Source organism: Acipenser ruthenus, chromosome 28, assembly GCF_902713425.1.
Source record: "Acipenser ruthenus chromosome 28, fAciRut3.2 maternal haplotype, whole genome shotgun sequence".
Lineage (NCBI taxonomy): Eukaryota > Metazoa > Chordata > Actinopteri > Acipenseriformes > Acipenseridae > Acipenser > Acipenser ruthenus.
The window spans coordinates 14,374,852-14,487,883 of NC_081216.1; the positions used below are offsets into that span (position 1 = coordinate 14,374,852).

Here is a 113,032-nt window from a genome sequence, read left to right on the forward strand (position 1 = left end):
AGGGAAAGGCTTAAATGTCTAATTTATTTGGGTATCTGAGAAAAAAAAGAAATAGAAAGTAAACAGAACACATTTGAAGGTATTTTTCTATAAAGCAATGGTGTATAATAGCGAGGATTTGTTTATTTTTTGTAATCACATTTTTATTATACCAATGCAAGAAACACATAACACTAAGGAACAAAGAAGTTGTTTAATCCCCCCACCCCCCAGAAACCCTGAATACACAAGAAAATATAAATGAGAGAAAGAGAAGAAAAAAAGAAGGCTGTCCAATCGCCCCTCCCCCCACCTCCCCTCCATGTGGGCAGCATGAAAGGGAGCTCAAGATAATAGTAAGTCTTTAATTTTACTGGCTGCGTCCCTCCACATCAGTAAGGTGCCACTCTGAAGACCTAGCGATGATTTGTTTTTACACATTCCAAATTGACACTACACAAATATGGCTTAAACAACAACATGGCACCCACAGCCATGCATATATAAAGGTGTTGGTCTGGCTCTCGGGTTACAGCGTTTCTGACAGCATTGATCAAGCAGAAATATTGCAAATATTTAGGATTATACTTACTCTTGAATCCATTTGAACCTCTTCAGCAGCTTGTCTCTAGTGACCAGTAATATCAATGTCACCTGAGAGAAGAGAGGCTCATCACTGTTATTTATAGTACTGGCTCACAAAATGCATTACCCTGGAAGGATAGTTATTAACAAATAGTTCAAATCATATTTAACCACGCAGATTAAATATAATAGAACTGAACTGGAAAATGGAAATTCAGGTTTTGTTTTGCATTCAATAGTACATGATGCCTTTTCTAAAGACATTCTTCTGGATAATAGCCCATCTCAGTTTCTAATTCACCCAGTGATTAGCTGGGCTGTACTGCTTCACACATGTACTAATTATTTCCCTGATAAGACTAACTGAGACACCCCACCTGTTTTATAATTGTGGGAATCACATTTAATAAACAGTTTGGGAGCTAGAGAACCATACATAGAACTAGACAAAGCGAGTATGCCTGCAGTATAGAGTCATACATAGCACTGGACAAACAGAGTATGCCTGCAGTATAGAGTCATACATAGCACTGGACAAAGTGAGTATGCCTGCAGCAGAGAGTCATACATAGCACTGGACAAAGAGAGTATGCCTGCAGCAGAGAGTCATACATAGAACTAGACAAAGCGAGTATGCCTGCAGTATAGAGTCATACATAGCACTGGACAAACAGAGTATGCCTGCAGTATAGAGTCATACATAGCACTGGACAAAGAGAGTATGCCTGCAGCAGAGAGTCATACATAGAACTAGACAAAGCGAGTATGCCTGCAGTATAGAGTCATACATAGCACTGGACAAACAGAGTATGCCTGCAGTATAGAGTCATACATAGAACTGGACAAAGCGAGTATGCCTGTAGCAGAGAGTCATACATAGAATTGGACAAAGCAAGTATGCCTGCAGTATAGAGTCATACATAGAACTGGACAAAGCGAGTATGCCTGTAGCAGAGAGTCATACATAGAACTGGACAAAGCAAGTATGCCTGCAGCAGAGAGTCATACATAGAACTGGACAAAGCGAGTATGCCTGCAGCAGAGAGATGGTTTCTTCCTGCCTTCCAATCCCTCAGCTCTAACAGCTGTCCCCTGTGGGCTCCAAACTCAATCCCAAGCCTACAGAAAACCTTTTTACACTAAGCCACACTACCTCCCAGTTCCTCAGCTCTAACAACTAAGCAACACTGCATCCCAGTCCCTCAGTTATAACCAGTGCATGGAGACAGCTGTCCCGTGAGATCCAAACTCAATCCCAAGCATACAGAATGTTTTTTACACTAAACCACACTACCTCCCAGTTCCTCAGCTCTAACCACTAAGCCACACTGCCTCATCCAAACTCAATCTCAAGCCTGCAAAAGGCTTTTTTTACATTGTGTTGGATTTTGTAACCTGTGTATAAAGAGGATTATATGTGTGAGAGTTGCGGACATGACTGATTCCTAACAGTGTCTTGTAACAGTGTTTAATGATTTTATGCTGTAGGACTGCTTCTTGATCCTTGTTAAATAAAGGTTAATTAAGAAATGCTGGTGCATTAAACTTGCCTTTTACAAATAGAACACATTTTGGCTAATGCCTTCATAACACATGAACTCATTAGCCAAAAATAAAATGAATATACTAAGGCTAGTATACTGAATTTAGCAGAGTGTCTCCATAGTTCCAAAAACTGACACCATTGTTGGTAGCCTGGGACAATGGTTGTCTATCATTTGGTGAATTCATCATCAAGTAGCAAAGCAGAAATTGCCTCACAACAACAAAAAAAACAGTCCCCACAAAAATGTAATATATTTCAAAATTATTTTATATAAAAAAAAGTTGTGTTCCTTAGAATATTACAATTGCCAAAATAACAAAGACGGGAGGTGCCCATCTGACGATCTCTGTGAAGTGCCCCACCCAGCCCATTCCAGACGGTTGCCATGCTGAGGCGCTAAGGAGGCCACTCTTTGGTCGATCTCTGGAACCAGCATCGCTGGCGTTATGTGTGCTGATGCACCAGGGAGGCTGCAAATAGCCTGATCCCTGGAGCCAGCATTACACTTCAGCCATCAACACCAGACCAATAGGAAATCCACATTACCTGGAGGAAAAGAGCTGGAGGCTCATATCTTACTTCAATGTGTGCAGATGTTGCAGCGAAGCTACATCTTGGTTGGTGCTTGGGAATGTTGGGAATGAAATTCAGTGTGATATGTAGTACTGTATATAATGAGCATGTATTCTCAAGATCCACACCTTTGAAGATAAGGACTTCAGTCTGAAAGTAGTAGTGTCTGTCTATACATGCAGAACACCAGACAGGACTTGTCATGGTACGTGAGATTTATCCTAGGATTACTTTTGAATTATGGGGCAGCTATCCTTGTAGCAGCTTTTAAAAAGTAACTAATAAAACTATGATAGCAGTGTGGAATTGTGTCATGCTAACACTCCACTATCAGTTATCTTCATATCAGTGGCTTGCTATAGCCAAAGTAGTACTTGTGAAAAGTCACTGTGAGGCTGGGGGGGGGGGGACCAGATAAAATGTAATCCTAGAATCAGTTGCGCTTACAATGTAAAAACAATTAAATAAATAAACTGAATAGAAATATAAAGGATAAATTGAATACAATGTATTTCAATGGCTAGTAATGTAAAAACAGTAATACTAGTGCATATGAAAAATACTAGGGGTGTGCAAAACTTGTTACTCGAGTTGTCTTTAAGAAGTATTTATCGGCAGGTATTCAATAAATCTATTGATTAACGTGTTGATTTCAAAAGAAGAAAAGCTATCCTCCCTCACGTTTACAATGCACCAATCAATGGCAGTTAACTTCCGCAATGATTATTTTAAAAGCCGATTGGAAGAATATTTCTCTCTCATTCGGGGCGTTGACATTTTTACTGCTGTATTGGCATACTAAGGTTATAAACTGACATTTCTTTCTGAAAGACAATTCAGAGTATGAGTTTTTACTGCATCCTTCAAAAAAAAACATTAACATGAGGATGCCCTTCCTCCCAATCCTCAGCACTAACCACTTCTAACACGCTCTAACATATTCCCCTCCCCCGTCACTTCTAACCACTGGTACACTTCCCCCAACGTTAAACTCCAACACTAGGTCACTTCCTCTATGCCTCCAGCTTTAGCCCACACTGCCGCAATACATACAAATAATTACACTGGGGGAGGGGTTATTTACTTGATAGGAAACCGCCAAAGAATTCTTAAGGTCAGGATTATGCATAGGGTAGGGGTTGGTTTTTTTTATGCAGCACAGGGACAGAAACCACTTAGTACCCAGAACGGTTTGCAGTTCTGCAGCTCTAACCACTAAGCCACACTGCTTTCCTGTTCCTGAGCTGTAACCACTAGGCCACACTGCTTTCCAGTTCCTGAGCTCTAACCACAAAGTCACACTGCCTCATCAATGCTGAAGTTAATGCCACTGATTGGTGCTCATTGCTATTCTTAATTTATATAAATGACTTGGACCAAGGCGTAATCAGTAAGTTATGCAAATTTGCAGATGACACAAATCTGGGAGGGGTAGCCAACTTCCAATCAGCAACTTTAATAATACAGAGATTTAGACAAGAGTAAAGCTTGGGCTGACACATTGCAGAGGAAATTTAATGTGAATACATGCAAGTCTTGCACATCGGGTACTAAAACATTAGAGGCTATGTATGAAAAGGACTTGGGGGTAGTACTGGATGAATCTCTTAAGCCAACTAGACAGTGCAGAGAAGCTATAAAAAAGGCAAATCGAATGTTAGATTATATAGCCAAGGCAGTTGAATTCCAATCTAGAGAACATATATTAAAATGATACAATGCACTGGTACGATCACACCTAGAATACTGTGAATAGTTCTGGTCCCCATATTATAGGAAAGACACTGAGGCATTGGAGAGAGTACAGAGGAGAGCAACACAATTAATTCCAGGATTGAAGGGCATGTCATTGAAGACAGACTGAAAGAGCTGAATCTATAAAGAAGGAGAGTCAGAGGTGACCTAATAGAGGTATTTAAAATTGTCAAGGGGTTTAACAAAGTAACTGCTGAGAATTATTTCACAGGTCAAAGAGAACAGAACCAGGGGTCACGGGTTGAAGCTGAAGAAGGGCATATTCAGAACTGAGGGGAGAAGGAGCTTTTTCACAGAAAGGGTGGTGAACCATTGGAACAGGCTGCCGGACAGAGTGGTTGAAGCAGAGACTATCGGATCCTTCAAGAACAGACTGGATGCTGTCATGAACAATATTGTATAACCTTCTCCATGACCATAAAAAGACCGTTAGCTAGCCGTCTGTTGGAAGGGTGGGCCATTTAGCCACAGATTTCCAGAGGTTTCATTTCCTCTACCAACCAGGTTATAAGTTTTTTTTTGTTTTTCCTCTCCTGAGTGCTAACGGACCACACTGGCATCATAGAGAGTGAGCATAGGTGGGTCGAATGACCTTTTCTTATTCTAGAATGTCTTATATTCTTATGTTCTTATCTGAATTCAAATGGGACTCATGACAGAAGTGCATCTTAATCTAGAGATTGCACCAATTAAATTAGTACATGTATTAGATTAAAAAAAAATAAAAAGAACTGTGGAATCAGAAAGCCAGCGAATTCAATACAATGTATTGAAGATCCAAGTCAGCACATTTAGTAGGGTCAAGTGGGGTAATTAAGGACAGATCTGAATTTCTGATTTTAGACAGCTGTGGTTGAATGTGTTAGCTTTGCAACCTGTGATCCACAGGGACCACATATGGCATTTGAGTAAATCCCTAGTGATTCCTGAAAAATTCCACAAATAAGCTCTGTGTCTAATAACATCCACGCTTTCCAAAGATTCTGAAATATTCCTTGCGCTAGGGTTAATCAATCACTGACCAAATATACCCCATACTGCAATTTGCAATCCCAATATATATTTTGCCCACAAGAACATTTAGTTATAGTTTAAAGATTTTTTTTTTTTAGCATAAGTCTAGACAAATCTATTTAAAGTACAAGTGCAGGTACTTGTATTGTAAATATGTATATTTATGTCCCATGCTGGTAGTCTTCCACTTCAGAAAATGAATTATTAACTACATTTGATTGTTTATTGTTTAAAACGATTCACAAATCCAACAAGCACGTCAGCGACATACATCCCCACCACAGTGTCAATTCAAAACTGCAGCAAGCATTACAATGAAAAACTGGATGCTCATGACATAGATCAACAGAACAGAATTGTATGCAATACAAATGACCATTGTTTCATGACAATTTGATAAGTGATTATCCAGATATATGCAAAAATGGAAGTGTGACTTACAGATAGACAGACTTACAGCAGGGACAGACAGACACCCTCCTATATCCCCAGAATCTGATATTCTTAAGAACTTATGCAAAATAGTTTCAGGGTTACACTCCTACAGAAAATAATGAGTGGACTCTATAGGGTTATGCAATGTGGAGCAACAGTTACGTGCTTTGCAAAGCCCCTGGGGAATTCTTCACATTCACAGTGCCAATGCAGTCAATTTTACACCTAAAAAGATGAAGAAATTGATCAATAGATATTATTTGTGGAGCCTGGGTCCATGAAAAATGTGAAGATTGGAATGAAGTTTTAGGTTACCAATAATCAGTATAATAATTAGAATTAATAGTAGAAGATGCTGAACTGGAAAATGCTGCAATCTCACTGTTGGGTAGATTTTCTATTTAAGTTTCCCAGCCGAGAATAAAGAAAAGGAGACTCTCACTCTCTAAACTAGGAGAGCTATCCTTGCCTATTCTTGAGAAATATTATTTGGCTGCAAGGCTATATTCTGTGCAATACTGGATTTTCAAAAATGTTAATGCCAGACTCCATTCACTCCTAACTGGTCCCCCAAAAAATGTTTAAGCATTTCAAATAAAAAACAGCTATTTTACATACACTAAATTTAGTATATTTTAGAAATGTTTTAACCGAATCAACAAATGTTATGTGATAACATTCTTTTTAAAAAACTAAAATGCAGGGTCCCTGAGTGGCTCACCAGCCACGCGGTGCGCAGGGTGAGTACAGCGCAGGTTCGGTCTTCACTGGAGACTCTGAAGGAAGCGACGCATTGGCTTTGGTGCTCCCAGGGAGGTAAAACTGGCAGGGACTGTTTCTGCTCATCGCTCTACAGTGAACCATGCTGGCCAGACGCCCAGTGAGCTCAGAGCGGACACCTGCAGGGCTGGCCTTTGTTGTGAGCCATGTGGGGAACTGCTGCGGTGAGGAGAAAAACAATTGGGCGGGAGGGGAGAAGGGATTATAATTGGACACTAATAAATAAAAAAAAACTAAAATGCAATCACCCTCTAAAAACCAGTTGTACTCTTTGTATTCTCCATCCTACCCACTTGTTCATTGTACAACAGACATTTTCTTAAACTCAGACTCTTTACTTGTAGGCTGTATTCCCAGACAACTAATGTAGTTACCCTAAAATACAAGCCTGCAAAGTTTAGTCCAATATCTAATCTCATCTTTGTTGTAAAAAATCCAGCTCTACAACCACTTAACAAATTGTGACATTTGAACCTGGATTTAAGATACAGGACTGTAGCAGCTCTTCTAAGGGTTCCCTTGTTGTGTTCTCATTTGATTCACCTCCCAGTCTTTGACATGACCTGTGTGCAGGACTGAATTCTGTTAACCACCAAACACTGTTCCAAATACTCTTCCAAGGACTTGAAGCTTTCACTGGCATTAATGGGTTTGCAGTGACCCTAAGCCACCCAACACTTAACATATTATAAGTCATTAAGTCTAAATAAAATTAAAAAACAGAAAAAAAACTGACATGAACATATTTAATGTGTTTATATAGAGCCTGCTGTGGTTTAAACATTTTGAATATCATTGACAATCTGAGTGCAAGCTCTATATTCTCAGGCAAAGTGTAATTGCCGCTAGACTTCCTATTGACTTCTAATAATATTAATGGTGTGTGATATATTTTCCAAGCACATAGTTTCAAAACTTTAGAGACCCAAATTAATCACATTGTAAAACCAGTTTCTTGCCATACGTATCATATTTTCTCTATATGCGTTCTTCAGACTAGATTACTGTATTCTCTCTTTGCATGTCTTCCACAAGCATCTAGTTACACAAAAATGCAATTTGTTCAAATAAAATGTAACAAACAATGTGTAAGGTTACTATATAACTATAGCAGTTTTTTTCTTTCACAAAAAAATGGTGCATTATGCTTTACATACACTGATGTGTTCAAAATACAGCTGCTATATTACATACTTGCTCTAAATGTCATGATCAAAGAACTCCCATTTGTATTCTTTGCTCTAATTTGTACATTTTTGTTTGGAAGTCTGCATGCTCTCTCTCCCCCCAGTTGGATCTTTTGGAACCAGTTAATCTGAAATGCAATACAGGGTGGAACTTCAATATTGGGCATCCTATAATTAAATCAAAATGATAAAGCAGGGGGAAAAAACAAAACATACAAATCAATATTACACTTCCATTTATTTTGATAGTCCAATACGTACAACCTCGTAATCACATAAAAGTATCAAATTCAACATAAAGTGCTTGATGGAAATACATCTGTTAACAAACAGAGCATACAGTACATTAATAACAGTGACATGGAATGCAGTATTTTCATTATTAGTAACAAAAGACGAAAGAAGCTTCCTGTCCTGCAATCGCTCTTTACAGACACTATAGCACTCATTCAGCTAACACAGCATTTAACATTGTGTTTCCAAATCACTGGGCAGTGCATAGGAATCAGTGTCTAACACACAGGACTGCGACTAGGGCCTTGCCAGTGAGTGCCTGTCTGAACTTGTGCAACATTAAAACCAAGCCATCCGACCAAAATCTATACACCAGTAGAAATTGAAGATGCCTCAACACCAGATAAAGTTTGCAATGTAATCTTTAATCCCAGCATCTGTGTTTTATATACGTACAACTGATCAAACAAGTGTTTAAAAGCAATTATAAACTAGTGCTAACTGCTTGCAAACGCTTCTGAAACATTCATCCCAGTGTAGCGATGGGTAAAACAACACACTGCTTTTATTTAGCTCACACTAAATACAAATTGACTTACAGAAGGGCCCTTGGGCTTACATGGTTTTCAAATGTGTACAAATCTTGCAAGACTGCTTCTGGTAAAGGCTCAGCCGTGTGACGCTAAGCAGCTCTTCTGAACAATAGGACTATTCAGGCATAAGGGCTCTTTATTAAGTAACTAATGCAAAAATTGGACTAATTGCCTGTCCTATTTAACTTTCAAACAGTTGCAAAATAAAACAAAAAAAACTATTTTTGATGGGAGTTCTGTCGGGGTTCACATCACTGGGTTTACTATGTTGAAGGAAAGGGGAAATGTGTGTCGCGCTTTGAATTTCTAACAGAAATTAAATTATTATTCAATCATTTTCTATTATTATTATTATTATTATTTTCTTAACTGAAATGCTTTTGATGCCCTGATGCATACTGTTACCTGCATTTGGGTCGGATTCTCTGATTGTCCTTGTGGAATGTCCTTGTCCAGATCCTTTGTTAGAACACTTCAAAGAGAGATCCAATTGTATTGATTATTTTTTTTTACCAACAAAAATCCTTTAGGGGTCCCAGAATAAGCTACAGCACGGCCACATTAGACTGACTGTTAATCCCTGACTACAAGATTTTAAAACCGGATCTCTAGCAAGTCGTGGCTACAGTATAGCAGTGTTAATACCTTTATACATGGACAATTCTACAGCAGTAAACCATGGAAATAGTAAAGTACTGATAGGCGGTTTCATTGCAAAGCACAATAAATGCAACATATTAAAAAAAAAACAAGGCTCAATATTTCAGTGTATTGTGGTCCAGTGCCTGTATAAATATATTGCAATACAGAGTAGATTACCAAATGAATTATTCATATGTGGCACAATTAAGAGCCCTGGATAGTGGAGTGCTGCACTGAAGTGTGGTTTGAGTAAGGAGCTCAGTGCTACAATGGGAAAGCTAGTGGCATGACCGGTATGTTGAGATACAGGAGATGTGCATCCAGCAATGCTAGGGCAGTGATCCTCAAAATAATTTGGGCAAGGGCATAAATTGATCTTAATTGGCTGTTTGCGGGCACGCTGACTATTGCATAGGTTCTTATCTTAAACATGCCTTTCCGCGACATGGATTCGTAACTAAATCTACTACGGTGTTTCCCTTGTCTGGTGAAATGTGTGTGTGTGTGTGTGTGTGTGTGTGTGTGTGTGTTATATATATGTAAGATTTTTCACTTTCCTATTTCCCACTCGCCTTCATGCAAAATACCGTGAACGGCCTCTTGTTGCTTATGATTGGACAGCTGCGTAAAACGCTTGGCAGATATTTGACTCTCCTATTGGTTAAACTTACTGTCAGTACCTGCACCTGAAACAACCCAGTTTATGTCCCACCCAGCTAAATTATGATTGGGCTACCGCAGAGAAAATGCAGATATTCAATTGGTTGATCGTTTCATAGAGACCCTTCAAGAAAAAAAAAATATGTCGAGTACGTACAAGCACAGCATAAGCGGGCAGCACTGTCAACAGACTGCTGTGACGCTTTTGTTGGAAAACGTGTTTAAAGGTTTATTTATTTTCCCACGCTACGACCCGCCAGAAATGTGTTCACGACCCACAATTTAAGAACAGCTGCCGCTGAGGACCACTGCGCTAGGGCTTTATTCTACTGATGTTGAAGATGTGAAAAAACTAGATTCAGTATTATCAACCAATACAAATACAACTGACAATAGAAATAGCAATGGAATGTTAGCTGATAAGATGATAGATATGTATTGTGTTAATATGTTTAATAAAACTCAAGTTTTCTCTTATTCAACTAGTGTTGTTTTCTTTAAAAAAAAAAATCTCTTTTACATTAAAACTGTACATTAAGCTTCTGACGCTTGAATCATGTCTAATTTAAGGCGTTGGTGGGCTACAAATTAATCCTTTCTAATTGGAAGGACTGTGAAAGCTACATATACCTCCTTTAGACAACTTTTCATCATTCTAAATCTCTCCTCAAAAAAACGAGGTTTTGATATTAAGGCTGCGTTGTTAGAGCTATTGCTTTGTACTATTCTAACATAAAGCTATTTCACAGAAGACGTTCTCAATCTAAGAAACCGTTTTGAGGTGCTTTGTTCTAACACCATTGTAACAATACGCGTCACTCCTAAGGAGGGCTGTGGATATAAATAAGCCGTTATTAGCATTTCTGGTCAAATAAATTTCTATCGGAGCAGCGTTTTCAATTTTTTTTTTTGTTTTGTTTTGTTTTCTTTCTAGTCGGTATATAAATTAAATTAAAGTGAATGCTATTAACACGGCTCCGTTTGACCCCAATTTCAAACTAAATAAACCAGAGATAAACGGAGCTATCCCGCGGTTACAGAGGTAGGTAATTGTTAAAAGGGGAGCTTTAGTATAAAGCCACACACATACTAAATATTTGTCTGTTAACGCTGTACATACATCAAAATGTTTTGTTTTTTTTTCATTTGCAGATTCCCCGTCTTTAAAAGACATTCATAACTGCTTAGTTCCTTATCGTGAAAACAACGTTAGACCCTGAATATATTAAAACTGGCTATACTTTTCCTTGCAGTTCAATATATGTTTGTACAATTGATTTACACGGTTCTGTAAAATACCAGCCTGGTCCTCAGACAAGAACCCTAGTTCTGGTGCTAGCGGTTCGCTGTCCCGGTATAGAATCAGTAGTCTGGCTGCTGCATCTTGGAGCCGGTGCATATCAAAGATCCGGCTGGCAGTTATTTTCCTAAAGAGACACACCGAGCTCAGTAGCGTTTCGTGGTACTTCTGCCACATTTCGAGCACCCGGTAGCCGTGGACCAGCCCGGCCTCGTTGTCTATAAACACCAGCCGGCCGCTGGGAACCTTGTGGAGGTTGCTGGTGTCTCTCTCCATCACTCTGGAGTCCCACTGCAGACTAAACACATTGCTGACCAGCCTGTCAAAGTTGGCCGTCAGGTAGTCAAACAAGATAAGGTCGGTCCATTGAACCAGCTCCAATACTTCCCCTGTCGTCCTGTTATCCAAGTCCTCCTGAAGCGGGTGCAGCCTCCTGCCATCATGCCTAAGGGGCGCTGGGGTGACTACGCCGGTCAAGTTTGACACCCATTCTGTAAGCGACACAACAGCGTTCTCAGACCACTGCGAGTCCATTACCTCCCCCCTCACTCTTGACCATTGTTCGCTGTTGGGGTTTACTTGGGAGAGGACAAGCGGCGGCAGGTTTGGGATGCCCAAGAGGCTGGCTAGGTAGTAGGAAAGGGTCTCCCCCTGCACCTGGTCTGGGTTGATTCCGTATCTGACACAAGCTTTGGTGCCGTTTGAGAAACGAGCCAGTCGGTTCGAAGTCCGACCGCAGCCCTTCTCCAGGGATACAATCTGGGATGCCCGGGTTTCGCTCTTCCAGCTCTGAGCGTGGGCATTACTAAACCCTCTCGGCAACAGCGACTCCAGTCGATCGCTCCAGAACACCCCGTCTTCTACCAGCCCATGTAGTCCCGTGTGTACCTGTTGGTGGTTGCTGTTGTGGGTGTTTAAATTCGTCTGCTCGACTTTAAGATTACCGGTAGCGGACCCATAGCCTGTGTGATTATTGATATTCTTATGCGCACTGAAGCGTGCTTTGTGCACCACATGCCCCTCCAGGAGAGCTCGGAAAGTTTTTGGAGATTGTTTATCTGGCTGGCGAGTTAGAACTGCCGCCCCCGGCGTGCCCAAAGCCCGCTTGGACCTGCCGTGCCCGATTTCAACCAGTCCGGTCCAAACATACAGAAGAGACGCACAGGCGCACAGGCAAAACACGGCAAGTGATCTGGCCAAGGCAATCCTCATGCTTGCTGAAGATAATCGCTTCTCCGCTTTTTTAAGCGCACTGTCGGCAAGACAGTGTCAGCAACCCAACGTGTGTCAATTAATTCAAGTTCCCGGCAACACAAATTGGATTTACACACAGAATCAGCAGTAGTAATATTATTATCCTGCCTAACGTTATTGTCACAGTTCATTCAAATGAGTTTCTGTTGGAATATAATAGGGTCCAAAACCGCTTCAGCTTGGCCTTTGCTTTTCCTTTTGAAATTTTGCTTCATTCTTTGTTTTGCACGCGTATACTTGCTTTTTCTCCGCACAGACAACTATACCCGTTTGCTCTCTCTGTCTCTCTCTCTCTCTCTGGTTACTTTGGGATTAGATTAGACTCAGAGAAGCACCAGTCTCTGCAACACGTGACTGGAGCGGCATGCTGGTGGGCGGAACAGAAGGAGTGGGGCCCACAGACAAATTCTTAAAACAGCAACAGCAAGGGCTTCGTAAATGTGACAAGCAGTGGCACAGTTAAAACATGACACAGACAAACACTTCTTAGTCTGGTGTAACAGGATCTAAAAATACACTTAATACAGGTATCACTGAACGAACTGGCCTATATATATTTCTATGTGAGAAACAACTGTCTTGATCTAGGGGTGTGAAATGTATACAGTAGTCTTTGTCTGGGGGTGCAGTGTATATCATAAATTATAATGGGTGTCTAAAGCAGTAATTCAATCTCGGGGTTGACAATTCCTGTCTTTTGATACTGAAGCTGTTGATTGTAGTTGTCAATACAGTATACAACTTTAACAAGCAGACGGCGTTTTAGCTTTACAAGGGACAATACTGCACTACTTAAATCACAAAGTGTGATTGATTAAACAACATCACTTTGCCGTGCTGGAAAAAAAGTGTTTCCACAGCTTGCATATGAACATGCTGCTTCACTCTGTGTGAATCACTGTGCTACACAACTCTAAATGCCACCACTGGTCAGCGCACAAACGATTCTGAGCCAAGGGCGTGTTTTACAAAGAATCTTTATCACTACACAGGCTCCAAAAAAGATCTGCCTTCTTCGTACCTGTTTTACAAAACAATATTTAAAGTCAGAATGGTATATTTTTCTAGAAATCCACAGCCTACTGTAGAGTAAGCAGACCACAGAATATCCAAGATTGCCATTTAGAGGTTTGTAAGCGAATAACAGAATTTAAAAATAAAATATCTCCTTTATTAGAAGCTTAAATAAGCCAAAACGTTCAACACCTAGCTGTCTTCAGAGAGATGTGAAGTCAATGTGAGCATGATGCAGTTGTGTTGGACTTTTCATAATGGTTCTTTAAAACTCCTGAACCTATCCAAATGTTTTTTGACAATTCACACAATCTTTTGATATTACTTTACTTCATCTTACTTCATGCTGGCATATATGGACAACAGCTGTTCTGTGTGATAGAAAAAAGTCCATAAACATGAAAAGGGCACCCTCTAGTGTGCTTGTATAGGAATTATACAGGAAGTCGTTTTCAATCCACTTTTATCAGTTATTTTATTTCAGGCGCCAGTGGTTTTTATGAACCTTTATTTCACAAATACGTTTGCTGTTATCAAGCCTATAACAGCTAATATCCCACCTCTAGAGCCAAACCGCCACCCCTATAATACACTACAGGAGACAGACACATATATTTATTCGATATCTGAATCTGTGAAGTGACAGGTGTGTGATATTGTAGGTATATGGAAGATTTATAACCGAAACAGTAATGGGAGTCTGAACAAAATAGAAAACAGTAATTCCATCTTGGGGTTTACAGTTTATTATGTTATGTGATTTAATTACCACCATCCTTTGTAGTCGCAGATACAAAAGAGATTTCTTTTTATAAGCAGGCCAGTCAGATTTACATGGGAGCAATAGTTTACAGACAGAGTAAGTGCGTAGACACACCTCTGAAGATGAAGACTATTTTAAATTAGCAATAAAAAACTTGAATGAAGGAACAGTTTATTTATACAGAGATGTAATATCTAGGGAAGTCCATGCAAACATTTTTTTTATATTCCATTTTAACGACACACTACTAGTGTAAAGTTTAATGACTTGTTATAATTTTGCCCTAGTTTAACAGCACAGGTTCTTTTACTGGGAAAGTGCAATGCAAGAACCACAAGCAAAGCAGAGAGCAAGCAAAGATGGAGTTCAGTGTTTTTATTTATATGATAAAACATGCTTTTCGCGTTTACAAAAATAGAATATATCAAATGGATCCTTTTTTTCCCAGGACCTCATGAAAACAGAGGCCCATTACAATGCAGCTCACAAGAAAAGAAGATGTGTCATCGAAAGATCCTTTGACATCTTAAAGATGAGATTTCGATGCCTTCACAAATCGGGACGGTGTCTACTTTATCAGCCTGAAAGAGCTGTGAGAATAATAGGCGCTGATCTAATTCTGCACAACATCTGTCAGTCACAGGACATCCCCTTAGCTGAGGCAATAGAGATGCTAGACAGCGATGATGATGAAGACACTGAAAGTTCCAGCGAAAACAACACTTTGCCAGGAATAAACATTATATCCACACTCATTGGACAGAGATTTGTGACTGGAGTAAATAATAATAATAAAAAAACACATTCCACTAGATTTATATTGTTTTATTATTATTATTATTATTATTATTATTATTATTATTATTATTATTATTATTATTAATAATAATAATAATAATAATAATAATAATAGTTGTAGCCGTAGTTGTGTTGTTGCTGTTATTCTGCCTCTTATTATTATTTAATGTGTTTTAGAGTAAAATTGTGATGCAGATGTTAGTTTATTTCTAATCATTAGGCTTATGTTAATTGTTATTTATATTGTATACCCAGTAATACAAATAAAAACATTTTTTACAGTTATTTAAAGTCTTTTATTTAAAAAAAAGATAACATTTACTGAAACAAAAAAAATGTTCATAGGGACTATTCTAGCACGTCAATGTTATATGTGTGTATCTGGCTGTATGTAAAGATAGTCAGTGCGCTGTAGTAAGAGACGAGAGACAGTGAAGACATTATTATTATTATTAGTTTATTTAGCAGACGCCTTTATCCAAGGCGACTTACAGAGACTAGGGTGTGTGAACTATGCATCAGCTCCAGAGTCACTTACAATTACGTCTCACCCAAAAAACAGAGCACAAGGAGGTTAAGTGACTTGCTCAGGGTCACACAATAAATCAGTGGTTGAGGTGGGATTTGAACCGGGGACCTGCTGGTTACAAGGTCTTTTCTTTAACCACTGGACCACACAGCCTACTAGTAAATATAGTCGCAAAATATAAAAATATCCACAATTAAAAATTAAAAACGACGGCTGATACCAACTGAAATGAGGGAAAGAAAACTGAATATCTGACGACTGGATCCGACCGAAGTTACAGAAAACGACTGGTATGTACTACAAATACCAAAGCAGTATCTTGTTTAAAATAGCAAACTGATTTGTAGTGTAAATTTATATAACCTGGAAGATCTGAAAAGACACCTTCATGTCTTGAGTATCTTCCATGACTGGTGTTTTCTTTGACAGGTGTTTTCTTTGATTTTGGTGGCGCAGTGATACGTGGTTAGCACAGGTGAAGTGGTCTGCCTTTGTTCAAAGTAGTTCCTAATCGTGACATTGTGCTGGATATTGTAACGGCTTGGAACACTGATGGACCAATCAGCATGCAGCATTGTAACAATCCGTTTTATAACTATTATAATTATTATCTTATTGAATTCAAAACCCTTCAATTACTGTTTTATTTATTTATTGATTCATATTGTGTATATATATATATATATATATATATTTTCAATCTATTACTACGCTGCAAAACATAGTCCCAATTTAGCTATTACTAACATGGGAAAAAATAGTCTCAATAAATTAAATAAATAAACAAGACATTATTTTGAGTAATTAATCAACTGAACTGTGTCACGGAATGTGCAGTTCACTACATTGAACGGCTGGTTGGACAATTTTACAGATTGTCCAGTAGACGGCATGGTTTGCTGAGTAGTGCATCTTGTTTGAGGCTCTTTCTTTTTTTGAGTCGAGGCACCTTCCTGTTTTCATTCGATGCAATTCAATAGCTTCTTAAATAACGGACATTATTTCCCTAGCGTCCCTCCAGACCAGCGCTGGATAGCATTTGAACTGCAGTGAACAGAATGATTTGTCTACCTGTGGGTTAGATTGGCCTCTTTACTAAGGCGGGACATCAATTTAGAAAGGTCATTGATTCAGTTTCAAGCAATCAATACCTGACAGCCTGAACAAAGGGAATGACTTGGAAAATATGAGTGTGCACAGCCCTAAAATATACAGTTGTAGTCAATAGTTTACATACACCAACGGAAATTTATAATTTCTAAAAATTTCTCGAAAACAAAGAATTTTAGGAAAAATCTTTTGTAGCAAAAATTTTGCTTTTGTGGATGAGGAAAACAAGTTACAAGAAATAGATGTCTACAATTATTTATTTCAGCAAACTGAAATTCATAGTTAGTTGAGGCACCTTTAGCAATAATAGCCTCTTTTAAACGATTAGGTTAAATTGTGTCCTTTTTTAGTTGTTCAATGATCAAAGTCATCAGATCGATGAAGCATGTATTTAAAATCGCACACCATTGACCACAAAAATCCTCCAGAGTTGGTTCTTTTTGCCAGTGTAGCCCACGAGGAATGACTCTGCGTCTAACTTAATCACTCAAGGTGAAAATATGGAGCTGAGTTTTTGTTTCTAGGTTTCTGGAGTTCCAAAGCGAGTGGATCATCATTTCTGAAAGTGAAATGGGGGAAATGTGGGTTGGGGGGGGGGGGGGGGGTTAGTTGAAACAGGGCCCCTCCACCCCACATACACCCCCTACCTCCCCCACCTCCCCCTTAACCAAAATTATTTTTTTATCAAAAAGGTTTTCATAATCAGTAGTCCCTCGCTAAACCAGACATGTCTGGAGACATGAGACGTCTGATTTAAAAAATAAAAAAATAAAAAAATAAATAAATTGTAATAAATCTGGATGTAGGTCTATACAGTAGTAATATCAAATGAATACCTGTAGCACACCTTCTTTTTACTTTAGCCTACTGGTAACACAAAATAAATCATGCTGCTGCACATTACTGTAGTGTGAAAATAGTACAATATTATTTTAAATTAAAAGTAAATGATTTTTAGCGCATTTTCTTTTTTTTCTTTTTTTATTGTAGCCTACTTAGTACACAATTAACAGAAAACAGATCACACACTTTACAGAAATAATCATTTTTAAATTTACATAGAATATTTGACAGTGTATTGCAGTTTTTCTTTTGTTTCTTTGTAGTCTTTTACTTATATTTTTGACATCAAGATTTGAGTTTCTTTTTATTTGGCAGTTTCAGAGGTTCAGCCGGTTTCAGTTTTGATGGTTTAAAATGGTATAATTATAATAGGCGTTCAGGCGTTATGATAGTAATAGACGTTATGATAATGAGGCTCGACAAAACGCTTATCAAATGAAAGTCTTCATTGCTGGAAATGTGACGTGAATGTGCCAAATTATAGAATGTCTTTATTGGCACATTTGTATAATTGTATGTTGAGATCAGCCAATATCTTTTGGCTTTACGAGGAACTGGGGATGACAGAAGCCACTGGGGAGTGAGAAGAGGCGGGAATAAGGGAACAGGACACAAGCAAGAAAAGAAAAAAGGGAAAGTATTGCTGTTTCACAATGTGGACGATAATACTAACACTATCAGTGCACTAGAGCGGACATTTTGAAAAGAGCTTTGAAACAGACTTCAAAGTTATAAGTGTAAAAAGTTGTCAGGATGTAAACAATGAAAAGAAAAATGACAGGTACGTTATTAAAACAGTTGTAGCAACACGTGTATATATAAAATACCAAACAAGCAGGAAAATAAAGCAACAATATTAAATTAAACATAATATTAAGTAAAAATGTAAAAGTAAATCTCTATACAGTGAAAACATTCTATAAAAAGTGAAAACAGAAAAGTGAAAACATAAGTCAATCTATAGTGAAAACAGCGACTGGTGCTCGCTCGGGCATACAAAACAGATACGTTGACAGCACGTCACACAGCCTTGCCCAACTTCAGCAGACGGAAAGTTGATTTCTTTTATTTATGGAACAACCCACAACAGCGTCTTGTTTTCATGTAGTGTTTAATGCAGTTTGATAGAAACGGCTTGTTTATATAGTATACAGCAGTGTGAAGTAGGGGGCAGCAGTGTAGTGGCAGAGTAGTGGTTAGGGCTCTGGACTCTTGACCGGAGGGTTGTGGGTTCAATCCCTAGTGGGGGACACTGCTGCTGTACCCTTGAGCAAGGTACTTTACCTAGATTGCTCCAGTTAAAAAAAAAAAAAAAAAAAAACAACTGTATAAATGGGTAATTGTATGTAAAAAAAACAATGTGATATATTGTAACAATTGTAAGTTGCCCTGGATAAGGGCATCTGCTAATAAATAATAATAATACTGAATTGTTAACAATTAAATAATTAGTTAATTTGAATATAAGAAAGGAATAAAAAGGGTTGATAGAATTAAAAGAATTCCCCTGGGTCCTGCTATCCGGCTTGTTGCAGTCCACCTGCTACACAAACATGTTCCTGGAACCACGTTCCAAAAAAAGTGTTTTGGTTTTCCCAGGCCTTTCCTAGTAAACACATTGAAAACTCATTCAACAGTAGATCATCAAAACCATCATTGGCCACTAGATGTCACTGTACTTACTAAACGGTAGCTAAGTATTAATTTTTTCTTGTTTTGCATTTTTTTGTGTTGCAATCCCCTATTTGATTACAAGGGGCTATCCTCCTTTGTTTCAAAGTCATGTTTTAAATGTTTTTGTGTCTATTTATAAACACTGCTGGTTGGTTAGGAGTTTGGGTTCCAGGGTCATTAGTCCTGGCAGCAACCCACACGGGTCCAAGTGCGAATTCCCAGTTCTGCCTTTGTACACAATGTAATGTCTGGAAAATACATGTAACACAGAAACATGGTAGCCTTGACAACAGATTGCATAACAAAACAACTCTTAAAGAGACAAGAAGCTGTTCACCACACTGAGATATCAAATGATTCTTACATACATTCCAATGTTGTTTTAGTTATTTTATGCCGTTAAAGTCATATGGTAATTAAATTAAACTTCATAAAATAGACAAAAATGTGCAACACAAATTGTTGACAAAAAAAGAACAATCCTCATGTCACAGTAAACAATAATATTTTTGTGTTAAATGATATTTGAATTGTGATTTTGACATTTTAAAATGAACTCTACTGGAATACATTCCTTGATCAAAACTTGTAATCTGGATAAAAATGATCAGATTTTGTAATCCTATATGTTGTGATTGAGATTACTTTTATCTGGATCGTTTTGATCTGTTTTTTTCAGAAATGCCCTTGCTGGATTACATTTATCCAGATTACAAATAATCACAGTTACGAAATCTGGTTTTTGAAGTAGTTTGTCATCTATCTCATGGAAGTAGTCCAGACTTACATTGTACATTGCCAAATCTTACTAAAACCTTTTTTTAACCTTGAAATGTATGTCACAAAAGTCACAAATGCAGTTGTTTTAATTCAATATTCAATAATTTTGCATTATGAAGAGAAAATCATATTTATGTACAAAAGTTATAGCCTTCCAGGGGTAAAGTTCTGCTGGTACTCACCAGTACTCTGTACTGGTGTCACGGGAAATAAGTTAGCAGGAAAATAAGTTAGCATTTGCCTTTTTGAGCCTTTCTACACTTGCACAAATCTTAGAACTTAAAGGCAAGGTTAAACTGTCGCTATTTTCTGTCTGTGAACTTTAATTCAGAACAGACTGTTATTGCGATCTTTCCAATGTGTCTAATACATTGTTTTAATCTTTAAAATGTTGTCAGGGAAGCCAGTCGTTTTGAGCATTTCTCAAATTATATATGCACCTTAAAACACCATCTTCCACTGAAAATGTGTATGTTTTCTATATTAAAACAGGTTTAGATAGCCCACGTGGACTTGATTAAAACATCAAACAGTATTCTCTACATGAAGAAAAGTGTTTGTACCCACTTTCCCACTAAATTTATTGAAAAGGTTCTAAGTCACCGAGCAACTTACCGTGAAAATAATATAACTTTGTTAAAGTGAGCCTACATAACACTTATTTGCTTATGCCACAGTATATGACATGTCCACGAACAACGTTATTTAAAGGAAATACACATTTGGCAAGTAGTGATTTTAACTATGCATATACATAAATTATACGACAAAATAATGGTTTTAAAATATGTATTTATGTTAAAAAAAAAAAATACAGCGAAATTTCCTGAAGATAAAATGTATTTATAATAAAAATTAAACGTAAATATACATTACGATAAATGTCACCTTTTTAAACTTCGATAAATAAGATGGCAACATTTTTAAACAAAAATTACTGTCTGCAATGCAATAGGCTACCTATTTTTATTTCTCAAAAAAATGCAAATGACGTCCTGTAGTTTTGGATGAATCTCCAGAGAACCTTGCTTTTAAGTTCTAAGATTCGCGCATGCGTAGAAAGGCTGAAAAAGGCAAACGCTAATTTATTTCCTGTGACACCGGGACTTACTTTAACGCCGGTGTAGGGCCAGAATGTGGTATGTGTACCAAAACGTGACCTGTGTGAGTTATGTACATGTTTATAATGCATGTACCAGTTCTTTATATATATATATATATATATATATATATATATATATATATATATATATATATATATATATATATATAATACAAAAAAATCCTTACAATAACAATAGGCTTTGGAAGCCTAATAATAATAATTCCTTTGCAAAACAATTTTACAAAGGTTCCCTTATAGTGTCAAGAAAAAGCTACGTTTCAATGTAAAAAATTTGCAGTCAGCGTACAGTTGTCTTTTTATGGCTTATTATTGTCGTGAGAAGTCCCGGAAGAGAGATTGCATCATTGGTGCCTAGGTGCGCCGGGGTTAAGCATCGAAATCACTCTCCTACAGGTAACACTGAATTTAGACATGTCAGTGTAGGTGTGATTTTCAAAACATGTTGTCAACATGCTGATTGACTAGGCAGAATATCAATTAGGATGGTAATGAGCAGTTCTTTAGGCGTTTGTAATTGTCATTTGCGTTTCTCAAAAAGTCTTGCTTTACAATAAATAGCTGCAAACCCCAATACAACTGCAGAGTCTGCCTCTCCGGTTTTGGAGAAAATAAAAAACATGTCACAAGTGACCCTCAACCCCCACCTAGCCTCCTCAAGATGTTAGTTCTCAGTAGGGAGACAGTTGACTGTTCACCGTGTGTTGAACTTGAGTTGGGTGCCAACAGATAATAAATTATTGAGGTCAGAGATTCCACTCCCCACAGCTGATCAGGGATCATGTCAGGATTTATGACAGAACTTTGTGTCTGGGGAAAGCTAACGAATCTGCTGACCTGAGTTAGCAGAGACGCTCCTTCAGCTCAGGAACAATGATTAATGCAAATAGACATGGACTACTGGGCAGGAAATCTAATCGAGGAGGTCAGTAGGTATTTCCTCAGGGCAGGTATCTCCAGGTATTAGGCTACCGTCCAGTTGTATTGCACAATAAAAAGAGAGAAGAATGACTGGCCTTTATGCTGATTGCCTTATTAAATCTGTTTACATGGAACGTGCTGTGGTTTGAATGTTTCCAATGTTTAGTCATTGACTTCTAGATCTACACATGTTAAGGATCGTTGCTAACGGCGACACGACTTGTATTAATTAGACCATACGGAAGATAAATGAAATACTTAAGGATTTTGGTCAAAGGATTTTGGAGCAATGTCTTATAAGGATTGGACCAGAAAAGCCAAGGTTGCATACAGTCTCCATGTAACAGTTTCTGAAATAATAGCAATCAAAGTGTCTTAAAGCTTAGTGAAAGCATGGAAAAGCATAGGTAAGCATGGTAAAGCATTTTTTTAAAACCTGGCAAAGCATGGTAAACCTATGGTAAATGTATGGTATAACCATGGCAAAAGAATGGTAAAAAGACCATGCAAGTATACTTTGGTAAACTTTTATAAGGATTCCATGAACGCCTGCGCTGGATCTTTTTCATACCTGGCTGTGAATTATTGGACTTTACATTTAGTCTGAATGGTTACAATGATTTGTTTCCAATACTAAAAAGGCTGTTAAAGGATGCATCTTTTTAATGCAATTTATTTAATGCTGGGTTACGAGATGTGAGCCTGGAATAAGGTTAATGTATTTTATAAAAATTAGGGAAGCAAAGTACCCTTAATATGCAGATTGTGACAATGTGAAGCACACATCCTTCATGTCAATGCTCTGCAACTTTCTTTGTCAACCACTGCTGTCATCCTGCATACAAAATTACAGCCATCATAGTAATTAAACAAATGTTTAGGAAAATTACAGTTTCGTAATGTCAAGAAAGAAACACATTGTATTGTAGAAAAGCCTATTGTATGAGAAGGAATCCCGTGAGCACACTACCAGTTCTGTGGGGTTTATCTGCTCTGTGGAATGTAGCTAGGAAAATGTCTGCAGGAACAAGAGTGCTTTGCTTTTGGTGGATGACACATTATTGAAACTGAGCCAAACAATATATAATATATACAATGACAACTGAGAGCACTTTCCTATCCCATTACAGCATATTGTGGTGCTGCTGTAGTTGTAACATGGATTGCTCAATAAATATGCAGGGATAGGCCGAAGTGGGTTAATACATCAAATACATTAAAAATAAAAGTTATTAAAATGAATACCTGAAGGTATGCCATAAAGAAACGATTATTATTATTATCATTATTACTATTATTATTATGACAATGAAACTCTTTTATGTGGTGTGCATTTAACAGAATCCAGATTAAGACAATCCAGTCTGCAGTGGGAGTAATTACCCGTCAAGGAGTCTGATTTCATCCAGATGTTAGAAACTGTTGGATCTCTTGTTTTAAAGAAAATAGGTTGTTATGCACTCCCTTTCCATGACCTGTTGCTGAATACATTGAGAAACCAATTCTATATGCCATAGGCCAATGCTTTAACTAATCACCATGGCCAGTATATTAGCTAAATGATTTGATATGTGGATTCATTTTATATCTATATATATATATATATCTACTGTATCTCTCTCTCCCTCCGTCAGTCATATTTGGTAAACGCCAAGCTAAGTCATAAAATACAAGCACCGCCGCAAGACTTTAGCTGGCCTACCACCACTATATTAAACTCTGCAAACATTTTAACTGACACTGACAGTGCTGCTGCTGGTAAATTCATCTGACTGCAGCTCCTACACACTGAGAAATGTGTGTTTTGTGTCTGCCTTTGCACAGCCACATAATGTAAATGGATAATTGTTTGATTGTTTGACTGTGTTATTGAAAAGTGTGGAATGTGGCCAGATGGTAATTGAATTATTGATGCAAGAGAGCAAGAGAACGTGTTCAGTGAAGGTGTGGCCAAGCCTAGAAAGAAAGAAAACAAACATCTGGCTGTAATACAATGAGGGACACCTGCCTGTAGTTAGGCAGGCAGGTAGGTGTGAAGGCTGAGGCCTGTGTATGAAGCCTGGGTGTAAACTATGTATAACCTGTGAAAACCTTGAAAGTTGAAGTTGAGGGCTCCATTACCCAAACGATGAACTGACACACGACTTTTTCGGATAACGGATGCTAAATGACTAAACCGATCCAGTGTACAATGGCTTTAACATACCTTTGTCAAGGGAAAGTGTGTTTGAAAACAAAACATTGGAGGTCCTAATAGGCTTTTGATGCCATGGCAACTACACTCAGAATACATTCATGTGTTTGTGATGTCATTTACTACAATCTATTATTCCTTTCTATTTAAACCTTCAGGCATCATGGTATTGAGTCTATTTATTTTCCTTTATTCTTCTGAATTGTACATCATTGAATTTTATTTCTACTAAAACTACAAACTGTCGGTCATTCATGTTATGTTCATTTTTTGTGAAGTGGTGATTCAGTATTATTTTTTAATAATGTTGTACCTATCTCTTCTACATATTTAATTTTATTACGTTTTTTGCAAAATATACCATAAACAAGGTTTCAAAGCTCTTTTCAAAATGGCTGCTCTAGTGCACTGATTATTGCCCACATTGTCAAACAGGTAACACCACAGCAATAATGATTGATGTAATATATGATTGATGGAACAGAAAAGCCACAGCACTTGCTATGTTTTTTTTTTTTTTTTTTTAATGGCTTCCTGCTGTAATTTAGAGGACACATTTCAAACCCCAGCGCACTAGAGTGACCATTTTGAAACAGATTTTAAAGTTATAAGTATAAACAGTTGTTAGAAAAAGTAAGATAAAAAGCTAGTTTGAAAAATAGAGTCTACAAAAAATACAATTCAATTGTAAAAATAGAAGATCTAAGATAAAAAGCCAGTTTGTAAAAACAAAACAATAAGAACAGTCCATTAAAAAAAAAACATCCTTAAATGACTTTGACCAAGAAACACATTGTCAGATTTGCAGATGATACCAAACTTGGGGGAATGGTGGACTGAATCTGCAGCCCAGCTAATTCAAAGGGATTTTGGCCTTTTCTTTCGGGCAAGCTTGTGGCAAATTAATTTTAATGTTAAGATATGTAAAGACTTTGAAAAGGATCTCTGGGTTATAGTGGAGCCATCAGTAAAAGTATCTCGCCAATGTGGTGAAGCAATTAAAAAGGCAAATAGAATGTTAGGCTAGATTGCAAAAAGAATGGAATAGAAGTCTAGAGAGGTTATGCTAAGATGATACAATGCTCTAGTTAGACCGCACCTAGAATACTGTGTGCAGTTCTGGTCACCTCACTACAAAAAATACATCACTGCACTCGAAGGTACAGAGCAAGGCAACTAAGCTGATCCCAGGACTACAGACATGAGCTACGAGGACAGGCTAAAGTAATTACATCTCTTCAGCCTAGGAAAAAGGGAAAGATGGTATAACTGGTCTTTAAAATAATAAATGGTAGACAAAGTTAACCCAAGACACGACTTAAAATGTAACACAGCGAGTAGAACAAGAGAGCAGAAGTGGAAGCAGAGTAAAAGTGAGTTTAGAACAGAAGGTAGGAAGCACTTTTTTATACACAGAGTTATAAATGCATGGAATAGCCTACCAGGTGGAGTAGTAGGATCTAAAACATTTAAAATAAGACTAGATTCTGTGCTATTAAATTAATTCCCCCCGTAGGGGAGAATTGTGTGCTAACAAGGGACGAGCCTTGATGGACCGAATGGCCTTTTCTCATTCTCATTTTCTAATATATAAAAAAGCTATTTTGTAAAAATACATTTTTAATCTTGATTTAGAAACAGTAAGAGTCCTGGCTTCCCTGACCGAAGAAGGCATCATTCCAGAATTTAGCTTTACAAGTAAAGGCTCTTCCTCCTGTAATTTTTTTCACTCTAGGAATTGTTTACATAATTATCACGAGACCTTCTTTGGGTTTCCTTTGTTTTGTTCGAAAGAAAGAGACAGATGTTTATGCTTTAGGAAACATAATGAAACTAGTATGCCCGCAGGTATTTTATTATCGTCAGCGTCCATTGATAGTATGTGTTTCTGTGCCAAAACAATATTTGACAGTTAGTTTTTATTGTTAGTTAACTTTTGTAAGTTGCATGGACTTCCACAAAATGCCAGATATGATTGTCATAATTGTGCTGTTTGAAGAGTTTGATATATTGTTGTATTCAAATTAGCCATATACTTCTCAATGGGATATTCAGCTAGAAACACACCTGTTATGTAATGTTTACCTTATATAAAGTACTTTTGACAAAGGTTTTACTTTTAAATGTTGGAGATGATGTGTGAACATTTGTTTTTAAAGGAAATACTCCTGTATGTGGGAATTACCAGAGATTGTCAAACGATTTACCAAACTACATTATACTTTTGATCATTCTTTATTGTTTTCTTTTCACATTTTAGCTTTCATCCAAAACTATTAAACATTCAATAGTGCTGAATTTAGAAATAACAAAAGAACATTGAATTAAATGGCAAACGTTTTGACTAGAAGTCTTTTTCAATTTTAGGGTTTGTATTCTTCTGGTGAGATGTCTTTCCTCATTTATTCTTTTCGTGTCGCTTCCAGTTTACGGTGCAGAACATCTCAGATTGTTTTTCAGAGGTTAGCCAATCACAGGTAACTGTAAATGCATGTGCTCATTCCAAGAGACCAGAAAATAAAAGCTGCACTTGTACTTCACACTTTATTATCAGTCACTGAAAGAATATTCCATTCTCCACTTGACTCCCGACTCCATCACCCTGTACAGAGAGGCACAGTTTTGCTTGGTGTAACTGGCCTCCATTTTGACAGATATCTTGGCTTGACATATTCTAGAAAACTTGTGGATTTGCCCTACTCCCCCCAATAGTGCTGGGTCAAACAAGTCACACTACTGACCCAAGCACCTGTCTTGATCTGTTTTGATCTCAGACAATATTAAGTGCTGAAGCCTTTCTCGTAATCCTTGAAGCTCACAGAGATTCCAGACCTGCCTACTGCAGCAGAGGAGAGGGGGTTTGTTTTTCCAGTAAGTGTGTGGGTGGGGGAAGGGTTAAGTGTTTGGAGTGAGCTGGAGTCTGCCAGGGGAGAGATGTTTGCTTTTCCAGTAAATGTGTGGGTGAGGGAAGGGTTAAGTGTACCGGAGTCTGGCTCCGAGCAGGCTGAGTGACGTTTCCCTTGATGATGTTTCAAGGAGTTTTGGAAATACATCCGCTACTAAGAAATACTTGAGGTTGGCTGTAACATGAAGCTACTCTTCAGGTCATGTCACATAAACAGAAAATAAACTGCCTGCTCTTACAATAGAGATTGAGGCTACACCATGCTGTCGCCTGCACAGGAGTCGGCACTGAGCTGGGGACTTGCGCTAGGAGTGATATGCAGGGCCATACTGCTGCTAATGGTTATCCAGGGGTCGGCTTTACAACTCGGTAAGTTTCTCTTTCTCTCTCCATCCTTTAGAATAAATCCTGTAGTCTTTTGTCTCTTGTCAAATTGCCTGTTTCAGAGCATAGCTCTTTTCCAGTTGGTCAGAGCTAGTGTGTGTGTTTTTAACTGTTGCGAACAGTTGAAGAGATTTTAATGATGGTTCAAGAAAGAATTAAGGTCACTTTTTTCACTGTAAAAGTCTATGGTCAATTATCTCTAATAGCTGTGTTGAGTTTTCAAACCAGCTCGTTTGTGGGTTTTTTTTCCTGATGGAGTCAAACTAAATTAAACTGAAGTGAACATCTTTAAATTTCATGTATAAGAGTGCTATTGTGTGTCCAGCTACACTGCAGTGTCTTTGGTAAATGAATGATGATGGACAGAACTTTCTACTAATAGGAGTCCCAGTCTACTGTTTTCAAAATTAAGTAATTAGGTTTGTGGGAACTTATTTTTTTAACCTAATGAATAATTCATTGAGAGCCTGGAGGATTATGTTCCAATTAAAGACATACTGTAACTAACTACAGCCCTTGGAGAATTATCTATAAATTTAAGTTGATGTTTTTTTGTTTATTAAACTTATATTTAAACCTATATATCTATATATAACTATTGGTTTATGTCTAGACTTTTTAAAATAACTTTTATTATACAAAACTAAAAATAATATTCTTATCAGTATCATATTTTCATCAGTACTGTAGCCATATGATTAAAATACTGTTTAAAGATTATGCCATTATCTGGCTTAATGTTATAATAAAATTACTTTAGTAACTGATTACTATATTTTTCCTTGTTGATAGTTCCCAGTAATTTGTCCATTCCCTCAAAGGCAGCTACTAGGACAACGAACTTCTGAAATGTACTGGTATTGGCTTGTTTGTCAGTTGTGTTTTTCTTTTACAAAAAGGGCTCAGATTGTTCACTAGAGTACCCAGCTCATTAACGGGGTCTTCATGTTGAGGGACAGTTTATACCTGCATGCCTTGGGTGCGCTGAGACCACCCAGGAGGCAAGCAAGCCATATAGTGCACAGGTGGTTCATTCCTTCAGGCTGATATTTATACTGATATAATGCATCCATTACAAACACATATATTTAATCTAATACTGTGCACTAGATTGTCTCACTAAAAAGTATGGGTCAATTGCAATGTACCAAACTGATGCACCTGATGCACCCAACAGTTAAGTGAGTTTGATCCACTTGCAACGTCAGTACCATTGGTAATCCCAGTTGTAGTGTACCAAAAGTTGATTAGATCATTGGGCTCATCAGTTAAACTAGAGTAAGTTTAATTGATGATGGGGTCCAGAAAATGTAGTTCCAAATAAAACAGTGATTTATTTTGTGGACACGGTGCAGTATAAACAAAGAGGTGAGAAACACGGTGAAGGCTGGTGCTGGTGCTTTCATGCAAAAGGTCGCTCTCAACAAGGATGGTCGTTTGTCTTAACTGGTGTCTGACAGGCTCCTTCGATAGTCTGCAAAACACAAGTCCTGGTTGCACACACAGCAGCCTTTGTAACCTTCCACCTGTTACCTCTGTGTCTCCATTTTCTCAGCAACACTTGTGTGAGACAGCACACTTCCTTTAGTGCCCAGAGCTCTTTCCCTGTAATCAGTGAAACCCCAATCCCTTTGTTAGATTAAAACTAGACTTATTCTTCATCCCTGTGTTTCTCTTGGTAGACTGTGAAGATAGTTTATTTGAAAGAATATGAATATTGTTTCAGCTTTGTACCTTTATAATACAGTTAATCTATAACAATAAACCATGTTGACTCTATAGATATTAAGAACGGAATAAATGGTGAATTTTCACTAACATTTTGATTTCTTAGTATATTCTCGAAATTCCCTATGCAAATTATGCATATTAACTCTAGAACGACAGCGTTTATAGGAACAACCATGTAACATACATATTATAATGAAAGGACAAACAATTGAATATAAGTCACAGTTCCATTCAGGAATGTCATATAAAGCATCTACACAACTGAAACATTGTAAATAAATGTGTTTAAACATATCAAACACTCAAAAAATGGTACAAAATGAAAAACAAACATTTGAAAATAAATGTGTATATCATGTACATACAAAACTGTACAACTGAAACAATGCAAAAAAATTAAAATAAATGGGTTTATATTGCCTACATAACAAAGCGCACATACACAACTGAAGCTGTGCGTTTATACACAGACATACTGTAATCAAAATGTATAAATAAACATTTGGACAGAATGGGCTTCATTTACAATCGTTTACAAAGTCTAAGTGCTGGACCAAATCACACAGATCCTGTGCTTTTCAAAATATGCAGTACACTTACTGCAGACTGTCTTTGCGCATTTGGCACAGCTATCAACAGTAACCCAGGCTTCTAGCACCAAATGCTCCACGGGCATTGTAACAGGGGAGATCTGTGCTGACTGCCTGGCACATGCATGGTACTGCAGGAAGAGGACAGCAGCCTCAGAAGATCTGCCTGTCAGTCATGGCAGTGACACGGAGAGGAGAGGAAGAGGGTGTGTGGGCTTTCCCTCTCTCTGAGTGGCTGAGAGGCGGACCTTGGGGGATTGCTGGCCCTATAAAATAACACTCTGTTGTTCCCTCAGCTCTGCCCCTATAGGACGTAAACAAGCCAGCAGAAGCTTTACGGAGAAACCCACAAAAAAACCCACAAAAAAATAAAGCAATACAAAATAAGAAAAGAAATAGAGCAGTAGCGGGGAACGGTAGAGTGTAGGTCGGAGTCTCTGTCCTACGCTCACTTATTCCCTCAACCTGCTATGCAGATACTTTCCGGGGTTCTGCCGAAATTTTTCCCCGCTACTAAAAAAAAAATCAATTTTTATTTTGTTTTGTTTTGGTCCTCCTCCGGCTGTACTTGGTCCAGCAGCAGCGCTTCCGCGGGCTCGTTTTCCGTCTTAAAGGGGCAGGTCTGAGGGAACAACAGAGCATTATTTTATCGGCCCAGAAATCCCCCAAGGCCTGCCTCTCAGCCACTCAGAGAGAGGGAAATCCAACACACCCTCTTCCCCACCTCTCCGTGTCATCGCCATGACTGACAGGCGGATCTTACGAGGCTGCTGCCCTCTTCCTGCAGGACCATGCATACGTCAGGCAGTCAGCACAGATCTCCTCTGTTACAAGGTAACAATGAATTTCTTAGAAAAACAAGTGACTTATAGCAGCCTAACCAGAGTGCAGACAGACAGCTTGGTGCCGTGAGCTGTCAAGGCTGATTGATGGGCTATCAGGAATGCAGACTGATATAATCAAACTTCAATACATGGCTGCAAGGCCCAACTGATAAATACAAATAATACATTTGTTATAATATGTTTTATATGTATCGGTCAATTTTTGTAGCTACGCAATACTTTCTTTGTCAAGGTAATTAAGACATATATTTAATTCAAGTCAGGAAAGCACAGCTCCGTATCTTAAACACACGCACCGCAATTTAAATTTAAATGACAAAAACGGTCAAAATGACCGCCTTGGTCGTTCTAGTGTTAATTGCAGTTTGGATGGGAATTTGTGCATAATAAAATATCACACAAACGCATTACGAATATTGAAAGCATGAATACCAAACACCCTTTATCAAGCAGGCTAGTATACATCATTACATGTATGCAGAGCACAATGTTGGGGTGTGTAGTTTGCCCTGCAAATGTACACTATTTTACAGCATAAGCATTGTATAGATCGGTGGATTCCACTTACCTTTTACATGACAAATACTGTTAAAGTCCTGTCGATGTTAAAGATGGATACAGGGGAAAAGCGATGAGATAATGTAAATAATCTATAGGGGGGAAATAATGTGGTCTAATTATGTTTGCACTAAAGCACACAGAAAATGTTTCTGCAAATCGTCTAAAATTCTGGTTTATATTTTCTATATACTGGTCTATCAGTTAGTTCCCATAATCTAACTTGGTCCACTTGATCAGATCAGTTTAACTAATTAACTGGATGTTCTGATTAGTACGCTGCCATTGGGACTGATTGTGTTCAGTTCCTGTGGATTTTTTAGCCCTGAAGTTAGTCCACTTGAAGAGGACTAAACCAATGGTACGCTGCATTTGACCCAATGTACCAAAATAATAAGAACAGGTGGATCAGGTGGTCATGACATATTTGTTCAGTTATTTACTGCTAGTTTTATTATATGGTATTTTGTATTCAACACTACAGAGTTTTACCATCTGATTTTGGAATCACACATTCATTCAAATCCAAAGACAGAATGACTGGGTGAATCATATTGGCCCAAAATACTGAACACTGCTAAGCAGATGAAAAGCTTGATCTCAGGAAAGTCATGGTCCCCATTTATTATTTCAACTGTAACAGGACTGTTTGGTATCCATACAGAATGTAAATAACTATGTTTCCATAATTATACAAATGAATACACTTCTGTGCTAAGATTTCCATCAAACTAAATAGTACTGCATTCTTATATACTTACCTATGCTTTACCATGAATTCACTGTGCTTTAGTACACTTTTCTATGCATCTACTACTGTATCAATTTAAGATACAGTAAACATGAAGAGTATCACAAAATAATGGTGTGCTTGAAATAACCATGTCTTAATGCACCAAAAAGTGTCTTTTTCATAACATTTCTCATGTTCTGTATGTGCTTGTTCACGTGGGGAGTTCTGGGGGTGGCTGTTTTGGCAAAGTGTGCTTTGAGACATGTCTGAGCACATCTTTGAACACCTGGGATGGAAAAACAGACACCTACTATAACCACAAATTACAACACTCAAGCCATTACCCGGCTCCAGACATAAAATGCTAGCAAAATAACTTCTAAACACTATCTGACATCTGCATTAATACTAGCTGTCAATCCTTTAAATACTTAATTATCAAATCCTGAACCAGAAATTTCCTCTGGATATAAACAGAAAGCTTTTTTTTCTGTGTGTAGCAAGGTGATGGTTAATCATGGGCTTGGGAGAAGGCCATTTCACCTCCTTGGAAAGTAAAAAGCTAGCTCCCCAGTGTAAATATGTGTATTTCCACAGCGCTGTGTGTATAGAAGCCCCCAGTCTTGTGGGTATGCAGAGCAGCCTGTATGTTGGAAAGAAAGACATCCTTGTTCATACAGTATGTCAATCGGGGATAATTGACTCATTAACTCCTGACTCACAAATGAGGACACTGTAGGCTGACCCAAGTTCTACATGAGGTGCTGCTAAAAAATTATGTTTAAAGTAAGAGACCAGCTCTGCAATCAGGAGCTTACTGAGCCTTTATCCGTATCAGGTAAAGATTCTTACCACAGAAATTAGCAATCATTTTGGTTCCTGAGAACTTTGTCAAGTTGGGTCTTTAAGGATCCAAGTGATTCTGCCTCAACAACATGGCTAAGTAGCCCATTCCACACCCTCGCCGCTCTCTGTGTGAAGAAGTGTCTTCATTTCCAGCTGTGTCCTCTGGTCTTGGTTTTGTACTGTTCTGACAGGGTTGGATATTGCCCTGCCGTTAGTAGGGGTTCCTTAATGAACTTGTTATCTCAGAAGGATGAGTAGCAAAAGGATCTTGGTCCCCACGCCCAATACTATTTTCCCTCTTCACCCTATCAGTCACTTCACTATAGAACTATGAGTATGTGCCTGTTCTGTGCATACTTCTAAACACGTCAATACAACTTCACCCTATTTGGGCAAGGCAGGGCTCAGGGCCATCTGAGTTAACAGTGATAGTAAATAGCAAATATGAATTAGGAAATCCCTCTGTCCCAAATCTTACAGAACAGGTGAGACACCCCTACTCCGAGATACAAATAATTACAGACTGTGGCGGGGTGCACCGCCCCTGTGCATATTTTTGTGTTATATGTTGTATGTGGCGTTTTACTGTTGGTGTATATATTGGGTCAAGGGGTATCATGTTGGGGTTATTATTATTATTATTATTTATTTCTTAGCAGACGCCCTTATCCAGGGCGACTTACAATGGTTACAAGATATCACATTATTTTTACATACAATTACCCATTTATACAGTTGGGTTTTTACTGGAGCAATCTAGGTAAAGTACCTTGCTCAAGGGTACAGCAGCAGTGTCCTCACTGGGGATTGAACCCACGACCCTCTGGTCAAGAGTCCAGAGCCCTAACCACTACTCCACACTACTCCACACTGCTGCTCCACACTGCTAAACTGCTGTTATGTAGCACGAGTGTTTTAAAATGTATATTTGTATTTAGCCACGAGGATGGCACAATCACTTCACATGCAGAGTAAAGTGTGTATTTGTATGTGCGCGTGGGGATTGCACAAATTAGTTCACATGCTGGGATTAGTAATTGAATCCTAGTACAGCTGTATATAGATGCACGAGTCACTCACTCAGGGTTAGTGTGTTCGTGAGTGGAGAATGGGTGTGGAGACAGGAGTAATAATAATAGTAAGAAATAACAATTGCTACGCGTGCTGGCTTGTAAACCAGCACAATACTTGTTACTGTTTGTTGTTTGGCTAATGTGCCGTTTGTTTTGTCATTTGTTCAACCTTTTTATTTTGTTTATTTAATAAAAATGCTGCAGTGCATTCATTATCCAGTCTGCTGTGGATTCCTTTCATTTCGCTCGCAGTGCTGGGTGTTTGTTCCGGGTCTGACGTCACCGCTCAAGTCAGCTTACCACACAGACCTATTACACTTTGTAAGAAAACACAAACCACGAACATGTAAAGGTAGTAAAAATAAGGTGCAGTTTATTGTAGTAATAGAATACAAACAGAGCAGAGAGCTCCGGTCTCAGTAGGATGGACACCTGAGCTCCGGACGCTGCATTATCATTCACACATAGAGTTTCATCTCTCAAGCACAAGACATGAGCAGCATTTCAAATACAAACAATTTCCATATATGGATGTTAATAAGCAGTTTAATTTCTACATGTGTAGCTCTCAGAAATATGTTATTATTAAGCAGATAATATGCAGATAAGAAGCAGATAATATACCATGAGAATGGAAGACAGGACTGCATGACTCCAGCTGTTTTCGTCCTGCACGATAAGTTTTCGCCGGTGTTCTGGGTTTCTGTGGAATTCTGCCTCTGCTTATCTTATGCCCCTGACAGTAAGCTCAGAATAGACATTGTCAAAACTGCACTCCTGGTTTTTATATAAACCTTTTATTGTGCAGTATACGCTTTAATGAAGATTATAAAATAATCTTACAACTTCTATTAAAAAGTATACATTTCAAATTACTATTGCGGTTTATTTTTACATTTGGATAACAGAAAAAAAAAATAAGGTCAGGCAGATTATTGATTTTATCTTACTTAACCCCAATACGCATATATTTCTGTAAAACTCAATCAATATTTGATAAAACAAAAATAGCAGTGAGAATTTCTTACACTGTTCAGTATATCATTACTTTAAATCATCAAGTCATTATGATTGATCTTGACACTGTAGTTTTCAGAACCTCAGTTTAACTGTTGGATATTAACATATACAACAACCCTTATTCACCTTTGTGGTCAAGTATTTTACTGTATTAATTAAATTAAACTCAGATTTCAAGTCAATTAACCTTCTAAATTGTTAAACCAGTATTTCTACATATAAATAAAAAAACAAACAAAAGCTCAGTATAGTTACGATCCTGACGTCTTCAATATCAGCGTTTCCCACTCAGGAGTCAACAATGTCTGGGAGGATGTCAGTGAGCTGGCAGGGTACTGACAAGTCTGGGAGGATGTCAGTGAGCTGGCAGGGTAATGGCAAGTCTGGGAGGATGTCAGTGAGCTGGCAGGGTAATGACAAGTCTGGGAGGATGTCAGTGAGCTGGCAGGGTAATGACAAGTCTGGGAGGATGTCACCGGGCTCTGGCAGGGTATTGACAAGTCTGGGAGGATGTCAGTGAGCGGGCAGTGTAATGACAAGTCTGGGAGGATGTCAGTGAGCTGGCAGGGTAATGACAAGTCTGGGAGGATGTCAGTGAGATGGCAGGGTAATGGCAAGTCTGGGAGGATGTCACCGGGCTCTGGCAGGGTAATGGCAAGTCTGGGAGGATGTCAGTGAGCTGGCAGGGTAATGACAAGTCTGGGAGGATGTCAGTGAGCTGGCAGGGTAATGACAAGTCTGGGAGGATGTCAGTGAGCTGGCAGGGTAATGGCAAGTCTTGGAGGATGTCAGTGAGCTGGCAGGGTAATGACAAGTCTGGGAGGATGTCAGTGAGCTGGCAGGGTAATGACAAGTCTGGGAGGATGTCACCGGGCTCTGGCAGGGTAATGACAAGTCTGGGAGGATGTCAGTGAGCGGGCAGGGTAATGGCAAGTCTGGGAGGATGTCACCGGGCTCTGGCAGGGTAATGACAAGTCTGGGAGGATGTCAGTGAGCGGGCAGGGTAATGACAAGTCTGGGAGGATGTCAGTGAGCTGGCAGGGTAATAGCAAGTCTGGGAGGATGTCAGTGAGCTGGCAGGGTAATGACAAGTCTGGGAGGATGTCAGTGAGCTGGCAGGGTAATGACAAGTCTGGGAGGATGTCAGTGAGCTGGCAGGGTAATGACAAGTCTGGCGAAGCACTGCAGCTCCTTTAACAACCACCCCAAGCGACACTAGCTTTTTCGCCTGGTGATGGCAACTACTGGACTGCTGTAATCCCCCTGTGACTTGACAGGCAAAGACTAGCGTTCTCTTATCTGCACAAGTCACAATGTCCCCAGGCCAGACACAGTATTAACCTCTCCCAGAATTTCACGTTCGTTTTCTTAAACACAGTTCAGGTTCTGGGTCCAATAAATCTTTACTAGTTTTCCAGTTGGCACTTCACTTAATATAATGCTTGACCTTTTTTAATTCGATGTACTACGTAAACAAATGACTCTCTAGTATACTGCAATTTGCATTAGTTCTTTTAACTACACTTTTCTTTCTGAAGCAACTTTCACTGACACTTGACTCACTGTACTGCCGAGACGTGCGGTTTCTCTTCAGCTTTCCCAGTCCTGGTCAGAGAAACTCCGTCTTCTCTTAAAAAGTGTATCCGCTGTCCATTATTTCCAATCAGGCCCACACCATGGCCATGTGTTTACTCAGCTCTGGCTCACGCTTGCTCCATGGCTTGACTCGCAGCAACAATACGCAGTTTAACGTACAAAACACTTTAAACAAGTTTCTGAAATGATAGCGGGTTTTCCTTTTTTTAAATTTGTTTTAAAGAAACTGAACTTGTAATTTAAAAAGTAGTACACTTTCAACATTGTGTCTGTTCTCTGTTCTCCAAATCGAAAAGACAGACATTTTGATTGGCTAGAGGCTGCAGCTTTCAGTAAATGAATTGGCCAGTGGAACTATCAATCAGCCAGAGATTACATAGTTGGAAAAGACTTCCCTTTTTTAGTCAACGTTAGTTCTTAAAGCAAACACACTGAATTTACTTATTTTTTTTAACAGGTTGCTCGGTTTCCCTTACACTGTACTTAAGGTATTGGTTTGGGTTAACTATGTCAATTCCTTTTAATATTTTAAAGACATGTCCCCACTTATTCTTCTTTGTCCTGAATGTGTCCTGGTTCTACCAAGTTGATGGGCTTCTCTGGAGTGTTGCATCAGCTCTGGCACTGGTCGAGGTTAGGGAGGCAAAATGGACTTGAACTGTTTCTCCGCACTGCGTTACAGCAGGTCCTGCTGAACAGGAGCCTAATGAGCTCAAGTGGACACCTGCAGGGCTGGCCTATAGTAGCTCACCAATATCTGCTCTCAAACCTTTGAGTGTAAAGAGGCAATTGGCTTAGCCATGGGATTGGAAGATGCCCACTGTCCTTCATTTCTCCTGAGCTGTTCTGGGTAATTACTGCAATGAGGGATCTTAATTGTACATTTTAGTTACAAAAAAATAAACATTTGGCCTGGATAGTGTTCTCAGTTAATGTGTAATGTTTGCATGCCCTGGCATACACAGTGTTGCCTGCCTGTGAGTGAAAACATTTTGCTTATGCTGTGCTGGCCTTGTTTTGACAAAACATGGTCTACTAGAGACAATACCTGCACTGTAATCAGTTTGACACCACAAATGGCTTTATGCAAATGTTTTCAAAGTCATTATTCACCCAAAAAAACATTGAGTTTTGTTATAACATGTTTTCTAGACAACAAATGTATCTGCACATGTATCTCCTCAGCCAGTTTAGATGCAATTTGCATGCAGTTTGTTGCTGATAAGCGTGCTTTGCATACCCCTTTTCCCTCTGGCAGTGGTATACCTTTGTTCTTTGCGGTGCTTGTTACTAATGTATTTCTTTCATCATCATTTCTTTGTGTATTTACTTGCCCTCAATGAAATGTACCTTTCTTTGAAACAAAACCTTTTTTAAAAAGTAGTTTTGTATTATTACACCTTTCTTAAAATGGCCATGTGACGGAGCAGTGTCCCTCATATTACAAACTCATATAGTTTGCGCAAGGACTTTTGAACTGACTGTGCTTTTTCAATGTAAGCACTGTAAACCTTGTGATGTAAACTTACTGGTTTAATTATTGCCCTACAAGCTGTTCGTTGAGACATGCTCTCCTCACAGAAAGGTGCACATTTCTGGGGTGATGCGCAGATGACTACAGCTTGGTACAAACGACACACAAAGAGACTAAAACCTAAAATTACAGAAAAAAATAATAACTTTAAAGAGTATAAAAGAGAAAATAAACTTTAGAGGAAGTACTCAAGCTAAAGTATGTGTGATGAGTAATATATATAGTTATAAAATAACTTAACCCTTACTTGAAGTGGAACTTCTGTTTGTTCCTGGGAGATCTCCATTATGGAGCAGACAGGGAAAACAAGGGAGCGCCATTTAGCTCTAGCCATTATAATACCTACACTACAGTGACAGGGGAAATGGTATAAACTAACTGGTGGATTTTACTTGTTGGGAGATAAATTCAAATGTAACAATTGTTCAAATGTTTCTATATATTGTAAGGAAGCGTCCCTGCTAATGTTGGTTTGCACCCGTCAAACAGCAGACCCAGACACAGAACTGCACGTTTCACACTTTCATTCACTTTTATTCACACAGATGAGCAAAATAAACAGAACACACAACTAAAGCCTAGCTTCCACTCGGAGAACTAGCTAAACTTTTACCTACACTTACACTAGCACAGGACCGCTAAGCGGGTTACCTGTTTCAATAAAACCACTTGTTACACACAGTACACAAGTTTTACACTGCACACCCAGGTCCACACAGAACCTTTACAGTGTCTTCCAGACTTCACACAGACTTCTACTTTAACCCACCACCAACACAGACAAAGACAGGCTTTTATACACAAACACTTAACCAATAATGACATTAAATGATCCCCAAGTGCAGCCTGGTGATTCCCATTCAGCCCTAGAAGCTTCTGGGACCTGTAGTCTATCAGCCTATGGCCATGACACCTCTCCCGTGCACTACAAAATGATCACACACACCATAATATATATACCATGGTGATAGTAAAAAAAAATAATAGAGGTATTATTGAATTATTTGAATTTTATTAGAATTATTAAATATTTGTTTTAAAAGTTTACCCATATACCTGGGCTAGTCAGGAGGTGGGGTTACCTGGACAGGTATATATGGAGGCACTTTAGTTTGCTCAGGGTTGTTTGTTGATTCTAAGACTGATTAAGGGATAACGCTGATGCCCTGAGTGAGCCTACTTAAAGTATTGATACCTGAATTCAGGCATTTTTTTGGTTTGTTTGTTATATAGTTCTGTTTAATAAATGATGGTGGTTGAGAACTGCCTTTGCCTGCTTTCCTACCCAACAACATCTATGACCACTTGACCAACACTACTTTTGGTGGCAGTGGAGCGATACGTCAGTGGCCAGCAGGAAGCCTGCATTATCCCTCAGTGCAGAAGAGTCTGCAGTATGCCTCCTAAGAGCTAACAAGAGGAAGCTGGAGAAGGAGCCATGGCAGCTAGACAGACTGGGATACCCCAAGCATCTTAATGTTTTGGTTTTCTTCTTATTATTATTTTGGTATAATTTGGGCTTACCTCAATTTTCTTTAAAAAATCACGCTCCCACCACAAGAAATACCTGTTTTTCTCTATCAGTCTTTCTTTTATGATAAAAAGATGCAGACTGATTTGTAATTCCCTCGCATCCCACCGTGTCTCTGGGCCAATGCACAGACCTGATACTTCACACATTCAATTTTGTTCTAGTACTAAGTAATACTGTACAGCATACAGGCTACCCAAACAACCACTGGCTTTCCACATTAAAAAAAAGGCACTTTAAACTTGGCGCATGCTTATCATAGCAAATAAAACTGGGAAATAAAAAATATCACAGCCGAATAATCAAAATGTTAACTGTTGTTTGGCCAAATAAAATGGTCTGGCGGGCCCATCCCTGAATTCTACAGCAATGACTCCATCCAGGAAAGTAGGAGCACTTGAATTACAACAGACATTATTTATTTTGGTTTTTTTTGCGCCGCCATTAGTTGGCGCCTAGCGGTGGTGAAGAACACCCTGCTATAGATTTGCTGTGTTCATGATTCATATTTAGTGACACACACACACATACACATACACATACACCTAAATGTACAGCCGGCGCCGCTTTATCGGGACGCCTCAGGAGAAGGAAAAATATCCTGAATAAGCGGCTGTCCCAATTAAACGAGAGGCATTTGAGACAACCTCAGTCACACATTTTTGTTTCTTAATGAAAAGAAAAAGAATGCAATCACATCACATTATGATTAAATGCTAAATACATAATTTAAAATACAAGTCAATTTTTTTTTTTTTATTCCTAAACCAAATTAATCGCTGTTTTTTATTTCTACATGAAATGAAAAAGAATGAAATCACATCTTATTACAAGGCACCTGCGATGTTGACACGCCAACTTTCTTTGCAACAGCAGCCTGCGAAACCACAGGAGACTCCAGCTCCTTCAAGAGTTCACCGTGGTTTACACAATTTACACAAGTCACAGCATAATCACGTACTCACTGCACTGTGCTACGTGACCGGTCTTGCTCTGAAAAGCGATCTCCGTTCATCATTTGAAAATACTGTATCCCAATTAAACGAAGTGACGTCCCAATTAAACGACATAAATACCACTGGGAAGAACCGTCTCCCAGAGTTGTATCCCATATCAGTATCCTGATTAGGCAGCACAGACTGTATATAAAAATGTGTATTTGGAGTGGTACCCCAACACTCTATACAGGAGCTGCCACTTTTTCAACTTAATACAGGGAAGTGGAAAACCCAGGCCAATGTTACAGATGTTTGCTGTGTTTTTGTTTGCCAGTTGCCAATGAGAACTGCCCCGGCGCTGAGTGGAGCATCATGTGTCGTGGCTGCTGTGAGTATGATCAGATTAGCTGCAAGTGTCCCAGCCAGGGGGAAGTGGTTGGCTATGCCGTGCCATGCTGCCGGAATGCAGAAAACGAGTGTGATCCCTGCATCATCCACCCAGGTAAGGGATCAACAATACCCCAATATGCAATCTGTACCCTTCTATACTGTAACAGAGCCCCAGACTCTCCCTCAATATGTGCCCCTCTATACTGTAACAGAGCCCCAGACTCTCCCTCAATCTGTACCCCTCTATAATGTAACAGAGCCCCCAACTCTCCCTCAATCTGTACCCCTCTATACTGTAACAGAGCCCCAGACTCTCCCTCAATCTGTACCCCTCTATAATGTAACAGAGCCCCCAACTCTCCCTCAATCTGTACTCCTCTATACTGTAACAGAGACCCAGACTCTCCATCAATCTGTAACAGAGCCCCCAAATCTCCCTCAATCTGTACCCCTCCATACTGTAACAGAGCCCCCAACTCTCCCTCAATCTGTATCCCTCTATACTGTAACAGAACTCCCAATTCTCCCTCAATGCTTTTTAGTTTTAATTACTAAGACTGTCTTTAAATCATTTATTATCATCGTAATGGCCATAATGACTGTTTTGATTGATAGCACCAGTATCCTATATGATGTCCCGTGGCCAGGAGTCATCTGGAGGCCCTGCTGACTGCCTCTCTCCTCCAGGCTGCAGTGCCTGTGTTCCCCTGCTGACTGCCTCTCTCTCTCTCCTCCAGGCTGCAGTGCCTGTGTTCCCCTGCTGACTGCTTCTCTCTCTCCTCCACGCTGCAGTGCCTGTGTTACCCTGCAGATTTCCTCTCTCTCTCTCCTCCAGGCTGCAGTGCCTGTGTGTTACCCTGCTGACTGCCTCTCTCTCTCCTCCAGGCTGCAGTGCCTGTGTTCCCCTGCTGACTGCCTCTCTCTCTCTCCTCCAGGCTGCAGTGCCTGTGTGTTACCCTGCTGACTGCCTCTCTCTCTCCTCCAGGCTGCAGTGCCTGTGTTACCCTGCTGACTGCCTCTCTCTCTCCTCCAGGCTGCAGTGCCTGTGTGTTACTTTGCTGACTGCCTCTCTCTCTCCTTCAGGCTGCAGTGCCTGTGTGTTACCCTGCTGACTGCCTCTCTCTCTCCTCCAGGCTGCAGTGCCTGTGTGTTACCCTGCTGACTGCCTCTCTCTCTCCTCCAGGCTGCAGTGCCTGTGTTCCCCTGCTGACTGCCTCTCTCTCTCTCCTCCAGGCTGCAGTGCCTGTGTGTTACCCTGCTGACTGCCTCTCTCTCTCCTCCAGGCTGCAGTGCCTGTGTTACCCTGCTGACTGCCTCTCTCTCTCCTCCAGGCTGCAGTGCCTGTGTGTTACCCTGCTGACTGCCTCTCTCTCTCCTCCAGGCTGCAGTGCCTGTGTGTTCCCCTGCTGACTGCCTCTCTCTCTCTCCTCCAGGCTGCAGTGCCTGTGTGTTTACCCTGCTGACTGCCTCTCTCTCTCTCCTCCAGGCTGCAGTGCCTGTGTTACCCTGCTGACTGCCTCTCTCTCTCCTCCAGGCTGCAGTGCCTGTGTGTTACCCTGCTGACTGCCTCTCTCTCTCCTCCAGGCTGCAGTGCCTGTGTTACTCTGCTGACTGCCTCTCTCTCTCCTCCAGGCTGCAGTGCCTGTGTTACCCTGCTGACTGCCTCTCTCTCTCCTCCAGGCTGCAGTGCCTGTGTGTTACCCTGCTGACTGCCTCTCTCTCTCCTCCAGGCTGCAGTGCCTGTGTTACCCTGCTGACTGCCTCTCTCTCTCCTCCAGGCTGCAGTGCCTGTGTGTTACCCTGCTGACTGCCTCTCTCTCTCCTCCAGGCTGCAGTGCCTGTGTGTTACCCTGCTGACTGCCTCTCTCTCTCCTCCAGGCTGCAGTGCCTGTGTGTTTACCCTGCTGACTGCCTCTCTCTCTCTCCTCCAGGCTGCAGTGCCTGTGTGTTCCCCTGCTGACTGCCTCTCTCTCTCCTCCAGGCTGCAGTGCCTGTGTTACCCTGCTGACTGCCTCTCTCTCCTCCAGGCTGCAGTGTCTGTGTTACTCTGCTGACTGCCTCTCTCCCTCCTCCAGGCTGCAGTGTCTGTGTTACCCTGCTGACTGCCTCTCTCTCTCCTCCAGGCTGCAGTGCCTGTGTTACCCTGCTGACTGCCTCTCTCTCTCCTCCAGGCTGCAGTGCCTGTGTTACCCTGCTGACTGCCTCTCTCTCTCTCCTCCAGGCTGCAGTGCCTGTGTTACCCTGCTGACTCCCTCTCTCTCCTCCAGGCTGCAGTGCCTGTGTTACCCTGCTGACTGCCTCTCTCTCTCTCCTCCAGGCTGCAGTGCCTGTGTTACCCTGCTGACTCCCTCTCTCTCCTCCAGGCTGCAGTGCCTGTGTTACCCTGCTGACTGCCTCTCTCTCTCTCCTCCAGGCTGCAGTGCCTGTGTGTTTACCCTGCTGACTGCCTCTCTCTCTCCTCCAGGCTGCAGTGCCTGTGTTACCCTGCTGACTGCCTCTCTCTCTCCTCCAGGCTGCAGTGCCTGTGTTACCCTGCTGACTGCCTCTCTCTCCCTCCAGGCTGCAGTGCCTGTGTGTTACCCTGCTGACTGCCTCTCTCTCTCCTCCAGGCTGCAGTGCCTGTGTGTTACCCTGCTGACTGCCTCTCTCTCTCCTCCAGGCTGCAGTGCCTGTGTGTTTACCCTGCTGACTGCCTCTCTCTCTCTCCTCCAGGCTGCAGTGCCTGTGTGTTACCCTGCTGACTGCCTCTCTCTCTCCTCCAGGCTGCAGTGCCTGTGTTCCCCTGCTGACTGCCTCTCTCTCTCCTCCAGGCTGCAGTGCCTGTGTTACCCTGCTGACTGCCTCTCTCTCCTCCAGGCTGCAGTGTCTGTGTTACTCTGCTGACTGCCTCTCTCCCTCCTCCAGGCTGCAGTGTCTGTGTTACCCTGCTGACTGCCTCTCTCTCTCTCCTCCAGGCTGCAGTGCCTGTGTTACCCTGCTGACTGCCTCTCCCCCTCCTCCAGGCTGCAGTGCCTGTGTTACCCTGCTGACTCCCTCTCTCTCCTCCAGGCTGCAGTGCCTGTGTTACCCTGCTGACTGCCTCTCTCTCTCCTCCAGGCTGCAGTGCCTGTGTGTTACCCTGCTGACTGCCACTCTCTCTCTCCTCCAGGCTGCAGTGCCTGTGTGTTACCCTGCTGACTGCCTCTCTCTCTCCTCCAGGCTGCAGTGCCTGTGTGTTACCCTGCTGACTGCCTCTCTCTCTCTCCTCCAGGCTGCAGTGCCTGTGTGTTTACCCTGCTGACTGCCTCTCTCTCTCCTCCAGGCTGCAGTGCCTGTGTTACCCTGCTGACTGCCTCTCTCTCTCCTCCAGGCTGCAGTGCCTGTGTTACCCTGCTGACTGCCTCTCTCTCTCCTCCAGGCTGCAGTGCCTGTGTGTTACCCTGCTGACTGCCTCTCTCTCTCCTCCAGGCTGCAGTGCCTGTGTGTTACCCTGCTGACTGCCTCTCTCTCTCCTCCAGGCTGCAGTGCCTGTGTGTTTACCCTGCTGACTGCCTCTCTCTCTCTCCTCCAGGCTGCAGTGCCTGTGTGTTACCCTGCTGACTGCCTCTCTCTCTCCTCCAGGCTGCAGTGCCTGTGTTCCCCTGCTGACTGCCTCTCTCTCTCCTCCAGGCTGCAGTGCCTGTGTTACCCTGCTGACTGCCTCTCTCTCCTCCAGGCTGCAGTGTCTGTGTTACTCTGCTGACTGCCTCTCTCCCTCCTCCAGGCTGCAGTGTCTGTGTTACCCTGCTGACTGCCTCTCTCTCTCTCCTCCAGGCTGCAGTGCCTGTGTGTTCCCCTGCTGACTGCCTCTCTCTCTCCTCCAGGTTGCAGTGCCTGTGTTACCCTGCTGACTGCCTCTCTCTCCTCCAGGCTGCAGTGCCTGTGTTACCCTGCTGACTGCCTCTCTCTCTCCTCCAGGCTGCAGTGCCTGTGTTACCCTGCTGACTGCCTCTCTCTCTCCTCCAGGCTGCAGTGCCTGTGTTACCCTGCTGACTGCCTCTCTCTCTCTCCTCCAGGCTGCAGTGCCTGTGTTACCCTGCTGACTCCCTCTCTCTCCTCCAGGCTGCAGTGCCTGTGTTACCCTGCTGACTGCCTCTCTCTCTCTCCTCCAGGCTGCAGTGCCTGTGTTACCCTGCTGACTCCCTCTCTCTCCTCCAGGCTGCAGTGCCTGTGTTACCCTGCTGACTGCCTCTCTCTCTCTCCTCCAGGCTGCAGTGCCTGTGTGTTTACCCTGCTGACTGCCTCTCTCTCTCCTCCAGGCTGCAGTGCCTGTGTTACCCTGCTGACTGCCTCTCTCTCTCCTCCAGGCTGCAGTGCCTGTGTGTTACCCTGCTGACTGCCTCTCTCTCTCCTCCAGGCTGCAGTGCCTGTGTGTTACCCTGCTGACTGCCTCTCTCTCTCCTCCAGGCTGCAGTGCCTGTGTGTTACCCTGCTGACTGCCTCTCTCTCTCCTCCAGGCTGCAGTGCCTGTGTGTTTACCCTGCTGACTGCCTCTCTCTCTCTCTCCTCCAGGCTGCAGTGCCTGTGTGTTACCCTGCTGACTGCCTCTCTCTCTCCTCCAGGCTGCAGTGCCTGTGTTCCCCTGCTGACTGCCTCTCTCTCTCCTCCAGGCTGCAGTGCCTGTGTTACCCTGCTGACTGCCTCTCTCTCCTCCAGGCTGCAGTGTCTGTGTTACTCTGCTGACTGCCTCTCTCCCTCCTCCAGGCTGCAGTGTCTGTGTTACCCTGCTGACTGCCTCTCTCTCTCTCCTCCAGGCTGCAGTGCCTGTGTTACCCTGCTGACTGCCTCTCCCCCTCCTCCAGGCTGCAGTGCCTGTGTTACCCTGCTGACTCCCTCTCTCTCCTCCAGGCTGCAGTGCCTGTGTTACCCTGCTGACTGCCTCTCTCTCTCCTCCAGGCTGCAGTGCCTGTGTGTTACCCTGCTGACTGCCACTCTCTCTCTCCTCCAGGCTGCAGTGCCTGTGTGTTACCCTGCTGACTGCCTCTCTCTCTCCTCCAGGCTGCAGTGCCTGTGTGTTACCCTGCTGACTGCCTCTCTCTCTCTCCTCCAGGCTGCAGTGCCTGTGTGTTTACCCTGCTGACTGCCTCTCTCTCTCCTCCAGGCTGCAGTGCCTGTGTTACCCTGCTGAATGCCTCTCTCTCTCCTCCAGGCTGCAGTGCCTGTGTTACCCTGCTGACTGCCTCTCTCTCTCCTCCAGGCTGCAGTGCCTGTGTGTTACCCTGCTGACTGCCTCTCTCTCTCCTCCAGGCTGCAGTGCCTGTGTGTTACCCTGCTGACTGCCTCTCTCTCTCCTCCAGGCTGCACTGCCTGTGTGTTTACCCTGCTGACTGCCTCTCTCTCTCTCCTCCAGGCTGCAGTGCCTGTGTGTTACCCTGCTGACTGCCTCTCTCTCTCCTCCAGGCTGCAGTGCCTGTGTTCCCCTGCTGACTGCCTCTCTCTCTCCTCCAGGCTGCAGTGCCTGTGTTACCCTGCTGACTGCCTCTCTCTCCTCCAGGCTGCAGTGTCTTTGTTACTCTGCTGACTGCCTCTCTCCCTCCTCCAGGCTGCAGTGTCTGTGTTACCCTGCTGACTGCCTCTCTCTCTCTCTCCTCCAGGCTGCAGTGCCTGTGTTACCCTGCTGACTGCCTCTCCCCCTCCTCCAGGCTGCAGTGCCTGTGTTACCCTGCTGACTCCCTCTCTCTCCTCCAGGCTGCAGTGCCTGTGTTACCCTGCTGACTGCCTCTCTCTCTCCTCCAGGCTGCAGTGCCTGTGTTACCCTGCTGACTGCCTCTCTCTCTCTCCTCCAGGCTGCAGTGCCTGTGTTACCCTGCTGACTCCCTCTCTCTCCTCCAGGCTGCAGTGCCTGTGTTACCCTGCTGACTGCCTTTCTCTCTCTCCTCCAGGCTGCAGTGCCTGTGTTACCCTGCTGACTCCCTCTCTCTCCTCCAGGCTGCAGTGCCTGTGTGTTACCCTGCTGACTGCCTCTCTCTCTCTCCTCCAGGCTGCAGTGCCTGTGTGTTTACCCTGCTGACTGCCTCTCTCTCTCCTCCAGGCTGCAGTGCCTGTGTTACCCTGCTGACTGCCTCTCTCTCTCCTCCAGGCTGCAGTGCCTGTGTGTTACCCTGCTGACTGCCTCTCTCTCTCCTCCAGGCTGCAGTGCCTGTGTGTTACCCTGCTGACTGCCTCTCTCTCTCCTCCAGGCTGCAGTGCCTGTGTGTTTACCCTGCTGACTGCCTCTCTCTCTCTCCTCCAGGCTGCAGTGCCTGTGTGTTACCCTGCTGACTGCCTCTCTCTCTCCTCCAGGCTGCAGTGCCTGTGTTCCCCTGCTGACTGCCTCTCTCTCTCCTCCAGGCTGCAGTGCCTGTGTTACCCTGCTGACTGCCTCTCTCTCCTCCAGGCTGCAGTGTCTGTGTTACTCTGCTGACTGCCTCTCTCCCTCCTCCCGGCTGCAGTGTCTGTGTTACCCTGCTGACTGCCTCTCTCTCTCTCCTCCAGGCTGCAGTGCCTGTGTTACCCTGCTGACTGCCTCTCCCCCTCCTCCAGGCTGCAGTGCCTGTGTTACCCTGCTGACTCCCTCTCTCTCCTCCAGGCTGCAGTGCCTGTGTTACCCTGCTGACTGCCTCTCTCTCTCCTCCAGGCTGCAGTGCCTGTGTGTTACCCTGCTGACTGCCACTCTCTCTCTCCTCCAGGCTGCAGTGCCTGTGTGTTACCCTGCTGACTGCCTCTCTCTCTCCTCCAGGCTGCAGTGCCTGTGTGTTACCCTGCTGACTGCCTCTCTCTCTCCTCCAGGCTGCAGTGCCTGTGTGTTTACCCTGCTGACTGCCTCTCTCTCTCTCCTCCAGGCTGCAGTGCCTTGTGTTCCCCTGCTGACTGCCTCTCTCTCTCCTCCAGGCTGCAGTGCCTGTGTTACCCTGCTGACTGCCTCTCTCTCCTCCAGGCTGCAGTGTCTGTGTTACTCTGCTGACTGCCTCTCTCCCTCCTCCAGGCTGCAGTGTCTGTGTTACCCTGCTGACTGCCTCTCTCTCTCCTCCAGGCTGCAGTGCCTGTGTTACCCTGCTGACTGCCTCTCTCTCTCCTCCAGGCTGCAGTGCCTGTGTTACCCTGCTGACTGCCTCTCTCTCTCTCCTCCAGGCTGCAGTGCCTGTGTTACCCTGCTGACTCCCTCTCTCTCCTCCAGGCTGCAGTGCCTGTGTTACCCTGCTGACTGCCTCTCTCTCTCTCCTCCAGGCTGCAGTGCCTGTGTTACCCTGCTGACTCCCTCTCTCTCCTCCAGGCTGCAGTGCCTGTGTTACCCTGCTGACTGCCTCTCTCTCTCTCCTCCAGGCTGCAGTGCCTGTGTTACCCTGCTGACTGCCTCTCCCCCTCCTCCAGGCTGCAGTGCCTGTGTTACCCTGCTGACTCCCTCTCTCTCCTCCAGGCTGCAGTGCCTGTGTTACCCTGCTGACTGCCTCTCTCTCTCCTCCAGGCTGCAGTGCCTGTGTTACCCTGCTGACTGCCTCTCTCTCTCTCCTCCAGGCTGCAGTGCCTGTGTTACCCTGCTGACTCCCTCTCTCTCCTCCAGGCTGCAGTGCCTGTGTTACCCTGCTGACTGCCTCTCTCTCTCTCCTCCAGGCTGCAGTGCCTGTGTTACCCTGCTGACTCCCTCTCTCTCCTCCAGGCTGCAGTGCCTGTGTTACCCTGCTGACTGCCTCTCTCTCTCCTCCAGGCTGCAGTGCCTGTGTGTTACCCTGCTGACTGCCTCTCTCTCTCTCCTCCAGGCTGCAGTGCCTGTGTGTTTACCCTGCTGACTGCCTCTCTCTCTCCTCCAGGCTGCAGTGCCTGTGTTACCCTGCTGACTGCCTCTCTCTCTCCTCCAGGCTGCAGTGCCTGTGTTACCCTGCTGACTGCCTCTCTCTCTCCTCCAGGCTGCAGTGCCTGTGTGTTACCCTGCTGACTGCCTCTCTCTCTCCTCCAGGCTGCAGTGCCTGTGTGTTACCCTGCTGACTGCCTCTCTCTCTCCTCCAGGCTGCACTGCCTGTGTGTTTACCCTGCTGACTGCCTCTCTCTCTCTCCTCCAGGCTGCAGTGCCTGTGTGTTACCCTGCTGACTGCCTCTCTCTCTCCTCCAGGCTGCAGTGCCTGTGTTCCCCTGCTGACTGCCTCTCTCTCTCCTCCAGGCTGCAGTGCCTGTGTTACCCTGCTGACTGCCTCTCTCTCCTCCAGGCTGCAGTGTCTGTGTTACTCTGCTGACTGCCTCTCTCCCTCCTCCAGGCTGCAGTGTCTGTGTTACCCTGCTGACTGCCTCTCTCTCTCTCTCCTCCAGGCTGCAGTGCCTGTGTTACCCTGCTGACTGCCTCTCCCCCTCCTCCAGGCTGCAGTGCCTGTGTTACCCTGCTGACTCCCTCTCTCTCCTCCAGGCTGCAGTGCCTGTGTTACCCTGCTGACTGCCTCTCTCTCTCCTCCAGGCTGCAGTGCCTGTGTTACCCTGCTGACTGCCTCTCTCTCTCTCCTCCAGGCTGCAGTGCCTGTGTTACCCTGCTGACTCCCTCTCTCTCCTCCAGGCTGCAGTGCCTGTGTTACCCTGCTGACTGCCTCTCTCTCTCTCCTCCAGGCTGCAGTGCCTGTGTTACCCTGCTGACTCCCTCTCTCTCCTCCAGGCTGCAGTGCCTGTGTTACCCTGCTGACTGCCTCTCTCTCTCTCCTCCAGGCTGCAGTGCCTGTGTGTTTACCCTGCTGACTGCCTCTCTCTCTCCTCCAGGCTGCAGTGCCTGTGTTACCCTGCTGACTGCCTCTCTCTCTCCTCCAGGCTGCAGTGCCTGTGTTACCCTGCTGACTGCCTCTCTCTCTCCTCCAGGCTGCAGTGCCTGTGTGTTACCCTGCTGACTGCCTCTCTCTCTCCTCCAGGCTGCAGTGCCTGTGTGTTACCCTGCTGACTGCCTCTCTCTCTCCTCCAGGCTGCAGTGCCTGTGTGTTTACCCTGCTGACTGCCTCTCTCTCTCTCCTCCAGGCTGCAGTGCCTGTGTGTTACCCTGCTGACTGCCTCTCTCTCTCCTCCAGGCTGCAGTGCCTGTGTTCCCCTGCTGACTGCCTCTCTCTCTCCTCCAGGCTGCAGTGCCTGTGTTACCCTGCTGACTGCCTCTCTCTCCTCCAGGCTGCAGTGTCTGTGTTACTCTGCTGACTGCCTCTCTCCCTCCTCCCGGCTGCAGTGTCTGTGTTACCCTGCTGACTGCCTCTCTCTCTCTCCTCCAGGCTGCAGTGCCTGTGTTACCCTGCTGACTGCCTCTCCCCCTCCTCCAGGCTGCAGTGCCTGTGTTACCCTGCTGACTCCCTCTCTCTCCTCCAGGCTGCAGTGCCTGTGTTACCCTGCTGACTGCCTCTCTCTCTCCTCCAGGCTGCAGTGCCTGTGTGTTACCCTGCTGACTGCCACTCTCTCTCTCCTCCAGGCTGCAGTGCCTGTGTGTTACCCTGCTGACTGCCTCTCTCTCTCCTCCAGGCTGCAGTGCCTGTGTGTTACCCTGCTGACTGCCTCTCTCTCTCCTCCAGGCTGCAGTGCCTGTGTGTTTACCCTGCTGACTGCCTCTCTCTCTCTCCTCCAGGCTGCAGTGCCTTGTGTTCCCCTGCTGACTGCCTCTCTCTCTCCTCCAGGCTGCAGTGCCTGTGTTACCCTGCTGACTGCCTCTCTCTCCTCCAGGCTGCAGTGTCTGTGTTACTCTGCTGACTGCCTCTCTCCCTCCTCCAGGCTGCAGTGTCTGTGTTACCCTGCTGACTGCCTCTCTCTCTCCTCCAGGCTGCAGTGCCTGTGTGTTACCCTGCTGACTGCCTCTCTCTCTCCTCCAGGCTGCAGTGCCTGTGTTACCCTGCTGACTGCCTCTCTCTCTCTCCTCCAGGCTGCAGTGCCTGTGTTACCCTGCTGACTCCCTCTCTCTCCTCCAGGCTGCAGTGCCTGTGTTACCCTGCTGACTGCCTCTCTCTCTCTCCTCCAGGCTGCAGTGCCTGTGTTACCCTGCTGACTCCCTCTCTCTCCTCCAGGCTGCAGTGCCTGTGTTACCCTGCTGACTGCCTCTCTCTCTCTCCTCCAGGCTGCAGTGCCTGTGTTACCCTGCTGACTGCCTCTCCCCCTCCTCCAGGCTGCAGTGCCTGTGTCACCCTGCTGACTCCCTCTCTCTCCTCCAGGCTGCAGTGCCTGTGTTACCCTGCTGACTGCCTCTCTCTCTCCTCCAGGCTGCAGTGCCTGTGTTACCCTGCTGACTGCCTCTCTCTCTCTCCTCCAGGCTGCAGTGCCTGTGTTACCCTGCTGACTCCCTCTCTCTCCTCCAGGCTGCAGTGCCTGTGTTACCCTGCTGACTGCCTCTCTCTCTCTCCTCCAGGCTGCAGTGCCTGTGTTACCCTGCTGACTCCCTCTCTCTCCTCCAGGCTGCAGTGCCTGTGTTACCCTGCTGACTGCCTCTCTCTCTCTCCTCCAGGCTGCAGTGCCTGTGTGTTTACCCTGCTGACTGCCTCTCTCTCTCCTCCAGGCTGCAGTGCCTGTGTTACCCTGCTGACTGCCTCTCTCTCTCCTCCAGGCTGCAGTGCCTGTGTTACCCTGCTGACTGCCTCTCTCTCTCCTCCAGGCTGCAGTGCCTGTGTGTTACCCTGCTGACTGCCTCTCTCTCTCCTCCAGGCTGCAGTGCCTGTGTGTTACCCTGCTGACTGCCTCTCTCTCTCCTCCAGGCTGCAGTGCCTGTGTGTTTACCCTGCTGACTGCCTCTCTCTCTCTCCTCCAGGCTGCAGTGCCTGTGTGTTACCCTGCTGACTGCCTCTCTCTCTCCTCCAGGCTGCAGTGCCTGTGTTCCCCTGCTGACTGCCTCTCTCTCTCCTCCAGGCTGCAGTGCCTGTGTTACCCTGCTGACTGCCTCTCTCTCCTCCAGGCTGCAGTGTCTGTGTTACTCTGCTGACTGCCTCTCTCCCTCCTCCAGGCTGCAGTGTCTGTGTTACCCTGCTGACTGCCTCTCTCTCTCTTCTCCAGGCTGCAGTGCCTGTGTTACCCTGCTGACTGCCTCTCCCCCTCCTCCAGGCTGCAGTGCCTGTGTTACCCTGCTGACTCCCTCTCTCTCCTCCAGGCTGCAGTGCCTGTGTTACCCTGCTGACTGCCTCTCTCTCTCCTCCAGGCTGCAGTGCCTGTGTGTTACCCTGCTGACTGCCACTCTCACTCTCCTCCAGGCTGCAGTGCCTGTGTGTTACCCTGCTGACTGCCTCTCTCTCTCCTCCAGGCTGCAGTGCCTGTGTGTTACCCTGCTGACTGCCTCTCTCCTCCAGGCTGCAGTGCCTGTGTTACTCTGCTGTCTGCCTCTCTCCTCCAGGCTGCAGTATATTTGAGAACTGTAAGCACTGCCACAATGGAACCTGGGCGACCCGGGATGATTTCTTTATCAAGGGGAAGTACTGCTCTGAGTGCAGGAGAGGCTGGTCAGGAGGAGGCTGCATGAGTGAGTATCTCTCAAATGCTGTCTGTCTCACTGTACTTCACTACACCAACTCAAGAACCTACCTGCATAGAACCATCTTTAAATACATCATTCAAATCTTAACATGTTCAGAAATGTTCAGGTGTATAAAATATCTGCCTTTTTCTGTATATAAGAAATAATTTAAGAAACTAAAATTCAAGTCTTTTTCGATGTATTCATTGAATAGATTGTAGATTGTAGTGCATCACACATGGAGAGTTTTCATAACCAGCTTCACTAGAATGCCATTGTAATATGTGGAGTATAACACACACTCTTTGAGAAGGAGAAATGTAGGACAGTTTCTGCAGCTTTATAGACAGGCTGCATGTTATATACCATGGTGTTCTTGCTGGGGTAGTATACTTGTTATATTCTCAACACAGATCCATTGAGATTAACATAGGTGTACATAGGGGTGCACTGCAAATGTAACAGATTGCATTACGCATTGTATGCCTCTACTGATAACTGGTAGTATGTTTCTTTCTTCAAAACTGTATTCACCTCAATAACTATAATCTGTTCTGTGCAGTTTTGAGGGTGAGGATCCTGCACCAATCATTCCAAACCTGTATGTTCTTTATTTTTATAGTGTGAGGGAATACCCTGTAAGGAGCTGGCACTATTCTAGTTTTATTGTTAAGTGTAAATTGATCTTTTCCTCTTTTTAGAATGTGGTGGCGTTATTAATGCACCAAGAGGTCAAATTGTGCTTGAGAGCTATCCCATTAATGCTCGCTGTGAATGGACAGTGCATGTTGATCCTGAATTCACCATTCATTTAAGGTAAGTGTTGAGTACCAAGAACTCCAGAACACTAAGTCTGTCCATATTTCTCAACAGGCAAATTAACAAGTCTATTTTATCAGGTACAGTAATATTTACAGTTAATTCTGCATCTTACATAAGGGGGGAAAAATCTAAAATAACTACCTTTATGTAATTGATGACCCTCACAACAGGTTGAATAATGTCTAATGGCTTGAGTACCAGAAAAGCTGGTTCACGCAAACACGTTCTGAATATGAAAGAGAAAATACTACTTCAACTTGTTACAACTTCTTTGATTTGAATAAAGAAAAAAACAATACTCTGTGTACACACTGCTTTCATATTCTGAGAATTCAACTCTTTGTTGTGTCACGATCTTGAGATAATTATCTTCTGATTCTAAAACATCATCTGACATGTGTAAGATAACGTTTTTGTAAAGCAATGTGGTTGGTTTTTTTATAAGATCTTCTCATGATCAAACTCAAAGCTGCTTCTTCTTCTTCTTCTTCTTCTTCTTCTTCTTCTTCTTCTTCTTCTTCTTCTAGTAGTAATACAATACAGACACCTTTCTCTGTCGTGCCACTCTCGTGACCATGTTTTAATGGCTACAGGGGTAAGTTAAGGCTGGGACCAGTTGCAGCAAACCCATATAGAACAGTACAGATGCTCAATATATTGTGATCCTGAGATAGCAACAATTAAATGATCCAGAAAGATATAAAGACAAAATAGTGATACATACAACAAAGCAGACAGCATATGTAATGTGTTTTTTTGATCAAATCTATAGCATGTGGGTCCCTGAGAGGCTCACCTGGTAAAGGCATGGCCACGTGGTGTGCAGGGTAAGTCATACAATCAATGCAGTGCAGGTTTGCGTCCTGGCTATGCAAACTCAATTTTCTTCACTGAGGTGAGCTCAAGCAGACACCTGAAGGATAGTTTGCTCACTGAGGTAACCCAAAGCAACACTGGATAGATTAGTGCTAAGCGGCCTCTGTGAAGCCAGCAGTGTCTGAAATCAAAAACTGAAACCAGCTGGCTATCAATTCTCTGACAGATTGATGGACTTGGCTGCTAGATACTGCCTTACTAAATAAAAAACAAATCATGATAGGCTTCTTTTATAGACTCCGATCTTGTTTTTCTGTAGTTAAAAAAAGGCTAATTGCTTGTATATTCTTACCATAAATTGATTATGGGGACACAGTCTATAGGTTTGCATCGCCCTTAACGTTAAGCAAACTGGATCCTATATATCATGCAGCCTTGAGATATATTACGAATTCAAGTTACAGTACTCATCATTGTGTGCTATACAGTTTGGTTGGCTGGACCTCCTTGGCTTTGCAAAGGTTGAAACACTGGTATATTTTGCTATATAAGGCTATTCTTTGTAAATTACCGCCATATATAAATGAATACTTTATAGTTGCTTTTTGTAACTACAGTATTAGATTGCATACATTTTTTAATTTTACGGTTCCTAAATTGTGTGTACAGAGGCTGCCAAAAGATCATTTGCCTATTTTGCTCCTTGGTCTTGGAATGATTTATAATCTAAAGTTAAGTACAATTTAAGAATAAGCTGCACGGTTATCTGCTTGAGAGTTGTGCATGTTTTAAGTAGTTGAGTAGACTTGTTACTGTTTCTTACTATTTGATTGTTGACTGTATTATTATGATTTCTTTGTGTCTTAAGCATGTTATTTTTGTATCTGTGTTTTTGTACTGTGTTGTATTGTGTTGCTGCTGCCTTTCTTGGCTAGGTCGCACTTGTAAAAGAGATTTTAATCTCAATGTGCTTACCTGGTAAAATAAAGGTTTTAAAAAAAACAACTCACCCTGCACACCACGCAGCAGCTGAGCCACTCAGGGACCCCTCCTTTTCCTTGTAGAAATGTTAACAAGTGGGTCATGAAATCCCCCCTGAGGATAAATAAACACTAGCAAGATTTGTCCAGGGTTATAAGGTGACATTTATATCTAAAGTTAGATCATTAAAATACACCCCATGTCTTCACCAGTCAGGTAGTCTGGCTCCTTGAGTGACTTGTTCCTCTTTCCACTGTTTCTCCTCTAGGTTCACAATGCTCAGCCTGGAGTTCGATTACAACTGTCGCTATGACTATGTGGAGATACGGGACGGGGACAGCGTTGACTCTCGTGTGATTGGTAGATTCTGTGGAAATGGGAGGCCTGCTACAATCAGGAGCACTGGAAGCTCTCTACACATCCTCTTCGTGTCGGATGGATATAAAAGCTTTGATGGGTTTCATATCACTTTTGAAGAAAATTCTGGTAATTACAACATTACGAAAGCGCAGTACACTTTGTTCTTTGCCAGTCGGCTGCCATTCTAGCATCCCTCTGTATATCTCTGGCATCACACAAAGGCTATCTGCTCTAACTGTGTATGATAAAAAACAGACTGAATCTCCAACCTCACTCTAAAACTGGTGTGGCAGAGGCACAGACGTGCACAGTCATGGCATTTGTTGCAACTAAGTCTATAAGCGTGTATTGCTTATTTATAATCCGCGGGTTTTCCCCGAAATAATAACAGTCCCGTTTCAGTTCACCCACACATACACAAACACCAACACCAGTCCACAGTGCGTGCTCTAACCCTGGGAATAAACTGTCATGCCATTTAGTCCAGGGTACCCTGTTCCCTTTACACAGCGCCCTCGCAGGTCAGGAGGGAGATCTAACATCAAGAATCATTCAATCTCTGTCACAGTGACTGAGAAAACAAATCAAATTCCAAATACTATACATATTGCAATGTGTCAGATATTCATAAAGCAACACACAATTAATTAAAAACAACATATTTTTAGAGACACTTGTTAGACCAATAATCACTAAGAGGTAATATTAAGTTTGTAACATCTATTTTTTCAAACTGGGCTTATTGCTTGCTTTATTGCCATGCAAAATCCCCAATTTGACTGATCTCAGAGAACTCTGAGACTTCAGAGAGAGAATCAAATCTTTATTTTCATGCCTAAAATATTAGTAATCTAGCTTTACCCCTATTCATTTTTATTTTTACAATTCAAGAATGTATCCTCTCTCCAGTCTTAGTGTTTTTGCTCTTACTCTGAACAAATGCTGCTTTTCACTCTGTCTTCATACTAAAGTACATCTCCTTGTTTTAGACATGTTTTAGACAGTACGCTGCCACAGCATCAAAACTGTCTTATGCAGGTCATATAGGACATACTCATTAGTTACTATTTTGACAAACCCTACTTTGAAATATACACTTTGAGGCCCAGTGTAAGGACTGGCACAAAGAACAATATTATTTTATATTGGTGGGTACTGGTCCCACTGGTTCACAGAACAGGTCAATTTTAAAACAGCAATCAAACAAATAAAAATAGACTTGCCTCCACTATCAAGTGGCAAGAGACTCATCTCCCTATTGCAGCAAGAACAGCCTTCTTATATACATGCCCACCTTAGGGCCAACCTGAAAATACGGTTACCTAATTCTGCATTTTCAACATATTTCCCCATACAGTAGCACTCATACAAAAGTATGTGAGAGGCAGAAACTGGTCTCAGGGACACCCTGTCACACCCCATTAGAACAGGGAATATTGTCGAACAGAAATATTTACTTGTTCGTTACTTTACCCCTTGAGTGATTACTGCAATGTATTGCTTGAAAAGAAGCAGCTCAGCTACGACGTTGCAGCTTCTGTCCTACCAGGAAACAGTTGCCAATAACTTCTCAGGCTCCCTGTTTCCCATGTAACAGAAAATAAGATTGTGACTTTCTTTTAGGCTTGTGCTTGTTTTATTATATAAAAAAGAAAACTGGGAAGTGTTCTGGGTTACCACAGCAACAGTTCACACTCAGGCGGAGGCTCACATTCCTTCTGTGCTCGTACATTCTCTTGGTAACCAGGCATCCCACTTTGTTTTATTTTATTTATGTAAAAACATGTAACCAGGAAAAAGGCCATTATTTCCAAGAAGGTCCTGGATAGATTGCAAAGACAGGGCAGCATATCATTCATATTTCGGAAGCACGACACTTTGTAGAGTATTCTTTTTCAAACCATTGACGGCTATAAGGAATCTGGTAAACCATTCTAGTTTGAAGAGAAAGCAAGACCTTTCCCCATGTTCGTGTTGGTGCTTTTGTGTCTTGACAATTTTGTGATCTTAAAGTCGAACTCAAGCTGATGAGAGGGTGGAGGCATGGTAATTGATTCTGAATGTCTAATGCATTCCTTTGTTTCATCCATAAATCATTATTTCATTGATATCTTGTTACAGCTCATTCAGAACACAACAGTTTTCATTCTGACTTAGAAAACACATTAACCCCGTAGTAGCTTGCATTGGCTTTCTGTATAGTTTAGAATTGATTATGCTTTCAATTTATAAGGCTTAGAATGATTTTGCTATTTGTAGAAGTTACTGGCCCTTTATGCTTCCTATTGCAGCTACAGATCTTAGGATGCAGGGTGTTCCGATTAAGTTGAAGAAAAACAGTACAGGATAAGGGCCTTTTGCTATAAAGCTTCAAAATTAGGAAATTATATTTTTCAGTTTGGGACGATCTTAGTTTTACTACTTTTAAATACACAGTACATATATATCTATATATATCTATATATATATATATATATATATATATATATATATATATATATATATATATATAATTACTTTTTTCTCACCCTAATCTTACACATTTTTACCACTGGTACTTCACGCAATCCTTAGCTGTACTTGTTAGACAAGTCAAATTTAAATACTGTTAACTGGTTGAATATAACAGCTTTTAGGTGTGGGTGTTAAAAGACATGTATGCTATAGGGCAATAAAACATCCTCTTCACTTACTGTGTTTGTGCTCGTGGCTGTCCCTGTAGTGGAAGTGTGAGACTTCGTTATTGCCCTGGCCTCACTCGTTGGGTTTGTGTTTGTCCTCAGCCTGCTTGTCCTCGCCCTGCCTCCATGACGGGACATGTCTCCTGGACACCGCTGTCTCCTTTAGGTGTGCCTGCCTTGCTGGCTATACAGGCAAACAGTGCGAGAACAGTGAGTTACTCACCAATATTACACCCTTCCCTTTTATCTGTCACCTCTTAGAAAGATATATGGCAGCAAGATAACAATACAATGTATAGCAGTAATGTGATACTGCCCATAAAGCTACTATAGATGCTCAACAGTACTGCTGCAAATATACTGAGTTCAAAATGCCTTTGAATTACTGTAATTATTTCTTGTAAGGGATACGCTTTGTTTAAATGCTGATGGGGCCAAAAACGTGCTTGCTCCTGAATTTTATGAAAAAAAGAAATACATAAAAATAGGGAACGCAAGGAAACTGACTGTGCCTGTAAAGATATTTTGGTGACATGTTTTGCACCGTCTTACAAAAATGGAACATCAATAGCAACTGGTGAAGGAGCTGGAGACAGACAGAGCAAGTGAGAGACACACACACAGCGAGCAGGCTCAAATAATTTGATAGAAAATGTATAAGCAATGAAATATATATATATATATATATATATATATATATATATATATATATATATACATACACTGCTGTGCAAACATCTTAGACATCTTGGGGGTTATACTACCATAGAATCAACCTGTTTTAATGCTACCATAGAATCAGCCTGCGTCATCTACAGAACGTCATGTTACATATAAATATATATAAAAAAAAAGTTTTACACATCAGTGACTTATTCATGTAGGACATATATGGGCTCCAGTGTGGAGTAGTGGTTAGGGCTCTTAGCTCTTGACCGGAGGGTCATGGGTTCAATCCCAGGTGGGGGACACTGCTGCTGTACCCTTGAGCAAGGTACTTTACCTGGCTTGCTCCAGTAAAAACCCTACTGTATAAATGGGTAATTGTATGTAAAAAATAATGTGTGAAAAATAATGTAATTGTATGTAAAAATAATGTGATATCTTGTAGCAATTGTAAGTCACCCTGGATAAGGGCCTCTGCTAAGAAATAAATAATAATAATAACAATATTTAGTTGGTTTCATCCAGTGGAGGGAGACTGTACCATCTAGTGCATGTAAGTGCAGTCCTAGGTAGGGTGTCAAGTGTTCAGCATACTCAATATAAGAACAATCTGTAGGGAAGTCTAAATGCTGGAACTCTGGATAGCAGCATGTATTGCATATCCTGGAGCAATGGAATATTAAAAACATACTTCCAGAACCACTATCTGGAGAATACATTAACATATCTAGATCCCACAGTATTACAAGGCTCAGTGTTAAATCTAAACAGTTCAAATAAATGTGTGTGTGTACTGTATTTGTTATTGAACACAGATAGAAATATTCTATTGACATTAAGACCACCTCTTGTTAGGGGGGTTGGAAAGCAGTACCATAATTAAAATTGATTCAAAATGATTAGAGCTAGAAAGAAGCTTCCACTGGCCTCTTACTGCAGGGCCAACAACATAATTCCAGTAAGTCAGTAAGTGATGTGTATTACTATTACTTCACAGATCTCACATTCTCCTATATGAAAGAGGCACGAATGATGTTAAACATGTATTTGATTTGTAATGATATTTATTCATGGCATTTATAAACAATGAAATTGGTGAACAAATCTTACACAGTTTTCCATACTGAACTTCCCGTTAAAGGAACGCATCCAACACATTGCTTCTGTGAATCTGAGTCCTTGTAAAATAATAATAATCTGAATATTTTGTTATTTTAGACAATGACTTTTCCTGGGCTCATTATATATATATATATATATATATATATATATATATATATATATATATATATATATATATATATATATATACAGTGCCTTGCGAAAGTATTCGGCCCCCTTGAACTTTGCGACCTTTTGCCACATTTCAGGCTTCAAACATAAAGATATGAAACTGTAATTTTTTGTGAAGAATCAACAACAAGTGGGACACAATCATGAAGTGGAACGAAATTTATTGGATATTTCAAACTTTTTTAACAAATAAAAAACTGAAAAATTGGGCGTGCAAAATTATTCAGCCCCTTTACTTTCAGTGCAGCAAACTCTCTCCAGAAGTTCAGTGAGGATCTCTGAATGATCCAATGTTGACCTAAATGACTAATGATGATAAATAGAATCCACCTGTGTGTAATCAAGTCTCCGTATAAATGCACCTGCACTGTGATAGTCTCAGAGGTCCGTTTAAAGCGCAGAGAGCATCATGAAGAACAAGGAACACACCAGGCAGGTCCGAGATACTGTTGTGGAGAAGTTTAAAGCCGGATTTGGATACAAAAAGATTTCCCAAGCTTTAAACATCCCAAGGAGCACTGTGCAAGCGATAATATTGAAATGGAAGGAGTATCAGACCACTGCAAATCTACCAAGACCTGGCCGTCCCTTTAAACTTTCAGCTCATACAAGGAGAAGACTGATCAGAGATTCAGCCAAGAGGCCCATGATCACTCTGGATGAACTGCAGAGATCTACAGCTGAGGTGGGAGACTCTGTCCATAGGACAACAATCAGTCGTATACTGCACAAATGTGGCCTTTATGGAAGAGTGGCAAGAAGAAAGCCATTTCTTAAAGATATCCATAAAAAGTGTCGTTTACAGTTTGCCACAAGCCACCTGGGAGACACACCAAACATGTGGAAGAAGGTGCTCTGGTCAGATGAAACCAAAATCAAACTTTTTGGCAACAATGCAAAACGTTATGTTTGGCGTAAAAGCAACACAGCTCATCACCCTGAACACACCATCCCCACTGTCAAACATGGTGATGGCAGCATCATGGTTTGGGCCTGCTTTTCTTCAGCAGGGACAGGGAAGATGGTTAAAATTGATGGGAAGATGGATGGAGCCAAATACAGGACCATTCTGGAAGAAAACCTGATGGAGTCTGCAAAAGACCTGAGACTGGGACGGAGATTTGTCTTCCAATAAGACAATGATCCAAAACATAAAGCAAAATCTACAATGGAATGGTTCACAAATAAACATATCCAGGTGTTAGAATGGCCAAGTCAAAGTCCAGACCTGAATCCAATCGAGAATCTGTGGAAAGAACTGAAAACTGCTGTTCACAAATGCTCTCCATCCAACTTCACTGAGCTCGAGCTGTTTTGCAAGGAGGAATGGGCAAAAATTTCAGTCTCTCGATGTGCAAAACTGATAGAGACATACCCCAAGCGACTTACAGCTGTAATCGCAGCAAAAGGTGGCGCTACAAAGTATTAACTTAAGGGGGCTGAATAATTTTGCACGCCCAATTTTTCAGTTTTTTATTTGTTAAAAAAGTTTGAAATATCCAATAAATTTCATTCCACTTCATGATTGTGTCCCACTTGTTGTTGATTCTTCACAAAAAATTACAGTTTCATATCTTTATGTTTGAAGCCTGAAATGTGGCAAAAGGTCGCAAAGTTCAAGGGGGCCGAATACTTTCGCAAGGCACTGTATATACTGTACAGATATATAAAACAAAACTAAACATTCTTAAATGTTTGCCGTTTCTTTTCTTTAAAATAACTCAAACTCCTGTACACATTGAAACACATGTGAATACCAATCAGTACTTTTCTATGACTGACATGTCTTTACACATTGCCTCACATGAGTGCCAATCAAGACTTTAAGACTTTATTCCTTTGTATGACTTCAGAAAGTTGACCAGAAGTACATTAAACCATTAAATAAAATTCACCTGTACCGTAATGCGTGCATTTTTCATATAGAAAAGTCTGAGACCAATGAAATGATAGCAATATTAGGTAAGACTAAAGACCACCACACACCAGACATGACGCTATTTTTTATTGGACGACAAGATACTTTCGCAGCGACATGACCATACACACCAGAAGCGACACAGAAGCAATGCAACAGATTGGAAAACTGCCAGATCAATAAAACTATGATCAAGACTGGTACATATTCGTCAACATGATGTAGTAATTGGGTGCCTTCTCTGACAGTATTTCAACATATATGGCAATAAATCATACATGCTAGGCTTCTCCAGTGCCTTCGAAACCGACTGTCATATATTACCTTTCAAATCTGTATTTTTATAATTGCAATGATCTTTGGGTATTTTCCCACAGCAAGTATTCTTTTTTCCTCTGTCATTTTGGAAACTGCTTCACCCTGCTTATCCACGTGCATTGAAGCTGTTCTCTGATTGGTCAATTCCCTAGTTGTTGCAAGACAATTGCAAAAAATAGGATTCAATTCTATATATTTCTCGTCGTTCTAGTGTCGCCCTGGTGTCGCCCCCATGTCGCCTGTGGTGTGAAAAATACCAAAAGTATATTTTCTATTAATTTTGTCGTATCGCTGCACAGTTTTGCTTGTCGCATCGCGTCTGGTGTGTAGGGCCCTTTACTGGAAATATTTTGTTAGCACCATGTACAGATAGGCCAGGCCTGCTGCTTGGAATGGAACTGCCAGTAGTGGTGTTTGTTTAATGACTTGGAGAGGTTTTACTGTTAGATCACAACTGCGATTTTTCCTCTGTGAGAGAAGCCAGATCCTTCAGACTTGAGAAAGAGGGAGAGAAAACACAAACGGCTGCAGCCTTCTCTAAAACATTAGAACTGTTTTAATATGTTCCATGCTTCATTTCCTACCAAGACACTTGAGAAAATTAACCAAGTGTTTTCTGTTACAGTTGTGTTCAATGAACAGATAGGTACAGTGCCTTGCGAAAGTATTCGGCCCCCTTGAACTTTGCGACCTTTTGCCACATTTCAGGCTTCAAACATAAAGATATGAAACTGTAATTTTTTGTGAAGAATCAACAACAAGTGGGACACAATCATGAAGTGGAACGAAATTTATTGGATATTTCAAACTTTTAAAAAAAATAAAAAACTGAAAAATTGGGCGTGCAAAATTATTCAGCCCCCTTAAGTTAATACTTTGTAGCGCCACCTTTTGCTGCGATTACAGCTGTAAGTCGCTTGGGGTATGTCTCTATCAGTTTTGCACATCGAGAGACTGAAATTTTTGCCCATTCCTCCTTGCAAAACAGCTCGAGCTCAGTGAGGTTGGATGGAGAGCATTTGTGAACAGCAGTTTTCAGTTCTTTCCACAGATTCTCGATTGGATTCAGGTCTGGACTTTGACTTGGCCATTCTAACACCTGGATATGTTTATTTGTGAACCATTCCATTGTAGATTTTGCTTTATGTTTTGGATCATTGTCTTGTTGGAAGACAAATCTCCGTCCCAGTCTCAGGTCTTTTGCAGACTCCATCAGGTTTTCTTCCAGAATGGTCCTGTATTTGGCTCCATCCATCTTCCCATCAATTTTAACCATCTTCCCTGTCCCTGCTGAAGAAAAGCAGGCCCAAACCATGATGCTGCCACCACCATGTTTGACAGTGGGGATGGTGTGTTCAGGGTGATGAGCTGTGTTGCTTTTACGCCAAACATAACGTTTTGCATTGTTGCCAAAAAGTTTGATTTTGGTTTCATCTGACCAGAGCACCTTCTTCCACATGTTTGGTGTGTCTCCCAGGTGGCTTGTGGCAAACTGTAAACGACACTTTTTATGGATATCTTTAAGAAATGGCTTTCTTCTTGCCACTCTTCCATAAAGGCCACATTTGTGCAGTATACGACTGATTGTTGTCCTATGGACAGAGTCTCCCACCTCAGCTGTAGATCTCTGCAGTTCATCCAGAGTGATCATGGGCCTCTTGGCTGAATCTCTGATCAGTCTTCTCCTTGTATGAGCTGAAAGTTTAAAGGGACGGCCAGGTCTTGGTAGATTTGCAGTGGTCTGATACTCCTTCCATTTCAATATTATCGCTTGCACAGTGCTCCTTGGGATGTTTAAAGCTTGGGAAATCTTTTTGTATCCAAATCCGGCTTTAAACTTCTCCACAACAGTATCTCGGACCTGCCTGGTGTGTTCCTTGTTCTTCATGATGCTCTCTGCGCTTTAAACGGACCTCTGAGACTATCACAGTGCAGGTGCATTTATACGGAGACTTGATTACACACAGGTGGATTCTATTTATCATCATTAGTCATTTAGGTCAACATTGGATCATTCAGAGATCCTCACTGAACTTCTGGAGAGAGTTTGCTGCACTGAAAGTAAAGGGGCTGAATAATTTTGCACGCCCAATTTTTCAGTTTTTTATTTGTTAAAAAAGTTTGAAATATCCAATAAATTTCGTTCCACTTCATGATTGTGTCCCACTTGTTGTTGATTCTTCACAAAAAATTACAGTTTCATATCTTTATGTTTGAAGCCTGAAATGTGGCAAAAGGTCGCAAAGTTCAAGGGGGCCGAATACTTTCGCAAGGCACTGTAACTTAGGAAATAAAGTGGAAATACCCAAACAGGGTGTATACCCTGTTCAGCTGTTAGGGTAATATAAAACAGTCTCCTCATTAACGCAAATGTAATGGTTCAAATTGAAATGGATTTTCCAAAAATTAATGCATCACTCTTGTCCGACAACACAGACTTGATGTGCCATGTACAACAGGATGTACATGTTTGGTAATTAAATTTGGATAAAGAAAAGATACATTGTGCCCTTGTATTAAATGCGCATTTGACTATGCAGTGTTACTACAGAACATGCCCAGTTGTAATGGTCATATTTGCAGTGTTGTTTAAGGCTGAGAACAGAAATGACAGTAATTAGTTTAGTAACCTTTGTGACAAATTGAACATTGATATGTTAATACTGAACATTGTTTTGCTTAAAATAATTGTATCTTAAATAATGTCATAAATCTTACCAATTTGCACTTTAATTAGCTAATGTGCTGTTTTTAAAGAAACACAATTTCATTCTTATTTTATGTAAATACACAGCGAAGCCCTTTGCAAAGCACATAAAGACATTTTTTTCATCTTTATACCTTTGTGTTTAGTGATCAGATATCTAATTGCTTTAAGCTCAGACTTTAATGTCCCTTAGGAATAAGATGAAATTCATTGTAGACTAGCTTTAAAAAAAAAGTCACGTTTGTACCCCTAAATGTATTAAATGACCATGGCTGGGAATTGGTGCCAGTGGTCTATTGCTGTGGACTACCCATAGCACCAGGCTTGAGTGACCACCTACAGAGTTTTCAAATACGGTGCTTAACATCAGCTTACAGCAAGACTTGTATAACGAAGTTCCAGAAAGTCCAGGGTGGATTATCAATTTGGCCTTGTGCAGCTTTCTTCATGCCCAGTATTTTAATATTAATTTGGTCATTTGCATTAAAAGAAAACTACACGGTGTCAGGATGTGAGTGGTGCAGGAGGAATTCAATGTCAACAAAAGCAGTATAATAATAGAACAGTCCAGTTTATTTAAAAGGCCATCTCCATCTCCTCTACCATCAATGGTATTGGGAATATAAACAGTGGGATTGCAGTCCCAAAAAGAAAGGTTCCAAAATAATAAACACATAATCCTCGCTCCGTAGCTTCAGCTCCTGGCTTCGTACAGCTCTGTCAACACACAACACAACGCTCCGGCTGGGTTCAACGTTTTTAGCGTCATGGGCCGTACTCGCATAGCTGTGTCCCCATTGTACTGCTAAACTCCTCCCTGTGTTAAGTGCGGCACCACGCTCTATTCAGTCAACACACACAACCTTCGGTTCCACCCTACCATCGAGTCGGCCGGTCCCTGTGAAGGCGTACCACCAACCTTACTTAGCACCCTTCTAGGCCGGGAGGGAGATTTGCAGCTCGGATTCATTTTCTCCTGTTCACACATGACCCAAGCATATCAGTCTGCTACTGCTTTTGCAATGATCCAAGCACATCAATCTGCTAGGGCTTTTGCAAGGATCCTAGTATATCAATCTGCTACTGCTTTTGCAATGATCCTAGTGTATCAATCTGCTACTGCCTTTGCAATGATCCTAGTGTATCAATCTGCTAGTGCTCTTGCAATGATCCTAGTATATCAATCTGCTAGGGCTCTTGCAATGATCCTAGTATATCAATATGCTACTGCTTTTGCAATGATCCTAGTGTATCAATCTGCTACTGCTTTTGCAATCATCCTAGTATATCAATCTGCTAGTGCTTTTGCAATGATCCTAGTATATCAATCTGCTAGGGCTCTTGCAAGGATCCTAGTAAATCAATCTGGCTTTTGCATTGATCATAGTAAATCACTCTGCTAGGGCTTTTGCAATGGTCCTAGTATATCAATCTGCTAGGGCTGTTGCAATGGTCCTAGTATTATATCATTTTAAAATGATATGTCCACCTTTTTGGCCAAAAGAGCCACTGGGCAGTTAAAGAGCCAGAACCTTCTCAAACACACATTGAATACAATGTAAACATTTTATACTAGAACATTTTCAATTGGTCTAGTGTAGTAAAACAAAACAAAAATGATTACATACTGTTATGTCACTGTATTCATGTGAAATCTGTAGGTCTGATGATATATTTTAAACAAATGTTTGATATTGTTTCAGTGACATGACTATTGAAACAAGGAAGCATATTCTACAAATATATACAATTTAGGAAATGTGAAATATTACAAATATAATTCAGTCTTGGCACAATATGTGCCAGATTGTCTATACTGCATCATTTGGAGGTGGTTTTACAGTGACTTACCAATTATTGAACTATGTAGTGGATCTACAAAGGATTGTTTCTTTGTATTGACAAAGGTCCTCATTTCCAGTTTAGGAAAACGTGGAAGGGAAGCATTGCAGTCAAGGCCAGCAGCGGGAATAACACACGCAGGAGACAGGAGATTGCAGTGGAAATGTTTTCTGTGCACTTTTATTTAATTAAATAAAGCAGTAGCGAAGCGAAGCCTATCTCAGCAAACTAGCACCAGGGCACAACCTGCTGCTGTCAGCCCTTCCGCAAGCTGAACCCAGGTGCTGTCTCAAAGCCCCTCTCTTACACCAGGGTTCTCCCCAGGCCTTTTCAGCCAGATGGGTCACGCCCAGCTGAAAAACCCTGAGCCGCCCGTCTTGCAGATGCTACTGTGCCTTTAAAGATAAGGATTGATTGTGATGCTAGCAGACTAGATCACTTGCACATGCTGGGTGAAAAAAAAAAATCTTGGAACCACATGACAGCTGTGTTACATCTTGACACTACATTTAACCAATCAGAGAGCTGAAGGGGGGGGTTTTCTGTGTTAAGCACTTCGAGAGGCTGAAACGTTAAAATGACTGCTAAAAAAAATAACAGAATATATTCAAAGCAAAAATAGTGACAATGAATGTGGAAATTACCAAACCAAAGTGGATGATGAAAAAGAAAAAGAGCAGCCTGATATACTCAACGAAGAGTAACTTGTAGAAAGCGAATTGGAAGAACTGCAGTAGGGGCCAGTGCGTAAAAAAATGAAACATCGTGACAGTGGGTATGATGTTATATGGGGAAAAAAAATGGAAATGGCTTTTTTACAGCAAGGAATTGGGTGGTATGATGTGCAAGCAAAGGATCAGGGGGTAAATGGAGCAGTGTAGCCTGTGTACAAATAAGGATGGATTATTATTTATTATTGAATTTCTTATCGTTATTCAAATTCTTTGTCTTATTATATATTTAAGGTAAGACAATCTTATTTTTCTGTTAAAAGTGCTCTTGGCTATAATGCTCTGCCACCCAGCTATACAGAATTCCAGGAGAGAACCCTAGTGTATACCATGTGGCAAGGCCAATCTAGCCACATTTCTTTCAGCTCCAATTAGATCAGGCCTTCTATTCAAACACACACTTTCTCACATATCCGGAGGCATGCCCAGTTGGTGGGGGTAGTACTTAGTGATATTTACACTGCAGGATACACTGCACCCCTGTCAACACCACACATAATATTTACAGTGCTTATTCATAATAACAAATATATACACAATTGTACTGCATGCAGACACATAATATATACAAAATTCTTGCTTTTTTTAAGACGTTGCCTCATCCTCTGGAGAAGGAAGGGTTATGTAGAATAAAATGCAAAAGCAATGACTAACAGGACTTTAGAGGCTAAAGTGAGTAGAGGCCAAATGCACAGGAATTTCAAGTTTACTGTGTACATAAGGCAACTGTTTTTTTCCATGATTCCCTCCATGTATTGGAACAGAAAAAGGAAAGGAATTTGGGAGGATGTGGAAAAGACAGTGCTCACTGGGACTTGAGCTTGTGTTGTGTTTTTCAGGCCTGTGTGTGAAATGGGCCCTTTGAGACCAGGGGCATCCACTTACAGCACTGCAAGTGCATAATAAAGTTAGTTGTTTTGAAGTAACTGAATTACATGTGGTTCTTTTTGGTCACATTTTAGTGGCAGTATACATTAATTAGTAAGCATAAACTGTGTCTATTTAATGTTGAAGTTGATATGATTAATTAAGGCACTGTTGAGTACATGTTGTCATGAATGTTTCTGAAAATGCATTATGTGTGCCAGGGTGTATAGTTTAAAAACTGAGGGTATACAGATATGCTGTATATTTTCTGTTCAATATTATAGTGTTAACTAAAGTATACTAAATACATACTTACCAACATTTGGAATCTGTTCAGCGGTCACAAGTATACAAATACATTATCATATAATGAGCAGAATGCATGCTTTTCACTAACTCTACTGTGCAGAATAAATGAATATTTTACTCCAGTCACTGTTAAACAAGCACTTTCTTTTTTGTGTTGCTTTAATAGATCCATTATCATTTGCTGGACCTGGCAGGCTGACTTTATTTAAATTAAATTATATATATAGCATTTTCTTGAAACGATATTAATACAACTCAGAACATTCATTTTTCATGTTTATTTTTTTGTTTCGGTTTCGTTCTAGCTTTCCAGTTTCAATTACTATTTCGTTAAGGAAAATGTTTATTTTTTGGTTTTTGGCCTTTTTTCTTTTAATATATATCACAGAACTGTGATCAACAAATGCTGTACGGAAATTAAGGGTGTAACACTCCAGTCCTTCACGTATTTATTAGTTTATTTAGCAGACACCTTTATCCAAGGCGACTTACAGAGACTAGGGTGTATGAACTATGCATCAGCTGCACAGTCACTTACAACTACGTCTCACTCGAAAGACGGAGCACAAGGAGGTTATAAGTGACTTGCTCAGGATCACACAATGAGTCAGTGGCTGAGGTGGGATTTGAACCGGGGACCTCCTGGTTACAAGCCCTTTTCTTTAACCACTGGACCACACAGCCTCCAATGTTCCATTGGCTCCCACATTATACTCAAAATCATACACATCAAATCATATTGCAGCAGCCGCGAGGAAACAATACGCTTCTCCAATATGACTGGATGTGACATATGTCAATAAACTGAGATCTGGTCATGTGAACACAATCCCTGCCAGGCAGTGCAGTGCATAAGAGTCAGCAGCAGAAAGAGAGAGAAAACAAACAACGCCCTAGAGCTGTAAAGAGTTTCCAAGGATAAATATTGTGTCTTTCTTCCTATGCATCGGGATGTGGGACATTTGCTAGGAATTCGGGACTGTCCCGACCATAAAGGGACTGTTGGCATGTATGCAAATATATACCAGGGTTGTGGCAGTCCCTTCATTTCCCCCTGTACTTCCACTAGGGAAAACTAAGTTCAAAATCATGTGATGTTTTGCATGTATGGATGACTTATTGTCTTTGAACACCCATCTCCATCAGTGTTCATTAACAACAATACTGGCAGCACCACATCATCTCCACATGTGAACAGTATGATTCGTCTAGCCACATTACTTGTGGTCATAACACCACTAGATTAGAGCGTTCCTGTTGTTGTCAGAAACAATTAAATCTTTCCATGCGTCAAGCATTATGCATATCGTGATACACTGTCCAACTGCTGGCAATATTTACATGCTTCTGTAAGTTTACAGGCAACACCAAAAAAAAATGAGGTGTCTTACTGCAACTTACTGCTTCCTTCACATAAGTAGCTTTTATACCCCACTTCACAGTGAATGCGTCACTGACTCTACTGGGAATGTACCTACTCATCGGGAGGCCTTGTCTCATTTCTTGGTTGGCCTGAGTATATACAGTAGCATGTAAAGCACATTGTCTTATTTGCTGAAAGCTGAATTTCTAATGGTCTTGTGTAATAAAGTGGATTTTCTCAAATATCTGAACTGTCAGTGGTGATGTGCAGGACCCCTCCGGTACCAGCCAATGGAATGAGGGAGGGAAGCGACCTCCGATTCGGGGGGCAGGTGACCTTTCGCTGTGACCCTGGCTTCACCCTCATTGGCACTCACATGGCCACTTGCCAGCTGGATGGTACCTGGAGCGCTGAGCCACCACGCTGCGGTAAGGGGGTACTCGATATATGTATGTGTATGTGTGTGTGTGGGGGGGGGTCACACTCTTCATTATGTCAGTCCTTAAAGCTGTACAAAAAGTTTCAATTTCATCAAAACATATTTAGACAGTTAATCTACAGTTTTATATATTATACAGTTGCTTCAATTGTGTAACAAAACAAAATTCACTAGCTGTACCCTTCCATTTACAGTAATTGCAGCTAACAAAATAGTTCCATAACTCTTAACCATTTTGTTTTCCCATTTGCTCCACAGGTCTGAACTGCTACATAGCAAACATGTATGCTAATTTTAAAACATATATTTGGAACCACACTAGAATAAATGGCCTTGCCTTCTAGGAAGTCTGCTTTACTTCCTTTGTCATTTCACCCCAGCAGTGTCATCTGGGTCAAAGCATGTTACTGGCTGAAAACATGTCAATCAATAGGGGAAGCAGCTGATTGGTTATTGGCAGAAAAGAAACCATTGAAGGTGTGGGGACAATTTGTTGTGCAAGACAATCTAAAAGCATGGATTTATTTAACCTAATGTAGTACCAGATATGCTTTAAAATGACAATATATGTTTGCTATAACATGTGTTTCTTTCAAAACTGCACATGAGACATAACTATTTTTCTAGCTACAGTGACTGTTACCCCCTTTTGTAGTTGAAGTAACAGCAGTTTAGGTATGCTTCTTTGTTTGTTTAAAATCATGTTTATGTTGTGTAATTTAGTTTGAATGATTTCTTCTATCTTTATATATTGATCACATGGTGTTAGTTTGAATCGTATCCTGTGTGTTGGTTTAATCCTGTCTGCACTAATTCCCTGTGTTCAGTCCCTGAGAAGAAGCACTGTGCTGATCCCGGGAGGCCTCTGAATGGCTTCCACCTGCTTGTGTTCGGCCCAGGAGACACCCTCATAGCTGTGCAGTTCTTCTGTAACAGCTCCTACACCCTGAGTGGAAACGTTCAGCGCACTTGCCAACCTGAGGGGACCTGGAGCGGCACACAGCCCCAGTGTGTCAAAGGTATTCACTTCAGTGGGAGCTGTGAATTACTAAACACCCAATTTGCCCTTTACAGGGCTTCACATTGGATTGTGGTCTAAATTTGTGAAGGGGCTATGACAAGAATAATACAAATTGATAGTCATATAAGAAATAGGGATAGAATGACTACTTATTTGCCAGACGAATAGTCAAGGTAAAAACGTTTTAGTTATTAATATTAATAAATCATGTATTTGATCATGTCTGGTTTTCTATTTGTGCGTGTACAGTTTTGTAACATTTAGTTGTTTGTGCACTATATTTTAAAACTGTTTTGATTTTTTTTAAAGTATTTATTATTGTTCTAATAATTTGCACCTCTATCTATCTGCAACCACTCGCATCACAACTACTTTCCGTTTAATTCAAACAGCTGCATACAGTTACAATATTGACATTGGTAGCTCAATGCTACTACAGTATGAACTCACAGAAACATCACTATGTTGCTGCTGCTGCTGCTGCTGCTTTGAATTGAAGTGTGTGATTAGTCATCTAGCAGTTTCTGAGGTCGACTCGCTTTTCTATTCAACTGCTCAACTATTCGGTGCAACCCCTCCTAAGAAACAACTTTTGGTCTTTTTGGTGTAGTATTGCACGGTATATCAAGCACACAATGTACAATAAACAGCAGTCCCCTGTGTTCTTGACTCCTTCTTCAGTCCCTGAGAAGAAGCAATGTGGTGATCCAGGGAGGCCCCTGCATGGCTTCTATCTGCTGGCATTGGGCTCACGAGGGGAGCCCATCGGCGCCCGCTTCTTCTGTAACAACTCCTACAGCCTAAGTGGAAATGCCCAGCGCACCTGCCAGCCTGATGGGACATGGAGTGGCAAACTGCCCCAATGTATCAGAGGTACGCCACCCAGCGCCGCCTTTCCACCTTAAGATTGAGAAAACTTCTGTCTGAATTTCCACCTGACAGAACATATTTCAGTTCAAGTCATGTTAGGTTACGATTCTTTTCAATTTAATTAGGAATGGTGGCGAGAGAAGTGGGTCACACCGCAGGCTACGATGAAAATGTTGCCTAGCACTAAAATATAGGCTTGTTCATTGTTTTTATTTGTTCTCTTCCTGCAGCTTGCCGAGAACCCAAGGTCTCTGACCTGGTGAGACAAAAGGTCTTGGCCCCACAACTCCCCTTCAGGTTTCTGTCTGGAAAACTTTTCTACATCTGTATTTTTTTGTTTTTTGAATGCAAAACTAACAATCAAATGTTGGTTTAGTAAACAAATAGAGACTTCCAATGTGACTCAGAGTACTCTTTGACTATTCATATTGATCCAGGGACTTGTGTAATCATGTCCGTGGTAATTCAGATATACAGAGCGCCCTTGTTATTTCATGCTTTGATAATTCACAAATTTCTCAGACAAATCAGAGCTTTGTATGTCAAGAGCAGTGACTTCTAGTCAATCCAGTAATGCTCATGGAGCCAGTGTCAAATAGACAGTTTCGCTTGATTTTGATAGTTCACTAAATGTTGCTGCAGTTTAGTTGCAGATAGTTGTTGTTATTCATCCATTCCAGGTCTCCGCATATGTGAGGTATTCAGAAAGTGGCTGCAGTGGCATCAGCACCAAGCCTACTATAAATCTGGGTGCCAACAGCAATGGCGTCTGCGGATAACACTAAAGGGCCAAGGATTGAGCTCTGAATGGACTGCTCTCAATGGTCGTGTAGGCACTAAACCGACAAGAGCAGTTCAAGTTAGGGTTGCATGCAGTAGCTCTCCAAGCAACACAAAAGAATACCAATGATCCATAGTATCAAACACAGCATTTAGATCCAAGGGATTAAATAAAAAAGGTAGAAACTGTCATATTGAGATGATGTTTGATTATTTTTACTTGTGCAGTCTCAGGCCTACGTTTGGGCCTGAATCCAGAATGGCACTGCTTAGATAGTTCCGGTGATGATAGAACTGTTGGTTACAGTAGAGTTTGTTTATTCCCCTCACTTGAATAGTTATGCAATTGTGATGAGGAATTAGTTGCAACACCCCTTAGCAGGAACTCTTGAAGGTCTCTGCTTCTTGGCTGGGATGGCTTCATCTTTAGAAGAATGCATAAACAATTTATACAAGAAGTGAGACAGTGAAGTTTCCACAGACTTGATCACAGAACCCCCAACTGAATTTTTGACCGTCTCCTAATAGGTGGTTGAATCTTATTATTCATAATAGTATTTCAAAGCTTTCCCTTAATGCTTCTGAAGATGTTGTTTTTGTGATGGTCTCCACTCCAATCCCTGTAGGAATACCCCCTTGCACAAACTCTACTCCTCATCCTCCAGCCTGGTGAAGCACCAGAAACAGGTCCTCCCAAGCAAGGCCCCTCCTGTGCTGGGGGAGCTTGCCCCTGGTTTCCACCACCTCTACACCCAGCTGCAGTACGAGTGCACCTCCCCCTTCTACCAGCATACCGGAAGCACCAGGCGCACCTGCCTCAAAACGGGCAAGTGGAGTGGCCGCCACGCCACCTGCCTTCCAGGTGAGGATAGCAATGAGGCCGGGCACTCACCCTCTATAATCTGTATGTGTAAAATCTCACAGATTAAAGGTGGATTTGGTCACTTTGATGATTATTCTTAAAACTTTGATATAGGGCAGTGGTCAGCAGGTCTAATGTTGAGCCAGACTTACTGATGGCCCCATGCTAGACTTTATTATACCAGGCCAATAGACGGCAACATAAAGGGAAGCAGTAAGAGTCAAGCTTGACCATAGCAATGAAATGGGTCGATGAAACTAGAAAAGCATATACTATTACCACAACTGAAGGGAGTATTATGAAGAAGCCTGCTGGGGGGCTGTTGTGGCTGCAAAAATTAAAACAAAATTAAAAACATCTTAATGTGGACCCTAACCTACTCACACCCTAAACCACTGAGACACATAACTCCCTAACTCTGCTTCCTTGAGAAAGTTTGTAGACAGTTGTGTAGAAACACTAAATGTACCTAAAATCTGAATTTACAGAGTTGGTATGCATATCTTTTGTGTTTATGCACATCGGTCTAGTTTTGGGATTTGAAATATATGATTTCTGTTTTGGTTTTTGTATTTAGTGTTTCTGTATGCAGCATGTGTTTAACCTGTATTAGTTTGTCAGTATGCATTTGTGTTAATGCCTTAATTTTATGGGTGTGTGTCTATTTGGCAAGCTAGTTGTATTTTATGTCTTACAATTACTTAAGAGCTCTCTTTTTTTCCCTCTTCGAAAGTTTGTGGTAAACTCCCAAACTTCAACCTCCAGAAGCTGGCTGACACTCAGTGGCCCTGGCTGGCAGCCGTGTATCGGCGCTCCGCCACGGGCTTCAAGGACGAGAGTATCAAGCAGGACACTTGGCAGCTGACCTGCAGCGGGGCTCTGATTAACCAGCGCAGTGTCCTGGTGGCAGCCCACTGTGTTACAGAACTCGGCAAACTTAACGTCATCAAGGCAGCTGATATCCGTGTGCTCGTGGGCAAACACCACCAAACTGACTCCAGGGAGCTCAAGAGCCAGCAGCAACTGCAGGTAAGAGACCACGGTAGGGGGGCACCACAGAAATAAACTAATAAACGCTAGATGACATAACTGCACACCCAGGACTGTTTCTACTTTTTTTTAAAAAAGAACGTAAAACCCCTGATTGTTCTAATTTATTATTTATAAATTATTTTAGGTTCAGACAGTCTAATTGTTTGAAAGATTGTTCATTTATTTTTCTAGATATTCTTACAGAGTTTAAACAGTGGTATTTATTTACTTTATGTTACCATTCATTCAAAACTCTTGGGCCGTATACATAAAGCATGTTTATCTCTTACTCGCGTCTAAACATTTTACCTGCGCTTTAAACCCGTGCTTATTTTGAGTCGTGTATTCATAAAGCATGTTTATCTCTACTGTGCAGGAGCTTAAGTCTCAGGGCTCTATGATGCGAACAATTTGGTCATATATAGTACAAAAAAAGTTGTTGGTACAACCAACCATTTTTTCTAGGAGCATGTGTGCAACCAATGATTTTGCAACCTCAAAAAACTAAGAGTTTGTCATCTAGAAATATCAACTGATCTGAAAAACAAAAACAAGGTTTCCCTATAAGATCTAACTAACACTGTGTCTCTGGGATTGTGGTCCTTTGTTTCATCATTTCTGTTGCTACCAAGACCTTAAAAACTAAATAAAGTTCCCCTGCACTGTGGGATGCACACTGCCAGCATTTGACCAACTGTGCAAAACAGTGGCTTCTGTTGAGGATTAAAAAAAAAAAAAAACCTCTATGGAAATTAATCATAATTTAAAAGATGTTACGTTTTGGTTATTTTCTTCATGCAAATGTATTAAACTTATTAAGATTTTTCTTCTGATAAGAGACACGAACACTGACACACTTTATCCTGTTCTGCATCTGTCTGCCGGTAAATTTCTAGGTTTCCGAAATTAAATAGTGAGTTATAGTGTGTAAGTCTTGTATCTGGCTTCTTAATATTGGTGTGTATGTCCATTGAGACTTTTCTATGACACTGGGGGACCTTTGCACCTTTTGAGAATTGTTTATTTGAGCGCAGTAATTTGTGATACCCCACCCGTAACTCTAAACTCTCAATCAGAAGCTACAGTACAAGATGTAGTACTAAAGAAGATAAGTCAGCAATACTACAAGATAATCCATAATATTGCCAGGGATATGCATCTCATCATTTGCATTTCTTAATGCCTAATTTTACTACTCTATAGATATTCTTATATCAATAACCTTGGTTAAAAAAAAGGGAAGAAAGGATTCACAGAAATGAAAGTTGGTAATACTTATTTTTGTTAAATTGTGTTTTTGTATTTTTTTTTTTAACGTGCACTTAAATTAAGCGTAGAGCCAACCAAACTACTGTAGAACTAGGGTTAGTCTTGATCTTCAGCTCTTAAGTCACATTAATGCAGAGCTCAAACAAATACTCAGTCATTCTTTTTTACTGTTCTACTAATTTTAAATAAGAATTTCACAATTTAACAAATCTCAAAACCCTTTGAAGCCCCCAGGATCACCTTACCGGTAATAGATGACCATTATTTTGATAGCAATCCTGTTCTTTTCTGACTCAGAAACAGGACTTACCCTTCTTCCCAGTGCACATGGTACATTCATTGGGTAGTTCTGCACCCCATTCTGCCTTGCAAGGGTTGCAAGTTTAGTTGTAGATTACGATATATGTTTAATGCTCACAAACATGAACTGCCATGAAAAACAATTCATAAATACATTAATAAACATGAAATATGATTTAAGTTACACTTGTCTTTCTACTAAATTGCCGTCTAAGAGTGGGGGTTAACAGAACCTTGTTTTAGAAGTAGCATGGGTTGCTAGAATTGACAGTATTTTATCCAGGTTACAGTAGGTATTGAAATTTGACTAAGGCCTGGATTAAATCAAAATGATCATAAAGTATAGCTATGCACTTTATCATTGCTTGCCTTGTTTGTTTACAATGCTTACCTACTGTATGCTTTGCCATGTTTTAACTATGCTTTATTATACTTTACTATGCTTTTACTATGCAAGATGTTTGTAATGACTTGCTCTTTATCATAGCAGGCATCTTCTAGTACTACCCATGTGGTATTTGAATCGTACATTTCTGTGACCTGCATGTATCACATGTATTAACATTGAATAGAATTTGCCATGCTCCAGTCCATTTCTATATGCAGTCTAACTTCTATGAGGTTTCTTAAAATGAAGCACAATGCTACATGCTTTCTGAGTGACACTGTGATAGAGGAATAGTCCATCACTAGCAATCCATCATACATTGGATCCATTTTGAAGGAAAAGAGTCTGATTTCTATGACCTGCTTCCTACCCGGACCCGCTACTACAGGATCCGACCCAAACCCACAACCCGCTGAGCACCGTCTTCTTAACCGCGACCCGACCCAAACGGCAAGTGTTTGTCCTTTACTTGCTTCCTGCGTCGACTGACTCTCTCACGCTCTCACATTCACACACAGATATCTCTACCGTTCTCCAGAGATTGAGTTTATGCAATAGGCTATACAGCGTGGTAACTCCCTCTTGGTCTGGATATATTTTAACATAGTAACATTAACTATCTCTACTTACTTTACACTAAAATACTTGTCTGTTCCTTTCGTGCCACCAGTTGAAAGGGAGCTACACTTGTGCTTTCGCAGAGATGATGTCCCAGTTTTGTGGCTATCATACAAAAAAACATAATGACAGGTTTTACAAACAACGAATCCAGTCACATGTTCATTATTTGCATTTGCTATGATTCCAAGAATTCCACACTTCTGATTTACTTCTCGAACTATTATTCACCTTCTCCCCAATCGCCTCTTGCTTTGTTGCAGGAAATACTTTTACCTTCTAATACGTTATTTGGGAAATGGTTACATACGAGTACGCTGAAAGGACAGAAAACGTTTTTGGGGATTCAAATTCAGACTCGAGCCTAACGTGAAAATTTTTTTTTTTAATCCGAACCGTAAACCGGGAAAAAGTTAACATTCCGACCTGAACCCAGCCTGCTTTGTGGGTCACCTGCAGGACTCACGGGTACCCAAACTGATGCAGGACTCTAGAAGGAGCACATTTTCTTTCACATTATACTGTGTTTTAATAAAGGGTGGAAAATATTCCATTGACTTGCATGGACACTTTAAATAATGCATTTCAATGGTGAAATAGTGTAAGGAAAAAAAAACGAGGGACAATGCATGCATGTTGGGGAAATTCATTGGCAAAACTGTAGTTATGTTTTTGTAATTGGTTATGTTTTCTATTAATATTAATATTGTTTTGATTTAGCCAAAGGATGGGGCTAACAAGGGCAATTGGTATAAAAGGCTGACTAAAAGGGAAAAAGGCTCTGGAGGATAGTGGTGTCTCCAGTACTCAGCCTAAAAAGACAAGTTTAAGGCCGTTTCCTGTTTTTAAGAATATTTAATTTTGTTTAATTTGTCATTTCAAAAGCTAAATCTGTTATTTTTTCTTGTTATCAAATTCTGTCACCAACAGCTGCTTTAATAAATTAATAAATGTAACTTTAATGTCAAGTTTGCTTCCTGTAACACCACCAGTCCATTAAAACAATAACTCCCACACTTCCTGCCCTGTAGATCTCTGCCATCCTGGTCCACCCTAACTATGACCCCTTGGTGCTGGACTCGGACCTGGCGGTGGTCAAGTTGCTGGACAAGGCCCGGCTCAGCGAGAGAGTGCAGCCAGCCTGCCTCCCCGGGTCCCACAATGGGGAGGGCACTGAGGCGCAGGGCTTTGTCACTGGATGGTCCATCCTGAGTCACGAGAATGAGACGGTGCGGGTGGGCGCCATTGAGCTGGGTGACGCCGTGGCGTGCGAGCGTCAGTATGCCCAGAATGGCATCTCAGTGAGCGTCTCCGACAACATGTTCTGTGCCAGGGAACACCCTCACGGCTTCTCCAACATCTGCCCCTCTGACACTGGGGGCATTGCTGTGGCGACAGCCACCTCGTCCTCGTCGCCAGGTGGGCAGCAGCAGTCCGGGGTGGTCTGGCGTCTGTTAGGACTTGTGAGCTGGGGATATGAACAAGCCTGCAGCCCCGGGCTCTACACAGCATACACGAGAGTTGCCAGTTTCAAGGACTGGATAGAGAAGAACATGAAATAATAAGACCTTCTTTCTCCTAAAATATGTCTGCATGGACTGGGGTTTATTCCTGTCCATAGACTACAAGAAGGCATGATACAACCACAGAAGAGATCAGGTCTGACCTCAGTAATTGGCCCTGTATTTGGTTTTAGGAATATTCAAGCCATTATTGCCAATAGTGCAAAACAAGATAGAACATAGGATAGGAGGCATTCAGTACATTCAGTACAGGCAGAAGATAGGAGGCATTCAGTACATACTTTCCAAGTGACATGGTGGGTCCCAGATAAAATAAACATTCAGTAGTACTGAAATTATTCTAATGAAGACTTTAGCGTAGCATTAGTACGAGCAACAGTATCACTTGTCTCTTATGTTGTAGACCTTTTAATTAATTTTTAGTTTTTATGTTTGTAATTTGAGGATATGCATATATTTCATTTCTGATTAATTAAAGTTTCTGCTGCTTTCTGTTTCCTATTCATTCTAGTTCTTTAGTCCAAACATTGCGGGGGTAATGATAATTTTGCTTATGCTGGTAATAAGTAACAATGTTTAAAAATGTTGTTGTCCATTGAACTGGTTTGGAACAATTTTGGTGTGTATTTTCAATTTATTTAATCAATGCTTTATAAAGCGAATGCATTGAGTTAGATCTCACTTATTTTGTATTTGTAGTTTATTAAATCCAGCACAGTAAAAACTGTACCAGTTAATACATATAGTGATGGTTAAACCTCTTAAGAATCAATAGACACACACCACTGTGTTGTTTGTAAAGGTAACAATTATCCTGCCCTAGCTATTCTATTGCAAAAAAAAAAAGAAAAAAGCGAACTCACTTCCAGTACTGAAGTGTTGTTCTGGTTCAAACACCATGAATGAAATGTGCCTTTCAATACAGTCCTTAATAAAGGGTGTGTGTCATACAGTATGCCTGAAACTTTATATTATACAGTACACATGGGAGACTTCACATTATAATCTGGGATTTTTAATAAAGTCTCTTGTGGCTTCTTTAAATCATGGAGGCTGTGCTAAATAATGACTTCACACTGATGTTTTTTAAAACCGAAGTTAACTTAAGGAGTAAGTAGTGGGGTTATGAAAAATATAGCATTACACATCCCCACGTGTTACTACAACTGTTTAAATATAGCGTTACATGTCCCCACGTGTTGCTACAACTCTTTAAAATAACATACCTGTAACTTTTCTTGTCATTGTTTACATCCTGACAACTTTTTACACTTATAACTTTAAAGTCTGTTTCAAAGCTCTTTTCAAAATGTCCGCTCTAGTACACTAAATAACTACAGGAAAACAAAACAAAAAACCCAAGTGTAATAATCCTTACACTATCAATGCACTAGAGCAGGCATTTTGAAAAGAGCTTTCAAGCACTTTAAAGTTATGTGTAATAAGTTGTCAGGATGTTAACAATGAAAATACAAATTACTGGTGCGTTATTTAAACAGTTGTAGCAGCACGCTATATTTTTCGGAACCCCGCTACTTACTCTTTAAAGGCAACAATAATCAGTGTCACTGACTTGAACTATTTGAAGAATTGCCATGTATGTCTTTGATTTAGAAACCCAACTGTGTACAACATCCTCTGCTGTCTCTCCCCGCATGGCTCCAGCTGTGTTTACATTGTCTTTATGATTATCAGTTTAGACATTACTCCCCGGTATTGCTATCTGCTGTACTTTTCCAGTACTACACCACACAGCAAAAACCACCTGAATTCATGACCTCGTCTGAAATGCTATACAGAGGGAGGTTCAACCAGAAATAGGTCCCATAGATTCATTGTGTTATTAATTTGATGTGTCTATCAGTTGAATACAGTAAACCAGAATATGCAATTATGAGGAGCAGGTTTAGAAGATGTGCTTTACTATATTATGCAGTTCACAAAGCAATGATCAGGTATATATTTAGGTGCAATAGCTTAAACTAACTTTAACCAAATGTTGTTGATAACTCTTTAGATCAAACTATGTAGATTTTTCTGTGTGAACCTTCTTGTAACCTATTAAGTTCTAATTGTAATTGATTGAGTTGTCGACCTGTAAATAAATTGTATTGTGTTATTCTAATAAAACATTTACACATGTATGTACAAGTGTACATGTCTGTTTGCTTCTATAATAACACCCAAGGACAGTTTTATGAGCACGGCATTGTACCACATGTACCACTAGAGCTGGCCCCACACTGAAACAACTGTAGTGCAAGCAAATCAGGCAAGAAAATTGGATGTAGTTTGAAATCTAAAGATTTGGCAGTAGAAAACTGCACATATATTCTAGATGCAGTACTGGCGTAAGAGAATCTCAGAATGGAAATGAAATATCTGAGTTATCTTAACTAAGGCTATACTTATTGTTTCAATTCACTTTGCACTATGTTATTTTTCGGTCAAAACATCCAGGTGCATTTTCATTAATCAAATCCTGGTGTTTTTTTAAAACTCAGTTTAAAGCACCTCTGTGGCCTCAATGTAGCTGTTCGACTCATATCTACCTTTAAAGTGTATCAGGTACACCAGAGAGTACCATTACCTGCCCCCTGCAACACTCTGCCCCTAGTAGATATAGCAAATACCACAGTTCTATGTGTTGATCACCCTTTGTATTGGGTTGACGTGAATACATTAGTTCATTTTAACCTGACTTACAAATATAATTGTTTTTATCTATTTGACTTGCTCATTTTTGTAATTTTGTGTTTTATCTATCTTTCTTATTCATTTCCTGTGTTCTTCACCTGTTTTTATTTTTTAAATGTTTATATTATTATTATTATTATTATTATTATTATTATTTATTTTTTAGCAGATGCCCTTATCCAGGGCGACTTACAGTCGTAAACAAAAAATACATTTCAAATGGTTCTTATTATAATTATGTAAATACATAATTATAATAAGAACCATTTTAAATGTATTTTTTGTAATTTGTTATTTTGTAATTTGTACTATTTCTTGATACTGCAGACTTATTTCTGTTTTACCAAGCTGAAGATGCCATAGTTAAGATAACGTCACAGTAAAAGCGTGGTAGATCATTGAAAACACAGTGCAGCATGATAACACATGATTCAAACTCAATAAATGCATAAGCAGTCTAGGCCTTTTCCTCAGTGTCAACACTGCAGTGCACAGAACTCCCCAGCAGGGGGTAGCAGCACGCCATTTGTTAGAGCTTCTCTTCAGGGCTTTTCAAGAGAATTGCATTTAACGTTTTGACTCAGATTTCTGAATGTGGAAAGCTGGAAATGTGTGTTAATTTTCTATTTGGCCAGTGTCACATCTGTCATGAAAAAACAAACTGGGCCCCTCACAACACACAGAGGAAATGGTCACATGGAAAAGATTACAGTCATTATCTCAGACTCAGGCGCTATATTACGCAATCTGCTTTCCACTTCACATCGGCCCATTTTTACTCCAATATCGCACAGACAAGCTATAAATGAAATCACAATGCCTTCTTTTGGGTTGACAGAGCAGAGGGAAAAAGAAAAAAAGAAACCAAAATAGTATCCTCCTAGTACAAACACAGTAGTGTTCCAAACAGGGGCGTAGCTAGAAATGGAAATGTGGGTGAGCCCCAACTTCAGGCGGACGGGCAAGTACTAAAGGTGACGTCACAGGAAATAATTTACATTACAAACATGATTTAAATCAATTGAAACTCTGAATACATCAAATATCTCCACCGGGTTTGAGCAGAACAAAGTGGCCAATATTGAAAATGAACGGTGCCGAGTGAAGCAAGGCCAACATTCTTGGCAGTTTATAATAGTTGCACGAACACACTACAAATACAAAGCACATATGCATACAACCTACAGAAACAAACACACTGCACACAAAAAACGTTTCAGTTGACAAAAAAATTGCAAACCGAAACTAAAAAAATCCCCAGAGAAAAAAAACTGTATTGTTAGCAAGCAGACAAAAATAGATTTTTTAAACAACCTTGAGTGACAAATTCAGCAACTTTTAAAATTATGTTGACACGCTAATGAAAAGCAACGTGCAATTTCCATATTTTGCTGCCTTTAAAATAAATCTTACAACGGAGAAAAGTACGGCAAACCTTAAATGACAAAACCCAGGTTTTATATTTCTTTACATTTCTAATACTACGTAGAAATAATTATTACGTTTTAAAACCACATATACCTTCAAATTATTAATACATTGTAACATCATACATGCCACTGACTCGCTAAGTCATTGTAGTATGACTCGAGCACCAATCATGAAGTCGGTATTTGTTTAACCCCGTTGCCGTAGTAACCAAATGCTCGGCGCTGATAAAAGTATGAATTCACGGTATGAAATACTGTAAGGAAAATAAACACATTTCAAGGTAAATTGCTAGAAGCTGAAACCAACTTTTATTTTTTGCTTACAAAATCAGCTCTCGATTCACCAACGCCCGCCATTGCTACAGTACACATTCCAAACACACACACACATTAGTTGGCAAAATACAATGTTTAAGACGGAAAACTGCCAAGCAGTATATCTCCCATGTAACCATTTAAACTGTTTGAAGTAGACAACAAATAAATGTACTTGCTTATTCATGCACTTTAAAAAGTCAAACAGGCAACATCACCAAATCATCGCGGACACAGTAATGTTACATTTTAAGCAATTATATTAAATACAATGCGTCAGTCAATTACTTATAATTGCCTAGTTAGTATCCTCTCATCTCCTCTCCACCTTAGGATAAAAGCGCCGGGGCTTGCAGTTATATAGTCACTCCAGAAAATCGCACATATCTCATCAAACGAAAGCAATGTTAAGTTATTTCTGTCAGCATTCAGCCAGCTGTCTTACTCCTGTTCACTCGAGCATTTCTTCTAAACTAAACTCTTAAAAGTGTGTGCATATTTGTTTTGCCATGTTGGCAGCGGCACTACTGCTAACTTACTAAAATGCACATTAAAATAAAGTTGTACTATGCGGTAACGTCTGGGACATTTCAACACTTTCAACAGATCTGCGCCAACTGCTCACAAGCTGTCAATCAAACACGGCTTGCACATGATTCGTTGTATGAGAAGAAGATCCCACCCAAATATTGCATCACAATGACTATTTTGCTTTGATTGGCTAAAGCCTGCGGTATTAAAAAAATAGACTATTTGACCTAAACTTAAACACCCGCCTTCGGGGCGCAGAGTTGACGTTTATTTTTTTTATTTTTTTTATAAATGTACTTAAACTTGGCATTCACATAGGCGCAGATTTCGTGGCTATACCACTGGTTCCAAAACCATGTTAAGTTTTCGATATGTATATAGCGTAGGTGGGGCTGGCAGAGTTGAAAGGTCACATTGTCTAATGGTTTATGATTCTCCAAACAAGCTCAAAGCAGATAAACGCAGATTTAGAGAAAAAATAGAACCACTTAATGGAGCAACAGAACCCCGAATTATTTCAAAATGGAAGGGAAATTCAAAAGACATTTGCTACTTTTAAGGTTAAAGATGCATCGTTTTTTATTTTTTTTATTTTTTTTTATTTATTTAGGTTTTAGAAAACACAATCATATTACAAGATATACAACAGATACAAAATTGATAAATAGATGTTGCATACATAGTAAATGATAAATACACAAAATAAACAGCACAATAAAAACCTGTATTATTAAATGTAGTTAAAAATGAGGCTGGTTTTAATTTATTCAACAAAGACTTGTGGCTAAAAGTGTTTAGTTTTCCTCTGCCAGACATAACACATTCTAGGTTCATCACAAGTAACATGGATTTTTTCCCCCTTGTATTAATTCAGTATGTGTTTCTTTTTTATGAGATTTTATTTTGGCTGGGGGTGCTTTCGGTGTAGGATGCTTGCATGAAGATGCTATATATAGTATTTTATGGTATATAACTTGAAGCTTTTATGAGGGGAGCCTGTCTGCTGGCCCACAGAGTGATACACAGGTGCTCCACAGTTAAACAGGATATAAACAGATATTACTGTCAAGTTGTCAAGATCTAATATCTAATAAAGACAAGTGCTCAGTACACATAATTCCACTGCTGGAAACAGACTCCAAGGGATTATATTGTATTATTAGGCTGAACGCTGTGGGGCACATTGTAGGATCTCATTGCTTTGGTTCACTGTGTCCTGAAAGCTGAGTGGTGGTCAGCCAAAGTACTCACAAGAAGACACTCTTATACCATAGGAGAGTCTCAGCTGACATTTGCAATGTGCAAATGTCAAAACTGAGAACCGGGAAGTTCCAGACCCATCAGCCTTAGTCAATTTAATTTCAAGTCAATTTCCCTGTTCTGTGTCAGCCTCTCGCTTTCTATCTCACCGTGTTTCGTGTTGAAGTCTCTCGCTATCCTGGCCTGTCCAGTGCTCACCCAGCTATGATGGGTAATAAAAGCAGTAGTGTCTTCCAGCGCACTTACAGCACAGAGCTTCAAGGCTGGGGTAGAAAAAGAGCTCCTGTAAGTGGGCATATTGTTCCTCTGAAAAGGAGCCCTTCCAAAAGAAAATCTAAATAGGACTTGTGAGTTCTCAGGTTGGATTGGCACTGCAGAAATCCGCTCACAGCTCACATCAATGACAGAATTTCAATGTGAGGAATGTAGGGGGAAGATAGGACCAGCATTTGTTTAAACTGTTTAGAAAACAGCGGATAGAAAATGGCAGAAGAACATAAGAACATTTACGAACAAGAGGAGGCCATTCAGGCCCATCTAAGCTTGTCCGGTTCCGAGTAGGTGATTGATTTTAAAAAAAATGTCAAGGATCCAAGTGATTCTGCCTCAACAACATGACTAGGTAACCCATTCCATATCACTTGTCTCTTTCCCTTTGTCCTGTGTCTCCATTTAATTTCCAACTGTGTCCGCTGGTCCTCGTTTCTGTACTGCACTTAAAGTATTAGTTAAGGTTAACTATGGCGGGGTTTCCATGGAAAAAGAAAAATAAGTCTCACCTTTTTCTCACTCTAATTTGGTAATACTTTCGGGTAGCGTCGGTTTCCATGTATTTTTCTTTTAGCTAGAGAAATTCTCCTTCCAAATGGAAATAACCTAATTAATATTAAAATATGGGAGGGTATATTTAAATGTTTCTGTACCAACAGCACCAGGCTTCAGCAACTATGGAGTTTAAGTAAAATCTCTTAAACCTAATTCACAGCAAGATTTGCTTTAAAAGAACAAAAACATTAAAAAAAACTGTTGCTTCCACTCATTTTTTTCAAAAAGACAAATATGGGCTTAACATCAGCTTGCTGCAAGACTTACAGAACAAAGCTCCAGAAAGTCCTGGGTGGAGAAGCATCTTCTGAAAAATGTGTGTTGAACTCATAAGGACTACTGGTATACTGGATCCCTAATAACCACAACCACAAAAATATAGGTATATATCCACATTCTACTGGTGAGAGCCTTGCACTGTCCCTGCGGAATTCAGATACAGGTATTTCTTCTTCTTCTTCTTCTTCTTCTTCTTCTTCTTCTTCTTCTTCTTCTTCTTCTTCTTCTTCTTCTTCTTCTTCTTCTTCTCAGTAGTACCAGTAGTAGTATTATCATTAATATTATAAGAATAATATGTAGTGGGAAATGTGGGTGAGTAGGGTAGCCTATTGTTGATTTATTACAAATATTTAACATATATACTGCACTAAACATTTTGACTGGATAATTTTTACACCATTAACCTAAAGTGCTGGTATTTTAGCTCTGTTCGTAGACTACAGAGATCAGATTTGCTGAAGGAAATCCTGTATATATTATATATGTACGTCTATAATAGGTTTATAATAAATATATATGCAGTCAAAAATGTTTAACAAACAATACAAGGATAGTACACAGCGCTTTCTTGGGTGGCCAAATGAGGCCGATGTGCTTGTCGTGCTTCAACACAACCTAAACACTTTGTGGGAACCCAGTTTAAAGAGTAAGTAGCGGGTTTCCAAACAATATAGCGTTACACATCCCCACGTGTTACTACAACTGTTTAAATATAGCGTTACACATCCCCACGTGTTACTACAACTGTTTAAATATAGCATTACACATCCCCACGTCTTACTACAACTGTTTAAATATAGCGTTACACATCCCCACGTGTTACTACAACTGTTTAAATATAGTGTTACACGTCCCTATGTGTTGCTACAACTGTCTAAATAATACACCTGTAATTTTTATTTTCATAGTTAACATCCTAACAACTTTTTACACTTATAACTTTAGTCTGTTTCAAAGCTCTTTTCAAAATGGCCACTGTAGTGCACTGATAGTGTAAGGATTATTGCCCACATTGTCAAGCAGGTAACACAGCAATAATGATCCATAATGTGGTACGGAACAGAAAAGCCAGATCACTTGTTATGTTTTTTTTTTTTTTTAAGTCACTCTTCCTACAGTGATTTAGAGGACAAATCTCAAACCCCAGGGAACTAGAGAGGCCACTTTGAAAAAAGCTTTCGGTTATAATGATCATATTGTGTGTCCCCCGAGACCCGCGTTATATCGAGGGAGCACTGTATATATGAAAAGGCGTTAGCAAGAATTTATATCGACTCACGAAGAGCCGAGCAGCAAGGGAGAGAACATGAAAGTTAACTGCAGAAAGGGACTGAATGAGAAATCAAATTTACCTCTTTACATCAGGTTTACCTCTATAAAATTCCATAACATGTAAGTACAGACCCATGAAATTATTTTAATTTTTTTATCATATTATCTTGTTTTTCACAAATTTAGTTTTATTTAGTTTTATTTTTCACAAATGGCATTTTATTAACAAAACCACTCAAATAGATGCATATCAATAATAGTATAGTACACATCATGTTTTAACTACATACATATTAATTACATAAATATTAATATTAAACATTTTGACATAAACAGACCTCACAGGACAATAATTTAGTTACCATCATTTCTCATTAGTGGCAGTAACGGTAATGTACAGTCCCCCACTCTTTTTAATTAACTGCCTATTTACAGTAAATACTGCCCATGCCCTCTATACAGATACAATAAGATTATATATATATATATATATATATATATATATATATATATATATATATATATATATATATATACACATTTACACTGCATTACTATTGTGGGGCTGTCATAATAATTGCACATACAGCAATCTACCCATTTAAAAAAAAAAAACGATAGGATTTCTATTTCAATCACATTGCACTGAAGCAGGGCTCCAGTGTAAGCTGGGGGTTTGACATCTGGATACATTTTCAACTCCCATTCCAGTCCATAGCTGCAAAATCTGCACATCATTGTTTTGTCAGCATCAGCTGCATACATCCCCTCATGCTTAAATTCTTTGCAGGGTTGTTTAATTGTTATGTGGGTTTAGACATTTTAGAAACAAATGTCTCTTCTCTTCCATCACAATTTGAATTCCCAAACATCTCACTTCAAATTATACATCTGCGCAAGTGCTAGTCAGAGCTTCCATTTCCCTTCAGATCGTGTCTATGGTAACAGCTGAGCCTTGACAACTACTAGTATTTTTTTGTATAAACCTCCCAATTTAAAAATGTCATTCTATGTTTGCTTTATAATGATTTTTCTTTTATTTAGTTTTATATTTGCATTGTGTTTTATTTCGTTTTATATGTTACATTTCATTTTATTTTGTGCTATTTCGTATTTGCGAAAAACACAGGGCTCTACATATAAGCTTTGAATGTTTTTTGGTATTCTGCCAATTACACATTTAAAAAATAGAATATTACTACTTCCAGAAAACTGTTTTGTGTAGAAAACATTTTCCTGGAATGCCAGAAAACAGCATTGCAGTTGTCTACAAAGGATAAGCCCTACTGTAAATGTACATGATTTAATTGCAATTTAAATCCAATAAATGTTATCTTAATTTGATAAAAAAAAAATACATAATTCTCAAGCAATGCCACAATGTCATATGAAAAAGGTATTTGAAATGCATTTAAATACATGAAATGTGTTCAGGATATATAAAGTGCAAACACAGTATGTTTGATGAATCCACGCTGTTCCTTACATTAAGACTTTTCCTATAAAATTGCATTCCAGAGGAAACTTTGCCTCCTAGATTTGAGTAAAATAACACCAGTAGTTTCACCTAAAACTTGTTGTTATCCTGCCTTATTCAAGCAGGTGAAAATCAAGGTGATTTTTGTGGTTTGTTTGTTTTCATAAGTACAAAGTAGTGCAAGCTTGCATTTCATTGGTCTTGAATAGACCTATAGTACAGGATGTTTTGATAACTAAAGTGCTCCAGTATGAAATTAAACGTTTGCTCAGTCTCTACAACAAATACAAAATAAATACAAAAAAACAGAACATCACAACGGGTGAGTTTATAAAACAAACTGTGCTGTCCTTAATGTAAGAAACTATTTGATAATAATCATACAGTGCCGTGAAAACTGCATATTTGCACATTTTTCACATTGTATTTGGTCAGATTTTTTTGTGGGTTGTAGTAGTATATAGAGGGAGTATGAGAGAAAAAATGACACCAAAGTTTGGTGCTTCTTTCATTTGTTTGGTGTGCAAGGTAATCGAACATGCAATCTTCAGGTGTGAAAAGGTTATTGCCCCCCCATTTAACTCAACCCAATTAAAGGGATAATTAGGGTCAGCTGTTTGAGTACTTTGGTTAACAACCAGGCATGATTTGGGCCAGCCCTGCCCAATATAAATCTGACTAACTTTGGCCCTTACCGTCAGAGTGAAGTTGTCAGCACACAGGTTCTAGAGGCACATCATGCCACGACCAAAAGAAAATCCTGAATACCTCCAGAAAAAAATTGTTGATGCCTATCAGTCTGGAAAGGGTTACAAAGCCATTTCTAAGGCTCTGGGGCTCCACCGAACCACAGTCAGAGCCATATTGTCCAAATGGAGAAAGTTTGGGACAGTAGTGAATCTTCCCAGGAGTGGCCGTCCTGCCAAAATCTCTCCAAGAGCAAGGTGTAAAATCGTCCAGGAAGTCACAAAGAACCCTAGAACAACATCCAGGGCTCTGCAGGCCTCTCTCGCCTTGGCTAAGGTCAGTGTTCATGACTCCACCATCATAAAGACACTGGGAAAAAATGGGATTCATGGCAGAGTAGCAAGGCGGAAACCATTGCTCACTAAGAAGAACATGAATGCTTGTCTCAAGTTTGCCAAAAAAGCACCTGGATGATTCTCAAGAGTTCTGGAACAATGTTCTATGGACAGATGAGTCAAAAGTAGAACTTCATGGCCAACACTGCATTCCACAGTAAGAACCTCATACCAATGGTCAAGCATGGTGGTGGTAGTGTCATGGTTTGGGGATGCTTTGCTGCATCAGGACCTGGACACCTTGCCATCATTGAAGGAACCATGAATTCTGCTCTGTATCAGAGAATTCTCTTAGCTGAGTGTCCCGTGTGGAGAATGTCAGGCCATCCGTCTGTGAGCTGAAGCTGAAGCACAGCTAGGTCATGCAGCAAGACAATGATCTGAAACACACAAGCAAGTCTACATCAGAATGGTTGAGAACAAGAAATTTTAAGTTTTGGAATGGCCTAGTCAAAGTCCAGACCTAAACCCCATTGAGATGTTGTGGCAGGACCTGAAATGAGCAGTTCATGCTCGAAAACCCACAAATGTCACTGAGTTGAAGCAGTTCTGCATGGAGGAGTGGGCCAAAATTCTTCCACGGCGCTGTGAGAGACTAATCAATAACTACAGGAAGCGTTTGGTTGCAGTTATTGTTGCTAAAGGTGGCATAACCAGTTATTGAGTCTAAGGGGGCGATATTAATAAATAAATTAAATATGTATCAAATTTTTGTGTTATTTGTTCACTCAGGGTCCCTTTTATCTAATATTAGGTTTTGGTTGAAGATCTGATAACATTCAGTGTCAAAAATATGCAAAAATGCAGAAAATCAGACAGGGGGCAAATACTTTTTCACGGCACTGTAAATGCATCTTGGCCCCGATTTACTTGTTTTGTATAGTGTGAACCTTTGTGTTTTCTGAAGGAAAAAAACTGTTAATGTAACAAAGTTAGCAAGAAACAACCCAACAATATAATTTTAGACATGTTGTTTGGAATTGTAAAGCTATACAACACTGAAAGCAGGTTGTGTGGTACTTTCACATCAAAATAAACTTGTCACAATCATTTGTGTAGCAATAATGCTTTAATTAAACAATTTAAATCAGACCATATGTACCTACAAGATAAAATACAGCACATTTTTACAACAGCAGGTAATGGCATTGTAATTTAATATTGGTAACTGATTATAAAACCATGTATCATCCTTTTACTTGTAAACTGCACCTTTCTTTAAAAGGACAATATACAATTAAAGTGAATGCAAGAAAAAAAATATGTCACACACCAAGTTCCAGATTCAAAAACCAGAGGTTGCTTTATTGTAATCACACAAGAGCGAGGTTACAGCGCTGGAGACAACTTCAAAATTCAAAATGCAGCCGAGTTTACACAACTTGTTTGTACATGCATGCAAAACAACATCAGTATACGCCCCACAACTGTTTGTGCCTTTTGTCACATCAACCTTCACAAACTGTTCGTTCTCAATACTTTCCCGTTATCTACTAGCCTCCATCTCCACCCCCTCATTCTTACAGTCTGCTCTCTCTTGAGACATCTGTTTTTAGCTGTTTATCAACTCCAGACAACTTCTGCTTACAGGCAAGCATTGATTTACAGAAAAAGCAGAGAAAGCAACAAAAATTCAGACGTTGCTACATCCTTGTTTTGCTATAGTATTTTCTAACATGCAAACTATTTATCCATAACTTTAAACAGTAATTCAATAGTAAAAATACAAGAAAAAAAGTCAAGCAGACAGATATTTCATTTATAGTAGCCCTTATCAATCAATGTACTGGTTGTAACAATAAAGACATTGAAAAAGACTTCTACCAAAATATTTGTCTACTAGACTTAGTTTCCTAAAGTTTTACCACAGTAAAGTCAAACCTAAAGTGTTCTATTAAGTCAGCATAAAAAATATTATATACTACTCAACTTTTGCTAGAGATAAGGATTTTCAACAAAAAGGAGTTTCATACTGTGACAGTTATTGAATGGCTGATTGTGTTACTATACAGTTTAACCTGTGAAAAATTAGGCATAATAAAAATAAAGTTAATAAAGACCCACTGTCTGTGTTTTTGAACACGATCATCACCCTGCATGTCTGCCACGAAACAATACTTTAATAACGCCTGCACATCCCACTAATCAGATGCTGTACACAATGTTGTTGGAGCTGGGCCTATTCTTGAATAAGAGTGTCCTGGAGCTCCTGCAGAGTGCTTGGTTGCAGTGGATGGGCTGCTATCACTCTCTTCAGCATGTCCCAAGCATGCTTAATAGGGTTCAGATCAGAAGATCCTCCTCTGTTTTCTATTGTGTTCTACAAGGCAAGAAATGTTCCCCACACTGTCTGACCCCTAGCCCCTCTCAAACGTTCCTGGATTTGTCAGTGTCAGAGGGAAACAGATTAAGGGTCTTCTGGACCTCATACCAGCTTCATGAAGCCATCTGTGTAGAAATGATGAAAAAAATAACTGACCGCCAATATCAGTCACAGACAGGAATTTAACGGTAATGTTTTTAATTTGACCAAAAAGTCTGACCCTTAGCAAAAGTTGAGTAATATATTTTAAGTGACACTAGTTGGCTACATTGGGAATATCACATTTTCTTTCACAGAGCAAGTTGCTCATTTGCATAAACCAGGTGCTTAATTATACAGCTGATTTAAAAAAAGCTTAGTCTCTAAAGAATTTGGCATTGGACAAATATACAAAGTTTCATTCATCTTCATTAAGACACTTTTTTTTTTTAACCTAAATCCAGAGGTGAAACTGCAATCTCCTCATCAGAATGTTCCACTTCACATAAGAATGGACTTTTTATGGGATCATTTTGCCACCTTCCGCTGAATTTCTTTACAACCTGTAAAAGCTTTAGGACAACAACAACATCTGTTCTATCTGGAAAGCAGACTGATGATACCAGTAATGAAAGCAAATCTTTCATGGAAACATACTGCATAATTTGCCTTTCTAGTCTGCCTTGCATAGCTTATTGATGAATAGATTCAATAAGTGACAAGGCATTTTTGTTAAATTAAATGTTTGTACCAGGTTTTCAAAATATAATCCATTGTAAACATCATTAGTGCATCAGTATGAGGAGATTGTTGCCAGTGTATGATGAGTTTGGCTGCATCAGTGAATTGTAAAAAAAATCCTGAAGCTGTCTTTCTATAAGGCTGAGACATGAAAACATCACCAGTTTCCATACGATCATGAAGATGTCTGAATTACAATCAGGACAGCTGGTAGAAGATGGATCTGTTCCACTGTACACAAGACATACTTTGCAATACAAAGTATGTCTTGAATTTCGCAAATGTTTTTATAATTTGTAAAATGCTTAGATAATTGGAAAACACTAGGTGGAAATACACCAGGGAATATGAGTTCAATTCATTTTACAAAATCAGCTGTAACCTCCTTAGTTAAGTCATGTTGCAATATGAGTGCATTTATCAACATAAACGATTGAGCCTTTGTAACAATAGCACCTTAGAAAAGGGGAACATCTCCATTTTCAAATTCAAAATAAGGTGGGACATCAAATCCCCCATCACCATTGTGTATATAAGAATCTAATGAGTGATTTTCAAGAATATCTGGACCTTGACCAGAATTATAATCACTTGAAAGGGTATAATTATACAAATCACTTTCACCACTAAGGTCAATGGGCCAAATATTCAAACGCCTTGCGTGTGTCGCAAGGGGAGTTGCAGAGATTTTTGAGTGTGATTCAAAATAGATGCTCCGTTGGAAAAAAAAAATGAGTTTGCGAGTTGTTCTCTCGCAAGTGCTTTTCCCTCAAATTTGGGGAGGTGTCATGAGTTATGCCGCAAGTTCACCACCACGAGCTAAATTCAAAAGTTAATTTGCTCGCAAATCACTATGGGGCAAATATTCAAAGGAATTTTCTAATTTTTCTCGTAACTCTGCTTGCGTTGCGAATGTTTTGCATAAAATCGCAAATGCCGCAGCACCTCTTTAGCTATGAAAGTTAAAAATGGCATCAAATGTTTTGCTGTCAAATGCGTTTTATTACAATTGTCAACACAGTTTTATCCATTCTGCAAGTTCTCGCGTGTGCTAAACAGAGACAGTCCACTGCCAGGGACATTTAATTACTTTACCTTTTACGTGCCATAAAGATGATTGTGCCATTGTTGTTTTTTATACACAAATGAAATAAGCTTACTTGATTTGAAAAATGTCTTGAACGATGCAAGTAAATTCTGACACTACTTGGTTTGATTGAATGAGTAGTACACAACAAGCTTCAATATGAAAGCTGAACATTAATTTCAATAAACACGTTTTTTTAATGAAAACAAATATTGTAGCCTACTTCACTGAAGTGAAAACTGGCTTCTGTTAGTTTTAAATACCACTGCTTCCGATTATTACTACTGCTTAATAACAGGAACAACATTTTATTCAGGGTTGATGCTGAACTTAAACGCGTTCATGCCTGCCTGTCCCCCTACCCCCACGCAGGAACATTGCCTGCTGGCTTCCCCTACTCAAAAAATATATAAAAACAATAACAATGGTCTGGTTCTCTCTCCTTTTTTCAATGAATAGAATTTAATTAATAGAGAGAAGAAAACAACCTAACAACTATCTATCCTAAACAGAAATGTTTTTATTTATTTATGTATGTATTTATTTATTGCAATCTCCACAAACTGCGGATTCTGTTGCATTCACAGCGCTGATGTTAGATATAGCTAGATATTAGGCTACTACAGCGAGGACCATGGGTCAAACCAATGTTTGTGTAGGGTGCATGTATTGTAAATGAGTGCCAGGTGCAAGGTTTAAAAGGCGTGCATCCAGTCTGTTCTGGGTTGCTGTGTGTGAAGAAGCCCGCTTGATACTGTGCTCAAGCGTATTGAAAGAAAAAGGTACTGTGTAGTGTAAAGCCTTTTCGTGTTATTTGTTTAAAAACGATGTGTTTCGTTTTGGTTTGGTTTGGTTTTAACAGATAAACAGCCTAGCTGTCCTGTTTGTTAGTTAGGTTCCTGTTTCTGTGTTTTAGTTAGTGCTAAAAATGTTTTTGTATTAAACATTTTAGCGCGTAAGCGCTTTCAAAACATCAAGTTTGTATCCTGGGTCTGTTTTTAAAGGGGCAACGAATCTGAGTTGTGCAAGCTCGAACGCTGTATATTCCGCCCGCACGATATTTCCTCTTTTTCTGTTGCTCTGCTAGCACTTGCAAATTATATATATGGCTCTTTAAGCTAATATATATATATATATATATATATATATATATATATATATATATATATATATATATATATATATATATATATATATATATATATAGCTGTCTGAAAGCCATGTTCACTCTTCATTTTCATGAACAAATGCTTCTTTCTTGGTCTTTAATTTATAAACATAACTTTTCTCCACACAAATATTTCATTTGGAATAATAAGGATATTTGCTATAAGCATAAGTCCTTATTTTTCCCCAATTGGTTTAATAATGGCATCATATTAGTTACTCAATTATTTAGATGTAATGGTAATCTTCTTAACTATACAGAATTCTTGTCCACCTTTAAATTACCTATTACAGCAAAGGAGTTTGCCAGTATTTTTGATGCTCTCCCTAGAGGAGTGATCACTTTACTGAAAAATGATTTGAAAGTATTATCTTGCCCTCTACCTTCCATAGACCCTTGTGAAACTTTTATTGGAAAATATTGTTTAATAGATCATTCTAAAAAATAATAAGTGTATAAGATCTATTTTCCAAAATGATCTAGTATCCATCCCTAATGTTATTTCATATTGGGACGGGTTTATTGAAGGTATTGACTGGAAAAAAGTTTGGATTTTATCCAACAAGTACTTATTAACTAACAAAGTTAAAGAAGTTTCTTATAAAATAATACATAAATGTTATCCTGTTAAAAACTATTTAAAGAAACTGAAACATGGTATCGACCTGAGCTGCTCATTCTGTAAGGACTCCACTGAAACAATGTTGCATTTATTTTGGAATTGCAGGTACTCCAGATTTTTTTGGAAAGATTTCATTACTTTCACCAACAATAATATTAAAAAAGAAAAAAACCTTAAATTTCATATTGGTAATGTACTGTCTGGTTTCACTAACTATATGACCAGTGAAAATAATGAGTACTACATTATAAATTTGATTATTCTAATGGCCAAATTTCATATTCACATGTAAATTCTCTAATCAGAAACCTTTCTTTTTTCTTTTTGTAAAAGAAATGGAACAGTACATTAAGGTTATTAAGATGTCCAATAAAAAAAAGCTTTGAAGACACTTCATGTATGTAACCTATTTAATATTTTTTTGTAATTGTATAAAGCCCACCCCCTGGCTTCCATTATAATATGTTACTATTCTGTTTTTTTCTACTTTCTGTACATTTTCTTTGTTTATTTCAATAAAAATGCATTAAAAAAAAAAGAATTCAAACAGCCATAGCAAGGTACAATCATTTAATTTAATTTGTGTTTTAAGCTATGTATTGCAATTTAGTACCATCATTTGTGTACATTATATTACTTCACTTAAGATAATTAAAAAATAAAACGCAAATGTGAACTTAAACCGAGTGTCTTTGATCAGAGGTTCTTTTTTTTTTTCATAACGTGAATAACAGACCTCTTTATTATTAATTATCACGGACGCCCAACTGATAAACTAATTTACGAAAGTGGCTGTATGTGGGGGTTCTGTTTCTTGGGTCATTTCTTATTCTTTTTTTTTAAATCGGGAAGAATTATTGAATGGAAAAACAAAAAATCGAGCAACAATGTCTAGCTAAATATAAAGAGTAGATCCTGAACTGTATGCAGAAGAAAAAAAAACCCCTGTAATTTATAGCTTTAAAATGACAAGTTACAGTGTCAACTAGGATACTTTAAATGCTTAAAGAAATGTATTCGCGCCAATTTATTTTCAACTTTGGTGCCTTTACCAGCTCAGAGGGAGCCCGCGGACCAGGACCAGGACCAGGACCAGCACCAGCACGGAGACCAGTGGACGAAATTGTGTTGCGTAATTCAGGCAAGTTACTGCCCTTCGAGTGTAGGTTATTTAATTCTGTGTAACCAAGTAGATGTTAAGGACACTAGACTCCTGGAGTATTTCCACATCCATGGAAATATCATGGAATGCCCATCATTACCATTACAGTTTATTCTAAAAAGACGTGCCTGTTGAGCAATAGAGCGAGCAGAACAGCAGCTAGCCGCGATTGCGAGATGCTTTCATGTGCACAGTGTTTAAAACATTTTTACACCCCGTGGTATTGGTAGACAAGTGAAATGTCCACTATGTCCACCACTGATCTGTTCACGGGCGTAGCTTGGTTATTATTATTAGTCGTAGTAGTATTGATGTATCTCTTGTATTATAACCTGAAGTGATTTGTATTTTGTATCTTGCTCTTAATTGAACTGTAATTATTATTTTTTTTGAACAATTGTTTTTTATTTGTTTCCATAACAAGAAAGTAAAATAATTGGGCATAGTACACATGAATACAAATTAACAATTGAGGGCTCTAAAACAAGTAAAACAATGACAGAGAGATGTAAGTCACCCTGCATAAGGGCGTCTGCTAAGAAATAAATAATAATCAATAATAATAATAATAATAATAATAATAATAATAATAATAATAATAATAATAATAATAATAATAAAAAATAGAATGAATGAATGAATGAATTAAATTTATTTATTAGCAGACACCCTTACCCAGGGCGACTTACATTTGTCACAAAATATGCATATTTCAAAAAAAAAAAAAAAAAAATACATGCAATATACAATAGCTTCAGTCCTAATAAGAGCAAGTTTAACTGCTAATAAGTGCAAAAAATTGGCCAATTTAGATTATCACAAATTAAACACATTTCAAGAGTTCACAGGCTCTTGACTCCTGGCTCTTTTGTTCACAGGCTCTTCCGTTCAGAGGTGCTTGGTGCTGGAGCATCAAGCGGCTGCTGAGGATTTTATCGTTGGCTAGGTTCTGCACCTGGGCATGATTGGCTAATTAGCCCAGTAGTAATTAGCACTATTTCAAAGCTGAGATACACTTGGAACTGGTTTAAGGAATTTACCTTGGTTCCAAACAGTGCTTGCAATTGTAGTTAAAATTAAATAAAAGAACCAGCTAGAACTAGTATAGTTAAAACATGCCAGTAATAGTGCTAAAGTAAGTTACAAATAAGTTAGATTAATTCAATAATAAAAACAAGGCTATACTTACTTGATGCAGGAGGGGTTTTCTGGTATTCAGCTCAGCTGGGAACCTCGTAAAGTGGTTGGAATGGGCCCTGGTGCAGAATTCTTAGATGGGCCCCCCCTTCTTTTCACACACACCTAAAAGTTGGTTTCTTATTCTGGTGCAGCTTGAATCACGTGCACATATGAAAGCTACGCTCATGGGTCTCTTGTATTATAAGTTATGTTTCTGTTTTTTAAAGCACAGATAGCCATAGATGATCGAATGCGTGAAGTGTACAATTACCTTTCTGATAACAATTATCCACCATCCTACTCCATGCTACAGAAGCTAACTTTAAGAAGATATGCTTCAAATTTTCCATTCAAAGTAAGTACATTAAATAGTAGACTCTTGCATTCAATGCTAGGTATTATACAACAAGGCCAATTTTTCAGTTTCAATAACCCTTACATATTTGATTAAATGTCACTGAAATATGTGGACCCTGCAATGTGATTTAGAATACCTTAAACTCATGCTTTTCTAAATAAAGTTTTCTGGAATTTCTTGGGACAAATTGCTGATATGACATATCCTCCAACTAAACCACTGAAATAAACATTTGTTCACTGATTTAGATGGAGAGCTGTATTATTCTGCAAAGGGAGCAGCAAAAAAGGTGGTGATGACAAGGGAGCGTGGCAGGGAACTGTTCCAAGAATTCCACTGCTCTCCCATGGGGGGACATAGTGGAGTTTTCAAAACAAGAAATGCCTTGTCATCCAGATTTTACTGGCCAGGAATGATGGTTGATATTAGGTACTGGCTCCATGGAACAGGTTACTGCTGACAGGAGTTACTTCTCCCAATGGAACCCCCCATAATGGAACACCAAAAATGTAACAAAAGTAAAATTCACATCTGTCTATTACTACAAAATGAATTTAATAACACTACTTTATTTGAAAAATAATAATTTAAAATGTTTAGGCAATTTCTTATTTGTTCTCTGCAATATTAATCACATCCTTGGATTTAACATTCTCCATCTTGCATACTGTTTAATCTTCTCAGTAGTGCAACTGTGGTCTCAAAAGGCTGTTGGACAAATTTAAGCTATTGTCGGTCCTTACAAGCTGTATGACACTTCATTTGAAACTCTGAAAGAATCCGCCTGGTTGTCAGATGAGGTAAGGAAATATCTAATTCAAACCATTTGAACAGCCCTTTTTCATGACATAATAATGCTGATAAAATACCTTCTGCTTATACCTTTTGTGTATGTGTGTAACATTAGGTGATTGATTCATACCTCAATGTATTAACAAACACATTAAAGGTAAGTATATGTTATTTATTTAAATGAATCTGAGCTTGCTTAAATTCTCAATAGTTATCGTAATTAATCAGTTTTAATTTTGACATTACAATGGAATACAGATCTGCACAAATGAATTACCCATTTGTGTTAACTAAAGTATCCATACCTTTCATTGTGTATCTGCATTTATTACAAATGTTTATTTGTTCAGGTAACTTTATATTACATTAGGAGTAAAACATGTTTTCTTTGACCAGAAAAAGGTCTACTGCATGACTGCAGTTATCGCCACATCAATATTAAATGGACAATTCAGATCTGTCAGAAATGTGAGTACTAATCATGTAATATATAAGATGTTCTCAAAGAAATTAGTAAAATGTAAATGTAACATCAGGACTTAAATTTTCATACATTTTTTAACAGATCAGAATACAAGAACATGAGATTGTGCTGTGCCCTTACAATACTGGAAGTCACTGGATTCTTGTGGTATGTTATTATGTAACATTAACAAAATTCAACAGACACATTTTCATCGTTATCTACATTTTCTGTTTTGATTAAATTGTGTTTTGGTTACAACTAATATTTCCAAAATGTTATGTCTAGGTATTACTAAATTATCTTTATATATGGTTAAGTGAAGATTCAAGGATATTGTAAATAAACAATATTAAAAGAATTTACTAACTTAACAGATTTAAATTATTCTCACTAACACGGCCACAACTGCTGCTGCTACCATTATAAAATACGGTATTGTGCAGATCGAGAAAATGTGTGAAAATACTGTGGTCCTGATTGATCCACTGGGCGAGGAAGACAAGTATAGCAGACACATTAAGAAACTGGAGGTTGGTATACGTGTTATACGAGTGTTACATATTATATTTTTAAATGTATCTTAAGCAGAATAAAAATGGATTCAGTTTACTATTGTGAAGTATCTCAAATGCACAGTTTACAGAAATTTGAAAAAATAACTAGTGCCTATGGTTAAGATTGAAATATAACTCCTGTCAAATAAACACTTGATTACAGCTATACATTGAATTGAATACAGGCTGTAGACCTGAGTTAGGAGTGCAGGTCTGTTGAGGAGAAACACAAACTTTTAGTAAATGAAGTGTTGTCAAAAATGGATGAATTCTTTCCTTATCGGAAGGATATGGAAGTTTTGTTGGAGATGTATGCTGATGTTTGCACCCCCCTTGCTGGTCGAACCGCTGTGTTGCAGCATAAAATTATTACTTCTGTGGTAACTCCGGTTAAACAGCGTCCTTATCGTATGTCTGTTGGTAAACAGCATGTGGTTAAGGAATTGGTGGAAGACATGTTAGCTAAAGGGATAATTGAACCTTCTTTTTCTCCTTGGGCTTCCCCTGTTGTTTTGGTTCCCAAGAAAGATGGTACTTGCAGGTTTTGCGTTGATTATCGAAAACTTAATGCGCAAACTGTGACAGATGCTTATCCGTTGCCTACCATAGTTGAGATATTAGAGTCATTGTCTGGTGCATGTGTGTTTTCTACTCTGGATCTTAATAGTGGATATTGGCAAGTGGAAATGGAAGCTGATAGTAAGGCTAAAACAGCTTTTGTTGTGTCTGATGGACTGTATCATTTTAATGTGATGCCGTTTGGTCTTAAAAATGCTCCGTCTACTTTCCAAAGATTAATGGAGTTAGTTTTGAGAGATGTACAAGGGAAGATTTGTTTTGTGTATTTGGATGATATCATTATTTATTCTCCAAATGCAAAGCAACATCTTGAGGATGTCCAGGCTATCTTGGAAAGATTGAGAATTGGTGGACTCACAGTGAATCTAAAGAAATGTCAATTGGGATGTGCAAAGCTGGCCTTCTTGGGGCATATTGTTTCTGGGGCTGGTATTCAAGTGGATCCCTTAAAGACTGAGGCTATACAACATTTCTCACCACCCACTTGTTTGAAAGGGTTGCAAAGGTTTTTAGGCATGGCAGGATGGTATCATCGGTTTGTTCCGAATTTTTCTGTCATAGCTGCTCCTTTGAATGCCTTTTAAGAAAAAGGGGGTGCGATGGAATTGGTCTGAGGAATGTCAATTGGCTTTTGAGCAGTTGAAGCAGCATTTGGTAACTCCCCCTGTTTTGGGTCATCCCAATTTTGAGTATCCTTTTGTAGTATATACTGATGCGAGTGGTATTGGTCTTGGGGCTGTTTTAGTGCAGCGACGTACTCAAACTGAGGAAGAGGTACTGGCTTTTGCTAGTAGAGCTCTTACTGCACCGGAAAGAAATTACTCTACTACTGAGCTTGAGTGTTTGGCTGTGGTGTGGGCTATAGAGCGCTGGCGGTACTACTTGGAGAGTAGAATTTTTACAATAGTAACTGATCATTCCTCTCTCCTGTGGGTTTTTAACACTGTAAAACCAAATACTCAATTGATTCGATGGGTCTTAAGATTACAGGAATTTAATTTCACTGTGGAATATAGGAGAGGCAAGTTGAATGAAGTACCTGATGCTTTGTCTCGTGCACCGGTGTCTCCTTTAGTAAACGTATTATTGAGTGTGCAAGCCAGCAGGAAAGGGGAATCTGAGAGTTTTCATCCTTTCCCTATTTCTGATGTGGAACTTTGGGAAGCCCAGAAGAGGGATCCAGAATGTCAGAAGATTTATCAAAGACTCCTTACTGAGGTGGAAGAGACTAAAAATCTGCCTGAACCCACGGGTTCCTATACCATTCTGGAAGATAAGGTGTATCGTAAAGTAATTACTCCTCATTCAGGTACTCGTTATCAGATTTATGTTCCCCAAGATTTTAGAAAATAAATTCTTCAGGCTTACCATGATAACCCTCTGGGTGGACATTTTGGGCGATACAAAACTCTAAATAAAATCTTGACCTGTGCTTATTGGCCAGGGGTCTGGAAGGATGTTAATGTCCATGTCCGTCAGTGTCCAGTGTGTCAGGTTTTTAAGCCTGAAAATGGGAAACCAGTAGGAAAGCTTCAACATGTGGACTCTAAGAAGCCTTGGGAGCTTATTGGAGTTGATTTGGTGGGTCCACTGCCGACTAGTTCTATGAACAATACACAGCTCCTGGTAGTTGTAGACCATTATACGAAATGGGTTGAACTATTTCCCCTAAGACGTGCTACGGCAGATACCATCGCAAGAATACTTATTAAAGAAGTTTTTACTCGCTGGGGTACTCCTGATTTTATCTTGTCGGATCGGGGACCACAGTTTGTGTCTGAGTTGTTAACCTGTGTTTGTGAAAAATGGAATGTCGTAAAAAAAACTGACCACTTCTTACCATCCTCAGACTAATTTCACTGAAAGAGTGAATCAAACTTTAAAAGCTATGATTTCCTCTTATGTGGAAGATAAACATAAACAATGGGATCGTTACTTGGCCAAGTTTAGGTTTGCCATCAATATGGCCAGACAAGAGACTACTGGATATACGCCTGCTGAGCTGAACCTTGGAAGATTGCTTCGAGGACCCATAGAGGTGGCTTTGCAGGGCTCTCCAGTAACTCCCGAGAAGTCTGCTTATACCATCTTGAAGGAGATGTCCCAGCTGAAACAACATGTGACAGAGAATGTTAGCAAATCCAGACATCGCCAGGCAAGAAATTATGATAAACGTCATAGAGATACTCAGTACCTCCCTCAGGATCGAGTCTGGATAAGAAATCATGCATTATCAAAAGCTTCACAAGGATTTACAGCTAAATTTGCCCCTCGATGGAAAGGACCCTATAGGGTCGTACAGCAGAGAGGGCCTGTAAATTACCTGGTAGTTTGTGAAGAAACTGGACAAAATGTGCATATTGTACATGTCAATAATCTTAAAGCGTATTACCCTTCCGCTCAGGAACAGGAAGACTCAGAAAGACGACATGTGCTTGAACTGTTCCAGGATGAGAGTGAAGAGGAGGATTTCCACGGGTTTTAGGGTGTAATAGTTGCCTCAGCCATGGTTGAGTTTTTATGGGGGGGAGACTGTAGCGCTGTGCCCTATAATTCCGTGTTGTGTAAATCCTTACTGTCACTTTAAATATTAATTGGAAAACAAGGAGGGATGTGGTTGGAGGATTTCTTTGCGGTGCAGAGGTTAAAAAGGGGGAATGGGGTTTAGAGAAAAAAAAGAGAAACATGGAGACGTGCTGATTTGGGAACTGCAAGTGGATGATCAACCAGTGGTTTTAAGTTCTGTTGTTTTTTTCGTTTAACCCAAGAGGAAAGGTGCACTGATGGTTCGAGTTACGAGACTGCTATTGTTGCTGTGTTGGTATCGTGGTTGATGGCGTCCAGGCGAATCGGAGCTGCAAGCTTCAAGCGGGTTTGACTCTGAAAAGCTATTATCAGTATTGCTGAATTTTGTTGTGTTTGGGCAACTAACCGTGTGCGATTAATTCTGTACTGTGTGCTGTTATCTTGGGACTGTTGCTATTTTGGACGGCGTGGGGACTTATCTGGTTGGTTATTGCGGTTTCCCGGGATGTAGGAGTTGTTATTGTTTTGGCCGAAATAAGGACAGATTCTGGTATATAGTTCGGGACGGTTTCTTTTTTCCTTTTTTATTCGGCAGAAGAAATATTATACGTACTCCTTCCCGTTTGGCAAAGATATTACTTTGTTTGTTCTTTTTCCTGTTGTGAGGTTGGGGGAGATAGTTTAAGGAACATTAATACGTTTTGAAACATATATGCATTTGTCTTGTTAGTACTTTTTATTTTGCAGTGCACTGCAACGTCCTAGGTGCTCTATGGTTTGTTTATATATATATATATATGTACATACTTAGTTACCGGGCTTTTGACCCATTAATTGTGCTAATGTAGAATCATTTGGGTAGCTGTAGTTAGGTACATTTTAAATGAATTGTAAACCATAGAGCATAATGGATGTGTTTTTCTTTTTTGGGTTTGTTAATATGTATTTAAATGTGAGCAAATTGATTAACAACTCTGCTTATTAATTGAAGGTGTTGCTATTGGTCATGTGCAATATGTATTTAAATGTGTGCAAATTGATTAACAACTCTGCTTATTATTTGAAGGTGTTGCTATTGGTCATGTGCAATATGTATTTATAACTACTACCTCTGAATAAGTGCTACTGTTATTTGGATGTGCAATATTTACTTAAGGGTGTGCAATAGTTGGCGCTCTTACTAATTGTATGAAATGACTATTTAAATACTAATATTTTGTAACTATCGAATTGACTCTTGTTAATTTGTGGAATGTTATTCATGGCTTTTTAAACCCTTGTTTCTGGTATTTTCCTTTCTTTAGTTAACATAATAAATTCGATCTATTTTCCCCTGGATATATAGGGTGTAGTGGAATTTTCTAGTATGTCCTAGTAGCAGGTTGGTGAGAATAAATAAATGGTAAAATTGTAGGTTTACCTGGCACCCCAGATCGCCAAGCGTTACAATTGTGAGTAGGTGTTGTGTGTTTTGGAATGATTGCGCTATTTCTATATAACTGGTGTCAGGGCATAATTTGCTGACACTAGATCCCCTGGAAGATCACAATATTCTTTATTTTTTATTGTATATCTGCCACAGAATATACACAGTTATATATTGTAAGTGTAATAAACTATTAAATAATGACTTGGTGTCATCTATAGCTGGGTAATATGTTTAGCAATCATCAAGTGGAAAATATGTATTTATTTTACTTTTTTCAGGTGCCATGTGATCACTGCAACAGATGGGCACACACTGTATGCACTCCGTACTCTGCTGAAGAGTTATCAACAGATGGGCACACACTGAATGCAATCCGTACTCTTCTGAAGAGTTATCAATAGACGGGCACACACTGAATGCACTCCGTACTCTGCTGAAGAGTTATCAACAGACGGGCACACACTGAATGCACTCCGTACTCTGCTGAAGAGTTGTTTAGTTCGGCTTCCACAGCATACCTGGAGAAAACGATTGTTATTGCTGGGATTTCTGTTGTTCTTTTTCTGCCACAAAAACAGTAATTAGCTAAATAAATAATAACTTCCTCAAGATGTTGTCTATGATCTATCTACCCTGCAATCTAAAGCTGCACACAGAGCCTTCTTTTCTGTCTTAGACACATCTACATTGCACTTCCAAATGCACATCACCTTTATCAGTTCATTGTGCTGCCCCTCCAAATGAGATACCCAGGATTTAGAGGGTTAAAACCTGTACATTTCAATTAAAACACAAGGTAGCTCATTTGGAGCAGTCTTTTCTTCTCATCCAAATGAGCTACCCAGGATTTTGAGGGTTAAAACCTGTACATTTCAATTAAAGCACAGGGTAGCTCATTTGGAGCAGTTTTTTCTTCTCATCCAAATGAGCTACCCAGGATTTTGAGGGTTAAAACCTGTACATTTCAATTAAAACACAGGGTAGCCCATTTGGAGCAGTATTTTTCTCCAAATGAGCTTCCTCGCATTGTTCGGTTTAGGTAGCTCATTTGGAAGGGGATGCGCAAATGATCAGACTAGTCTGATAATCTGTGCTACGGGATGCTCATTTGGAGGGGGATGCTCAGATGGTCAGAACACCGGTCCAGTTTTTTTGCTCTGTGTATATGCACTATTCTATGTTTTGTTATGGTTTGGCATTTAAATTGTTTAAAATGAAATAAAAAGTGAAAAGGCATTCAGATGACTCCAGAAGGCCGACATCGATTTAAAAAAAAAAAAAAAAAAAAAAAAAAACGATACACGCAACTTACACAGACATTGGTTTGACCCATGGTCCGCCCTGTAGTAAATATCTCGCTATATCTATCAGCGCTGTGAATGCAACAGAACCCGCAGTTTGTGGAGATTGCAAAAAATAAATAAATACATTTCTCTTTAGGCTAGATAGTTCTTAGCTTGATTTGTTTTTATTCTCTATTACTTAAATTCTGTTCATTGAAAAAAGGAAAGAGAGAACCAGACCGTTATTGTGTTTTTTAATGAACGCGTTTAAGTTCAATACTAACCCTGAATAAAATGTTGTTCCTGTTATTAAGCAGTAGTACAATCGGAAGCAGTGGTATTTAAAAATAACAGAAGCCAGTTCCCTTTCAATTCGAAGATGACCACCAATGACATTACGTATGGGATATGCCTACCCATTGGATAGGTATTGCTGAGCTCTATGCCACAGCTGCCAATAGGCCCTTTCCTGGGATGATGCACTTGGTCCCACCCACAGAGGGGATAAAACTATCATCCAAAGAAAGCCATTTCTCTTTTTCCTTCTCAAGACAGTACGGTTGAGCAGAGCGTGTTGATAGAAAAGAGCTTCTCGAGTCGATTGTATTTCCCTTGCATTCGTGTTGAAAGCTGGCTTGCCGCTTTCCCGGAATCAATGACTTTGAAAAAGACCGAACCTTTTTGCCTTTCTGTCTTTCAGTGGCCTCCTCACTTGCGTGGTAGGCCGCTCTCTGTATCTGTCTGTCGTGTGTGAGCAACTGCCTGTGCAGTCATCCGCAAGTGGTTGTCTATTCTTTCTGAGAGTACACAGTTCCTCCACGGGGCTAGGCCTTGCCATATCCCCGCTGTTGAGTGACTCTTCCAGCCGCGCTCTCCTCCATGGGGCTAGGCCTTGCCACATCCCCGCTGTCGAGTAGACCCTGCCGGCTGCGTAGGCCCACCCACCTCGGTGAGTCGGGTCTAGTAAACAGACAGCGTGCTCTCCCCTATACTATTTCTACCATGTTTTTGCTGTCTGCTTCAACTCACCCACCGCAGCTTCGGCCTTGTGTCCCCCTGGTACACGCTATGCGCTGACCAGGTTTGTGTAACCGCGAGGTTACGGTAGGCACATCTGCATAGCAGCCCCCCGGTGCTTCGGTGCCGTGGCGCACACATAGCCCTTGATACTTGGGTATCTCGGTGCACAAGTGCTCAGTGCATGTGGCACACGGTGCCCAGCGCCTCAGCATCAGTGCACAGTCACAGCACTGCATGGTACACGGTGCACGCGGTGCTTGGTACACACGGTGCTTGGTACCCACTGCTACAACGCTAGTGCGGGAACGCACGGTGCTGCACGGTACGCGGTGCATGGTACTCAGTGCGCACGGTGCTTGGTCACCTATCTCAGACCTAGTGCAATAGCTCACGGTGCTGCACGGTACTCGGTGCACACGAGGCTCAGCACGCACGGTGCTTGGCACTACACTAGTGCACGGGCATACGGTGCTGCATGGTATACAGAGTTGATCTATTCCCAGTCGCGAGAGGGAGCACTGGCCCACACGTCGGTCATGACAGAGCATCTGGTGAGGCTGGGCCTCACCATCAATGATGCAAAGAGTCAGCTTACACCGGTGCAGTTCACTACGTACTTGGGGCTCCGGCTGGACCCCATTACGATGTGCACATACTTGTCGGACGACAGAGTTGCAGCTATCGAGGGTTGCCTCTCCCTGTTTCAACAGGGATCGCAGGCCACCCTCCTATTGTGCCAGAAACTATTGGGTCTGATGGCTGTAGCCATATCGGCCATTCAGCTGGGTCTGTTTCCATGCACCCACTACAACTGTGGCTCAGTGTGTTTCACCTCAATGCCAAACGTGACAGACACCGTCGGCTGACTGTGTCTCATGCGTGCTCTGCAGCCCTACGCTAGTGGAGGATGTCCTCTCACCTGCACGAAGGTATGCGAATGGGAGTAGTGTTGAACCGCCAAGTGGTGACGACAGACGCCTCCAACTTGGGTTGGGGAGCGGTCTGGGAAGGCAGAGGAGTATGCGGATCCTAGCCGGACCGGTGGACATCCCTCCACATAAACATGCAGGAGCTGCAAGCTCTCCACCACTTTCTCCCAGTGCTGAGCAGTACGCATGTGTTGATCCGGACAGACAACACTACAGTGGTGGTGTATGTCAACCACCAAGGTGGCCTACGGTCCCTGGGGCTGCATCACATAGCCTTCAGGCTATTGACATGGGCTCAGAGGAACTTGCTGTCCCTACGGGCGACGCACATCCCCAGAGCGGTGAACTGGGCAGCAGACCTCCTCTCCAGGAGCGGTCCGCGTCCGTCAGAGTGGCGACCCCACCCTCAGATAGTGAAGCACATTTGGGAACGGTTCAGGAAGGCGCAGGTCCCCTATGGTACTCCCATTGTCCCCTATGGTACTCCCTCCACCGCTTAGGCGGTCCGCTCGGCGTAGATGCCCTAGTGCACGAATGGCCCAAAGCGTTTTTGTACGCTTTCCCGCCAATACCGCTGCTCCCGGCCTTTCTCGAAAAAGTGCGGTTAGAGAAAGCGTCAGTACTCCTAGTGGCCCCCAAGTGGCCCAGGAGAGTCTAGTTTTCGACACTTTGCCAGCTGCTGCACGGCCAGCCCTAGGAGATTCCACTTCGCATGGATCTCCTCAGTCAGGTGAAAGGCTCTCTTAGGCACCTGGAACCGGGCAGGTTCCAGCTATGGGTCTGGCCCCTGAAAGGGACCGCTGGTTAGCCATAGGGCTATCAGATGTGGTTGTGGGTACGTTGCAGAGTGCTAGGGCAGACTGCACTAGGACCTTGTACACCTATAAGTGGAAGTATTTCCAGGCTTGGTGTCGGGCTGGAAGCCATGACCCCATATCTTGCCCTATGCCAGTCATCTTACAGTTTCTGCAAGAACGGCTTAATGCTGGTAGGTCACCTTCCACCTTGAAGGTGTATTTAGTGGCTATCTCTGCATGCCATGCCCCCATAGATTCAATGTCTCCAGGCACGCATTTTTTGGCAACCCGTTTTCTTAAAGGTGCTCGGTGATCACGCCCTCCCAGGAGGACTGTTCTCCCCGAATGGAGCCTTAATATTGTACTGGAGGCTCTCACGAAGGCCCCGTTTGAGCCCATACACTCCATAGAGCTGAAGTACCTGTCTATGAAGACAGCCTTCCTCTTGGCTATCACCACCGCTAAGCGGGTCAGTGAGCTGCAGGCGCTGTCTGCACAGCTCCTGCATGCGTATTTGGGAGGATGGCAGCAGGGTGTCTCTGCACACCAACCCTGCTTTCCACCCCAAGGTGATCACAGCCTTCCACATTAATCAGTCTGTGGAACTGGAGTCCTTCCATCCACCTCCATTTGCTTCAACAGAGGATGAGAGATTGAATTTCCTCTGCCCAGTGCGGGCATTGAGATGCTACGTGCATAGGACAAGAGCTCTGCATCAATCTGACCAGCTCTTCGTCTGTCACGGGACACAGACCCTAGGACAGACCCTCTCTAAGCAGCGTCTGTCACATTGGATTGTGGATACAGTCTCGACTGCGTATAATTGTGCTGGCTTGCCCCACCTGGTAGGCTAGCCGCACACTCCACTAGAGGGTTGGCTACATCTTTGGCCCTCTTCAGAGGTGCCTCGATGGTTCTACCGTCTTAATGTGGTAGACCCTGCCTTGCTTTCTGTAGGCACAAGGGTCCTTGAGGGTATAAGTTCACACCGCTAACTTCTGGGTTAGACAGTGCTTGTGCATCCCTCATATGCTGCTGTTCCTTCTCCCTCGCCACGGCTCTGGTATACATTAGCCCATACGTAATGTCATTGGTGGTCGTCTTCGAATTGAAAGAGAACATTAGGTTACTTGCCGTAACCCTGGTTCCCTGAAAGAGAAGATGACTACCAACCAGCGAAGTCGCATCGTTCGCCCTCACGGGTTCGATGGAAAAAGAGAAACGCATTTGAGATCAAAACATTGACATTTTAAACTTTCATAGCTGAAGAGGTGCTGGGGGCTATGCCTTGTCAAGCCCAAATAACGCATCTTCATTTTTCAAAAAGTTTCAATGGTTATATACCTCGAGAGAGTTGCGGTTGATTTCCTGTGTTAATTCATGTTAATTTATTAATTTCCGCAGCGCTGCGATAATTTCATCTGCAACTCTTTTAGATTCAGTCACTTGCGATTTTACACAAAACATTCGCAACGCAAGCAGAGTTGCGAGAAAGATGAGAAAATTTGCAAGACCTTTGAATATTTGCCCCAATGTTTGTGTCCAGATCTTCAAATATGCATCCTCATTAATACATTCCTTAAAAAAAAGGAAAGTGCAAGATAATAAATACATACTTTAAGGATTACATACTCATTACAATTGTTTTATATGTAAAATATGTTTTGTGAAAAAACAATATTGTGCATGCTTTATAATTTAAACACATTCCTCAATATACTTGACATGCAGGTTTATTGTGGTTAGTGGAATTGGAAGAGACTATGGCCTTGTGGCAGGACCGGCTGTTCTCAGCGTCCCTGCCTGATAATGAGATGCTAATTGACTGACAGAGAACAATAAGTTGCTTTGCTCATTTTAGCTTGCTACTGTCAGTAATGGTCTGTGCCCAGTGAAAGAGATCCTCCATGACTACCTTCCTTGTGTTATACCACATGACCTGTACCATTTCACAGGCTCCTGTTTACCCTTTTTTTCTTCTTGTGTACAATTTACCAAATGATAATACAACTGGCAATATATCTGATGCCAGAAGCCCATCTAATAGTCAACACAGATTAAACTGAGATCTAAACTAATACTATATGGAGACATACTATACAGCTTTAGAAAAATTAACCAATCTCTTCTATTCCACTTTCATCAACAGGTGTAGAGGATGATCCCAAAAATTGGCAAACTCCTCCTACATGACAAAAGTATACTTCAGTAAACTTTGACATGCATAAGCTTTTCTATAATCTTCTTTTTATTTAATTAACTTTCACATTTGTTAAAGCTTTATGAATAGGGCCAAACATGTTCTGAATGTGGAATATTGTTATATATTGAATATAATTTCCCCATACCAGTAGCTGTTTTCCATTCTATTCCAGAATATACAGCATTGTGTGTGTGTGTGGTGGTTGGGTTGGGTTGGGGAGAGAATGTGTTCAGAATATGTATGATTTGAAATATGTGTATAAATACTTGATACTATGAAAACAAATTTACAATATGATATTGTATCATATATATATATATATATATATATATATATAGCTCTGGAAAAAATTAAGAGACCACTGCAAAATTATCAGTTTCTCTGGTTTTACTATTTATAGGTATGTGTTTGGGTAAAATGAACATTTTTGTTTTATTCTATAAACTACTGACAACATTTCTCCCAAATTCCAAATAAAAATATTGTCATTTAGAGCATTTATTTTTAGAGCATTTATTTGCAGAAAATTTATTTGATGTTGGGTGACTTTATGCCACTCCTGGCGCAAAAATTCAAGCAGAAGTACAAGGTTGTCCTGGAAGAAAACTTGCTTCCTTCTGCTCTGACAATGTTCCCCAACTCTGAGGATTGGTTTTTCCAGCAGGACAATGCTCCATGCCACACAGCCAGGTCATTCAAGGTGTGGATGGAGGACCACCAGATCAAGACCCTGTCATGGCCAGCCCAATCTCCAGACCTGAACCCCATTGAAAACCTCTGGAATATGATCAAGAGGAAGATGGATGGTCACAAGCCATCAAACAAAGCCGAGCTGCTTGAATTTTTGCGCCAGGAGTGGCATAAAGTCACCCAACATCAATGTCAAAGACTGGTGGAGAGCATGCCAAGACGCATGAAAGCTGTGCTTGAAAATCAGGGTTATTCCACCAAATATTGATTTCTGAACTCTTCCTAAGTTAAAACATTAGTATTGTGTTGTTTAAAAATGAATATGAACTTATTTTCTTTGCATTATTCGAGGTCTGACAACACTGCATCTTTTTTGTTATTTTGACCAGTTGTCATTTTCTGCAAATAAATGCTCTAAATGACAATATTTTTATTTGGAATTTGGGAGAAATGTTGTCAGTAGTTTATAGAATAAAACAAAAATGTTCATTTTACCCAAACACATACCTATAAATAGTAAAACCAGAGAAACTGATAATTTTGCAGTGGTCTCTTAATTTTTTCCAGAGCTTTATATATATATATATATATATATATGCTGTAAAAACCTTTGTATAAGTCTATTTTCTAGGTATTTTTAGGGGGTCCTAAAAAGGGGGAAGCGACTTATACACCGGTGTGACTTATAGGCTTTTTCCTGAAATTGTTGTCTCAAAAAGGGGGGGCCGACTTATACACCGGTTTTTACGGTGTGTGTCTATATATATAATGGTTGTTAAATCTGTGTTCTTTTGTGGTTAAAATATA

General features: G+C 40.7%; 2 protein-coding genes across 3 annotated transcripts; one reads left to right on the forward strand and one right to left on the reverse strand.

Annotated features, from left to right (window-relative positions):
• Nucleotides 1-10,485: 10,485 nt before the first annotated feature.
• Nucleotides 10,486-12,827, reverse strand: fjx1 (four-jointed box kinase 1). Its single transcript, XM_034057474.3, has one exon. The coding sequence runs from the start codon at nt 12,493-12,495 to the stop codon at nt 11,209-11,211; it is 1,287 nt and encodes a 428-aa protein (XP_033913365.3). The 5' UTR covers nt 12,496-12,827; the 3' UTR covers nt 10,486-11,208.
• Nucleotides 12,828-27,206: 14,379 nt separating this feature from the next.
• LOC117434713 (inactive serine protease PAMR1-like) lies at nt 27,207-81,295 on the forward strand. 2 transcript variants are annotated; one of them, XM_034906761.2, is made up of 13 exons: nt 27,207-27,560; nt 40,905-41,072; nt 52,275-52,400; nt 53,096-53,210; nt 55,282-55,499; nt 58,157-58,264; nt 70,326-70,496; nt 71,335-71,526; nt 72,210-72,401; nt 72,629-72,695; nt 73,805-74,040; nt 74,774-75,069; nt 78,679-81,295. In XM_034906761.2, the coding sequence occupies exons 1-13, from the start codon at nt 27,452-27,454 to the stop codon at nt 79,207-79,209; spliced, it is 2,529 nt and encodes an 842-aa protein (XP_034762652.2). In that variant the 5' UTR covers nt 27,207-27,451; the 3' UTR covers nt 79,210-81,295. The 2 variants fall into 2 exon arrangements, with proteins under 2 accessions (XP_034762652.2, XP_034762654.2); XM_034906763.2 differs by lacking the exon at nt 58,157-58,264.
• Nucleotides 81,296-113,032: the final 31,737 nt, after the last annotated feature.

Excerpts from the sequence above, each read along its gene's own strand:
- fjx1 (XM_034057474.3), bottom strand. The coding sequence starts at position 12,495 with ATGAGGATTGCCTTGGCCAGATCACTTGCCGTGTTTTGCCTGTGCGCC.
- LOC117434713 (XM_034906761.2), top strand. The coding sequence starts at position 27,452 with ATGCTGTCGCCTGCACAGGAGTCGGCACTGAGCTGGGGACTTGCGCTA. Across the intron at positions 52,401-53,095 it reads GTCAGGAGGAGGCTGCATGA|AATGTGGTGGCGTTATTAAT; the intron begins GTGAGTATCTCT and ends TCCTCTTTTTAG. Across the intron at positions 55,500-58,156 it reads CACTTTTGAAGAAAATTCTG|CCTGCTTGTCCTCGCCCTGC; the intron begins GTAATTACAACA and ends GTTTGTCCTCAG.